This window comes from Tympanuchus pallidicinctus, unplaced genomic scaffold (genome assembly GCF_026119805.1).
Source record: "Tympanuchus pallidicinctus isolate F22 unplaced genomic scaffold, pur_lepc_1.0 scaffold10, whole genome shotgun sequence".
Lineage (NCBI taxonomy): Eukaryota > Metazoa > Chordata > Aves > Galliformes > Phasianidae > Tympanuchus > Tympanuchus pallidicinctus.
In genome coordinates, this window is record NW_026294619.1 from 9,985,584 (window position 1) to 10,107,479 (window position 121,896).

Here is a 121,896-nt window from a genome sequence, read left to right on the forward strand (position 1 = left end):
CACATACAGTTTTTTTTAAAAACACTTCAGTACTGGACATCTGCAAGTAAGATTAACATGTTGGGGTTTTTTTGTTTGCTTGTTTATTTTCTTCCACTAGTGATCAGGTAGAAGTTTAAAAGCACTCTTTTGATTCTTTCTGCTGAAATGGCATTAATTGTTCCTTTTGGTCTTAGTAATTGCAAAAGGAAGTCCCTTCAGGAGGAAAAACATTGCCAAGAAGCTGAGACCAAACCCAGCCCCACTAACAAGAAGCAGATAAAATGCTCAAGTTATCTTTACTGTCAGTGTACCCTTCTCAGGAGTTGCAGGAGGTTCTGTGGGAGGGCAGAAATCTTAAAAATTTGTAGTAGCACTCTCACCTTTCTTTTGAGATATCTTTCTCCCCAGTGATTACCCTGATCTTCTTCCAGTTACCTGTCCCTAGGAAGCCGGAATTAATACTGTCTGAGTGCAAGAACATTTGTTTGTCTCTGTAATATGCGATGTGCTTCTGAACAGGTCTGTGGAGCAAGTCATGTCCTCAGTCTTTGGCTGACAGGTAGAGAAAAAGCCCCTATATGAAGATAGTGAGAGAGGTATGAGAAATCATTGAAGCAAAAAGACCAGTGTGTTGTACTGGGAAATAAGAGACGGGAAGAGTATGCCTGATTAGATACTGATATCTTAGATGTATCAAAGATGAATGGTGTACAACGGCTCCCACTTCTATGAAGTCCACCTAATGCAAAACATCCTTTTACAGCAAAGATTAAACATGTCCATTTTACACTATGAGAAGGACACTGAGAACCTGGAGCGTGTCCAAAGAAAGGCAAAGAAACTGGTGAAGGGTATGGAGCACAAATCTTACAGGATGATTATTCAGTCTGGAGAAGAGGAGACTCAGGGGAGGCCCCATCACTCCCTACAATTAACCTGAAAAAAGGTTGTGGAGAGGGGCATATCAGTCTCTTCTCTCAGGTAACAACAATAGGACAAGAGGTAATGGCCTTAAGTTGCACCGGAGGGGGGGTACAGGTTGGATATTGCAAAATACTCCAAAAGAGTGATGCACAGGCTGCCCAGGGAGGTGGTGGAGTCACCGTCCTTAGATGTGTTCAAGAACCATGTGGATGTGCTGCTGAGGGACATGGTTAGTGAGCATAGCAATGGTTGGTGGTTAGACTGGATGTTAGCGGTCTTTTCCAACCTTTATCATTCTCTGATAACAGGCAATAAATACTCTGAAACAGGCTGGACCTCCATATAAAGGTATCCAAGTATTTGTGAGTTTTGATAGTCTAACTTGAATTTGATGTTGAAGGAGGGATATGTGAATTCACAGAAGCAGAGCCAGAGGAATGCTAATCGGCAGCCCAATAATCTTGATGTGACCTCCAGCAGCTGATATGGCCGGTAAAATTCAGTACTTTTCCCATAACTGAAATCTCTATTACTACCAGTAGCCTTAGTCTAACCCTCTATTTTCTCTTCCTGAAAATGACAGCAGCATGAATCAGCTGTACCGTATATTTCTTTCTCAAACCTGAAAAAGTTTTGCAGTTTTTGGCACAGACGTTCCTCTTAGAGGAGGTCATTAGCCTAGAAATCAAGGGACAGCAGAGCTTCCACTGAGAAGGCAAAGGAAAGACTAAAGACTAGAACTTATTCATGACAGGAGAGATCAGATCTCTTTCACCAGCATACAGGTAGCAATGCAGGTGAAAAAAATAAAAGGAGCAGCACAAATAACTCTCCAAATTTTAGGACAAGTTACTTCACCACCTTTGTTCTCATTAACTTCTAAGGCTTTATCGCATTGAAGCACTGGTATTGGCTCAGCTACCACCTGCTTTGGGAAAGGCAACAGAGATTGCCAAACTGAGCTGGGATGCAAAAAGAAACAGTTGAAATGACAGCACAGAACAGAGCTGAAAGAGACTTTTGTGTCTTCTTGTTCCGTTATGAATATGAAAAGTTTCTATTTTCTGAAGTTGCTGGACTGCTTGGAGTACTTCCCATTTGCCTCCGTCTGCACTGAGGTTACCTTCGCTTTTTACCTACTACTTCAGAACTACCTTCTCCTTGCTCAGCTCTGAGTTTTGAGAGAAGCAGCTCTTTTACTTTACAGACCCTTTCATCATTTTCTTTTTTCTTCTCTTTGTTCTGCCAGCCCATTGAGGGAACAGAAAAATGTAGACAAATAGAAAATTGTTCCACCTCAGAAGATATGAGTTGATGGATGATCTAATGGATGACCTAATGAAAAATATTCAAGTCCCTTGAATGTCCCCCTTATCTTCTTGAAGGGCAGAAAGATGTCCTTGGGACTTCCCTACTTCTGCTGCTTTGTTGGCACAAAGCACTTCTGAATAAACTTGTTTTAAGCTGTACAGTCCACAGTTCTCTGAAGTCCCTTCTGAAATCCCCACAGTTCTGAAGGTAGTAAATACAGAAGATCCACATACAGAAGATCCTCATAAGGATCATAGAATCATAGAATCGCTCAGATTGGAAAAGACCTTAAAGATCATTGAGTCCAACCACAACCTAACCATACTACCCTTACTCTTAACAACGCTCCACTAAATCATGTCCCCGAGCACCAAATCCAAGCAGTTTTTAAACACATCCAGAGACATCAGGGACATCAGGTTCAAGCAATAGGCAGCTGAATAGTTGCTGGAGCCCAAGCTTGATTTGGAAATCACTCATTCACAACCCCCCCCCCCTCCCCCCCCCCCCCCCCCCCCCCCCTCCCCCCCCCCCCCCCCCCCCACACACACACACACAATAAAATAAATAAAAGGACAAGGAGTGTCCTCAAGTGGTGCCAGGGGAGGTTCAGGTTGGATGTTAGGAAAAATTTCTTCTCCAAAAGAGTGGCCAGGCTGGCACAGGCTGTACAGGGAGGTGGTGGAGTCACTGTCCCTGGAGGTGTTCAAGAAATGTTTAGATGTGGTACTAAGGGACATGGGTTAATGGGGAAATAGTAGTGGTAGGTGGATGGTTGGACTAGATGATCTCAGAGATCTTTCCCAATCTTGGTGATTCTACGATGGAAGGAAATCTGAGTAATTCAACCCCTTCCCATTGGAGATGGAAGAAAATGTTGAAGAAAGCTGGTGGCAGAGCCCAGGCTTTAATCTCTTAATGGAAAAGCATGGACTCCAGCATGGTGGTGGAGCTATTTTAATAGTTGCATCCTGCTGCAGGAACCATTGTCTGACCGTGTTTATCAGTGTTTTAAAAAAAGATGGGGCTCAATTTTAGCTGGGCTGACGACCACCCTGATGGTCTGATGAAGGCAGCTTCGCAAAGGTATTTTGGCAGAGGGGTGAAACTGTGCCAGGATCAGTGTTTTTCCCACAAACAGTGATGTTTTAAAATAGGAAGCCTTCTAGATTCTTCTAACAGAAATATGTAAATTGGTGTGAATGACCTTTCAACAGAGGTGTGAAAGCAACAGAGGTGCGAGCTTGGCGAGGTGTGAAAGCAACAGAAGCAGCAAACAGCAGACACAGGTGGTGACAAGGGATGCTGTTTCTAACTGATCGAATTGAGAAATGAGTTATTTTGGACAAGGCTGGGACAGAGATCTGCTGGGGGAAAGTAAGTGCTCCAGTCTAACAGCAGGAAGCCATTGAGAGTGGCTTTTGTGTGTATGGGAACTGTTGAGTCATGTCCTGATGAGCACCTGGAGAAAGGACTGGGTCAGTCTGGGGGCACAGGTGAAGGCAATTCAGCTGTGTGACTGGAAGGAGCCTGGCTGCACCTCTCTTAGACCCCATTTAAGGGCTGACTGCCACGGGGGAAGGATCTCCGATTGGTGATTTCTCCTTTGTGTGTTTTCCCTGCGAGCCTAGCTCTTCAGAGGTGGGTGGGTACTTTACCTTTCCCTTTGTAGCATCTTTCTATTGCATTAGTCCATTTGTCGTTATGCCTCCTGTATCAGTATTCCACTGCATTGATCTTTTTGATTGTTACATTTTTGCCACTCCTATTAACCAACAGAGTGATAATAGCGATGACAAAAGCCCCCTTCCAACGGTGCAGAGACACATCCAGATGTGAGCTTCTAATCACCACCAAGAAAGTACCCGGAAGACGCTGGGTATCAAAATCAACTTGAAATCGCGCTTAAAATCCGTAGGGATTGCTCTTTGAGCAAGAAGCAATTTGCGCTGGCATACGACCCAGAAAGCTCTGCTGCGTAGCCGGACACAGCAGAGCCGTGGGGTGGAGCTGCCGTCCTGCTGCCTACTTCCCGCCGCGCCGTGCCCGTGCAGTGGGGCCAGCGTGAGTACCCCGCCGCTCTCGTGCAGCCGCGTGCGAGGAACGGGGGCGGCCGGGGGTGCTGGGGGGAAGGGAGGCGCTCCGCAGCGGGGTACGGAGCGGGGTTCGGGGAGGTGCGGAAGGTGAGCGCGTGATCGCAGGTGGAGCTGAGGGATGGGAATGCTCCCGCTTGCGCTTTTGAGGACCGGTATGGCGCCCCGGGTGTTGCCGAGAGCGTGGGAATAGTGATGCGTCTGTTATGCAGCTCGTGGGCTGAGCGCTGAGTAGTTGTTAAAGTTGGGTGGGAAGGGGTATTAAAAGTGTGGGGGGGACCGACAACGGTACAGCTCTGACAGAGCGGCTGTTAGTAACGTGGCTGTGGGGAAACGGGTGCAAGTGAGTAGTTGGGGTGAGTACGGCTTAAAGAAAGATTTGCTCTCTGCTTGCTCTGTCTCATGCGCTAGGATGGACGTGTGACTGAAAGGGACTTTTTGTGACCCAGAAGAGCTGTGCAGTACGTTGGTTCCTCATTGTGCATCTTGTGGTTGTGCTGGATAGGAGCCATGACATGTTAATGACTTTACCAGGTATCGATAGGTGACCGCTACTGAAAAGGTGCTTTCCTGCGGGCGCAGTATTTATTTCTGTGCTTATAAATGCTTTTATAACTTGCAGCGACAGGATCCGAGGGAATGGCATGGAGCTGTGTCAGGGGAGAGGCAGGGGGAAGGGTTTAGAGGCAGGGTCTGCACCAGAGGGCAGTGGGCATGAAACAGGCTGCCTGGGGCTATGGGCGCAGCCCCAGGATGCTGAAGTTCAAGGAGCATTTGAACGCTGCTCTCAGATATAGGATCTGATTTTTTAAGTGACTCCTGTGTGGAGCTGGGAGGTGGATTCATTGATGATACAATCCTTAGAGTTGGAAGGGACTTTTAAAAGCCATCTAGCCCCAACTGCCCTGCCATGAATTGATTGTTATGAATCTCTTCTGACTTAGGATATTCTGTGATTTTGTAAATTTTTCTCTCTGTTTTGCTGGGGGTTTTTTTTTTTGCATATTTTTAGGTATTTCTGAACATCTTAGGGAGGTGCTCTATCACATGGCAAATGTGTTGTTCATTGAGCTTGCTGCTGATGCAGTTGTCTTGTTTCTGACTTCTTGATTTTACACAACTTGATATTACCATTCAGATATTCTTACAGACCAAAACTTGATTTGTTAACACAGTGAGTTTGAAATGCAAAGGTAGGCTTGCAAAGAGCAAGTACGTTTATGATAACATAGAAATGCTTTACAGTTTCTGTTTTTTGTTTTTCTTGCATGTTACTAAAATCTGACAGAAGTTGCAACTTGTTTATGTTCTTGATAGAAGACACTCCGGAGAAGCATCAGCTAGTTTTGCAGACATTGGCAAGAAGGTGTACATGATACGTGTTGTAGAGATATTTTTTTGTGAAGTAATGTTTGTGTGACACCAGCTACAGTTCAAGGCAGATCCGCAGTTCAGTTGTATTGTGGCAGTATTACCTGATGGAAGTAGTAAGAACAAGTCAAAAACTGCCTGCTAAGAAAAGCAAGAATGCAACCTTGGTTTTGCCCCTCTCCCTCCTTAGAAATATATTCGTGTGTAGGAGGGTGCTATATGCCACGTGGGTTCCTCAGCTCGTGTAATTGAGGGTGTTAATGTATGCCGAGATCTCATGAGCGGTCCAGGGCAACTGATGTGTTATGCTCTTAGTCAAACTGCTGGGCACACTGCACAGCTCTCCTCTCAGTGCACTGCTACAACGTGCTTGGATGGATGATGTGCTAATGGATAGAACATGGTTATGTGCAGTTGTGGAGCAAAAATCATTGCTTGGGAAGATCTGAAGGGAGATGTCAACTTTCTTTTTCTGGTTACTTTCTGTCATGAGTGATTTTCTTTTTTTAATAGACCTTTCTACGCAATTACATGCAGTGAATTTTTTAGTTGCTTGTATCAGTCCTTGAGATGCAAGCACCAGGCTTTCAGAAGCATGTCCATGTTAAACATTTTGTTTTACGTGTACCAGTTCATCTGTGAGCAAATGCTAAGTGGGAGAATAAACTGCTGCTTTCAGTTCTGTCCATAAATGTGGACCTTTTGATGAACAATCCAGAAAGCTACCACCTTTATAGCTTTCGCCTGGCAATTTTTTGCACCACGACTTCAGATCTCTCTCTTCTGTGCAACAGGAGATGGAAAGCTTGTCATTCACCTCAGTTAGTTTGTTTTCCTTAAATGACAAAGCAATAGTTACCATTCACACCATTAACTGATCTATTATTGTCATACATCTCTCATGATCTTTCTCCAGGTGAAGTAGATGCTCTCTTCCAAAATGACTTGTCAAGCCCTGGTTTTGAGTCTGGTTTGTGTTGCGCTTGGAAAGGCAAAAGGTAAGTTGAATTTCGTTAAATCTGCCTACAGATGTTTGGAGAGTTGGTTTCTGACTCCTAAGCCTTCACCAGTCAGAGTAAAGAGCCAAAAGACATGAAATAAGATCACTGGCGCCATTTGACATGCATTAGACAGCTGAGGCGTAGGCAAGTGTGACATAAAGTCTGCTGGATTAGCATTTGGAAATTGGGACATGCAGCATCCCATATCTATGGCACTATTTGAGAACCTTTGTTCACTAGAGTTCAGAGCTTCCCATACTGGAACAAATTACAAATTTCTTTTGGTCTCTCTCAAATACACTGCAAACTCTGAAGCTTTGTAGTCTAGAAATTGCCTTTAGCTAGATTTACCCTTTGGTTCTCTGAGAATGGACTTGCACGTGCTTCCTTTGTGTATTCAATCTTCCCCTGGCTTTTAAGAAGTAGAAATTGTTCATGACTCCACAGAGACTGGGAAGGCATGAGTTGGTATAATAAAACTGAGGTGGGAGTATACAGGGGTGGATACAAAAACAGATATGTCTTTTATGTAGCTTGGAATGCACCATATCTGCATCTGGTGTAAATCAGTGTAACTTGATCTCTGATTCTGGGCAGAGGAAGCTCACATAGAAATATGCTTTAGCTGATGGCATTGTTAATTCTGTGGGTAATCCCAGACTTAAAACAATATCAGGCTTCTGCATGCTTGTAATATTTGCCCATTTCACTCTTTCATGTTGCTGCAGTGATTACGCAGACTGAGCAAAGAGCGGTGAAGGTGGGTGACAGCGTGACTCTCAGTTGTGCCCTGACAGAGCCCGAGGACATCGTGCAAGTGACATGGCAGAAAGACTCTGTAAAATCACAAAGTAACATAGCTACATACAGCAAGTCAGCAGGATTAAAGATTCAGAAGCCCTACCAAGACCGGATGAATTTCACCAGCCTGTTGCTCAACAACACAAGCATCACTTTCTGGAGTGTGGGAATAGATGACACAGGGTGTTACTTGTGCTTGTTTAACACCTTCCCGTTAGGCTCCTTTTCGGGACGTTCTTGCCTTGAAGTCTACGGTGAGATTCTCTGCAAGGATGTGTCTCCAGTAGAAAGAGAGGGGTTTTCTCCTCAGCGTTTACTTGAGAGTACTTAGAAACCTGAGTGGTAGGAGTATCCCTCGGTGGGGAGCGGTTTAGAAGTAGAGCTTTATTGCTGTGAGCAAGGCTTTTTTGGTGTTGTATTCAAGCCTATCACGGTGGCTTTGGTGCTGGGCTGTCCTTGTTTGCTATTTTGTGAGCAACTGCTTAAAAAAGGTGAGAAATGGAATCTTTGTAAGTCCTAAGCAGTCCTATCTGGAATGTGAGTAGTCCAACACTGCTGCAGATTCCTTTGTGTATTGGCTACACCTCCAGCACTGCGAGCTTCCCTGAGCATTAGCAGACAGGAGAACAAAAAGGGCAAAAAAAACCCTGTTTTTCTTAACAAATCATTGCCAAACCTGGACTTTCAGATAAGATGAAACTTTTAGGGTGTATCACTTCCAGGTAAGAGGGGGAGCATTGAGTCTTGGGGGTGATAGCCTAACAGCGTTGCTGTGCCGTGAGGCGGTGTGAGAATCCTGTCAGCTTTGATAATGGTTCATCTGCCACTACTATTGCTGGCCAGGTGCTCTTTGTGATGATGGATTGTCTTGTTTGTGTCTTGGAAGGTCTCAATGGATCTATCCATTACAACATTTCAGAAGGTCATCTGATAGCCACCTGTAATGCTATTGGCCTACCGGAGCCCACCATTAGCTGGAACAGTGTGTTCAATTATACATCTACACAGGAGAAGTTCACGTACGATAATGGGGTCGTGTCCATCACCAGTCAACTGAAGGTCTATGACTCTCAGAACATCAGCAAGGAGGACTTGACCTGCAGAGTAAGCAACGAAAATGAAGAAATGGAATTGCCAATAAGTATGAAAAAAAGTAGGTGACTGAGGCCCTTGTTAGCATTCCCTCAGCCTCTGCACTTTGTGTGGTTGGATAGGAGTCTGCTGGGAAAGAGAGAGAGAGAGAGAGTGAAATGACTGTGTGCCAGAGGAGGAGGAAGGGAGCCCGACTCTGCACTGTGGGTGGCTTAGATGTTGAAGTGGAAGTTTTGAAATTAATAACAAATTTTCTGTTAGCAACAATTAACCAAATGCTTCAGTTAAACTTACTACAGGTTTTGTTGATACTGCATTCACAGAACCTGTGCGTTATGTTTTAGCTTCTCTGACATTTTTGCTAAGAGACATGCTTATTGCAGTAATGATCAAGGAGGAATGGTATTCCCAGGCAGACAGGTAGGCGATCAGTTCAAGATGCTTATAGCGATGTTATAGGGCAATATTAAATGCAGCAGCGTAACTTCTGAATACTTGATAGCGCTGGTTTGATTCTTCTTCCAACATTCTGTTCTGCTGGAAAGGTTTCAGCTCCAGCTCTATGGGTGAGAAGTAGGAGCATGAAAAGCTGAAGTGCCAGCCTCAGTTCACAGAGAAGTGTTAACATAGGTGGTTTAAAATCTGTGTGTGCCCAAATCCAGAGCCTCAAAGGAAAGATCATTTTTCTATTTTGGAAATTAGAAAAATAGGAAGGGCAGATTTGGACTGTGGGTTAGTTCCCGTATTACATGCTTGAGATAAGATTGTTATATGAAAAATAATAAAGAATAGCATAGGACTGACTTCTAATCTTCTCTGAAATTTCAGAAGGAAATTAGTCCTTAATTCTGAGTGATTAATAAATTCTTTGTTGTGTCTTGAATGCAGTTATTTTGTTTTGGCTTTTTAAAAATTTGTACCTCTGAAAGCAGGAAACAGATATTGCTGTTATTCCTCACTAGAAGAGTGGGAAAGCCCAGCAATAGCTTGTTGCTTTAGTAATCTTTCATGGTTTAGAGGAGATATTCAAAAGAATAGCTCAACCTGGCTGTTTTAAGACTTGATATTTTTTGCTTGATTTGAATAGCTTTTAGTTCAGTGAGCTTTCTCACTGTTATCACTGAGCACTGAATTTGGGCTGTTATTATTTTGATTAATAACAGTCAGATCATGTGGCTGATACCTAACCAGAGAGGGGTATTTACACTAGAATGCTGTTTAGAACTTCTCACAGGCAGTAAAACACACCTGCCCTCTTTTCTGAAAGTTAGTTTATCCTTTGCAGCAATGTTATATGTCTAATAGTGAAAGAAATCTTTTATTTTACTAACAAAACCTCCGATTCTGGATGAATAAAAGAACACTTTCTAAAGTTTTAGGACGTGAAATTCTACTTGTATTCCAACTATCATATTGACATTTTCTGGAAAGCATTGGGCAGTATATTCATCTTTGAAGACAATGCATACTCTCTTCTAAGAAATTGCTGCTTGCGTATAGCTTAGCCACAGCTTTTGCAAAATCTTAATAAAGAACTGTTGTCATTGAACAGGCATTTCTCTTGGCTTTTTTTTTTTCCTCATTTTCTTGGATAAGTTAGCTTTGTTTCTTGTTTGTTTTCTGCATCTATTTATTTATTTTGTTGTTCATTGCAGAAGAGGGATTCAGGTTCTTGGGTCTGGCTATTACTGTGACTCTTTCACTTGTCATCTTGGTCCTGATTCTCATTGCACTGCGTTGGAGGAAGAAGATATGTAAGAGGAGCTGAAGTGGTGAGTTACTGTGGCATGGAAACCAATGCTTTTCATAGAGCCATTATAAGGTCTTGCTGTCAGCAGGGAAAACTGAAATTTTGCTGAGCAATTGTTATGGAGAGTGGGTGGTCGTATTGCCAGACTTTAAAGTGTGTTTACAATTTAATCAAATTTGCCTCAGTTGTATGTAATTTCAAGAGCTGCTTTTGCACTGTTACCACTGAAAACCAGTACAAGACTACAAGTTGGGGGGGGGGGGAGGATATGGGCAGAGCAAGACATACTGACTATGTTTTGCTTTCTAATGGAAGTCTTTTCAAATGTATTTCAACAATTTTCTTCGTTGTCGTAGAGGGACAATAAAGAATTGAGTGCTTGTCTGCTCAGAGAATTTTTGGCAGAACACTGAGAATCCAGCTCATGAAAAGTTTTGTGCTCTCACGGCATGGATATTTTCTAGCTGTAGCACCTTGATGCATTTTAAGACACAGTGTGGGACGATGGAAAAGTTAGCTCAAACTTGGTGTGTGAATCTGATTCCTAATGCTGAGTAAAGGAGATAGTGCTGTGCCTGTAGGTGTGATGACCTTACAGTGAATCAACTCTAGGCATCGCTACCAATAACAGGATAGCAAGGGAGAAATTACAGAAAGGGAAGAAAAGACTTCAAAAATCACATGAATTATGGTCGTTGCTAATTTTGCTTTTGCATCACGAGATCAGAATGCTGTGCTTGGCTTTAAATTCTATGAGTATGTTTAGAAATACTTTCAGGAGCCAGCAGGCATTAACTCAGTTCATTCCAGAATGTTTAGACACGTGCTTCGTGATGATAATGTGATATAAGTTAAAGAAGTGTTTCCAGGGATGTCAGACCTGTGTATTTTGAACCTGAACCTATGGTGCTTACAGTGAGAAGGGGGTAACCTAGTAATCTACTACTGCCAGGGACACACAACTTTTTTGAGAAAAAAGATAAATGAATACTTATTAGACCCCTTGTACAACTTCCTAGTTTTATATGGTGTTTGAGCTCTATATCATTCCTATAGACAATTCAGATAAGATTTTCTGACCAATCTGGAAATGAAAGGGCAAAGAGTCGTCTCTGTATTTTGGTTCTGTTTTCAAGGGTTCAGAAAGAAAAGATGGGATGGTTGTAGAAAAGGTGTATCCCCGTTTTAGAAACACCACTTCCAAGCACCAGTGAGCTTGTAATCAAGCAGACCTAGGAGGAGACACCGTGAGGCAGGGTGACCTGACAGGGGGCTGTAGTCATCCTCTAGAGTACGATCAAGGAGTGATGGGGCGTGCTATATAAGGCCAACTTGTTACATACCTGCACCTTTATGCTGTGGCTGCAGCAGGTGGCTGAAGCAGGAGTGTGAGTTGGACCAGGTTGCTTGTGTTTAGATGAAGCTGAAGTTGCTAACTTACCTTCTGCTATGATTTTGGCCCTTAGATATTAGCAGTTCCCTTTGTGGTTCCAGTGGTGATGTGTAAGGGGACCACTGCAGCAGGCAGCACGGTTAGCTTCACCTCAGGTTCCCAATGCCCTACACCACCACAGGTTCCCTACCTACACCATCTGCTGTGCATCAGAAGGGAAACTTACTTCAGCATCATTTAGCAATGGATGCAAGCTGGTTGTGTTAGGGTTTATTAACTGCAGCAAGATTTGCGATCTTCATTTGTTGGTGTTCCTTCTCATTTATGATGGGTTTGGTTAACTCTAGTGCCAAGATGTAACTTATACAGTGGAGCTGGAAGTCTTACATTCTCTGTTCTTTTCAAGTACTGTGCCTTGTTTAGAGTGTTACCACTCACAGCTACCAGGTTGTAATGAGGAAATCCATTCCGTATTCTTACCTCAGCTCTCACTTCAGACCCTTGTATGTTTTTGCACGGGCTTATTTTTTTCTTTGGTGGGCTGTGAGGTCTGTGTATGTTCCTAAAGCACAAAGATTTGTATGAAAAAAAGTGGCACCTTACAGTAAGTTTTATCCTCTGTTATCCTCAGATGGTGTTGGAATGGGGAATAGTACTTACACGCATAGTCCTGAACACACTTCTGTTAACAGTCTAGCAGAGAGCTGAAGTAGCACTGTCTGGAGGATGCCAGTGTCTGAGGCCATTCTGTGAGGCTTCAATGCTGCTTTTCATTCTGCACTAGCTAAAAAATAAAGCCTTTCCAGTTTTATTAAGATGCCCTTTTTCTTCTTTCCACTAGAACACTGACTTTTTATCTGTATGGCTGGGGACTCCATCAAAGTTTCTCCTTTCTCTTTCTGCTTCTCTGAGAGGTTTTTTTGCTTCTTTTTTTTTCTCCCTTCTCCCCATGGCAGACACTTGAGAATAGAGTGAAGAGATGAAGTTCAAATATGTCCCATCCCTCAGATGCTTGCCTTAGGTACCAGTTAGAAAGTACATATGTATTTTGGTTCTCTGCAGAAGCATCCTGAGTGAAACTTCTTCACAAAGCCTTTCATGTTTCTGAGTAAGTGACTTTTTGACAGACAATGAGCAGCTTTGTGATAAGAATCAATGCCAGAGCGTTGGAGAGCTTGCGTCTTCACCCTTGGCTAAGCACAGAAGCAAACTAGATGTGCTGTTACTCTATGAAGGGCAAAGAGCAGGATGTGGTGAATCACCTTTCTGCAGATGGAATTCTGCTCACACTAGTGGTTTGTCACTGCTACACATGTATGTTTTAAAAAAAAAAAAAACCTGCAGCTTTTCCTAACTGATTCAGCTTACTGTAGAATGAACTGTAAAGCAGTGCAGTCAACAAACCAGCTCACCGGACTGAAGCAAAATAAAGGCTCTTAGACTCAGTAAATTCCTGTGGCTCACCTACCTCATACATGTCTCAACCTGTATGCTTTCCTCAGCATCCGCTTGTTTTTCCAAGACCTGCTGGATGCTCACATTTCAGCCTGGCCAGCTGAAGCTTTACAGTCAGTTCTCAGGAGCTAGCAGTCTCTGGAGGGGATTAAATTCCATGCAAAGGGTTCTCTGGAGATTTGTGGCTTTCTGGGGCTAAGTCTGTTTCACATATGCCTGCAGATACCATCATTGTTGTTTTTTCTTTTAGCATTGGTATCTATGTAGGAAAATCTGAGCTCCATTGGGTTACAAATGCATGTTTTGCCACATACAGAGTTTTGGAAATAGTACATTTGTGTTTTAAAAGCCATAATAACAGGAGAAGAATTCTTGGAGTTTGTTATTGAAAGGTATGATGACCTAAGAGGCTGAGCAGATTAGGAGGGCCTGGAAGAATAAAAGATGAAGAGTCATAGAAGAAAAGGCTAGATGTGATTTAAAAATCTGTTCTGTAGAAAACTTTTGCATGGCAATGAGGTTCTCTGGTTTGGAAATTGAAACGCTGAAGTTTTCCTTTGTGTAAAAATCTTATGGAATTTATATTTCATACAATTATCTACTTTGTTAAGTATTATAATCCTCATTTCAAAAGTAGTACTGGTCCCCCCACTACAAGAACGACGCTGAGGTCCTGGAGTGTGTCCAGACAAGGGCAGCGAAGCTGATGAGGGGTCTGGAGCACAAGTCTGATGGGGATTAGCTGAGGGAGCTGTGATTATTCAGTCTGGAGAAAAGGAGGCTCAGGGGAGACTTTATTGGCCACTATAACAGCCCAAAAAGCGGTTGTGGTGAGGTGGGAGTTGGCCTCTTCTCCCAGGTAACAGCGACAGGACAAGAAGTTATGGCCTTAAGTTGTGCCAGGGGAGGTTCAAGCTGGATGTTAGGAAACATTTCAGGAAGAGTGGTGAGGCACTGGCCCAGGCTGCCCAGGGAGGTGGAGGTGTCACTGTTTCTGGAGATATTCAAGAACTATGCATGCAGCTCAGAGGGGCATGGTTAGGGAGGCATGGTGGTAGTGGGTTGGTGTTTGGTAATTGATTCTATGATTCTGTGGCAAACCTTTTGTGAGAATATGGCTAACAGATGTTGAAGAGATGCTTTGGCTTGAAATGCCTGGAATGTTACGTGAGCACTATAAAACAGCGGAAATATCTCTGAAGCACCAACTATAAATTACTAACCTGAATAGGAATTAAAGGTTCCTTGATTATTATTTTTTGAATTTCTGGAGTTGCTGAAAATGATACAGATTCAGCCTTGTTAAGCTGCCAATGGTATCTTTGCTGGTCAGCTATAATACATAGTTAATAAAAAATCAAATTTTGGGGGCTGAAGGTATCCCAGAAGTCTGGGAAATATGGAAGTGTTGTGCATTGGATTCCAGTTATTCAGGAAATTTTCCAGCAACAAGCACTTGTACAGACTTGCTATTTTTCTGTTGTGTTTCTGTTTACAATAAGGAGAATTATTTTTGGAGTATTCTCAAGTACTTATTTTTGGGAAGGTTGTGTGTTGGCTTAAGGTTATGCAAGTTCTCATTTAATTGGTATGACTTGTTTGTTCAGTGTGCTTTGACTCACTGCTGTGCTTTTTTTTGTAAGAGTGGCAAACCTGATAGTTACGAGCAACACGGGAAGAGGTTGGTCTTAGGAGACTTCTCTGAATAGTTTTCCTGAAGTGACAGCTGAATATCAGTCTTTCAGAGGATGCACAGCCAGTTATGCCCATGGGAATGGTCTCTGGATACTGTGGCATTCCAGGGGGGAGGTTAGTCTATGGTCACATTGGTTCCCTCTCCTGTGGCTTCACTGTGAGCAAAGGATTCTATTTGCAGCTTCATTCCTGTTCACTTCTTAACACTAAATAAAAACACAAAACAAAAACAAACCCCCAAAACCACAGCTTAAAAAAATACAACCAAAATACAACGTAACCAAGAAAACTTAAATAGCCTTAAGAGAAAAACAAAAAGGGCCAATACAAACACTCATCAGCAGAATGGTAATTTAGAGGCCATCATGTGCAGCTGCTGAGAAAGTTTCATGACATAGCTCCTGTTTGATAGTAAGTCATTTTAAAATTGTTCTGTTTACAAAAGCGCACCCAGCAGTACTTTCCAGTCTGCTCCATACAGAGAGCAGGCTCTGGATGCTCTTTGGAGCATCCCATCTTTTAATATTCTCTGCTTAAATCACTATGGGCAGGAGAGCTGATACTCTCTCTCTTTCCCATCGTGCTTTCCTGTAATGTGTTCCTTTTGCTGGAAGAGCACAGTTTTCATCCTGTCTTCCATCATGGAGAGCAGTGAGCAAGGAGACCTCTCAAAATTGTCTTGCCTCACTGGAGGAGAGGTACTTTGGCATGTGCTGCTAAAAATGGCCCTCTGTCTGCAGAGGCCTTTGCTAGGTGTGACTACCAGAGTGTCTATTCCATGCACCATATCTGCTTTTACTTCCCCATGAAATGATTTCCCAGTCCTTCCTCCTTTTATGCAAACAATAGAGCATTGTGTATAACCAGAGAATGGCCAGCAATTGAAAAGGCTGATAAATAGCATTCCTGTGAAACATCATTTGGCTGCTTGAACTTCTTGTTCTTGGGGAATCAATTTTAAATTCTGAAATGTTTTTCCTTTTTTTTTTTTTTTTAAAAACAAAAACAACAAAACAACTTTAGCAGTAGACAGTTATTGGACAAGGAGGTGGAAACCTTTCTTAGTCCTCTACACAGAAAGCAAGGATGGCAGGGCTTCTATGTTTCACGTCTCTACTAAATCTGTTAACTGTCATTTTCTAAGTAGGTTGCTATGTTGTCTTGTCTTTTGGATACATTACTTGTCACTGAAATGAGAGCAAGAGGTAGGCTAGCTATAAACCCAGCGTGTTTAAAAACTAAGTAGTTTTGCAAGTCTTTTCCATTGTGATTTTTCTAGGCGTTGTTATTATTGCTTGTGTTTAATAGAGCTGTCCTCTGATTCTTAATCACAATATGTACTTCAGATCAGTGTTTTGCAAAATCTGCAATATTGTTTGAATGGGTGTTCATAATTTTAGTTTAACAAAAAGGAAGTGTAATAATTTTACCTATTCCTTTGCAGTTGTATTTGTAGGAAATAGAAAATCATTTTTTTTCCCCAGTAATTAGTTTTATAATATGCAAATTGATTTATGCTAATCCACTTACTTTCAGAGTGATGCAAGCAAATGACTCTCAAGCCATACTTAATATGAGCCTCTCTGGTTCATCCTTTCTCAGATTTTTTCTTTGTTTTCTAGGATTGCAGAGGATTTCCATTCATCTCCTGGATTGTTACAGCCTAGCATCCTGAAGTCAACACTAAAAGCAGAGACTTGCATGACTGGAAAGTAGCAGCAGTAAAAGGAAAACACATCAGGACCAAAGCTCTGAGCTCTCTACTCAGCATCTTCATTGCTGAAAGACTGGCAGGGTGTTTGATTTCTGATCTAAAGACTACATCACGAGGAAAAGGACCAGAGGGAATGCTTAGTCCTCTCTTCTGCTGCCAGATGATATCTGCTCTGCTTATGCCGTTCCTGGTACTGCTAGTCTGCAAATGTATTTGCTTTCTTCCCATGGAAGCTGTGAGCAATCTGGAGGTCCTCTTCAGTGCGTAACTGCTCTCAGTAAAGAGCTGGAGGGATTATTTTGCTAATAGCTTTCTGCATTGTTACGCTTTGTGACTCAGCGATTCATCATTTTCTTCCTGCCGTCTTCTTTTCTTTCTTACCCAGCTAATGCAGCTCCTTGCTCTTCCTTGAAAGTGTCAACAACTGTATTTCTGAGCTACCTCTAGAAAGATCTGCTGCTGGAGGTCTCAAGCCACACCAAATCTGCCAAAATTATTGGTAAAAAGTCAGAAGGATTCCAGTCAGGTGACAGATTGAAGGCAGTAGCAGTCATGGTTGGGAAAGAAGTGTTTTCAGTAATGTATTTTATATGGCTTTCTTTCAATCCTGTTTTGATTTGTTTGTTAGTTAGTTGATTATTTAATATGTAAATAAGGAGAAGATTGAAACAAAGCTCAGTAGTGGAACTACTGTCATACCCTCCTTTATGTCTGCTTTGCTGTCATTCTCTCTGCCTTCTCATGCAGTGCTGTTAATGCCCCAGCCTGTTGCTTGCTTGCTTGTCAAAAAGCATGGACTGGCCTCCTTGATCATCCTCGTGGTCATCTGATACGCTGCTCCATCCCTTGTCTCTGTCTATTCTTGTTGTTTATATTTAAGCAAAGACAAATTGTTCTGTTGGCCAAAGGCAATTATTCCTTACATAGACTTGTGTGGGATGTTACACCCTAAGCTAACTGTGCTATGGCACTGTGGATTTAACAGGATCAATGGAAAGTTTTTACAGAAGCTGAATTTGTTGCTTTGCTATGGTTTTGATGGCAGAGGAAAGCATTGTGTTCCTCTTAGAAACTGAGACCTGACTGCTTCTGCTGCAGGTAGAATCAGAGCCTCTCCAAGTTTTTTTTGTTTTGTTTTGTTTTCCCCTCTGATTGCCAACCTGTGTCTGAAGGTCTGATCATTTCCAGGCTTGCTCCCATGTTTGCCTGTCTCACTTTCTCTCACTGCTGCAGCATGGCTCTGGGAGCATCGAGCTCCCTGCACTGCCTTGCACCTATCTGATTTGCAGGGTGTCAGCAGTTAGGAATGCCTCTGCCTCCCTGGGCCTATCATGTACCTCTGGCTGTGCCAACTTCATGGACCATGTCTCTGGCAGAATGGATGGATAAAGGGACTGCAGGGGTCCTCTATTAATTTCTCCTCTACTGACGAGCACTGACGTTTAAAGTCTTGCTCAGTCTTTGTTCTGTCTTAATATTTGTCTGTTCCTCAGGATCACTGCCAGTCTTTTGGGTTTAAGTAGTGCTTGTGCATCTGAACTGCTCCATCTCATGAGACACGTGGAGGTTAAGACTGTGCTTCCTCACACGCGTGTGGAATGGTTGGGGCTAGAAGGCTGTGGAGGGCAGCTCTGGAGGTGTCTGGCACAAACCCAAGCGCACAAGCCGGCTAAAAAGTCAACAGAGAAGTTTACCAGGAGCTAAATTCTACATTTCAGAACAGAGTTATTTGTTCTGTAGAAGTCCAGCCAGAATAATGACTTATAGAGTGGCTGCCTCTCTAGGGCCAAAAAAAAAATGTGTGTGGTTATGTCTGTGTATATCACTGACCATGAGTGTTGATGTTGATGAGCTGCTGTGCAGGTGCAGTATGAATTATTTATCTGTATAAACAACTCCAATAAATTTATTTGGTAAAAATACTTGATCCAGTTCAAACATCAACTGCTCCATAACTTTCTGCTTATAGATTTGCAATACCTGAAATGCTTCGTTTTAAATCCTAGATCTGCTGAGGTGTTGGTTGGCTCACCAGTTGGGCTGAGCTGTGCTCATGGTGTGGGGTAGGAACTAAGCAATTGGGGCTGCAGGGTTAAATGGCCTTAGGGAAACTAGACTAGCCACCCTGCACTTCACAAAAGTTAACAAATGCAGAACAGCAGCCTTCCTGAGGTAAACCCCAAGGTTGTGTATGAGATGCTTTTTTTGGCTGACAGCCCATTTCTCAGAACCTTTTGAGACATTTGCTTTTATTCTGAAGTCACAATGAATGTCATTCCTCCAGCTGTGTCCTCTCTTTGTGTGCTTTTGTCCCTGGCATGCAAAACGAAGCTACTATTCTAAGTCTTCAGTTGTGCTAACTGAAGGGACAGGAAGGAGCAGGCTGTGCTAGAGATAACAATGTCCATGTGTCACTGATGGAAACAGTAAAACCTTAGCAGGCAGAGCTTGGCTTCTAGGAAAGAGAGTTTGTGAAAAAAAAGTATTGCATTTGTTGAGAGTACTGGGCTTTTATTCTTGTTCTTGCACTGACCACCAGCCCAACATCAGGCCAGCTGCTTGAGGTGGCTGTACAACTGCATTTTGCCTGTATCCTAACATCATTTTTCACTGATCCATTTGCTTTGTAAGTGTGCTAGTAGCTGTCCTTCTCATTGTTCAACATAACAAGATGTTATGCTGAGCAGGAGGAAATGCAGGATAATTTTAGAAGCTAAGAGGATGTATGATTGTGTGTGTGTGTGTGTGTCTGGATTTCTTTTTTTAAGATAGGCTGAAGTTAGCAGGGAAGTTATGTGCATTCTTGCTCAGTGCCACTGATGAGCAGTGCTCAAAAGGGCTGTTGAGCTGAAAGATCTTAATGTGAATTTCTAACATTGTGTTTAGAGAGCCGTGTTCACTTCCTGCACCCATGTGCTGTCTCCTCTTAGGGACCTTGTGCCATTTTTTTTATTCTGAGTGAGATGTTACTATTTCCAAGGCTTTAATCTCATGCATCAGTCAAACATCAGTCTTCCGCAGATCTTTCTGTATAGGCAACCACATAATGACTCACTGGTGTGTTGGAAGAAACTCACTTTGCTGGTTTTCCAGCAGTTGGAAACTCTATAGCGTGGTGTTGGTGCTTCCTGGCACCCAGTAGCTCTGCTTGTGAGAAGGAAGCATGACCCCCTGAATGCGCTGAACCAAGGGGTAAAGAGAGCAGGCCAGTAGCCCAAACTGCTAATCAGTTTCCTTAAGGAAATGGAGGAGTTGGATTTCCTTGTTAATTGCAGTTTAGTAAATCAATGCAAAACAATGTATTTCAGTGTGGTAGTCTAATTAAAAAAAGGAAGTAGGGGTTTCCCGCTGCTGACTTACAAGGGGAGTTAAGCAGCACAGGTCACTTTCTTGCTGTGTGAAGCATCTGCCAGGCAGGTTGCAGGCAGACTGGGTGGAAGCGGAGGTGACTGTCCCCACCCTGAGCAGCTTGAGCATCCTGTCAGGACTCATGGAAAAGATGTGCTACTGTGGGCCTGTAGAGCACTGTGACCTGTGCTTTACTGGGGAGGAAAAGGGAAGCACGCACTCTCAACTATTGCACTGAAGTTAAGTTTGATTTATGTCAAGCAGCTGGGGATTTCTGCTAGCTGACTTTTACTTAGGGTGACATATACTGGCATAGTTCTGCCTTCCTTACTGGCAGCACAGAAGAAGATTAAAAAGTACAACATCCTCTCAGTATGGTTTGTTTCCTTTCTGCACTCACCAACAAAGAGCCAGTGCTCTTTGTGCCCTGCAGGCAATGCCAGGAAAATGCACCAAGCTTTGATGGATGCATTGCAGAGTATTTTCTCAGACATCTCAGAAGATATAGTGAGGAGAAATGCCTGAATGTGAGAGAAGCTTGGCATATCTTCATGGCCACCCTGAGCCATCCTATGGCTGTAGCTCACTGTGGTTTTGCAGGTAAGGGGATTAAAAATCAGTTTGGCACAAAGCTAAGGTAGCAAAAACTGATCCCTCCCACATCAAGCTTTTAAAGAAAGGAAGTGAGTGCTAAGTGAGGGAAAAGGACTGGCCTTAGCTGCTCTATTCCATGTGACGTTTGTGCTCTCGGAGTCTTCAGACTGTGCTGTGCAGGATGAATCCGTGTAAGAAACTTCAATCTAATGTTGAATTTAGGCAGAATAAAAATCCTTGTTAAGCTTGGTGCTTAAAAATCAACATGGATATGTTGTTAAGTGTTTATTTTTGTCATGCAAGCAACAGTGTGCAGAAAGGCTTCCCATCTATGGAAAAATCCCTATGTTCCCACAGGAATTGGAGCTGCTTTTCTGCCAGACAAAAATGTATTTTCCTCTGTCCTTTCCAAGACAGTGGTACTTGTCAATCTATTCAGTGCAAACCGTGGAGGGGCACAACTAGCCATAGAAAGCAGCAAGCACACCCCAGAAAGTTGTTATGCTGAATGCAGGGGAAAGAGGGTCATTTGAGAAAATCAGGGCTGAAAGTCTCAAATGGTGTAAGTAACTGACTTCACTGATGAGGGCAGAGCTCTGGTTTCTTGGGAGTACTCCTCAGGATATTTCCTGTTGTCTTTAAAGTTAAGTTTCTGCTGTGAGGTCTCTCTTCCTCAGTCTTTTTTTATTAACTGAAGTATCAGTATTTTAATAGAAGAAAGGAGATACTCCTAGAAACTGCACAATTGCCCCTTCCCTTCCCCTCATAACCTTCTAGGGAAATAAGTGGTAAATAAGAGGCATGAAATATTTGCTATTGTCTTAATCTGTTTCATGTGGATGTTATGATGATTTCTTCAACCCTACAATGATTTCTTCAACCCTTCATTTCTTCTTGGGGCCCTGGACAGCCTGGTTTAGTATTAAATGGGGAGGTTGGTGGCCCTGCATGTGGTGGGGGGGGGTTGGAGATCCATGATCATTGAAGTGCTGGCCAACAGCAACTTTGACAAGTACTCTGCCGAGTGGATTTACACCCCTCCTGGGATAGTGAAAGTGGACTTAACTCCATGCTCTTGCTTCATTTGTGTCTATCTTGTACAGAAAGGCTATTTTAATGGTGTATGTATAATCCAGTCCATTACAGAATGGATATGGGCAAGTACAGCTTTCATATGTTCATATGCTGATATGTAATTATTAATCATTCCTCCTTTGGGAGGTAGTTTTCAGCTATGTTTGGAATTGACAAGCATTTGTGCTCTTTTGAGGAAATACTGAGGTTGGAGTACTTTCTCACAGAAGAAATGCCTCTGAACAAGCACTCTTGAGAAGTGGGGTTGTTAAATGCAGCCAATGTCTCAGAACACTGTCTGTCTTCGTTCAGATGTTGTATGACTTAAACGTTTAGAAATGATTCTTCTATTCTGACATGGACATATATGGTATGTATCAGTGTATTTATTTTCAAAACAAAGCATTTATAGTCATCTTTTTACAGTATAAATAATAAGTCAAAAAGAAAATAGTGTTTCGTCTTTGCTGCCAGAAGTTTGCTTCCAAAAATAGGGTAAAAGTGAAAAATTGCAACTTTTGCCTTTCCCACTGAAATGGTGGAGGGAGCCGTCAGTGTTATTAACAAATATTTTGTGGGAAGTATTTCAAGGTTTGATAGATCTTTAGTTTGAAGTGTTCTGTAATGTTTCAGTTTACCTTTATAAACTACTATGAAAATGTTTTGTGTTAAAGGACAGCTTGCAAATAACACTAAATCAGCATTTTACATTACCACTTGGCTGCCTTGATCTGAAGGAAAGCAATTACAGTAATTAAAATGTCCAACAAACCAAATAAGCTGTGCTGAGATTTCAGGTAGGTTTTGGATTTTATGTGAATTTCTTTTTCCATTGCTATTTCCAAAGTAGCAACTATTCAGAAATGGAGTTGCTGCAGTTTCTCTTATTTGTAAGGAAGAAAAATGATCTCAAAGGACAAGCAGAGCAGAAAACAGTTTCTACTTCTCATTCTTAAGTTCAGAGCACTGGGCAATGGGTGGTAGTTCCCTCAGACTTAAAAGAGGTATTTAGCCTGCCCTCCACTGCTGAGGTGCCAGAAAGTATTGGGCTATTGACAGAGATTACAGGGAGTAGCAAGCATGATTACAGGATTAATGAAGGATTATAGGATTACAGGGAGGTGTTTAACTTTGTCAAGAGAAGCTAAAGGGGCTGATTCTTTGTGTGATTTGACAGGAGTGCAGGTCAGAGGCCAGCTGCAATTCAAGGCACTGTAGGAGAGCCTCTGTCCATGGAGACCCCACACGTGCACAGATTTGGCATGGGACCTTGGTGGGTTTTGATTTGTATATGAATTCACCTGTTTCCAGGAGAGCTGAAACTAGACATTAGTGGAGAGGATGGTCTAGCATCGTGACAGGCTGTGCAGAGAAATAGATGTCTCCTCATCCTTGGAGGTATTTAAGAGATGTGCTGATGTGGCACTAAGGGGTATGGGTTAGCAATGGGACTCAGGCTCTGGAGCATGTCCAGAGAAGGGTGATGAAGCTAGTGGATGGTCTGGAGCACAAGTCTTACGGGGAGTGAGTGAGGGAGCTGGAATTGTTCAGTCTGGAGAAGAGAAGGCTCGGGGAGACTTCATTGCTCTCTACAGTTAACCTGAAAGGAGGTTGTGGTGAGCTGGGAGTTGGCCTCTTCTCTTAGGTAAGAGTGATGGGATGAGGTAATGGCCTTAAGTAGCATCAAGGGAGGTTCAAGTTGGATATAATAAAAAGCTTTTTCTCTGAAAGTGTGGTGAGGTACTGGAACAGGCTGGTGAGTCACCATCCCTGGAGGTGCTCAAGAACCATGTCAATGAGGCACTGCAGGGCATGGTGGTGATGGGTTGATGGTTGTACTGCTTGATCTAAGTGGTCTTTTCCAGCCTTGATAATTCTATGGCTCTGTCTAATGCTGATGTTTTTGCTGATAGACCTTAAAAGAACTCTGACATGGCAGAACAGTTAATTAACTGTTGCTGCCTCTCAGTGTCCCTGCATGCTGGTTCTTCCTTCTAGTATTGATTCCAGACAAGTTGGTGTTTTTCTGCATTGCAGAAAAATGGCACAGTACCTTCTAGCACATGTAAATTTATCTTCCTGCTTCTCATCTGCACTCAGCTCCTTTTAGTGCTCTTAGTTGGGACCCTTTCCACATACTAGCTTCTAGGTTGCAGCTTTTACCTCTGGAACAGATATAGTTACTTCCAAAAAGTAGATGACTTTTTTCCTCCTTCCCAAGTGCTAACTAATCACTCCCCTTCTAATGACACATGCTACCTAAGTAAAAACAGAAAACCCTAAAAAGCAGGCCAGGAGAAATTTTGCTCCCATTGCATCCATGACATTCATTGGCTCTAGCTGAATGTTTCTGGAGATCAAACAGTGGATGTGAGCACAGTGAGGTGATGGGTGGTTCGTTTCGGCAGTGGTCACCTCCACTGCTGCATGTTTTTATGAGCACTGCATGCAGGCTTTTGCTTATAGATGGTGAAAACACATAGCTAGTAGTGGTGACTGTATTGAAAAAATAGTGTTTTGTAGCTTAGAATTTACTCTCTCAAACAGTTATTTTGCTCTTTGTATCTGTTGTAATTTCAATGGAAACAAATGAGCCTTTCTTTCAGAGCATCCTACATATGACTGAAGTAGTGTACAGCAGGAAAAATAAAAAAAAACCCTAAAAATCATGTCTCTATGCCTTAACTCTAAAAATAAACGAACAACTCATTTGTCCCATGTGAGTAGGAATTAAAACTTCCCACTGAACCTTAATCTTGAGCTTATATTTTCTTTCTGCTTCATAATCTCCACAGAACAATCTGGCAGCGATCCTTGAGCTTCTTAACTCCACATCCTGAGAAAGTTCAAACCACTTTCTTCGCACCGTGTTTTTTTCCCTTTCCAAGCAGTCGGGTAGGAAGACGTTGAGGCCCACCAAACCACAGTTTGCCTTGCTATTTATGAGCAATGCTGTTGATATAATGACCCAGCTCAGACAGGGAGGGTAAAGGCTGAACTGTTGTTTTATTTTAGCAGCAAAACTTATTCTAAATAGATGACTTCCATCCTTTGTTTCTCCTAAGGGTTTCTGGTAGCTGCCACTGATTTCCTACAGGAGGGCACTGCAGGAGGGAGGACAAGAGGTGGTAAACATGGGTGTAACTCAGTTGGACGACTGAGGTATTTCTCTTAATTTTTAACCTTCACTGCTTGAGTGTCTGAAGATTGTCACAGAAGAGCAAAATGTACCGCCTTGAGTTTTAGCTCACAAGAAACAATTAGGACAGAAGGGGAAGGAAAGCCATAATGTGCTGTTGGTGTAGGTGGGATGAGAACATACAGCAGCATTAACAGAGCAGATTCACAGATAGACACTCACTGGTTGTCTCTATCTTCTGTGTATCTTGTATCTCCCCTGTTCTTGTGTCTTAACTTTTCTCACTACCCACATACTCATTCTTCTTTTTTTTCCTTTCCACCTCTCTTTTCATTGCTTTTCTGGATGTTCACTTTCCATTGCCTTTGTACCATCATGCTCAAAGGTTAGACATGGTGCAGTGGAAAGAAAAGCACATTCTGGCTCCAAATTAAATGTGTTGTGGCAGTACTGCTGGGATGCCTATGGACCTTTATGGACAGATTTCATACAGCTGTGACTGTGAATGGAAAGCAGTGCTTTGAACTGAAGAGGGGTATAGAGGGTCAAAGGAAGGCCTCATGCTGTGTTTTCATCAATAGACAAATAGGCTGTGAAGGTGTGTCCTGTAAACGTCATTGCTTTTGTGAACTTATCAGCTCACCCTTTAAATGAGGACTTGGGGGGGGGGGGGAAGAGTGGGTCAGAAAATACTTTTACAATTTGAAAACCCCCCAAAATCAAGGGCGTCCTATTTTTCCAGTGCCTATTACTGTAAACATGACAACTATAAAGGAAACAACTGCAGTCTGTACATCCTGATATTTCACAGACAGTTTTATGAGTGACTCAAATTAAAAAGCGTGGCATTGCTTATTCATTCCACTGTCAATATCTTAAAGTATTCTACACTCAGTTCTGAGATTAATGTGATAAGCTGTGACTCTTCCTGTTATTTCTTCCAGTGCTTTTTTCTCTCTTTTAATCTGAAATACATCTGTTTTGTCTTATTTTTGTACTGAGAGCCGTTTAAAGGCTTTGAAGATAAAGGAATATTTTGCACCAGCACTCATTGGAGTTCAGGAGTATTCTGGAAAATAATTATTTATAGAAAACCAACTGATTTTTTTTTTCAGAAAGATCAAAGTGCTTTCAGAGACCTGCAATAGTATCGCATTCTTTCGATTACGTGAGTGCAGCTGTGCTGAAGACCTGGAGCAGCAGTGATGGCGCATGCACTGCAGCTACTCCCTTCCCTATTCTCATAGGAAGCTCCTGTATTGAGGTAGGCAGAGGTATTAGGTTTTCCAAAAGTTTCTTGACTTCTGACATCATTATCATCTATAGGGAGGGAGAGCTGCAAAATGGAGAGGATGGGTTACCTGGAGTCTGTATTGCAGCAGCCTTCTGCTGCCAGCTAAGCCTGAGTAGTCACTCACCTCAGTGGTGCCATCTGTTCTGCATTATGCGGTACAAAATGCAAGGTGTTCTGCCCTGCCAGCCTGAAGGAAGTTCTTAGTTCATAATAGTTGGTGATAATACCAGTCCTTAAGTTTTGTGCTTCTGTGCACCAAGCCAGATTTTTCAGTTTTGTCCAGGAAGTTATTCAACAAGTTGCTCTCAAAGGTAGTCAACATCTAATCTGGGAGTTGTGCCTCCAGAAATATCAGGCTGATATTATCCAAGCGATATTTCAGGAAAGAATTTCAAACTGATGGATTACAGGAAACTGCATAGAGTGTTAGCATTTTACTGGATCATAAGGAGATGACAGATCAATGAGTCCCTGTTTTGTCAAAGTTACAGACACACAACTGTAGCTAAAAGTAGCTGCTCTACTGTTTTTTTGTCATCAGATTGGTTTAGATAAGATGTAAACTTGCTGCATATTACTCAGAAGACCATCAGCTGCCTGCTTCCAGGAATAGTGCCCCACTGATAGTGGGACTGGCCCATGTTAGGAGTCCTTCATACCCTCCATAGAGCCTGCTGATAGTGAGTTAAGCAGTTGGAAGGAGATCTGCCAGCGGCAACGTAATTAAACCAAATATTAAATGCCAAGAGAGTGACAGGATCTCTGGGTTAGCTCCATATTTGCTACAATCCCTCTCTAAGCTGCCACAACAAAGAGAAAGCAGAGTCTTACTTCTCTTGCTGAAAGATGCTGTCTTATTCCATAAGTCAAGTTGCAGAGACATCTGTAGATCCCATGGTTGTGGGAGCATGTACATAACATGTATCATCAAGTAGTCTCTCAGCTCTGAGGATAAAGGCCTGCGGTGACAATTTAAGCTTTAGCCTTTCTGATGTTTCATTTTGTGTAGAGCTTGTGGTTGCTGAGTTTTATACTAACATTTTTAGTTCAATAAGATTTCTGATTGGTTTGTTGTTTGTTTTGTGTTTTTTTTTTTTTTTTTTTAATGGGGCGGGACAAGGCTAAGTTAACTGTTAATTCCTGGCATAAAATAGATCCATCTTTCTTTTTGTGGTATTATGTTACCTGGATCTATTGCTCAACTCATACAAAGATGAGGACAGACATTGGTGGAGGGACTATTGTAGTACTGCTGTATAGCTGTGCAGTATGGTTTAGACTGGACTTCAGAGGTACTGAGCTGATCCTATGAGACTATACTCTAATTTGCCTGAGATAAATGATTTTTTGAAGACTTTCACTGTGTCTGCTTGCAGGAACACCTACTGGGCATCTAGTGCCTCCTAAGCAAATTGATAACATTGACCTGCTTGCAGGAACCACTGTAGTAGGTCTTCCAGTTAGAGGCTGAAGTTCAAAAATACAAAGCTCAGGCAGGTTGGGTGTCAGTTCTTGGTTATGTCTTCTGTCCATTTGTTATTTACACAAAAGTACTTGCATGGAGTGCTTACTGTACTACTGCCATACTGCCAAGATGGAAAGTTTTGAAAACTGATCTAATGCAAGAGAGGTAAAAATAAAAATAATTTAAAAAAAAAAAAAAAAATGCTTTTTAACTCCTGAGATTCATATGCAGGGTAGGCTTTTGTTTAAAAAGGATCTGAATTCAAACATCTGCTCAAGTTACTGACCCTAAGGAGCACAGGACTTTTACAACAATTATACAACCTTTTGATGAACAGTGTAGAAGTCTTTAGGAGTTTTGTTTAAAAATCTCTGGGGAAAAATACACATGTGTGTGATTACACAGATGAAGCAGAAGCTCTTTCCATGCTTGAATGGGAAGACGCAGGGAAGCAAGACCTCCTGCTTCAACTCTGCTGCCAAAGAGAAGAATTATCTTGCCTGTTGGCTGGAACTATCTTCGCCTGAGACATCTCTAGTGTTAAAATATTATTCATGAAATACTCACGTAAGTGTTAATGTGTTCAGCCTCAAAGAACCCCATTTTTTTAATATGGAAATGCGTACCTGAGCTACCTCATGCAAAATGCATCATGTTTACATGATAAGAGTCTGTCTGACCCACAGAGATGTCATGTCTGTGGTAACAATGACAGAAAGTGTGCAAGAACTGAGTTGGAGAGGAATGGGTGGCATGGAATGCCCTAGCAGGGAGGAGGTAATGCATGGGAAAAGGGTGTGTGAAGTCCCTCTGCACTTGAGGGTTTGAACTAATTGCATAGAGGAAGGAAAGGGCTGAGGCATCACCAGTGGCATCTGCCCTTGGTATTAAAAAGCGGAAAGGAGGTCCTAAGAGAAGGAGGCTGCCCAGATAACAGGATAAATAATAGGAAAATCAGCTTTATACCTTTGTGTAAACAGAGGTTAAGAAATAAATGATAGACTCAATTACAAACGTTATCTATATCTGGTTTCCTTGGGTATGTGAATGAGCAAAGTCTCAGCCTGCATTTTTCCCCATGGGACTCTCCCTCATTCAAAGACTAGATGTAGATAGCACGCCAAGTTTTGTTTTTTTAAGATGTGGTTTTCAGTCATTTCCACTGCCCCCAATGCTTTTAAAGCCCATGCTTTCCAGTCCCCTGTTCCTCCTCTCCTTCCACTTCCTCCTCCCTCCTCTTCCTATCAAGGGCAAACACAGATAGGTGTTTGCTGTGCTACTGTGAAGGACCTGAGGAAATGAGTAATGTGCAATCAGACTGAGAGGGCTTCCTACCTTTGTCTTCTCTTTCTTAATGGAGCATGAGCGACCATGGAACAAGTTGGAGATTTTATTATGATGCAGAAATGGTATTTCTTGCTAACCAAACAGCCCAATATGCCCTATCCTTTCCCTCAAGTTCTTGTTTGTTCCTTAACCAAGGTAACCACTCCTAAAATAACAGCTAGCTGATTTCACGGGCTGAGTGCTGATGGGTTTGGAAAAAAACCTGCGAGTTTAAAAAGTAACTTTTTCAAATGAATTAATAAAGTGTCTATTCAGATAGAGGCAAAATGAATTCCTACAATCTTTCAGAAATATTTTTATACTTAATGACCTAAAAGCTGGAACTGGAGGGGGGGGAAAAAAAAACAACAGATTTTTTTCATCAGAAAACATTTTTTTCTTCTTTCAACTTTCTGAGAGAAATTTTAATGTACATTCCATTGGAAAAAAAAAAAAAAAGTCAAGATATCACTTATGATGATCACATTAAATGTTGTAGGCAGATGCCACTGACCTAAGCATCCTTTCTCCTATGGACTACTTCAGAGCATGAAATTTTCAAGACAGAGCTGCAAATGCCTTTTGTGTTTGTTTGGACAAAAATGCTATTTCTGTGCTGCTGAAGATTTTTCGAGCTCCCTGACACTGAGAAACTGAGCCCAGTTTAGCAGGCCTATATCAGACTGAGGTGCATCATTCAATCTCAAGCTCCAGGTATATGGTGACACTTACCTGTGTCCCAGCTGCCTGTCCTTTTGTGTCTTCATTCTCTGCCTGTGTCTGCTGGCAGTGCCTAAGCCTATGGTTTCAAAGAAGTTAAGCAATTACTGTGAGGTGACACACTGTCCCCCGATGCTGTGATGATTACAGGGCATTGTTTCGTGTGCATCATGCCATGAATGCCGCCCTTTCATCTGCCACACGTGCACCTTTCCTATTGGAAATAAGTATGCATTTACATACATATGCATTTACAACAAATACAGGGAAAGCGTAGATGAAATGGAAGAAGAAAAGCTTTTTTTTTTTTTTTAAACTATGAATGTTAAAACCTCTATTTGGCACCTCAGAAGCTGTGTTGTTTTTCCTTGCTATCCCAAAGACCTTTGCAAGTTCTGGACAGTCTCAGAAGACACTAATGATGTTTATTTCTCCTTATCCTAATTATTCCTCTCTGGGGAAGTTCATAGGGCAGTGAAGACTCCGAGGAAGATTTGTTTGTCTTGGAAGTCCAGGCATAGGGCCCAGTAATCCCATGACCTGTTCCCTGCTCTGATACCCTTCCCACTGTACTCAGCTCTGGTTGTTGGTTCATGACCCTTCAGTAAACCTGAAGAAAGTCCAGAGTTGCACCAGTGCTGGGTTGGGTAATTGAATGAGAGTTCTTGAGTCTTACAGAGAGTTCTACCTGCCATTATCAACAGAGGTGCTGCTGCATGTGGCCATGTCAAGCCCGGCGGCCTTGGTTTCCTGGAGTGTAGTAGGTGTCAGCCAGCAGAGCCCAAATCTTGCATGGGGTCATGGCAGCTTTTCTGCACGTGCGATGTGCTCTAAGGTATCAAATGGCTCCTATAATGGAAAATTTGCTACTATAATGACATTCAAGCAGTGGTGGAGTAACCAGTAAGAAATCAAGTCCTAATTAAAAACCAGGAGTTAAAACACTGCCTGTGATAATATACAATTTTCCAAACAATTTTTTATGTATTTAAGTTAGAGACTAACCCATTAGAGGGCATGTCTATGATTTTGGAATAACAAAACAGAGTAAAAAACAGCCAAAAATTAAAGATAATCTAATCTCATGTGGCTGTTAGTCACGAACGCATAAACTGGTAATACTGCCCTCCTTTGGGAGGAATAGCTAGCAAGATGTCTGATTATGAAAAAGCAATTAAGAGAATGTTAGGAAGATTAATTTTTGACATCTTGTTAAAATATCCAGGCTTAAATTTATAAGCGTTCCTCTTTTGTATTTGGGCAAATTGCATTTCTATGAGGCCCTGCCATAAAGTGTATTTATTTTTCTGTTCTTCAGAAGAAGACTGATAGTTAATTGCTGTAAGTATATTTTCTGCTTATGGAAAGTTGTACTTCATTGCACTTGCTGTCCTCTGAGTAAGGCATTTTATGAGAATCAGAGTAGTAAATTCAGGGTGGGATATTTCATGTTCCAGTCCTTCTCAGTTCTCTTGCTGATTTTAAATGCCCACTACAAACCAAAGGCTCAGCCTCTCTTTCCTGTGCTCACACTGATCTGCTTGGTATACCTTGAGTAAATATTCTTCTCTTCATATCCTTTCTTCCTTGTCTTTCACCTTTTTCACTTTTATCTCTGTAATTTGTAAAAAAAAAAAAAAAAAAAAAAAAAAAAAAAGGGGGGGGGGGCTTGTGTTAAGTGATCTTCTGACTTTGTGGATGTTGCTCTGATGGCTATGGCAGGAGCTCTGTGGCTAAGTTCAAGTTTTGGTATGGTTTGGTATGGTTTTTCCTTTACTCTCTACACTGACACTTGTGTGTTTCTCATGGTTCTCTTTCAGTGACTTTAACAGAGCTGCTTTAACAGTAAATCAGGCCTGGGAACGTAACCTTCCTGACCACACGTATATAATGGAATTGTCCTTCTCCTTGATGGAAAGGGGTTAATAGCAGTTGCAATGGCCTGTGTGGTATGTCTGCTCCACTTGCTTCCGCTACCCTGGAGTGCTCTTTATTTGGACAAACACAATACCATAAAAATATTCTTTTATCATTAATTTTCTTCCTTTTGGTTTATCCACCAGAAGTTCATTTTGGGAAAAGTTTATGCTGAAATATGTTGGAGACAAACTGTAACTCTTTTTTTCTGTGTGACAAAAGAGAAAGCTGGGATCCAGTCTGTCACCACCACTAACCTCTGTACTCACTTTTATCTGCTGTGAAAACTGTTATGTCAGACACATCCTCCTTTTCCCTGTTTGTCTGAAAGTCTGTGATCGTGCTACCGAAATCAGCGGAACTGAAGCCTTAGGGCTAGACTGAAGCTTTGCAGTCATACGAATCTTTGGTTTCCCTTTACTGCTACCTTCCTGCTCAGCAGGAAGAAGATGACTCTGTTTTACATCACAGAGGGGATTCCTCCACTTTTCGTGCTGGCTCCTTCCTCTCATCCATTGTACTCACCTGGGCACCACACCGCAGCACAGTTTCACTCCCTTGTGTCTGAGAGGCTGAAGCAGATACTTTGTGCAGTAGCTTATGGTAACTGTACTCTCAGTTTTTATTCACTGTTGTAGAAGGATGTCCACAAGTTAATGTGAATTGAGGATCTTCAGTCCTGGATCTAGACTCAATGGATCAAACTCAGAGCCAGCATATTGATCAGGTGAGCAGATTTCCTTCTTAGACATGCTTTGGTTTATCCAAGTAGAAGTACTTTGCTGCAGTTGGAAAGGAGGCCTGTGAACTGTAGAAAATAAGCATATAGCAGCAGATCAAAGGAAGTAAGATTCTCCCTGGTGAAACTCGTAGGAAAATCACTGAGTTCCTGTTCTGTGTGTGGGAAGGTTTTCTTCACATTCAAGGGGTAAATTACACTCTTTATGATGGAATTCATCTGATACCCACTTAACAGTAAGTGAATTGGGACGTGATTCATTTTTCTTTCGTGAGTCTTAAGGAAGCCTGTTACTGATTAGCTCATGCTGTACTCCACTTCAAGTGTCTGCAATGGTCTGTATGCTGTAGGAAGGACACAAGCTCTCTTGAGGAGTGCTTAATTATATCCTGTGTGGCAGATATAGATATTTTTTTTTTTAATTAGTATTATTCATTGTTTTTTTAAGGAGAAAGAAGATAAGTAAAGGTGAGCACATTTTGAAGCCCTGTATTTGTCAGAGATGGATCTGAATGGGAGCAGGGAATACCCTGGACAGAACTGTACTCAGTTTTCCCTTCTAAAAAAACAAAAAAAAAAGTCTATTCTGCTAGCAACCAGTTTGAGACAGCTGAACGAAAGCATTTCTTGCAGTGAAGGCAGCTCATGGATAGGATAGTGGTTGGGACCTATGGCATCCAGCAAGTCACCAAAGTAAAAGATGTGCAGTTCACTTGGATTCCTGTGGCCAGGCCCAAGCAGGGATAGTGATAGTGATGGTACAGTAGGCAATTTTTCTTCCTTGTGTAGGGATTCTCTGAATCAGGAAAGGTAGAAGTTAACAGGGACATGGATAAGAAGAATCTTGCTCTTTTTCTGTTTTGCATATGAATTTTTAGTTGGCGTGGTCTTTCACTAACACCAGAGTAATTGAAGAACATATACTTTGAGAAAATATTTCAAACTCAATCCATACTGTAAAAAGGATTGGTCACCACTGTCTGTGTTCGGTGTTCTACTGTGTCAAAAATTCAAATATAAATGTTACTCCAACATATAGTACTAAAAACTGATCTGAGTAAACTTTCTAGCCCAGAAACTTAACAGTTTTTTGGGCTTTTCTCTTTGGACATGCAGTCCTGCAAGAGAAGAAGGCACAAAAGAGTGAGCAACTGAGGATGTAATTTAAGGAACGTGGGTTCTGTTTTGTTCTTAATCAATGAAAGCCACTTTTGGTGGTGGCACGTCATCCTGTCTTCCAAAGAACTGCAAAAAAGCACCCACTCTTCCCCAAAAGATCAGGCCCTGTCCATGCATAGCTCCCATGCCCCACATTAAGATAAGTGTCATGACTTTTTTGAGCAGTATGAGAACACAACGCCAGACTCAAGAAACACCCAACATATCTTTCCCACCCACAGTCCCATCCAAAAAAAAAAAAAAAAAGAGAGAGAAAGAGGAAATTAATTTTGAGGGTTGCTGAGTGTAGTGGGGATTGCTCCTGTGCTTGGGTGGGAGTTGCACCCATTGAATTTAGGAAGACAAATGAGGACTGCTTGGCTGGCAGCGGGCACAAGGCTGGGAGAGATGGGGATCCAGCTGGACGCAGCTGGTGCTCAATCCCTGCCGCTTCCTGCCACCTAGTGGTTAATCTTCTGCCGGTCTTCTACCCAGCGGTTTGTGGCATTAGAAAAGATGGTCGGAAGACGGGCAGGATGTGTGTGCTCCCGGCGGGGGGGAAATGGACGAAGCACTACAAGCACTCTGCCCTCTCCTAGCCAAGCGACCCCAGCACTCCTGCCCTTGTTAGTGAGAATTTACCCTCGCGTAACTATCCGGTGACAACTATTGGACTAGGATGGTGAACTTGGGTGCTATTGAGTATTATAGGAGAAAATCTGGCTCACAATTACAGGTGAGCAGGTTAGCCTAACACTTTGGTCTCCTATTTACCCATTCACTGGAACTGAATAAGTTGTTCTTTGTCTACACTTGCGGTACGCTGAATGGATTTCAAGTATTATTTTTTGTTTTTCAGGAAGAACTTTCATCTGCATTCAGCCACTGACACTCAGTGCTGTCTATTCCCTATATACAGAAAGCAATCCAGCCCAGTTTCAGTCTCCAGGGTGTTGTTTTTGCAAGCCATTTCAGATTATCAGGGTTTTTAATGCTGTAAGAAGGGTTCCCAGAGGAAATAAAGTGCTTAGACACACTCATCCAAAATATCCACCCAAGCAGAAAATGAAAGACAATAGTGTTCTTTACAAGCCAGGTACTTTCCACCTTACCCTTCATGGTAATGAAATAAAGCAAAAACAGGAGATTGATGTCTTGTTAATTTGTGTTGTCTTCTGCTCCCCCTGGCCTCCACTCCAAGCAAAATCAGCACATCTAGTAGCAGAGGTATGGAAAGGCAGGTGGTTTCCCCTGCTCACTTCAAGGCAGCATCTGGCACCTCCCTGGGGACAGGACATCTGTCTACGAAGAGTCAGCATGCAGGTGTTCAAGGCACAGGTGTTTACTACACCTGCCAGGAAGTGGAGAGGATGTGTCCTGTTATGGCCAGAACAAAGACCTCTTGCCCATAGCAGCTCAAGGCTGTCACAACTCCTGCCAAAATAAATGCATATTCTTTGAAAATTGGCTTTTCTCTGCGTGAAGGATTTTCATAACCCATACCTCCACTGATGTTATGGCTTTAAAATTGATCTTATATACTATAATCAAAGCTTGCTAGCGTAATACCTGTTTTCTGGAGCAAGAATTCTGTTTCCAAATCTTTGAATTCACAGTCTTTTATCTAGCATGGATAAAACAATAAATAAGGAATTATTTGAGAGATGTTTGCAGATCCAGAGAAATAGGATCTTACAAGGTAGCAACTTCGGGTTTTCAGATATTGTGCCTGAAGAACATCATCAAACAATCTGAGAGCACAGAGAACAGAATCAAGACTGTTGGTGGGTCTGAGGATGGGCTGAAAGATCTGGAGACATTTAGTTTAGAGTGAAATGTAATGTCTTCAAATGTGCACCTGTAGAGAATATAGCAGTAAATATTCTCTACGCCAGCTTGAAATACAGTAAGAAGTAATGGCTTTTAAGTTAAGGAAAAATCTCTATTTGTTGTCATGATAATATGCTGAAAAGATGAGCTTGAGTGACAAAGGAATGTCCATCACCAAAGGTCTTGAAAAACAAGCTAGAGAAAGCATTGCTTGCAGTGTCTTTAGTATTGTGTCATGTCTTCTTTCATACACTTTTTTTCTCTTTTCTTTTACTCTATAAATAAGTGATTTCCTTAACTTTACAGATGGAGATGTAAAGATGGAGTGTTAAAAAGCACCCAGCCCTGAGCATTCTCATGTGCTTCTGAAGTTGACTCCAGCTGAAGTGCTGACCAGAGGGCTTCTTGCCACTCAGATGTGAGATCCTAAGCATAGGCCTCAGTGACTTTCTCAAGAATAGATGTATCATATTTAGTGTAAGAGCCAGGAATGTGTGCACATGGCTTTCAGGAAGGCAGTTTTGTTTCATTATTGGAACTGATAGCCAGAAATTGTCTAATTTCCAGGCAGTTAATGCTCATATTTCCTATATATGAAATGAGTGCATTTTTGTACTTCAGGCTATGTGTTACAAAAGTTACTTCAAGAATGAGCTACGTTTCTTCTCTTTTTTACTAGGGAAAAAGTTCCCAGGGCTTTCTGTACTGGTGAAACATTCAGCTGTGCTAATTCTGATACCGAGTATTCTCTTACAAACAGATGCTGCAGAACTCATCAGAAGAGCAGAAAAGAAGACTTGCACCTCTGTGACACAGTTCAAATCTCTCCCTGTGCATTTATCAGCTTGCATATCTCTGTGAAACTCTGCACTTCAGCAAGGGCTTTATCACTAGGCAACTACTGCAAAGAAACATGAGTTCCACAGGATTTCAGGGAAGAATTTTTCCTCTACTTTTGTTCACTTCTATTCTGAGTTTGTTTCCTGGCACCCTCTTCCTTAATGTGAGGTCAGCCAGAGTACTTTCGCAGTTTTTCTTGACTGTTTTGTCATTTGTTTCTGTTTCACAGGCTTACATCTCTGAAGTCTTTCCAAGAGAGAAGAGAAACCAAACTGGAAGATGAGAGCATTGCACAGGCACCAAATGCTGTTTCTGTTCAACCTCTGTTTCATCGAGATAAGTGGGTGTCTAAAATCAAAGCACACATTACTTCCCATCACATACTTCCAGTGTGAGACCAGTGTTTTAGTAGAGTCTGCTGCCAGACTACAGAGAAAAGGAAGCTTGGTGGATCACCGGGTTTTTCAGCCTCTGAGCATGATAGCCAACCATTTTAGGCAACTGTGACGTCACCAGCTGGGGTGCTGATAGTGCCTCTGTAACCACAGTCTTCATTAGTTGAGTGTTCCTCTTGCTCTCCTACTGTGACAGAGGCTTCATGATTTTCTTGAGAAAACAGAGGATTTACTGAAGTTACCACTTCTTCCAGAAAACCCCGGCTGTCAATGACTAAGGCATGAACAAAGAAAGCTAAAAGCTGTTTTTTTTATTTTATGTCACGTTATTAAGTGTAGAGGAAATGATATTTCCATAAAGTTTTAGCCTTTCTGCAGAATTTGTGAAAATAGTGTTACATCTGCAACGTGAAGTTTAGGTGGGAGATTTCTTATTGATAAACAGCTTTAGAAAGGAAGAGAGTGATTTAGCAGGTGTCACCTCTGCTTCACCATCCTTACTGTAATCCACATATGCCAAAATGTAGGTGAGTTTTTCAGTGCACACTGAAAGTCAACAATGCCTTTTTAAATTATTTTTTTATACATTTTTTTAAACCAAGACTGAAATTGTTCTAGTGTAGGTTAGAGAACAGAAAACAAATGTGATCTGTTCAGCCTCTGAGACTACACCCAGAAATCTGAGCAATGGTTTTATGATTATCCTAAGCTCTGTTTGAGGAACAGCTAACTGTAAGACATACACGCTTACTCACAGGCAGGTATCAGATGAAGTAGCTCCACAGATTCTGGCCATACTGAAGTGAATGATGCTGAGATCTGATGAAACATGTCACAGTTCCATCTTTCCATCATTAGATACATGTCAGTGCATCTGGCTGCTTGCACAAATGTTATGCATGCGGTAGATGTGCTTTCCTATGGATGCTACCCCAACTGGGGTGCGGGTGGGGGGGCAAGTAGTCCACAAAAGATATTATAAGCCACAATATTTCAGATAGAAAGAAGTAAAGGATGCTCTCATCTGCAAAGAAAATTTGGTTTACCTGTAAGTAAAAGCCACTCGGATGCAAATTTACCTGCCACATCACTAACTTAAGGCAGAAATGTTACTCTAGAACTGGCGCAAAATGATCACTCCCAGATGAGGCTGATGACATTTCATGCCCAGCATATTTTGTGCTCCAAATTTCAAATGACCAAGTGAATCACCTCTCAATATGAAGACTAAAATCAATCACACAAAACATGTATAATTAACAATACAAGTTTGTGATAATATGAAGTCCTCTGTTTCACAAACCAAGATTCATAATAGTTAGAAGCTAAGTCTCTTAACAATGTTTCCAGTATTGATTTTTTTTCCCCCATTTATTTAATCCTACTACAGTAACTATAGATTCATAGAATCAGAGAATATCTTCAGCTGGAAGGGACCCATAAGGATCACTGACTCCAACTCCTGACTCCACATGTGATCATTCAAAATCCAAACCCAAGGTCTAAGAATGGTGTCCAGAAAGGTGGCAGCTCTGAGCCATTCCCACTTGGCAGCCTGTTCCAGGGCGCCACCACCCTCTGGTGAAGAACCTGTCCCTAACTCCCACCTGACCCTCCCCTGATGCAGCTCCATGCCATTATAGCATGGAGATTCCTGGAGATGTGTGTACTTATGGGAAGCGGGAAAGGGAATAAGAATTTGAAATTAGGGTTCAGGCTAGGTAGTGAATTGCTGCTGTTAGGAATGTAAAAAGGGCATGGGAAGATCACCTATGTAAAACTGAAAGGATATGTATGATGTTGATGGCATGCCACAACCAACTGACCCTTGCAGTTGGAAATATTCAGCCTGAGGGCTTGGTTCAGCTGGTTCCTAAGCATTTTCTTTAGGCTTTTTTTTTTTTTTTTCATTGAAAATAGTAGTTGTTGTTTAAAACTCACACAAAACCAAGGGTTGTTCATCTTGCAAATCACTGTCTGTACTGAGGGGACGAGGCTCGTTCCATATAAAGCTCTGTAGCCAGCTCTGCTGTCCTCTAGGCTCTGGTGGTCTTCCTTGGGAACCCTATTCCTTGCACCCTCTCCTGCCTCTCCTGCTTTCCAAGACCTCCTCCTGACTCATTCCTGGCACCATCTGAGCACTTCTTCCTGTATCTGGTTCCTGTTATCTTTGGGATGGCATTTTTGATCTGAAATGGACTACAGAAGCAGAGCTGTGGAGATCACAGAATGGGGAACCTGCTGCAAGGAGCAGGGTGGAGAGCAGGCTGGGCACGGAAATGAATACTTGCCTCTCCCCTCAACCTTCTTGTGCACATGGGCTGGTGGTGTGGGCTGGTGCCAAAGCTCAGCTCTAGGCCTGTGTTCCCTGTTCCTGACAAGGATGTGGGATAGAGGGAGACCCAGGAAACATTAGCACTTGTCTGGAAGGTGGGAAGGTCCCAGCTGACAGCAATGTCGTGATGTGGAGCTTGGTGCTATATCTCAAAACATCCCACGTTGCCATCAGTCTGTGCAACCCCTCTTCTTCCAGAGGACGTGGCCTTAGCAGTGCTTGCAGTGCAGTCTCAGCATGCCCTAAGGGGAGTGACTCAGGAGAACCAAAGAACAAACACACTGTACACCATGTTTCTTTGGGTTTGGGCAGACTTTTCTTTGGGCAGACTCCTATCATTTATAGACTCATAGAATCACAGAATGGCCTGGCTTGAAAAGGACCACAATGATAATCTAGTTTCAACCTCCCTGCCACGGACAGGGTTGTCAACCACTAGATCAGGCTGCCCTGAGCCACATCCAGCCTGCACACTCTTTTAGGGGGGTAACAGCAGGAAACCAAGTGATGCAAGGTGATGCCTTTTTCACAGAAGTGCAAACTTCAGATTTCATGTAACTATTGCTGTAACTTTTCTTTCTGCACTCACCTCACTGCCTGCTCACCTTACGATGCAAAATGGGCCTTGGGATATTTGTGGTGATGTGGGTGAAAATATTGCAAAAACAGATAATTAGAGAAGCGGGGCTTGGCAAGCTGTTGTTTGACCTGATAATATGGCAAAGTGTGTGGTTTGCCAAGAGCAGTCCCATCTGATAGGCTTTAGGGACCAGGAGCTGACAAATGAGTAAGCCTCACATGATTACTTTTATTTTTGCTTCATAAACAAGCAAGATTCAGAGGTGGAGGGTATAAACAAAGAAAGTGAAACTAGGAGACTTGACGTGTTTACAGCCCAAGAGCCCACTCCTTCCATCGAGGCTTGTAAGGGTCTTATGTGCTATACAGGTTACTTTGGGAGGTAGGAACTGGATACCACAGCTGCATCTGCCTCCCATACAAAAAGAATGCTGCTGGATCATGATGCAGCATATTAATGTGCATTAACAGACCTTCAGCTCCATAGACTTTACTCTTTTCCTTCCCTTTGGGTGTGTGGGTCTAACTGACAGACACCCAGCTTTGTATTCTTTGGGCTTCCTGTATGACTGTACCCATGCAACGTATTCAGTACAAAAATAGCAAAAGAGAATCAAGAAGTAGCAAATCACCTGGTAAAACTGGAGATTATCAGACCATGACTTACAGAGGGTGCACAGGTGTTGTACATTCCCCATAAAGCAGGTTACAGCTATTTGTTTTCTGCAGTGTGCAAAGTCCATCCACTGGGCTTTAACACAACTGCTGTTAGGTGTGATGTCTCATGTGTAACATCACTGAGAGGGGCACTGGGTGATTGGGATGAACATGCAAGTCCTTTTTTGAAATTACTGAATCATAGAATCATTAAGGTTGGAAAAGACTGCTGAGATCATCTTGTCCAACTGTCAACCCATCACCACCATGCCCACTAGCCGTGGTACGCAGACCTTCTATCCACTGAGCAGTTTATCTGCACTGGGAAAAATATCAATTCTTCTATTTCTTTCAAAAGACTATGAAAACTATTGACCTGATGGGATTATTTGTGCCTGAATTGGCAGATGTTGCACCTTAAATGGCAGTTTCAGTCAGCACCTTTTGTTTCTTTACTTCAAAAGACATAGACTTTCAGTGGTTTTGATTAAAAAAAAAAAAAAAGCAACTGTAAGCTCCGGTGCTTTGCTTTTCTATACTGGCACATCTGACAGTGAAGTGGCGAGGTGCTTCCTGTTGATCTACAAAAATCTCATCTTCCAAACCAACCCTCGATCTCTGAGGACCTCTTCTTAAACCATGGTTTGGCCTTGATCTGAGAGTGGAACACAGCATGTTCAGATTTTTTTTAGCATTGCAGCTGGTGGCTGTGCAGTACTTCTCACAGCTGTGCTTGGCCTCCTTTAGCGCTCAGTCACATGGGCATAATTCTGGGGCAGAGTAGAGTGCATGATGGGTGGAAGACAAGTGTGCAACAAGCATAACAAATGATCTTCATTATCAACATAGCAGGGTTAACGTGTATCCGATAAAAACTTTAGTGTTAACTGTAACTATGCCAGGGTAAGAGATGAAGAAGCTTGACTTCCTTCCATTAACTCCAAAGAATCTGGTGCATTATATGCACACTGAGAACTGATCCTCTCTTCCTTTTCAACTGTGGTCTGAATTTTTAACCATGTTGAAGACTCTCTGCTTCTGCAAATCTCTTGGTGCAGACAATGCTAAATGTAATTTTTCAGAGTATTGAGCTGCAGGAGCAGATGCATGATATCCAAACTACAATGAAATGAGTGCTGCAAAAGAACTGCATGAGCATTCTCCTCAAAATTCAAATGACACTTTGGTCCTTACTTCCTTTTTATCTTCTTTCCCTGAGCTTGAAGCATAATCGTGTTCTTGTGCCAGTGATGGGAGGAAAGCTTGGCCTGGCGCAGGCGTGCACAGCTACTCATGAACAGAATGTTTTTATTTTGACTATGGTCAGTCACTGCTCAGCATTTGTTATTTCCATAGACTCATCGTGGACAAAAGCAGTATGCATTAACTTAGCTTATCAGTCATCACACCAGGAGGAAAAAAAGAGAACACTCTATGTATTTTCACACATTATTTATGCGAAATATTTCTTAATATTTCTTAATAAAAGGACAACAACCTTTTATTTTCCATCTTATTGCCTGTTGCCCACAAGAAACAAACAAGCAAAAGTATTTACATGATTTCAGTTAATAAGAGGATTATGTCTTCATGATTTTAAGGAACTTTGCAAGGAGATAAAGTGGAACGAGAAGGAGGATCTTGGTAAGGGCGTTCTTAGAACCTCAGAGAAAATTTCTCCCCCGCGTATTTTTAGTATTTACTTTGGAGGAATTAATTTGGCTCATTATCATCTTCCTCATGGATTCGTTTTACAAGTTTATGACCTGAGAAAGCCCTCCCTTCTCCTCCCCTTTGCCTCTGTTCAAACCACGACAAAAGGTCAGGCTGGAAGCAGAATCCTGAGCAAAGGAAGAACAGGAAAGCTGGCTGTGTTTCCTTTAATTCCGCCATTTAAGAGACGAATACCCAGCCATCTGCATGACACAGGCTGTGTTTTGAATTCCTGTCTGTAGTGGGGGAGCATTCACAGGTTCTTCTAAACAAAAGGAAAGTTTTCCTGGGAAAGAAAGGAAAGGTATTCTGGAGGGAAGATAAACCTGAGACTGCGCACAAAATGGCTGTTTGGTGAACTCTACCATGTTTATTTATTTACCTTAATAGAGGCATATTCTATAAATTCATTTTCTATAGGGAGTTTCCTTCTCTGGTATTTATTTGTAGAAGCAGAATGGTTTAGTGATGCATATATGAGGACATCTTGGTTTTCAAGTGAAGGATCATTATGAGGTGAGTTAGATGCTGTCTCCTGAGCATTACAGTGAGGAACGCTGTCATAAATCTTGTTGACAGGCAAGAGCTGAGGTGGGCTAGACATGGAGCAGTAAAGTGAGGAGCTTACATCTGTAGCTGGAGTTCTCCCAGCAGCATGGGATGGAAAAGCTGATGGACTTCTGACCTGCAAAAGACAGAACAGGATACAGCTCTATGCATGTCTGGCTATGCCTGTGCTCTTGCTAGATAAGAAGTGGGTAGGATTCTGTTGGTTTTGTATTCCTTTAAAACTGCTTTTAAAGATGGGTGCATTGGACTCAACTGATCACTGGATTTTCTTTTGATCTTTGAAATAAGCTAGAAATCATACTCGCATCTCCAGTCTTCCTCCACTTCCTTTCCCAAACTCAGTTGTGTCTTTCCCTGCATGATTTCAACTTAAGGCAAAGCTGATTTATCCTCTTGAAAGCTCTTCTATGACACTCATTCAGCTCTTCTTTCTCAGCCTATTAAATCCTCATTTTCCCCTCCAAACCCCAAAATATCTTTCTGATTGCCCTTATTTTCCTATTTCCAGATCTCTGACCTATTACTTTTTTTTCCCTTTTCTTTAAATTATTCTCCAAATAAATCTCTCTTCTCCCAAATCTGCAAGTTCCTCTATAAATCTGTCTCTCTTTAAAGAAATCCTCTTTTGCTATCAATTTTTTCCAACCACTTAGAACATGCTGCTCTCAATTTTCTTTCCCCCACCTTGTCTTTCAGGAGCACTACAGTCCATTTGGTGCCTTTTGATCCCTACTACAGCCTTTTTTGTGAGTGACTGCTGCCAGCGCCTGTCGCATCTTTTGTGTTCTCCCTTCTGCTCATCTAATTTTCTCGGTACCTATTGCAAGAATTGTCTGAATTTGTGCTAGTCACATAGTAAAGCCCTTCTTCTCAATCATTTTCCTGACCCTGCAGGTGACTTTTTGTCTTGTGTAGTCAGAACCAGGTCAACAGAGGTGCTTTAGATGCCTAAATTCCTACTGGAATGGTTTTACAAATTAATGCACTTTAAAAGGAGTTTAGATACTTGAAGAACCTTTGTGGCAAAAACACTGAGTTCTTTCCCTTCAGCTCAGACAAGGTGATATCTCATGCCAGGGAAGCCATTCTTTCCAAGTACCACAACTGTCTCCAATCCTACTCCACATTTTACACTATCCAAAAATTTATTTTCAGCATGTGGTTATACTGGACGTTATCAGGTTTCAGTGGTGGCAGAATTTAAGCATACCTGGCTCTCTTGTCTCTGTGGTGTTGATGGAGTTCTCTTATGATTTCCTAGGAAGAAAAAAAAAAAGATGTTTCAATCAATCAGCATTGAGAAGATGCCTTTCTGCTCACAGAGGAGTATAGATTACCGAAGCAGCCCTTGCCTTATTGAGTGCCCCTCAAAGAATAAAAATCTATCTCCACAGTATATTTGGGAATTGTATTACTGCCAAAAGATAATCAGCATAAAACGATGTTCTTATAGAATGTGTTTCTGTGTTCCTCAGAGCTTCTCTGAATAGGAGCAGATAAATTCCTGCTGTACTTGTGGCTAGTTGTCTTTCTATGCAGTGAAATGGCAAGAAAAGGTATGGAAAAATCCTTAAGCCATTCCATGAGAAAACAAATAATTGATTGCTTCACTTAATAAGATGTGGGGGACTCCAGGATCCCCTCTTGACTTAGAGCATGGCACCTGTGTAAGAGTTCCTGTAAAACATGAGAGATTAATATGGTAACTATTTGATAGCTCAGAGGGAATGCAACTGAATAGAATTTGACAGCATTTATGTGACTAACAGCCTTACTCATTTATAACTTGATCATTAAAAAAAAAAAAAAAAAGGAGAAAAAATTCCAACTATTATAAAATCTGTATATTTTATTTGCTTTTTACTTTCACACTTGTCTCTCTGAAAGGAAAAAAAAAAACATGAAACTTTTTGAAGATTCATTATTTTAACCAGCACACTTGACAAGGACAATTAATTGGGATAATTATTAGCAGATTTTCATTAAGCCTTCAGTGAAACTTTAAGCTATGGAATCAGATACACAGTAAGAAAATATTATATGTTAAAACTGCTCACCATAGTACCTCCTTAGACTCCAAAACACGCATATGAAGATGAATGGACAACACAGACCCACGGGTACTGAAGCATAAATAATGTGCAGTGTCTTGTTTTTTCCATGTTCTTTTGACTTAGTAGAGGCATCTAAAACTGCATTAACATGCATTAGCATAGGGTAATATTTGACTGGAGATTTTAGCATTTGTTCTTTCTGATGCAACTGGCTTCTTAATGTAATTAAAACATTCTTTATCTTGGTACAGCATGTCATGAGATAACCATCTCCAGGGACATATTAGCAAGTATGAAGATACTCAAATGAAAACTGTGTGGAAAAGTGTTGCTGAGGAATGATAAATAGCACAGGGCCAACAGAAACAAACAAAGGGTCAAAATTAAAGCATAGCTATAAACATCCAATGCATTCTAAGATTAAGGTCTTTTTTCGTCTTCTTTTTTCTGTAGTATTTGCACAGTATTCAAAAAGAACTAAAAAGCTTTCTGATTGATTCATATGTAAATCTAGAGTCTAGAAATGAATGTTGTTATGGATTATGCACATGGCATCATTAGGAAGATGATCATTTTAGGGGTCTAGCTTTAATTTAAGACTGAAACTCATAGCAGTACTGGTTGTTTTGTTTCTGTTAAAGAGGAAATAAGAAATCAGAACTTACGTTTTGCTGAAGGTGTGGTGATGTTTGCAGACTTTTCTGAAAGAGAAAAATAGGACAGGGAAATGAAACTGCAACCAGACATTTTGCACTGCAGTTGTGTTCTCTGCTTCACACACTGAAGTGACAACAAACCTCACCTTCAAACTAGTGATGGAAGAGGGAACTAAATTCAACAAACAAAAGCTGCAGTGATTTGTGGGAGGGGGAAATGAAGTGTTTGTCTTCCACTGCTGACAAAGTGGTTCTATGTTTCAGAACTCCCTGGTACTCATATAAATACATTAATAGAGCATGTACACTGAGGTCTGTTTCACCATTTATTTATAGTATGATATTTGTGAATATGCCCTTCTAATACTCAAGAATCTCTGTTCTTCTTCCTTCAAATGAAATCTGTATCGTGGAATTTGGGAAAATACTTTGCCTTATAGCAGATTATAGCCATAAATTCTGTTTTTTCTATTTCTGCTGTGACTTTTCCTGTTGCAAAACGTAACAATGGTTACAAGTCCATTAACTTATCGTGAGAAGAAATGGCAGCAGAACAGTTTTATAACTGTCTTAGTTGGACATTACAGATGTGCAGACTGCTTTCTACCAGCAGAGCAATGTTGAGAAGGGCAGATGTGGTTCAGACTTCGCAATTGGCTAAGTTAATATGAAAGTATCACTTGTCCTTTACTCCTTGAGGGTACTTAAAGCACAGAGATCTTTTCTGTTCTTGAACTTCTTGGGTACAAAATTATACTTTCTCTAATCTAACAGGTGGCAATTCACAGGGGGACTGAAACTGGATCATCCAAGCCAAGCCATTCTACAATTCTATGACTCCCTATTGCAAGATCATTGTCAACAAGAGGCTTGAATTGCTTTGTTTTCTTTACTGTTGTGTTGCCTCACCAACTATGAATACATGCCTATTGGCATTCTGTGTAGTCATACAGCATATAACAAGGCTGTCCTCTCATGGTCTTTCTTCATTCCAGATGATAATTTTTAATTATTGAATAATTCACTAAAGGCCATTTAGTCTTAGCTTTTCAACTCCAGATCCTCCTTTTATTTTTCTCTTTTTCTCTTTCCCCATTACCAAGAGACAGGACTATAGCATGAAGATGGTAATTACCCACACAGCTGATTTTGGACTGTTACTATGCTACCAGAAAAACATGCTGGGAGAAGCCATCATCCATCATGAATGGATTTTCCTGTAAATTGAATCCACTTGTTTAATAGAGATCTTTTTGAGACTCAATGGGACTCACTTTAAACAATAACAAAATCACAAAATCACAGACTTCTAGGAGATGGAAAGACCTCTGGAGATCATTGGTTCCAACCCCTTCTGCTAAAGCAGATGCCTACAGCAGGTTGCACGGGAAAGTGTCCAGGTGGGTTTTGTATACCTCCAGAGAAAGAGACCAGACAACGTCTCTGGGCAGCCTGTGTCAGGGCTCCAACACCCTCACAGTAAAGTTCTTTCTTATGTACGTATGGAACTTTCTGTGTTCCATTTTGTGCCCATTGCCCTTGTCCTGCCACTGGGCACCTTTGAAAGAGACTGGCCACATCCAGTTGACTCCTGCCCTTCAGATACTTATCAGCAGCGATGAGATCCTTTTCAGTCTTCTCCAGGCTGGATAGTCTCTCAGCCTTTCTTCTTAAGGGAGATGCTCCAGGCCCCTAATACTCTTTATGGCCTTTCACTGGACTCTCTCAAGAAGATCCCTGTCTGTCTTAAATGACGAGTCCAGAACTGGATGCAGTAATCCAGATGTAGCCTCACCATGGCAAAGCAGATAAATCAAGACTACAGCTTCCTTCATTTTTAGGAATGTTAGGAATGTTAAAATTGACTTTCTCCCTCTGATGCGAGTATCAGTTAATATCCCAATCAAATCTGGATTTGTAGTTTAGACAGAAAATACATAAAATTTGCATAGAATATTTTCCTATGTCATCTTGTCACAGACATTTTCTGTTACTTTTAGATTTATTTCAGGTTATTGTTTACTTCACAATCATTAATAATTCACGGAAGTAAAGACTTCTGTTTGGTATTGATTTGTCATAACTGGAATAATGAAAATAATTATGTATATCTTATCTCCGTTTCTTCAGTTTTGTAAAGTTCTGCTAAACTCAGTGTTCAAGCTCCAATATATCAATTTTAGTTTGGGTCTTATCATTGATGTCCTGACATTTTCATAAAGATTTTTGTTTCCTATGGTGCTTGATTTCTTTGGCTAAGTAATAAAAAGTATGTGACACTCAAGAGCTTCCTACTTCCCTACCCTGCCTTATAGTACAGTGCTTATATAATGAAGAGTGATTGCTTGCAAGTCCAGAGAAAGAAATCCTAAGTATGTCTTTATCTTCCAGTTGATGGGTATAGAAAAAACAAATAACCAAACTGTCTGTCAGTCTCGTGAAGATAAAGAGAACGTAACAGTCTGGATGAATTCATCAGCAACAAATGACAGTAAACTTGTCTGATTTTCCCCTGTGACCAAGTAACAGGCATCATGAAGAGTCAAGCAGCCCTATCTCTATCTATCTCTCTATCTCTCTCTCTATCTATGATATATCTTGACTTCTGTGGTATTTTTTGAGACTGCCTTTGACAACTGTTGCCTAGATATGTTTTGATAACATGCTACAGTTGCACATACAATACTTGCAAAACTCTAAATAATTAGACGAGAACAAAGTAAAAATGAAAGGATATTCGTATCAGAGGTTATTGAATTGTTCTGAGTCCAGTTTTTGATTTTAACCAATGACTCAGTTGTAGAAAAAGAAGGTATCTATTAAATTTACACACATTAGAAAGCTGGCAGAAATTATAAAGCACTAAGGGACAGGTTTTGACTTATGTATGATCGTGATTAATTAGGTGTTTTGTAGAAAGACAGATGATAGTCCAAGAAGACAAGTGCTAAATACTAAACTTCTATGGCAAAGTGATAGGTAATGCAAAGACTGAATAACAACAGCCATGTACTTAATTCTGTCAATATCAGATGAAGATTAGTGGTATGGGATCTTGGAAGCAAAAATGTCTTATCAGTGTTACTTCTTGTTCTGAAAAAATGATTGTCTTGCACTGGTCAGCTTAACGTAGAGTAACATTCAGCAGCAGACCCTCTCAGAGAGAACAGGTTTCTACTGTCTGTGCAGAAAGGCTGAAGTTACCTTCTGGCTTTAACTGGGGACTGGAATCACTTATGCATTTTCTTGCATTGATATCACAAGAAATTTCCCTCCTTATGATCTCTTGCACTGCCACCAGTTAAGTTGTAAGGAGCTAAGTCCACTGCTGTCAAAGGATTTCCTTCATGACAATGAGACTTTAAAAAAATCTTCCACTGCAATTGAACCTACTTCATATTACTTTTGCTGATATAGTACGTTTTCAAGAGTTCAAATGACATATGCTGGTCAGTTTCTCAGCTGGGTTAGCTTGATTAACATTTCCTCCTTTTTTTTTTTTTCCCCAAATACCTATGCCAACATGTGCCAAAACTGTGTTCCTTCGTCATCTGATGGTGAGCATTCTTCATACTACTGTAATTACAACATAATCAGATTTGTTAAAATTATATTTCCAGAGGAATATTTCCAGCCACTACTGGGTCTGAATCCAATTTTCTGTCTTTTTTCACAAACTGACCTGCGTAAAACATTTTTAGTCTTCATTTCCAGCTGCTGCTGCTGCAGGTGAAAATGTTTGGCAACCTGCTGCAAATTAACCCTAGCGAATAAAGCCTCATCTCCCCTCCTCCTTAGAAGGACAAAACCTGAAGTAGAGAGAGGGATGGAAAGAGAGTGGACTGAGAGCAGTGTAGTAGTATTCTTATGAGAAGAGGCTTAGTTTACTGTAAATTGATATAGTTGTCATAGTTAATGTTTGTGAATCCCTTAGAAGCAACCTGTGAATAGTAGGTAAACACTATTACTTCATTGAGTTGTTTTTTATTTTTATTATTATTTTTTTTTCCCCGTTAGTAAAAGAGGAATCTTTTGAACTTGTTAAAACCAAGCTACTGGTTAATTTTTAGTGCACATAAGAGTTTGTAGGCTGCCCTATAAAAGGGCTCCTCTTAGAAGTGTGAGATGATTGGGCTTTAGATTGCTGCTTTTTTTTTTTTTTTTTTTTTTTCCCCCCTTCCTTCCTGTTTCTTCCTTTCAGTTACAAAGCAATGATTGGAGTATAAAAATAACTGCTTGCTTTTTTTTTTTTTTTTTTTTTTTGTACTTCTGTGACTTGTTAATGTTTGATAGTTGAGCTATTTGGTTTTGTTTATAAACTTTTACTAGAAACAAACCTAGTACTTTACATATATTGTAAGTCATAAATTTTTGGATCTTCTAGAAAAGAATCTTTAAAAAGAAAAGAGGACACTTATTCAGCCTTTAGAAAACTCTTAGTTGGAATTGTTCTGAAGCTCAATAAAAATTAGGATAGCAAAAGAGTTTTTTTATAATCCACCATCAACAATTAATTGTGGGAATTCATAATGAATGTGCCCTAAAATCTCCTGTTAGCTTTTCCTCTCTCACGAGTCATCCCATATGTAATTAAAACCAAACAAACAAAAAAACCTTTAAGTAGATAAAAAGCAGTGGGGAAAAAATTGTCTAAAACCAAAATTCTTGGGACTCTCTATACGGAATAAGATATTTAATGCGGACTTTAAAATATCTTTCCTAGGTATAGCTCTAAGGACCACTGAAAATGAATAGGTCTCAGTGAAGATCTCGGATTTAAAAAATAGTATAAAAACATTTCTTAGACTGTAAGGGATGTCTTTAACAGGCAGTGGGGGAGGAGGGAGAATCAACATTTAATTAGCAGATAACCTTTTGTTTTCTATTTATTGGTTGCTATTAGAAAGAAACACTCAATAAACCTCAGTAAATGAGAGTAAATGTGGCTCTGAATACTCTTCCCCTGACAATGTGTTTTGTTTTTTTTTTTTTTTTTTTTTTTTTTTTTTTTTTTGTAATCTTGCTATGGGGTATGAGAAGTCAATCTCAGGGAGTTGTAATCTTCCCATTAAAGACTGCATGTGATTTCCAAAAGTAATTGAATTGTTCTTTCTGGAATGCTGTTATGAGCTGAAACCAATTAGAAGGTTTGATATCATGTCTGAAATTCTCAGTGTTTTATATATGTGGGAGTTCATGATGAATATTTGAATGGGCAGTTTTTAAGAGGGTAAAAGAATCTGTAATATGAAAGTTCTGTAGATCATTTTCAAGCTTACAGAACTTAGAAAGGTTCAGATTGAATAACAGCAAATTTTCTTTTGGATCGCTTCACTGCGCTTCTGGATAGACTGTGGCAAGCCAAGCTCAACTGTGCCTAGAACTAATTTTACAGGTAAGGAAAACTTTCTGTGTAGTAAACAACCATGATAATGTGCGCTCTAAACTTATATACTAATGAAAGATGTGTGACAATACTGTAATTTTATCAAAAACACTTATTCTTATGGTCATGGGGATGACATAGTAGTCATGGTATTATTTATTAAGCGAAACCAACAGGGATAATGAAGACACCTTTCTATTTATGTAACTCAACTCACTGGAGAAAAACAACAGCTAAAAATTGAGCTTTCTAATCTTTTGTTTCTAAAAGATGTCATTCACACCTCATCTAAGAATTTGAAAGAATTCCAGTAAATTAAGAATTACTAATTGAAATCTTGTTTTCTTCTTCGCCCTTTTAAAGAGGACCAAGAGATGACATAGTATGCCATATGTAGGAATTAACAATAAAAAAAACACAACAAGAAAAAAAAACCTATGATATATTTAAAATGAATTTGTCATTTAGCTAATAGAAACTTAGTTTTGGCCCTTTTTGCTAATTTTTCCCCATGTTCTAAATACAGCCATTTACTTTTTATATTTGCTTTGCAAACAGTAAAGAGCCACTCAATTTTGTGAATGTTTCCTTTTCTTAGTGGTGATAACATTTGTGAAGCTGACCTGTGTGCCAAGGCAGCTGTCAGAACTGCATCTTTATTTATTTATCCAAAACAGTTCCTTGATGAAAGTTGTTATGTGATGTAAGAGCAGAGAATATGTCTTTATGTTTCAATGACTGAAACTTAAAGATGGCAAATTTCAGTATAGCTGAAATGTTAGAATGTGCCAGCTGTCCTGCAGGGAGGGCTAACAGCAAAGGTGATGTTTTAGGACCAGTGAATTTGCTTGCAGAGACTGGCTGGGCTTCTCAGGGTGGTGGAAGCCTTGCTAGGTTTTAGTTTGTTTTGATCAGTATGAAATACTGCATCAACTTTATATGTTCCAGACATAAACAACCACTGCCAGTGCAACTGGATGGGAATAGCCAATGTTGTCATGTTTCAAAAGAGCCGGGGTTTGACTGAGCTGAAATTACTGGGGCTGTAGAGAAGAGAAGGTCCATATGTAAACTTATCAAAAAACTTGTGTTTACCTCTTCTCTAATTTAGCAAAGATTTGTTTGCCATTAACTTGGTATACAAAATCTGTCAGCGTCAACTTCTGTTAGGAGTTTAGGAAAGTTTAGATAGATTGGCAGCAAGCAAAGCTTAAATAACTTGCCTTCAACTTTCATCTTTAAAAAAAAAAGTTGAACAAGCTTGGAAAACTTGTCTAAAATGTAAATACATTAAAAAAAAAAAAATCAAGATTCTGTAGGGACTAGTGTTCAAAGACTTCTGCCTGTAATGCTTTTGTAAAAATGATTCCGATACTATATAGTAATGTAAGATTGTAGAAGGAAACAGTATTGCTCTCAGAGTCTCCCACATAATTTTGGTGTAGATCAAAGAATAACCTGGTGAAATAGATTCTATGTAAACAGGATTCGTGCAGTAAGAAGTGCAATAAAATTAGTTTTAAAAACATTATCTATGAACCTGGCAGATGAGTCTTGGGGTTCATACACATAATAATGAGATGGACAGTGGAGGAAGGTGTCTGTGAGAACCTGATAGCTCAGGCAGTCATAATGAAGTGAGCAGAAGTAGTAGTTATCTCTTACAAGCTGAGAGGACTTTTGCTGAATATGAAAAAGGTTGTTGCTGGATACTTCCCTTCAGAAGTTGTTTATGTTTGATTTTCAAATGACTGAAGAAATTTGGTAGCCTGGCTGAGCTCAGATAACATTCCAATTAAGAAACAGCTGCATCTAATTGACCTGATGATTCATGTATTCTAAGCCAAGTATTTGAGTCTCCCTTTCAGGGTACTCTGAATAATCACTAAACCTTTCCTGTATGTATTTTGTTCGTAAAAACATTGTCTGATGTTATAGATCTGCAGAATTGGTCATTCATGTCAAGTAAGCTTCACATAGCCCATATTGAATTTGTTATTTTAGCGATGCCTTGTAACAAGTGTTATTTGGATAAATGTGTTGTTTGAAATACCTGAAATATACTGAGAGCAGATGAGAACATCCACTCCCATAGCTATTACCCTTAATGTAAGACTACCTTCCTTTCAATAACAACATTTATGTCTCCTGGATGAGAACAGCATGGAAGATCTAAGAACCAAAATAAAGTCTGCAGTAAAATTAATAGTACGGGTGGATTCAGCACATTGTGCTCGCATCATTTTGAACTAGGAGGGCTTCTCTGTTTAAAAACTCTGGGGGTTCTAAATTGAAAACAGGCTGAAAACTAGTGCTGAAATAAGCTAAATGAAGAAAGATGCATGTATTTATGCAGTAAGGACAATCCGACTGCAAACCAGGTTGTAGCTGGTAGAAATCCTAGATTTCAAGCAGAGGCTTTGAGTACTGTCACCCCGCTTGAGGGCAGAGCCCACAGACAAAGATGCGTTTGGTCCTCAGGTGCTAGACCAGGTACCTAATATTTCTCAATTGTTGCCAGAATTATCCTATTTAATTACTTTAGGAGTGTCAGACATAGTAATAAAATAAGACATAAGTTATTTATAAGGTACACTAGGAATTGGTTTCTGTTTTTTTTTCTTTTTTTTTTTTTTTTTCTCCCTTTCAGTGTTCAAACATACAATAAATAATAAAACCACAACTTACCAGAATCCTGATTGTTGCTCTGAGCCAGCCTTACTAAAAGGCTGCACAACAAGATCCATCTTATCAACATGACTGGAGGAGGCTTTGTTCTCAGGACATGGTAGAGGAGGGGTTCCTGTGGGTTTGAAAAGTGCAGCTCAGATGGCCTCTTGCATCCTGTTAGGTTCACACAGAGACATATCTGAACTGATTTCCTTTTCTAGTTCTTCTGTTAAGATAACACTGAGAAAAGGGGCAGGGAAGCAAAGTATTATGCAAAAACATGGAAGGTTATGCCATAGCTTCATTGTAGCTGAAATGTGAACTGCTTGATTGTTTTGTGATATGTCAGAACTGCTCTGTAATTCAGAGTAAAACATATTTTACTTTGCAATAGAGCTGCACATTGTTTTGAGTAAGATTCTTCTGCATTTGAGATTTTGATTTTACAAGCAGCAGTATGCCAAGAAAAGAATGTAAAATAGTATTTTAAAATTGCTTAGTTTTTATGTGTTATGATAATCAACCTTAGTTACATAGAAGATTAAAATTAGGAAGCCAAACAAATCAGCGGTTTGCAGGCTGTTAGATAAAGATCTGTTGCAATTTTCATTAATTCACAGTAGTTTGCTCAATTCCAAATCTTAGCCTTCTTGTGACATAGAGACAAGAAATCTAGATTTGGATTTGGGCTACTCTTTTAAAGTACATATTACTTTTTTTTTTTTTTTTTTTTTTTTTTTTTGCTCTTTGAATGTTTCAAAAATATCTGCTCCTCAAAAATCCTAACAGATGGAGAGATACTTCATAAAAGTAGAAGCAAACTAAACAGGAATTTTGTGCAGAGCAGCTATCACTTTTGCTTATAATGCAAATACAACAGTTACAGATAGAAACCAGGAAAGAAAAAAATGCAGTTATGAAATTCTATCTTAAAATGTGTTTATCATAGAATGATTTGGTTTGGAACTGACCTTTGAGATCACCTCATTCCAGCCCTCCCTCCCACTAGACCAGGTTGCTCAAAGCCCCATCCAGCCTGTCCTTAAATGCCTCCAGGGAGGGAGTGTTCACAGCCCACTGGGCAAACTGTTCCAGCATCTCACCACCCTCACAGCAAAGAATTTCTTCCTAATATCTAGTCTAAATCTACCCTCTTCAAGTTTAAAGTAATTTCCCCTTGTACTGTTGCTACATGCACTTAAAAAAATAGTCTCTCCCCAGCTTTTCTGTAGGCCCCCATCAGGTGCTGGAAGGCCGCTATAAGGTCGTCTTGGAGCTGTTGTTTCTCCAGGCTAAAGAGCCCCAGCTCTCTCAGTCTGTCCTTGTAGGGGAGGTGCTCCAGTCCTCTGATCTTCCTTGTGATCCTCCTCTGCACCCACTCCAACAGCTCCGTGTCTTTCTTGTGCTGGGGGTGTCAGAACTAGGCACAGTACTCCAGCTGGGGTTTCATGGGAGCAGAGTAGAGGGGTATGTTATACTTTAGCAAAAATCTAAGTGATATTTTGGAGAAAATAATGGAATAGCTTTCCAAAATTTAACTGTTAGAAGAGCCTTGCACAGTTCATAAGATTGGGAGTATCATAGAGATGTTTGTAAGGATATGGCCTTACAAATACTGTAAACCAGCATAACTGGAGAACAGTTAAGAAAGAAAACTGTTGGAGTCTAACTATCCACCCACATACCAAACTTCCACTGAAGACAAAATACTGGGACTGCAAGTTGTAATTCTGAGTTGTGAAGACACCTAGTGGCGGAGTCCATAGCCAGCATAGACAGTAAAACTGATCGTTAAAGGGATGTGCTCCGAGCGCTTTAATTTCTGCTTGTGCTAATGTTGTGTTGCCTAAAGTTTATGCCAAGAACTTGTGCTATATTAGTTGTTAATACATAATCTTTGTATCTTCTATATAAAACCGAAATTTTAGTGAGAGAGCAAAACAATGAGAGAGAAAACGATCACTCAAAAATAGGTAAATAGAGTTTAAATTTCATTTGTTTGTTCCTCCTGATTTGATGAGCACAAGGAAGGACCTTGGGAAATGGGGAGGGGTTTTGTTACTGTGGTCAATATCATCGTCTTATTACAAAACCCTAAAGCGTTTCTAATGTCCTTTGACTCATGTAAAAAAAAAAAAAAAAAAAAAAAAAAAAAATTTTTTTTTTTTTTTTGGTGGGGGGAGAGGGAGGGATCAATTGTGCTTTAGATAACTGGTGCATGTGATCACATCCCTCATTACATTGTTTATATTGTTGGACATTAGGAAATACTGCTTCTCTGAGAGAGGGGTCAGGCACTGGAATGGGCTGCCCAGGGAGATGGTGGAGTCACCATCCCTGAATGTGTTTGAGGAATGTATAGATATGGTACTGAGGGACATGGGTTAGTGGGAAATACTGGTGGTAGGCGGATGGTCAGACTACATGATCTCAAAGACTTTTCCAGCCTTGGAGATTCTATGATTTTATAACAATTTTGAGGAGCTTCCTTGACTTCCTCAAAAAGTGAGAATGTTATGAGGTCATTCCAAGCAAGGTGAAGGGAAGACTGGCAACTGGTTTGGACATAGTCTTTTCTTCCTTACTTAGTTTAACAAAAAGTCAAACCTTTGACTGTTCTCTATGACATTTTGATATTAGCTTTCTAAACTCACAGTTTCTTGTTGGTAACTTTGTGAAAATGTTTGAACTTAAGATAGGAGCTGCCATCTGCAAGTATTATATAAAGGGATGGGGAGAAGAATAGGCCCTGCATAATCCACGATGAGATGGTTTTGGGCCTGCTTTGAAAGCTGGATGCTCACAAGTCCATGGGACCCGAAGGGTTGTACCCTAGAATGATGTGGGAGTTGGGGATGTTGTTGTCAAGCCACTCTCCATCATCCTTCAGCCATCCTGGCTACCTGGAAATGTTCTGGTGGACTAGAATCTGGCAGATATAACACCCATCTTCAAAACGGGCTGGCAAGATGATCCTGGTAGCTACAGACATATCAGTCTCACCTCAGTGCCGGGGAAGATTATGGAACAGATAATTGCAGGAGTCATCATGGATTAACTAAAGGTCAGCCAGGGGATCAGGCCCAGTCAGCGTGGGTTTATGAATGGTGGATCCTTTTTGATAAACCTGATTTCGTTCTGTGACAGGGTGACCCGCTTAGTGGATGAAGGTAAGGCTCTCGGTGTGGTCTACCCGGACTTCAGTAAAGCCTTTGACACTGCCCCCACAACATCCTTGTGGAAAAGCTGGCTGCCCACAGTTTGGATGGATGTATGCTCAGCTGGGTAAAACACCAGAGTTTTGGTCAGTGGAGTTAAATCCAGTTGGCAGCTAGTCACGAGCGGTGTCCCTCAGTGCTTGGCACTGAGGCCACTTCTATTTAACATTTTTATTAATGATCTTGACAAGGGGATTGAGTGTAACCTCAGTAAGTTTGCAGATGACAGCAAGTTGGGAGGGAGCGTTAATCTGCCAGAGGGTAGGGAAGCCCTTCAGAGGGATTGAGATTCTCCTCTGTTGGTTCTATTTGTTTGTTATATATTCTTTTAAGATCTTAAATGGTAACTTACATCCTAGCTTACAAATAAACAAAAATCTGTCCCTGAGTTTGAGACACTAAAACACAGTGTTCTGTTTTAAAAATGTTTTAAAGATTTTGCTGTATATAAAGCACTTCAAGTAAATGTAAAATAACTGGAACTTAAATATAAGAATAAAAGTAAACATGAATACAACTATTAATGTATTTAAATATAAAATAACTATTTACCAAAGAAGGAAGGCACAGTCCTAAACTGACAGTTATGCATCTGTTCAAGTCCTTACACATTTAGTTTAGGCTTGAGAGTGTTTGAAGGTGACAAAAAAGAGATGTCACTAGATGGCACTGACTTCTACTATATGCAGTGTAGTAGCTTCTTTGCTACGTGCAAATCAGGCTGAATCCTTGCCGATACCAATTCTTTAAAGAACTAAGAGTTCAAAAGCAACAACTAGCATAATCTGGTGTGTTGGGAAATATTTTAAGGAAGAGGTTCCAAAAGTATTGGAATAAAGTTAGGTCAGTCCCTGGAGAAGGCTCAAAGAGACCTTATCACTCTCTATGACATCCTGAAAGAAGGTTGCGATGAGGTGGGGGTCAGCCTCTTCTCCTGAGTGAGAGCAATAGGACAAGATGGAATGGCCTTATGTTGTGCTGGGGGACATTCAGGTTGGGTATTAAGAAAATTTTCTTGTCTGAAAGAAGGATGAAGCAATGCAACAAGCTGCCCAGGAAGATGGTGGGATTACTGTCTCTGGAGGTGTGCAAGGGTCAATGTGACACTGACGGACATTGGCTAATGGGCATGGTGGTGATGGGCTAGGTGATGTTAGTGGCCTTTTCCAACCTTGATGATTCTATGATCATCATATGACTACTGTTAACTTTGATGGACATAAATGAGGGAAATATTTATGTAATGCTCCTTCTGTTCTGTCCCAGTTTCTTTCTAATGACAAGACAAAGCTGTGTGTTTTGAGGACTGTGTTTTCCCTGTTTCCAAGTTCTTAGGCATTGGCCTCTAACTGCATTAAGGTGGGAGGTGATGGGCTCAAGTCTGCTGAAAATTACCCTCCTAACACTATGTGTAGCTTTATTGACTTGAATTTATTGAATAATCTAGTCTCTCGGCAAACATCTCTCCTCCAGAGGCTTGCCTGTCAGTTGTGATCATACACCTTGCAAAGTGTGCTGTCCCATGGACTATGGGGTGGTCCTGTGGCCTGTTCCCATCTTGTATTACTGTAACTCACTGCTAAAGGAAGAGTCAGTTACTTCTTGTCTGTGCAAGCTCTTTCCTTTATCACAGTGAAGTTCTCTGCATCTCCCTACTTTTCCTAAGCAATTTCAGTTTAATCAGAAGAGCTGAGTCTCGATAAATCCACCAGCATGTATCTTGCATCTGAAGTGCAGAATGAATATGGGCCTGTAAGTGCAACGAAATGTAGGTTAAAAGCCTGCTCAGGATTTTACTGCGTATAAGCACTTAGCAAAGTGGCTATTCTAATTATTTGATTCGTTTTATGGCAATGATTGGCTTCAGAGATAAGGGGAGGGAGGAAGCAATTTAAGGCTAATTACAGAAGATTAAGGTAAGGAGGTCTCATTTACTGTAGTGAAATCTAATACTGAATATGGGAGCTGTTTTTTTACCCTAAAGGACAGAAAGAAAAATGCTTGAGACAAACCAATTTATAAGAAAATCTTAGCCTCAGAAGCTTACAATTATTTTTTTTCTTCAGCTTTGAACAGAATTGTTGAATGTACCCTATCTCTCTTCTGCATTGCTATAGAGTACTCCACTAATGAACTGAAAAAATAAAAGAGAAAAAAAGAAAAAAAGTAAAAAAAGAAAAAGATTATTTACTTTCCTCAGGGACACAGTGGTTCTCACTGAAGAGAAAGAACGGACAAGAGAGAAAGTATCTAAAGTGGAAGTAGGAACTTCCTAATGAATGTGTGCTCTTAGTTTAGTTTGCTCATGGAGCACATGATGATATGAGAGTACTGATCATTTCACTGCACTTAATCCTCAGTTTTAATGTCCTCTCCCTGTGCCCTACTGAGCTAGAGAGGGTGCCTCTAAATCATGAATATAAATTGCCTGTACTTGTTTGGGGTTCAGTTGAAGACAAACTTTGCACACCTGTGATCTTATGTCCTCCTCCAGCTCTAGCAGAAATCTTCTAACCAAATGCTGTTTTACAAGACTAGACCTTCGAATTTTTCGTTTTCTGAAGCTTACAGTGAGCCATAGAAATGGGAGGCTTAACAGCTTATCTCAAAGGGAAAAAAGGCTGAAATAGATATTCAGGAATTGTTTATTTTATACTTTTTCTATTTTGCACTCGATATACAACACTTGCAATTGGTCAAGGCCAGGGGACAGTTGCTGTAGCTCTCTGTATCTTATCTCAGTCTGCATGTTTTACTTCTGGGATGTACTATCTGCTTTTGAAGATGAAAGAAGCAGATTTCTACCACTAGAAGGCCCACAAATTAGAAATTCTCTGTGGACTGAGGAAAGTTGAGAATGAACAGAAAAACTTCCTTAATTGACCTAAGCAGAACTTCCACAGACTGTTCATCATCCAGTCTCTGCTGTCCAGCCTAAGTCATTTCCAAATGCCAGACCTAATTAACAGCATAAATGTGGCCTGAAAGCAGTTGCTGTACTCTTAATCCTACTGCAGCTTGGATGTGGCTTTACACCCTGTGACTAACTTAGGAAGTTAAGATGTCATCATAAGAATTTAGAGTAGCTGCATTATTAAACTTTAAATACACACCCCACCTGATTCTGCAACAGCTTCCATACAGATTCCTACTGATGTTTTCCTATTGCATATATACATAACCTTCTTCCACAGAGGAATGTCCCAGGAAGAAAACTTTACCAAGCGGTATGTTTCTTTCTTTTGTGCTTTCCCATTTGATACGAGGGTAAAAAAAGCAACCTGACTTAGAGAGGTGATGCCTGAACATGGCTAAGAGTAAGAAATTCTTGATTAATAAATTCATAAATCAAGAGGCTGCAACAGCAGTTTATCATTGATCCATCATGAGATGCCAAGAGACAAGGACTTGGGAAAAGGAACTTGAAAATATTCAAATGTACACTGGATTATCTTGACAGGTGAATGTTATTGCTTGAATTTCATGCAATCCATAAAGGAGACAAGGATCTATTTTTGACCTTTTTGCAGATTGGAAGAAAAGGATTCTTTCAGGTTACGGAAGCCCTTCCTGAAAAGATCTGAAGCATTAGGCAACTACATGACCCTACATCTACAGATTGCTTTCTGCAGCATCAAAATGCACAAGAATTATTTTGGTCAGCATTCACTTGCAACTGAAGGCACGATCAAGGACTTTCTGACGCAATGGGAAGTCACAATACTTGACTGGCAACAGAAATTCAGTATAGTCTTGAAACGTACTTCATTGGGATTGTATAGTTCTTCCAACAGTCAAATAACTTCAAGATACGGTGATATTACTTGAAGGGTTGCCTATGTCACTGCTCCACCTCACATTTTTTTCTGTCACCATCCATTTTCATTGCTTTGCGTTAATGTTATACTTCAACTGCCACTTCTTTATTTTCTTGCTGAAATAAGAGATAATGCATAAATTCTATGAAAAAGGAGTTCCTTTATTTTTAAAAAAAAGGATAATTTTTTTCCATTACCAAGTGAAAACTTGACAAAGTAAAGTATTTCTCTTCCAACAGTATTTTAATATAAAAACTTCTTGTGGTCTTACTGTTCTAACAGGAAATCCTGTGGCACTGCAGGAAACTGAAGCCAGGTAGACTCAGCCTCACTCCAGCATCTGATCGTCATTTTGTCGTCTCACTGAAAATAGTTCTGTGACCATTTACCAGAAGCAAAACATTCTTACTGATAAAACAACTGAAGACTAACAGCGTTATTTACAACGAGAATCTTTGTTTTAAAAAAATTTATTTTGAAAGTTAGATACAATCTTAAAATTGTACAAAGACAACAAGCACTCAAATTACACAAGAAGTTCGCAGTGAGTACAGTGTGAACACAACAGTGGTGAGTCTTGCCTCTCTTCATATGTAAATACCAATGGAGATAACCCTTACCAAACTTCCAGCTTTTTTTTTTTTCTCCTCCCCAAAACCCTTATGGTGCTGCAAAACTCAGTGGGGAGCACATCACCGTTCAGTTCAACAGAATTGATTAAAAAGGGCTCTAACTAAAAATAGTCCTTCTATCATGAGAATATCCCATACTTTGCAGAACCAAGTTTCTCTCTCAGTTGAAAAACCACTTTCCTTTTCATTATATCCTGTTTCATTCCCTGTAAGGACCTGCCAAATTAAAGGCTTGAAAAAGCTCAAAAATTTTAGAACTCAAGTTTTTCAAGAACATGCAAGCTGAAACTAATATGGTTTATATATGTAATTCACAGAACAGAGAATATTCCTTTTGTCCAGTATTTTTACTCTTTGAAAGTGTTCTAAAAAATGCATTTCAGAGTCATTTTAGCTGTGAATTGGCTAAGCTAATGTACACACATGTACATGTACATTCTTTTTGAAATTACATGTAATTTCAAATATATTACTAAAAAATGCAGTGTTCCTGCAGAAAAAACAAACAAAACAAACAAAAAACCCCATGGAGACTGTTAAACAACACAACCACAGCCCCTGTTCCAGGAATTTGTTATTACTTAGTTTTAGAAATACCAGGAAATCTCTGCTGTAAATCTTCCTTAAAATCAATAGTAATTAAAAACAAGGTTATTTTTGTCCAGCTATAGCCACAACAGCAAAATTATGGTACAAACTTGACTGCTTGCAGGACTTGACTCCAAGACTTAGTGGAACCAATTTCATTTCAAAAGAAAACAATTGTAAATGTCTTGTTTGTGATTTGGGCTATGTCCATGAATACAAACTTATTATTCTTTCTAGGTACCTGGAAGTGCTTTATTTTTCCATTGTTTTAACTTGCTGTAAGTATCTGTTGCAATGTTGATTTCATAAAGTTTCAAAAAACTTTTTTTTAAGTTATAAGAATCCTCTTACAGATTGCTGTGCGTTGGAATTCAGCCAGTTCCATTCAAAATCCTGATGGTCAACCTTTTGTTATAAGTCTGTTACAGTTTACACTGAAAGGGATCCTCACTAGGCTCATACCCTCCACAGTAATTCTGCATTAAAAATAAATTGATATTAGATACTTTAGATACAAAAGTCACAGAATTGTATTAATTCTGTGCAAAGAGCCTAAATTTACAGACTGCTTCTTAAGTAGAAAGTAACCTTTTGATAAACTGGGTGACATAACATTGCCTTAATGAATGAGTGACTGCTGCTAAACAAAAGCTGTAGCTATCACTAACTTTCATTTTTAAGGTTTTCTCTTTGTTTTGCTGTGGAAGAGTATACTTAATATTACCATATGTTTGTTTTTTCATTTCACTGCAATGAGACAGCAGCTGTAAAACAAAAAAACAAGCACTCTGAAAAACCATGACAAACAAACAAACAAACAAATCCACATTCTATTATGATCAGGACAGAAAAGGCTCTTGGCAGTGTACCTTTTACTTGGCTTTAGAAGATTTATAAAACAGTTCTAGCCCAAGGCAGTTTATGAGCTTAAGCAAAACCCAAGCTCTTGCAATAGCAAATGATATTTGGGAAGGCAAATTTTGATATACAGGATTAGAGGAAAACAAAACCAAACCATTATTATGTTATTTGTCTGAAGTCCTACACCAGCAGTTAATATCATTGACAGGACTGCTACAACTGCATGAAATCCCACTAGCTTCAACAGGGACCAATGGTGCAGCACTGTACTGAGTATCCACGTACTGGCACTTGCCTTCTGCTTTTCATTTTTTTCCATTTACTCAAGCACTTCCCCTAGCAGAAGGCTCGAAGACACTGTTGTAACACTAATTGCATTTCTGCAGGAATTGTACAAAAAAGCAGTTGTTACCAAGTATGTAAATCTCTTTTAATCCAGCAAAAGAGACTCTCCTCTAGAAATTAGCCACAGAAACAAAGTAAGTTGGTTACTTAGTGTCTTTTAGCAAATACGTAGTATTGCTGTAAATATCCTGAATGAAAGAAATAACGTGCTATTGTCAAACTTTACAGGGAAAGGAAGATGAAGGGAAAACTGGCTCCACGTGAGGGAGTTAAAGCATGCTTGCATCACTATATCCACTGAGCAGAGCATTTCTATGCAACTTAGAAAATGCTTGACATCTCCTTAAATTCAGAGATCTAAAGAAAATCAAGCTCTTTTTACTATGCTCCACCATTCCATTAAAAACATTGCAGAGCAAGCACTTGCATCAAATTGACTATTTGGCATAGTAATTTGGATTAGCTTAGTAACAGTTTACTAGATTTGGGAGACAGCAACATTACTGAGCTTCTTTAACTCATGTTTAAATTTTTGTCAGTTCAACAAGTGGCATCGTGGCACAGAATAAGAAATACACCTCAGGTGTGTAATTCCATTACAGCTTCAAAGTATACAGGCTTTCCTAGCTGTTACAAATATTGAATAGCCTTTACAGCAACTATTTTGAAAACTATTTTAATCATTTTACCTCCTTTCACTAAAAGGCTGAGGCGAGAAGTAAAGGACCTGCAGGGAGAGACGGAGAAGCCTCTTCCCCTGCACACTGTGAGAAGCATGATCAACTCCACTATTTTGTTCCTCCGTCACCCCCAGTTTAAATTCAGCATCTTTTATCTTGCTGTACAAAACAGGCATTCATTCCCCCTACTACTATGATCTTGGTCCAGTGTAAGATTTGTTTGCTAGCAGCTGTGCTGTAAACCACACGTAGTTATTAGTTCGTTCACTTAGCTTTCAAAGTTTGGCACTGAAACTGGAGGGAACATAGTAAACCAAGAAAAGGATGTGGAGATTTAAAAAACCACACGTGGCAAATCTTCAGAACTTTTGGCAGTGGAGTTCAAAGGGTGGTACAAAAGGCCACCTATTTAATGAGTAATGAGTGCATCCACAGTTGCATCAAATAGAATTATTCTAGAAGAAAAATGTCTCTTCGTTTAAAACATAAGCCAACTTGACTAGGAAATTGCAATCATCCTCCCCAACAGATCACTTATGTTAACTAACCATTTTACAGCCTCTTCCATTTTTAACGTGCAGACTTCTTGGTCACTCACGGAGAAGATTCTGGACAAAGCAATCCAGTGACGCAATGAACAATTCCTACTGCATCCTCTTCCTCCTGTATTCAGATGCACAGTTAAGGTAAGGGACGTTCTCCACCCAAGTGCCTTTTTCTTAGCGTCAGTTACAGCTGGACTGAACACAGACAGGACGTACGCCAGGCATGTTCCCTGCACTCAGTGCGAGTCCTACATCAAAGCAGCTCTCGAGTCTACAGCAGGGTTAGCGACAGTCTCCGGCGTACCACTTAGTTCACAAATAGATTGTCATTTCTACAATACAAAATAGCTTGCAAAACCAATATGTAACACTGTATATATGCATGAATATAAAAATAAACCACACCATCAATATGTAAAACTTCACAACGATGATTAAAACAGTCTTCTCAGCGATCTTCAGTATTGATGAGTTGGTTCTCATTGTCGTACCCGTCGGGCAGGTACGCTTTCCTTAGCTGCTCTGACTTAGGTATCGAACTTCCGTTCTTGACATAGCGAGACAGGAAGGCTCGCACAGAAGGATGATCGGCCTTCTCAAGAGGAATATTAGCTTCCAGGCACATTTTCACAAAGTCCTGGATGACGTTGGTTTTCTCTGTCTGAGCAGTGCTGTTGCACTGCAGGGAGGCAGTCAGAGTCCTCTGCTTCTTCCTGACGTTCTGCTCTTCAAACTCCGCCTTCCGCTTTGTGTGTGTTTTGGACTTGAGGTGGTCATTGATTGCCGATTTGCGGACGTGATTCAGAACCACGTTGCAGGAAGTGCAGAAGAGTTTTCCGCCGTCTTCATGCAGCTCGCTGCCAAACTCAGTTACCCGATCCTGAGGAGTTACATACAAAGCAGTCTTCGAGCGGTTACGTGACGGAGTGGACTTCACTCCAAACCGTTCCATTGTGGCCTTTGGTGAGCTTTACCTGAAAGCTGAAGAAAAATGCCATTAAGACACGGGAATGATTTCAATCAAGCCGTCTTGAGTGTTGACCATCCAGCATGGTGCTAACTGCCATCTAAAGGCCAATCACATGTCAGATACGTGCACAAAACTATTACTGAACGGTTCTGCATCTTGAAGTTTTCCTTTGAAGAAGGAAGTTCCGCACGGGTCACAGTAAACTACTTTTTAGTTTCTAAGCTGCAAAGCTCAATTGAACCCTTCAATCCATTCATCACTGAAAGTCACACAAAGTTGTTTTTTTGTGTTTTTTTTTTTTTTTTTTCCCCACGAATGCAGTTTAATCTTGAAGATAAACTTTGCCTTCTTAGTATTTTAAACATACTTGACAATTTATTAGCTATGGTGAGTCAGTATTTTTATTTCCTGAAAGTCGGCATTACCTGTGTTAGAAAAAACCTCAGGCAAGAAGGCCATCACTGTCAATTTATATAGACTTAAACAATAAAGTGATCTGAGCTTTGCTGGCACTCACAACTCACTTGGAATACCTTTCACTTTTATCCCTGCCTCAAACCTCAGCTGGGCCTTAACTTAGTCAGATTTTTTTTTATGATTGCAATGAAAGTGCAACAAAAGCAGACTGATGTGAACAGAAACCTGCATATACGTGTTTCAATTAAAAATAAAAGCCTGTTGTTTTTTTTTTTTTTTCCCATGGAGACAACTACTCTCAGAAAGGTAACTGATTATTCAGAGAAGACAGCAGGATTGTCTTTAGCATCACTTTAAAATTACATTACCAAAGCAAGCAATAATCTAGACAAGCGTACTAAAATCAATCAGGCTCTATTTCTCTTACTGTTGTTACATTTTCAATGTAAAAGACTGAAAAACTTCCCTATGTTCAGGTTGAGGGTTTTGGGGTGGTTTTTTCTTGTTTGCTTGTTTTTGAGAAAAATGACAATTCACAAATATTTTGAGGAAATCTAACAGGTTGCCTGGATATTTATTTATGGGGATGAATGCCTTGCAGGAATATTGCATTACCTCTGCTGACTACTACACAGAAAGAGAGATCTGTGTAACTGTAGATGTGTCACAGTATTTACTTAGTTACATGCAGCTTGCTGTTGTAACATTTAAAAAATCTGCCTTTAAAAGCCATGGATTTCCCATATAGCTGCAAGGCAAGCCAGTCCAACTTTAAGGACTGAACAGAGCTTATGCTGCCCAGAATGCCTTTAACTTGCTCTGGAAATAGAGCCAGCAAACAGAATTCAGTCTTGACAATTTTAGTCTTCAAAAAACACACTGTCACGTGAGGAGCTGACATCCTTTTTGAACACGGGAGATGAAAATCTTGCCCTTACATACTTTCCCAGTCCGTTTTCTGAACGATCATCTGCTACTTTCCAAAACTACAGGCTTGAATGATCCTGCACAACCCTACAGAGCGAGGTATTTTCTGTTGGGATCAAGGGAACTTTTTTCTGCTTGTTACCTAATGGGTTCTCTATCCCCACGAGTTTCACGAGCAACTGAAAGCCTCCCAAAAACAAACTTTCAACAAGTCTTATCCCAATGTCAACTTGTTGCTCAGGACTTGGAAATGTCAAAACGAATCATACACAGCTTCTATCAGGATTGGAGGCAGTAATTCCGCGAGCTGGACAAGCGCCGAAAACACGGGACGTTTTTCTCCCAGTCTCAAAGGTCTGGCAGGGATTGCTCAGAAGCAAGGCCGGCTCGCCGAGCGCGGGGACGACGCACGGCTCCGAAGGTTGCGGGAGGGCTGATAAGCGAGCTCCGCTAACAGCTCACGCTGAGGCGGAACCACCGCACGTGCGCAGAGTCTGCGGGCGACTCCGAAGCGCACGTAAGGTGAGGAGGAGGAAAGTCTGCAGCGGTCCGATAGACGTAGCCGTCTCTTTGCCAAGCGAAGCAGCCCGCAAAGTCAGAGACGGGCGCGTCTGTTTCCCGGGGCAGCGTCCCCGTGCCGACGCGGAGTGCCTGCAGCCCGAATACACGACGCGAGCCCGCGTGAGCCCTCCGCCCCTCGCCTCGGGAAGGCACCGCGCGGTGACAGCGAGCCGGGCCCTGCCTTCCGCCTACCCCAGCGCTCTCACGCCCTGTCGGCCGGGGACCGCCCGCCTCCCGGAGGCCGCTCGGTCCCCTCTATGCCCGACCAGACGCAGACAGGTGTGGTCGTGCCGCCCCGCCCGGCCCGGAGCGCAGACCTGGAGGCGCCGCCTCCCCGCCGAGCGCCGTTACCCGCTGGGGCCGCGCGGTCTCCCCCCGCTCCGCGCGGCCTGCGCCGGACGCTCGCCGCCGCGCCGCAGCCAGACACAGCTACCCACCCTGGCGGCCGCGGTAGGCGGGACCTAGCAACCGGCCTAGCGACCGCCGCCCGACAACGGCGGACGGAAGGAAAGCCGGTGCCGATTGGCTGCTCCCTAGGCGGCCGCGCGGAGACGGACGGTGCGCTAGCCCAATCGTGAGTTGGGGGAGGGCGTAAATGCCGTGATTGAGGCGTACCGATACCAATCGGAGCTCGCGAAGGCAATCTCCGCGTTTAGTGGACGGGCACTTCGGCCAGTAGCTGCGGAGGGCGGTGTGATGAGCGGGCAGAGCAGCCAATGAGAAGGGCTGCATAAAGTAACGAGGAGACTTTTGTCCCAATCACAAGACGCTCCGGCGGGGCCGGGCGGAAGGGAGGAGCTAGAAGTCAGGGGTCAGAGGCGAGCCGTCTCCGCGCTGGCCGTCGGGTGGCACGCCGGCCGGCCCAATAGGCGCGCGACGGGGGGGCGTGGCCGGACGTGAGGCGGCGGGGCGGGGGCGGCCCCTTCCGGCGCGGCGGGGCGGGGGCAGGGGGGCGCTCGGTACGCGCAGGGCGGCCGGAGCAGCATGGCGGAAGACGAAAGCGACCAGGAGTCGGAGCGGCTCAGCGAGGAGCTGGAGGCCCTGGCGGCGCCGGGTCCGCCCGCCGGCCTGCCGGCCCTGCTCCACAGCCAGTATTACTGCCGCCGCTTCTGCCAGGTGAGCGCCGCCCCGCCCCCCCGCCGCTCCTCGCCCCTCCCCCCCGCGGGCGGCAGTGGGGCGGGCGGGGTGCGGGGGCCCCGGCGCCCCCTTCGCGTCGGCGGGAACGGGGCGGTGACCGAGAGGTGGCCGGGAGCGGAGCGGAGTGGAGTGGAGCGGAGGTGTCTCCCGGGGAGGGCGGCGGGGCTGGGCCACGTGTGGCAGGAGGAACGACGCCGGGAGGGTGGGGGAGGAGGAGGGGGCTGCCTCGGGGCTGTGTCCTTAAGGATGGACGAATTAGACCAGCATACTTCTTCTCCTTTTTATTTCTTTAATTATTTCACAGAAAGCAGCGTATCTTCACGCAGGGCCACAGGCAGAAATTAATTCTGCGATTAATTCCGTGCTCTTTGCAACCTCTGTCGGCTTTGCTAACTAACGAGAGCCAACAGGTTGCTTTCCCTGCCCAGCGGGTGTTGATTGAAGCGTGAGTTGTTGTAGGTATATCCCAACCACAGCGCTTGCAGTTCTCAGAAACGCAGCCTAGGCTTTTTCTTTTTCTTTTTTTTTTTTGTGTAATTAGTTCATTTTGTGAACTTCTGGGCTGCTTACCTCACCACTCTGCTGATCTTGTTCCATTTATACAGTACTCCATTTCAACGAGAGTTTTCTTAGTGCTTCCTGACACTTGTTTTACACGTTGTTTATTACAGTATATGTTTGAAAATAGCTCGAATAGGGCTGTTCAGTGAACCCGCAGGTTTGCTGCTTGGGTTTATCTACAAGCTTTTGTATTTTGCTTCTGTTTGGTGACTGTATAAACTTAGTGTGTCTGTGTAAAGATCTCTGAAGGTAGTTGAGAGATGCGATTGGTCTTAGAAGTATGGAATAAGCCACAGCTGGAAGAACAGACAGCTATATTTGATTGAATCCCACGCAAACAAATCTTTCAATCTTCTGTCAGGACTGAAAGTCTCATCTTTAAAATGTTTTAGCTGCACTTACTATCTGTTGAAGTAATGATAACAAGGGAGTGAAGATGGAGCGATACTTGACATTAACACCAATCCTCTACCCCATACAAAGCTAGGAATGAGTAGGGAACAGGACAGGATGAGACCAGGGAAGGAATTTCCCTGCAAAATGATTTTATCACAATTATCAATGGTAGAGTGTCTAAATCGTTTGACCTTGACTTCTCCTGGAGTTTATTTTGTGTAGAAAAATTGCCAAGCCTTCTTCCTCGCTTTGCTTTTAGTTTATGAACTCTCCACGTGGGCAGCCAATGTTTAGAGTACATAAAGGATTCTGTTTCTTTTCTTCAGTATTTTAAAACAACGCATAGTTTAAATAACGCTGTTGAAAGCGAGATAATATATTAACGTTTTGTCTCTATGCACTTTCCTGGTGTAAATTTGGCCTGGTGATTAGCAGTTGTGTGCTGACTCAAAATACAGACTTCTACATTTCGTTCAAGCATATTTTTAATAAAGAACACTTCTACTGAGTTAATTATACAGACACAAGATGTAATTGATGTAGTGTACTGGTAGAAAGAACCAGTGGCCTTTTGTGGTGTGATACCAGAGGAAGCTGAGTGCTCTGCAGTAGCTTGCTTACAGTTAGGCCTACAGTGGTGCAGTTGTCCCAGTGCATCCATACCTGTACAAACAGAGGTTCATAGGCCCACAGCCTTGCTGGTGAAGTGGTGAAGCATATTGCCATTTTTTTCCTCAGAAAGTATCAGTGAACACATAAAGTTTAGGTCACCTCTTTCTTGGAACGTCTGTTATAAAAGATAATTTCTTACTTAAAAACTGTGTCTCTTGGTTAGCGTGTCATACATTCTTCATGCATGCCTCTTAATGTTTTTTCTCTCTGGCTCTACTTTTTGTCCGACTGTATTGCTTTCTACTTTTCCATCTAGAACTTCTGAAGCCAGATCTTCTGGCTGTAGTTCAAATCAAGCCTCTCCACCTTGTTCCATCCCACACTGATAACATAGCTTTGCTTCTCTGTGTTTTTTGGCACTTTTGAATGCCTTGGTTTCCCTACAGTGTTCTTTTTTTATGTCAGAAGTTGAACAGCAGTTTTAGAGAGAGTTGCTTAACAATAATGCCATACTTTTGAACTATCTGAATGAAACACCTATTTGTCCTTCAGAATAAATATAATACAGGGATATGTTGGATTGCATATAGTTACGTTGCTGTCTGAAGTGTGTGCACATCCACGTTCCTCAATAAGAGCTGCAGCAAAAGTGAAGCAAGGTCTAAACTCTTTTTAGCCTGTTGAGCCGTTTATTGTAGATGGAAGCAAAAACCTCTTGACTGTTTTTAGGGTAAGAGACTGGCAAGGACCTTAAGAAGCATTGATGTGCATGTCTTTTATTCTAAATTCTGTTAAAAAGTTAAAAGAGGGTTGGAAACAGGGTCAGTATGCTGGAGGCCTGGAGTATTGCAGCTGAACTTAGCTTTTAGACAGTAGATTAAAGAATGGTTGCAAAAGATGACTGGGCTGTCATGTCATTTTCTTCAATTTATGCATAATCATGATTTAGTGATGTAAGATCAACTCAGAGTGTGACGACTGCAAAGCCATGTGTATTTTTTGGGATCTGTTGTGTTGTAATAACGCAATAATAACACCATTACATCCTGAATCTTCCAAGGCAAATTGGAATAAAATATTGTTTTAGATGATTATTTGAGGTTGATAGCATGGGGAAATATAATCAAGATTTCTATGGCTGGAAATGAAAAGAGACAGATGGAAGGTGAAGTAAGTGTCCAGTTTATGTATCTGTGTTTCTTTCTAAAATTGCTGATTTGACATTTCTTCACATTTGTTAAGTTCACTGTGCACTGAAGCCACTTACGTGTTGGGAAAAAATAAGTCTACTGTTCCCAAATTTGGCAAGCAGGAGCCAAGGCATCTGTGACTATTTGTAGTTTTAAATTGAAAGATAGTATCTAATAGAACCCCCTCGGTCTGAACATCTGCAAGAGCTTCCTGAGCTTTGGCTTGTTGTGTCACATACAGAATTTGAAATTGTTCTGAGATTTTTCAGGGTGTCCCTGGGAGGTTCCCGTGTGAGTGCATACAAATAAAATGAGGGGCAGACAAAGTAGTTCAGATTTTAGCTGTGAAGGAAGTGGTTCTATAATTAGAAGGGTGAATTTGATTTGAAAACAAACTTTAATGGGGAAACCTTAACAAGTGAGTATAGCTTACTTTGTTGCATTTGAAGTGGGTATAGTTTTATCAACTGCCTTGAATTTCTTTTATTCTTTTCAGTCTTTTCTCGTGTCATTAAGTACTATCAAAAATTACAAGTTACATCCAGCATTTCTGTAGTTGTCCACACGGCTGCATAACTGTACTGGATGTTATTTTTATGTTACTCAGTACAGACTCAAGCACAGGGTAATTCTGATCTAAAGTAATACTGCTGGAGCTAAACATTTCTTGATCTTCTCTTGCTGTGGCATCAGTTTACGGCCTTCCAGTGTGATCTGACTTCCTGAAATAATGATTGCCTGCTTGGCTTTTGTTAATCAGTGGTATCCTCAGTCACTGCTAGGAAAATAATTCTTGGGTTTGTGTATTAGGAAGCTGAGAAATAAAACTTATAACTAACACTAGAGGTAATGATGGCTCCTAGATCTGTTTTAGTAGACAAAAAAATAAAAATAAAAATCCAGTAGTTTGTGGTTTAGGTGTTAATCATTTGTTCATGCTTTGGTGTGTGTATTGCTTTGTATAAATGAAGGTAGAAAAATGTACGCATCTTTGATAGTTCTTCTCATTTGGGGATTGATGCGTTCTCACTCTTTTTGTGATGTGCACAAATTTGAAACTACTTGCCTTTGATTTTCACTTCAATCTTCAAGTCAATGTTTGTTCAGTTACTTTTATATTCTGTACAAAACAGAGCAACTTCAGGTCATGCCAAACTTGTCTTTTACTACTTTTGTCACTATTGGGCTACGTGGTTGGTATTCTTACATTTCTTTAAAGAGGAGCTACAAAAATCTTGGTCGCATGAGTGCTGTTTGAAGCTTTTTTTCCTCTCTTGAAAGGAACAATTTGTAGTTTTGAAGCAACTTTTTCTCTTGCAATGACTTCTGGTGTCATAATAGATATGTATATTTGTAGTTTATTGAATGAAGACGCTTGATACTTGTTGATGGCTTTGAGAGCACCTTTGACAGTCTCATTTGCTTTATTTGATTGGCATTTATAGGTGTATGTGTTTTTTTTTTTTTTTAATGTGAAATTACCAATTAAATGGAAACTTGTAAAGGGAAAGTAACACAGTTTGTAATAGATGACTTTACGTGTAACTCAAGGAATACCTAGACATTTAAGCTATTTACATTTGCAGATTAGCTTGTTCCTGTGTGGGTTTTTTGTTTGTTTGTTTTTTTGTTGTTTTTTGCTGGATCTTTCTCCACTTGGCTAATGAAAAGAAGCAGATTCAATTTGCTGCCAGTTGCCGGCGTTTAGCTTTGTGCTGCTTGATATTCAAGGGAGATTCAGGCTTGAAAAGAAGTCCTTACAAATTAAGAGCGATAAGCACCGTTTCCTGCAAAGCTTAATGGCAATTGCAAGCTTTCAGTTCCCGCCTGCAGAGAATGCTACCAAGGGTTTGGTAGGGACACTTTTTCCTTTGACACTTGATGGGAAACTTGATAAGCCACCGTGGTACCTGTAGGATACCTGGCTGCTTTCTGTCAAATTTTAGGGAGAATTCACAATAGTAGTTGATCAGCAGATTCTTTGTTTGCAGATTGTATTTGTGGACTGAAGGAGTCAGTGGGTGCTCTGGCCTTGCCATTAACATGAGGTTTTATTTGCATACTCGGTTCTCTATTCATTTGTTCATCTATTCATCTATTCTGTTCTCTTTATCGTTTGTGTCTGCTTTATCTTGAGAGATCACATCCTTGTTGTACATATTTACCCCTTCTGTCAGCCTTTGGGAGAAGGTTAGATTTCTGGGATTTTAGTGGTGTTCTCTTGCTTTTATTTCTTTGTATTTGCATACTATTCAAGGTCGTGGTTGTGTTTTTCTCTTTTCACTTCTCTGGAAATTTGTATGACTTCACTGCAAGCTTATTTATATTGGTAGTTCTTCAGCTCTTAACACCTTGTCTGAAAGTTTAGCTTTTGTATGAAAAATAAGCTTCTGAGTTTTGCATGGAAAAGTCTGTCAAGATCCTTGTAACTTTTAAATTGCACCTTTGTACACTTGAAAAGAAGAATGTTGGAAAGATACTTCTGTAGATTAGTGTGTCCGGTAGATTATAGGCTGCTTGCTATTCAGGCCTTTTCAAATAATAAAAAGGGCAGAACATCATGTAAGTATCATCATCATAATAATAAAACACATCTTTTTTGGTTGCAGTTCTTCAGATGACCGAATTAAATATTTGTGCTTTATTTGAGAGTCACCTTAGGTTGTATTTTGCTAATGTCATTTGTAACCTGAACTTAGGTATTCCTGTGTTGAGTTCACATGTACTCAGTCGTCCCTTCCACATATAATAAAACTATTTCTATAAATCAGTTGGTTTTCTCTCTAGGGAAGACTCACTGAAAGATATGAATAAATGTTACATCTTTCCAATAAAAACATTTCAACCATCAAGTAATATCTTTAACAGGTACGTTAACTGCAGTGCCAATAGTCAAATTTACTTTGGTAGGATTAATAGTTTTTCACTACAGTGCAAGTAGTAGACGCTAAATACATCTGGAAACTGGCTCGTTACATTTAGTTGATCAAAGAGTGTATGGAGCTCTGCCTTAGGTCTTGTTCATACTCAAAGCAAACTCAGCCAGATACATGAAATTTCAGTAGCTGTGAGTGGGGGAAAGCATTTAGCTTTAAAGATAGAACTTTGGCAGAAACTTGTCTTACAGGATGCGTCATGCTGTTGCTTGGTGATGTTTTTTTCTATTGCCACGAGTGTGATTATGTTTGGTTATTCCTTATGTAATATTCATGTGAATTGCTGTAAAGCCATTGCTTACATCCATTTTTTAGATACTACTTTGAAATGATTTTCTGTGATATTTTAAGTAGTGACTTATGTAGCCTTGAAATCTTAAACTCTTTTCTACTCTATTTGAGTTATTGAATCTAGTTTTATAAGGATGCATTTATCCTGATGTTATGTGGGATATGTAACAACATACGGTCCATCAACTGAATAGAATAAAAAAGTTTTAATTGTTTCTTTCCTGATGTTCTGATAGAACACTAAATCTAATGTTACTTGTGCATTAATAACACTCTTTTGGAACTGAACTCTCAATAGATGCCTTTTTTCAGCTCACTTAAGTCTCTTTGGAGTAGTGAAGCCACGCAGCACACACAGTGTCCCTTCAGAGAAGAGATCCATAGCTCCACATCACAGTGGGAAAACTCTCTCCTCATACATGGTTCCTGCTTGCCAACCTGATTTGGTGCTCCCCCTCCACTTGTCACTTCTTTACAACTTCAAGTGCCAAAGTTTAATTCTTGATCCTTACGTGGAATTTATTGCACTCCTTAGTATTCGCTGTCTTGCTTTGGAGCTTCTCTGGTCCTTCCTTCTGCACCACCTTTTGAGATGGGAATGGGCAGGTACACCAAAACAGCATGGAGCGTTAGAGATGTTGTGATGTACTGTGATTCTGAGCAGTTAGCTCTCTGCTTTGATTTTTTTTTTTTTTGGCTTGTTTTCATTTTTCCCCAGTGTATAGGAACTGTTCAGTCACAGCCTGAACCGCAGATTGATCATCTGGGGAGAGGTCTGGGTCAGCCCTGGGAGCACAGGTGAAGGCAATTCAGCTGTGTGACCAGAAGGTGTGGAACCTGGCTGCACCTCTCTTAGACCCCATTTAAGGGCTGGCTGCCAGAGGGAAGGGTCTCTTTCTGGACATCTCTCCTTGGTGATGCTTTCCCCTGCAAACCTAGTATCTTCTGATACAGGTGAGCAATCTTCTTCCCTTCCCTTAAAGCACCTTTCTATCATGATGATCCTTCTGTCATCATGTCTCTGTTGTAACATCTTTCCCATTGTACTGATCCAATTGCTACACTCAAGAACCACTGCTCCCTTGTCTAAGCTGAATTTCGTCACTCCCTGTCATAAATCCTTTCTGTGGTTATTTACAGTTTGTACCATACTGGGGAAGAAGTACCAAATGTGGCTGTCTCACTGATGGAAATAATTTACAAACATATCAGTACTATGGCTGTCAGGTTACAGTGCTGTAGAACACCCTGGTGGGAATTGAAACTTCTATTATTATTTTCTCTTACTTCATAGAGGCTAAAACCAGAAGAGTCTGTTTTCTTGATCTGCTTTGATTTTTATAAGGATTTGTTATTTCTCATGCAAGGGACCTGCTTAGAAGTATTTCAGAGAGATCACAATAGGTGATGTCAGTACACTTTTCTGAAGTGCTTATTATTCCTTGTAACAGGGAGAGTGTTTATCCACGAGTCAGTTAATTCTCTTCCAATTGACCTAGATATTTGCTGCATTAAACTGATTCTGAAGTAGGAATTATTAAAATGGTTTTGGTAGAAACCATTTCAAAAATATAAATCAATCTCCACTGTTGTTAGTGAAAATTAAAATAACAAGAAGAAATAACATTGCTCCCATTGTCAATAGCTACTTTGTTTGGGAGCAGGTATAACCAGACTGTCAGAAATGGGTTGCTGGCCTGTTCATATTGTAGAGCCTTAAATTAAATTAGGTGTGTAGCTTTGGTGCTAAAATCTCATGCTAATCATCTTGACTTTGAAATCTTTTATTTAGCTGAATGGGCAGTGGGCAGGTCTGAGAGAGGGTCACAGACTTCAGGTCTAAAAGAAAACCTGCAGAATGTTACATTTGATTTTGTTTTGTTTTAAACTGTGCTTTATTAGCCAGACTGGCTCTTGAGTTAAGCTGCCCAGGTGTGTAATGAGGGCTGGCACTTCACAGCTTTTTTGGAGTCTGTTGCTTGTTTCTTGTGTGTACTAAGGAGTGCTTCAGCCTTTTGTCACTAATTGATAGCGCTGTGGTTCCCCACCAGCTTCTCACTTCCTGCAAATGTAGGAGATTGCAGTTAAGTTCCCTCAGCTAGAGAAGGGTATGCTGTACCTCAACCTAAAGCTAGTCCACATCCTTCTGCTTCTGCTGAAGCTGTGCTGTTGTGATGGGAAAAATGAGAGACCGGTAAATGAGCAAAGGGAGCCTGGCTGTGGTGCAGTGAGATGAGCAATGTGCCAAAGCGTGGAAGAAATATGCTTTTTCTGTCTGCTCAGTGTTGCATATTTTATCTATTGCTGAAGGAGTAGAGAAGACCCAAAGCCCTCTAGCTCCTGCTTTCTATAGGGCAGCAGCACAATGTCTGGTCTTCAGGTTTTACCAATCTCTGTTTTAATGCTGTGTTAAACTAAATGCTATCTTTTATACAGAGACTGTATGAAAGCAGATTGGGTGGAATTTAATGTGTTGATAATGCTGTGGAAATTTCAAGTGATGTTGTCTTTGTTAAGCCACCTGATGTGAGAATAGGTAATGTCAGAAATACAGGGGATTCCTGCATTTAATAACACAAGTAAGGTCAATTGCGTGACCAGCAAATGCTTGGATACATGTCTTCCTTAAAGCACCTATTTTCATCATCTTTTTCCATTCTAAATAGTGTAGTTTCATAACCATAGATGAGGGTATAGTTAGCTGCAAGCTCTGTCATGCACATAAAAAGGGCCAAATTTATTTATTTGGTTATGTAAGAGAGAGTATCTCTGCCCTTTTCTGCTAAAGGGAAGGCTGGAAGTACACAGGGTGGTCGTTTTCCTCTCTGTTTGTTTAGAGTAGGCTATCTGAATTGCTACAGATTCCGTAACTCGTATTCACTTGCAAAATAAAAGCTTATGTTTCAATGCGCCTTCTATGTAGTACAGTGGTAACATAGTAGCAATACTGTAACTACTATGTTACTATATAAGATGGATGTTTTTCTTGGCCTTACTCTCTGTAAATGATCCGTTAAGTATTCTTAGTGTTATAATGTAAGTAATAAAGTTACTACTTCTTCCGTTGATAACCGAAGGTGGTCAGGATTCTATTTTAGTGGATTGATTTTTTTTTTTTGTTTTTTTGTTATTAACCCTACTTCTAAGGAAGGAGGGGAGATGAAGCAGGTACAGTACAAACTATGTATAGCTTCATGATTAAAGAGGATGTTTTTGGTTTGTAATATGGCTTTCAATGTTTTTGTCATTAGGTTGTTGAAGACTATGCTGGAAGATGGCAGGTTCCTCTGCCTCAGCTTCAGGTGCTTCAGACAGCTCTCTGTTGTTTCACATCTGCCTGTGTATCATTCCCAGCTGAATGTGAGCACGTACAATACGTATTGAGTAGCCTAGCTTTGTAAGTACATCATGTTTTTCTTACTATTTCCCTTACAATGTAGACTGTTAGTGCTGTACTTTGATAATAGCCAGTGGGGTTTCAGAGATCCTCAGTGCTTTTAAGGTTGATGTAATAAGCTAAGTGTTTAAGACAAATTTCTTATACTGTTTAAGAAAGTAATGAATTTTAAAATGGATTTTTATGTTCAAGTTCTGAAAATACCTATAGTAATGATTTGCTATGATTTTTGTCCTGTTATGTGTATGTTCAATTTGACAGAGAACTGCAGAGTGCTAGAATATCTTGCTGTGTGGTTTTCTGTGTGCAGTGCTGATTTTTCCCATGTGAAGACTGAAAGTGTGAGGGTAATGATAAGTAGAAAGAAAGAAAAAAAAAAACCTGAATTTTTCAGATCTTAAAAACTGCAGTGCTGGACAGAAGATTAAAAAAAAAAAAAAAAAAAAAAAAAAAAACTACAACAAAAAAACCCCTTGATACTTAAGTGACTTTCTTGTACTTAGCTGAGATTCTGTATACTTGATTTTTCTCATCAGCAGATGGAGATAAAAATCTGAGAGTTAGCTCTGTCTGCTGGTTCAGTTTGCTTGGATCAGATTTATCTGTCCAGCTTTCTTGTTGAGCAACATTTTCAAATATAGCTCTGTGTCTCAGTTCAAAAATGTATTTGGGAATGTCTCTCTCGTGCTTTGTCTAGTCTTCAGAGGCAAATGTTTTTGTAGCCTTTATCAGTTTACTTGGTGTGGTGGAACTCTCTACTGTTCTTGACCTATTAGTAAAGTAAAACTTAAAGCTTTATTCTTTGTGCTTGTCAGAATATCTGCTCTCTTCAAGTGTTGTGAAACTTCACTCGCGACTGAGTTTTTTTGGGGGAACTATTTGACGGTAGATTACTTATGGAATCAAAATATTATGATTTCTAAAACTGGAATGCTCAGAAAATGACTTAGCAGGTGAATCAAAAGATGGCGACCTCTCTTTTTCATTAGTTTTTAGGAAAAACTCATTTCACAAAGGTCAAATTGTGCTTCTAAATACTTTCAGATAGCAGAGTGAGTTGGGAGGGAATTGGGAATGAGAAACTCAGATACTTGTTGTATTTGGATGGTGGCTATTCCTGATAATGTCTCGATTTTTGGAGCTGGATTTACTTACATTTCTTTCAACTTTAGAATTACTGAATAATGACCTTATGTGTGGTTTGTCTTCTGGATCTGTTTGACAATATCAGGGATTCTGGGACTTAGTAGTGCGATTAACTGGGAGATCTTAATCAAATCTTAATTAGTCAAGTCCTAGGTTTTAGAGAACAAGAATCTGCTTGACTATGTTGTTGTATTTGAGTAAGACTTTGTGGGTGACCAGATGATAAACTCTTAGCATAGTGACAGTGACTAATACATTGAGTGTATTAGCCATATTCAAATTCATCGTAAACTAAACAGTGTCTATACTTGCAATTTCTAATAATGTTGTTAATGTTCTTAGGCAAACTTCCGATTCCAGTAATATTTAATAAGTGATGAGATAAAGTAAGAAGCACCATTATTATGCATGTAAATACGGATGTACCATTTTGTAGACTGTGTTTTAAGATAGAAAAACCAGAATGGAATTGTGTATAGTAATTTTAACAAAATGGAAACTGTTAATTGTGAAACATAAACAGCTTTATTAGTTTGGAGCAACCCTGCTACGAAACAAGGATGAGGGAGTTGTGATTATTCTACCTGGACAGGAGAAGGCATTTGTGGAGATCTTATGATGGCCTTTAAAGGGAGCTTATTTTTAAAAAAAAAAAAAAAAAAAAAAAAAAAAATGGAGAGTGACTTTATATGTGATCTGATAGGGATAAGACAAATGGGAATGGTTTTAAATTGAAATAAGGCAGTACTGAGAAGAGACAGAAAAAGCACCCTTGCTCTATGCTCTGCCACACTGCTTATCTTGCTGCATTATAGCCAGGCTCCCTTTGCTCATTTACTGGTCTCTTGTTTTTTATTCCATCATATCAGCAGAGCTTCCATAGAAGCAGAGGAATGTGGACTAGCTTTAGGTTAGGTTTGGAGGAATCTTTTCAACCAAGTGTCCAACCGTCTTGCTACTGATATGATTGTAAACTATTTCAATCAGTGAGACAGGCACATTTGATTATGGTCCTACCTTTTCCCCAGTATCATAAAGGACAAAATGTAAATAACTGTAGAAAGGATTTATGGTAGGGAGTGATGAAATTCAGCTTAGGCAAGGGTGCGGTGGTACTTAGGGAAATTGAAGAGAAGCAAAAAAGACCCAAAAAACAAACAAACCAAAAACCACACAACAAAACAATGAAAATGTTCAGTGTGGTGGGCTTCAAACTGACAGTTACAGCCATGGAGCGAGACTGTGTTATGCTGAATGTTTTAATGAAAATGTCTCTGCAGTGTGCATCACAGTGCTCAACAATGCAAAGTGTTAGGAGGCTAGTAAGATGGAACAAAGCAGAGAGCTAACTGCTCAGAATCACAGTACATCACAACATCTCTAACGTTCCATGCTGTTTTGGTGTACCTGCCCATTCCCATCTCAAAAGGTGGTGCAGAAGGAAAGACCAGAGAAGCTCCAAAGCAAGACAGCAAATACTAAGGAGTGCAATAAATTACACATTAGAATCAAGAATTAAACTGGGGCACTTGAAGTTGTACAGAAGTGACAAGTGGAGGGGGAGCACCAAATCAGGTTGTCAAGCAGGAACCATGTATGAGGAGAGAGTTTTCCCACTGTGATGTGGAGCTATGGATCTCTTCTCTGAAGGGATACTGTGTGTGCTGCGTGGCTTCACTACTCCAAAGAGACTTAAGTGAGCTGAAAAAAGGCATTTACTGAGAGTTACTAATTACATAAGTAGTAGTATCCATCTGCTGCTTATGTAAGTATCTAGAGAGGTGAATGTTGCAGCGTTTGTTCATTTCTTTCCTTGGTCAGGCATATATGAACTTCTGATAAGATTCTGGTCCTAACGCTAGTCTTGTTCCTTTTACAAATTGTAGAATTGTTTAAGATGGAGGGGACTTTAAAGATTGTCTAGTTCCAATCCCCCTGCCGTGAACATGCTTGCCAGCTACAAGATCAGATTGCCCAGTATTCCAACCAACCTGGTGTTAAATGCCTCCAGAAATGGAGCATCCACAAACTCTCTGACCAAGACATGTTCCGCTGACATGTTCCAGTGTCTTACTACTGAGTAATTTCTTAGTAACATGTAATCTAAATATATATATATATATATATATATATTTTAGTTTAAAGTCATTCCGCCTTGTCCTATCCACTATAAGACCGTATAAAAAGTTGATCTCCTTCCTGCTTGTAAGCTGCCTTCAAGTACTGAAAAGTCACAGTGAGGTCTACTGTATCCTTATCTGCTCCAAGCTAAACAAGCCCAACTCTCTTAACCTTTCTTCATAGGGGAGGTGCTCCAGACCTTTGATCATCTTTGTGGCCTCCTCTGGACCTATTCCAGCAGGCCTACATCCTTCTTGTTCTGGAGCCCTAGGATGCAGTGCTCCAGGTTGGGCCTCAGAGGGGCAGATAAGGGGGAAAATCACTGCTCTCTCCCTGCTGGCCACTCTTCTTTTGATGCATCCAAGGATACTTATGGCCTTCTGGGCTGCAAGAGCGCACTTGCTCGTGCACTGCTGGCTCATTGTCCAGCTTTTCATTCATCAGGATCCCCAAGTTTTTCTCTACAAGGCTGCTGTCAATGAGTTCTTCTTTCAGTCTCTTATCTTATCTGGGATTGCTTTGACCAGTGTGGGACAGCTTGCACTTGGACTTGTTAAACCTCATTAGGTTTTCATTTGCCCACTTTTTGAGCATGTCCAAATCCCTCTGGATGATATCCCTCCCTTCTGTTGTGTCAACTACATGACTCAGCTTGGTGTCATCAGCAAGCTTGCTGACAGTTATGCTTTATCAGTGAGAAAGACAGTGGGATTAAGTTATTGAAGAGTGCTTTTCCCAAGACAAACCCCTGGGGGATTCTACTTGTCATCAGCAACCACCTGGACACAGAGCTGTTGACAACAACCCTCTGGCTAGGACTATCCAACCAATTGTCTATGCCTAGAATTCCAGCCTTTTAATCCATATCTCCAATTTTGAGATAAGGATGTGGTGTGGGACCATGTCAAAGGCTTGCGCATGTCCAGGTAGATGACATCAGTTGCCCGTCTTTTGTCCACCAATGCTGTCACTCCATCATAGAAGGCCACCAGATTGGTCAGGCATAGTCTGCCCTTGATGAAGCTGTGCTGGCTGTCACATATCACCTCTACATCTCAAATATGCTTTAACGTCCTTTCCAGGAGGATCTGCTCTATGATCTTCCCAGGCACAGATGTAAGGCTTGCTGGCATGTAGTTCTCCAGATCTTCCTTTCTTGATGTTTCCCTTTTTCCAGTCACCAGGGACTTTGCCTGGCAGTCATGATTTTTCAAATATGATAGACCTGCTTGACAACTACATCAGCCAGTTCCTTTGGAACCCTGGGATGAGTGTCATCTGGTCCTACAGACTTCTACACGTTTAGCCTCATGAGGTGATCTTGGTCTAAGAATGGAATAAGTCCAGGATGGATTTTGCTTCCCCAGTCCCTGCTTAGAAGTTCAAGGGCATGTGAGGCGTAAAAAGCCTGACTGGCTGTGAAGGCTGAGGTAAGGAACTTATGTTTTTTTATTCTTCTCCGTGTTTGAGGAGGCTAGCTCTCCCTTTTTGTTTATCAGAAGGGTATATGCTCTCCTTTGCCTGTCCCTTCTGCACAATGTATCTGAAGAATCCTTCTTTGTTTGTCACATCCCTTGCCAAATTCAGTTCCATCTGCACCTTGGCTTTCCCCATTCCATCCCTGCTCCCACTTATACTTTTTTTTTTTTTTTTTCTTTTGCATCTCAGTGTGACTAACAGGTCCTTGCTTAACCATGTTGGTTTCCTTCCTTGTCTGCCTGATTTCTTATTCTGGTGGATGGAGAGCTCTTCTGCAGTCAAAAAGGTATCTTTAAAGTGCTGCCAGCTCTGTTCTGTTCCTCTGTCCCTTAAGATGGTTTCCCAGGGTATCTCATCCAGCAGTTCCTTAAAGAGCCTGAAGTGTGCTCTCCTGAAGTTTAGGATCCTGACTCCACTCTTTGTCAGGCCCACGTTCTTCAAGATCACAAACTCAACCAGGATGTGGTTGCTGCAGCCCAGGCTGCCTCCAGTCCTAACATCTTTTATGATCTCTTCTGCATTGATGAGCACCAGGCCCAGCAGCACTTCACCTTTTGTGGGTTTATCTAATACTTGCTCATTAACAATTTTCTGGTTCTTCAGGAGTCTCCTGGACTGCTTGCAGCTTACGGCATTGTTTTCCCAGCAGATATTTGAGTGGTTGAAATCCCTCACCAGGATAAGAGCCTGTGAGTGTGACACCTCTTGCAGCTGAAGCAAAAAGGCCTCATCGACAGGCTCCCCTCAGTCAAGCTACTTTAGTAGACCCCAAGCATCAGATGCCCTTTATTGATCCAGTCCCTAAGTTTAACCCCCAAGTTCTCAACCTGTTGATGACTTTTTCTCAGGGACAGCTCTTCATAGTCTATCCACTTCTTAACATAGAGGGCAGCTCCCCCACCTCTTCTACCTCACCTTTCCATTCTAAAAATCTCACAGCCCTCAATCATAGTATTCCAGTTATGAGTCATCCCGTTGTATTTTCATGATAATAGCAATAAGATCATAGTTTTTCAATTGCAACATGGTTTTCCCTTTCCTCTTGCTTTGGTGCAGAGGCACTTCAGCTGGGTTTTCGGCCTTATTATCTTCTTAGAACAGCCCTGCCAAAAACCTCTGGGAAAAATCTGAGGTTTTCCCTCGCTGTTTCCTAAATCAACAGTGTTCTTCCCTGATTCTTCTCTGTTCCTCAGCAGTACATTCCCTTTCCCCCCCACCACATCTAGTTTAAAGCCCTGCTGATGAACCCCACTAGCTTGCTGCCTAGTACATGCATTGTAAAATGCAGTGGGTTGAGGGCTCCTGCTAACACCTTGTCCCTCTAGCTTAGCTATGGTAATCTGCACCTTGTTGTGGGCAAGCTTGCAATCAGTCCCTTTCCCCTTCAAACCTAGTTTAAAGCCCTCCTCAGTGAATCCCGACAGCTCCTGGGATAGGGTTCTTTTCCCCCTGTGATCTAGATGAACACCACTAGCAGCCATTGGGCTGAGTGCCAAATAAATCAATGATTGAAAAAACAAAATTCCTACTGTGACACCAGCCTCTCAGCCATGTATTTATCTGGTGGGTTTTCCTAGTCCTCTCACTAATCCTCCCTGCCGCTGAAGGGATAAAGAAAAGCATCACCTGTACTCCCGATCAGCAGTTGGATTGCTTTTATCCAACAGAGAGTTGTGCAGAGGATAAAGTTGGATGTGGCAGTGTCTGAAAATTGTGCCCGTAGCTTAGGGAAACTTATGTGGCCCTACTGGTTGCCTTTGCTGCACCAATAGCAATCACCAGATCCCAAGCTAATTCAGGGGCTAGCTTGTGAGAGGACAGCATATTCTCCCAAAAGGCACAGTCACTCACTGGGAATTGCTTGTTAACTACCCCATCACTCTCCCGTCCTCACCATGCTGCTGAAGTACCAGAGGCAGCAGAGAAAAGAAGACCTTGCCAGCATCTCCTTGTATTTAGGTAGGCAGTTAGTCTGCAATCCACATGTAGAAGACTTGCAGCGATCCTCCCCAGACATGCTTGATTGAAGCTGGTCAGGAAGAACTTAGACCTGTTAGTTTAGGTTCAGAGGAGGCCATGAAGATGATCTGAAGCCTGGAGCACCTCTCCTGTGAAGAGGAGGAGAATGCAGATCTCCAAGCAGACATCATAGTGGCCTTCCAGGACCTATGGGAAAGACAGGGAGGGCCTCTTCATCAAGGAGTGTCTTGTTTGGAAAAGGGCTAATAGTTTTGAGGTAAAAGAGGGTAGATTTAGATCAAGTATTAGATGAAATTCTTTTCTGTGAGCTTGGTGAGCTGTGCCCAGAGGAGCTGTGGTGCCTCATCCCTGAAGGCATTCAGGTCCAGTTTGGACGTGGCCCTGGGCAGACTGAGCTCATGGCTGGCAGCCCTGCCTATAGGGGGAGGTTGGATCTAAATTATCTTTATAGATAATATAGATAATATAGAGGTCCCTTTCAATTCAAGCCGTTATATGATTCTATGACTGTGATGCAGATGTGTCAATACGGAATAAAACTGTAGATTGCACTTTTTCAGTATTAGTTTCCTATGATGTTTTTTTATCAAGTCTTATTCTCTTAAAAACAGTTACAATAATTAAAACAAATTAAATCTGATGCCTGTGTCATTTGCTGTAAGTAATTTTGTCATAACCAAATATTATTTAAGTTCCAGTTGGTCTACTGTCCTGATCTTGACATGACTCAAGTTTGACCTTTCCTAAGAGTCAGTATGCAGCAAAAATGTTATCAATGTGAAATGAGATACTGTGTTTCTAAATAAAGTACTTATTTGGGTATTGATTTTTATTTTTATTTTTTTTTCTTGTCCCATCCCATATCTCAGCTGAGATTCAAAGGCTTTGGAGATATGTCCCATCTCTGCACTTAATGAATTTGTTTTTCACATTTTCTAGGTCATTTTTTTGACATCTTTTTTCCTAGCCAGTGATAGACTTTGCTGCAGTATAATCTAAAGGCTGCCTAATTTTACGACACTTTTCCATTATTCTCATAAAAATTCCCTTTGGAGTCTTTTGAAATTTTTAGAAAGCTCTTTTTGTGTTAATATTAAGATTCTTTGATCCACAGCATTTCTGAATATGAAGGGAAACTTTGCTTTAAATCTGATCTTTAACTTCTTTTGGATCTGCCATATTAAAAATGAAAAGTATTGAGGGTACACTTTCAAATGTACTGAAGTAATAAGAGTCACTAAAATTTAGGAATAATTGCAGTGAATTTAATAGTCATGCAAAATAGTTCCTTGTCCAACAGTTTGTGAATATCTTCCTTTTTGTTTAAAGAGATATTGCAACCAAAGACTGAATGCAGTAGTGAAGAAAGACTTTAACTTTTTAAGTGTTTTTCTGTTCTACTGTTGATTCGTGTTTGTAAAATAGCTTATCTTTAGCTGTTCATGTGTTACATTTGTGACTTGATGCTTGATGCAGAATGTGTTTGGGATGTGGAATCTTAACAGCTGAAATCCGGTGCAGGGTATCAGACATTGTGGAGTTATTGAAACATAGATAGTGTCTAGAAAGTGTAGGTATTAGCCAAACATTTTTACAGTGACTCTTTAGTGCTGACAAGAACCCTAAACTTAGAAAAATTCTGTTTTGTTGTAGTACTATGGAAAATAGTAAACTTACACTGGTTTCTTGAATGAACATTTTTAGTTTGCTTGACTTGTCGCTACTTCTGTTTTTTAGGAGTTTTTTTGAATTGCTGCTGTTCTTTGGAAAAGATGAGTTCTATGAAGATCCTTTGAAAGATATTTTAGGTTCAATCCAGGTAGTGTTGCCTACTTTACATAAACTTTTAATACCATTTTAGTACCTGTTAAGACAGTTCTTTGGTTGTGTGGGTTTTTTATGAATATATGACCTGAAGGAAAAATGCCATAGTTTGAAGAGGGGGAAAAACAAACAAACAAACAAAAAAAACCTGACTTTTGAAAACAAATTAATTAAAAAGATATTTGAAGGAAAAGTCACTTATTCTTAATTTGTTGTCATACTGCTATTTGAACCTTTCTGGACTAGGTAGAATGTCTTTCTTTTTAATGCCTGTCTTTTGTTTGAAGACACGTTCTATGCTTTTCTTGCATTGAAGGGAACTTGTTTGTGTCAAAGTACACCTTAATGTTATCCAATGTTTCATGCCAGTCCGTGACATGAAACCTCAAGGTTCCCTCAGCAGTTTTAAACAGCAAATTTGAAATTGAAGCTGTATTTCAGTGAACTTCTCAGGTTAGAGTGTGTAGCACTGTATAAAATGGCTATATTCTCAACTATGGTGGGGCAATTTTTTTGTATGGCTACTTACAGCTGTTTAAGAGAAATGTTCCTGGATTTAAAATTTACTCCTCCCAATTCCCACCTCCCTTCTCCTCCCCCACCTTTTTTTTTTCCTGTCCAATAAGGTGTTTTTCTCTGGGCCCTGTATGGGCTTTGAGAGTTGACTTCAGTGCATGGGAAAGAAAGCACTTGTGCTAATCATGAGAAAATAAATTTAATGATGTGGATTGAAAGGGTGGAAGACAGGGTTGCTTCTTGTTAACACTGATCAGGAAATTGTAGTTTGAGAAATAACTATCCTCTTGTAATTTTTATGCTAATACTTCTTTTCATTGCTGCTACAAATTAATGCCAGCTCTACTTAGCTAAGTTATCAAAACAGCAGGAATTATAAATTATCCTTGATTAGAATTAGAGGAAGAAAGGGGTCAAGAAGTGGCTTAGCAGCCCCATGAGTGGACAGGGCTTCTTGCATGAGAGTAATAATGCATTTTGGTAGTGCAGTCAGAAGGGCTTTTCAAAAGCAGTCTATGATCAAGAAAGAATTTAGCAGTGTGATATATAGAAACTTATTTGTTGGACTTTTTCCTGATTTAATTTGAATTTTAAGCAATGAATGTATTTAAATAGATCTTTACTTGAAGAATTTTTGAATCTGTTGTATATAGGTTGCTCTGAAAGTAATGCCTCCTATTTATTTCTGTGGAAACTGTAACAGCTGCAAAGAGCACAACAGCACTAGCTGACAGAGCAAATTCGCAGCTACAAAATGCTATCTTCTAAATTTGGCACCACCCTTAGCTGTGCGTTTTTGTCACGGATGAACAGGAGCCCACATGCTGCACTTCTGTTTGAAATAAAAAAAAAATCTGTGTGATCATCTGGAATGTGACTTGTCTTTCTCGTCGCTATCGCCACTGCTGAAATGCACCATCCATCACTTCACCATGATGACATCCACTGTTCCGTCTCCATGAATGTTCAGCAAGTGTCAATGGATGTTAGTGGGTGCCATTTTTTTCCTGCATGGAGGAATTCAGTGACACACCTTTGTTTCATCCACTGTGCAGTTTGCTGGACTGGTCCTTTGCTGCCATCTGTCGCACAGCAACAAAGTGTGAAGGAATATTGTTGGGAGGGTTCAACCTCCATTGCCATACCACCCATATCCATCACTGATGTTGTGGGCCAACGTAATAAAGAAGGAGACATTACTTTTGGAGCAGCCTTTGTATAATCAAACGAGTCGTGAAAGCCACTGTTTCGATTACTTAACCATTCTTATGCAGTCATACATATTCATCTGAATATTAAAAAAAAGCAGTGAGGAGCTGAAACTAAAAGAATTTACAGGAAAAAGAAAGTGCAGAAGATAATTGTATAGTTTATAGAAGCTATTCTTCAGTTGCATAATTATAGTCATCTTAGTTCTTGGACAAAAAAAGACACCTTTTTGCTTTGATTTCAAAATTATATACTTTTTTCGTGTTATTGTTAATGAAGAGTAGAATTCTAATTATGTTGATGCTTTCACCAGTAAGTAACAATAGGAGGAAATCTTGTTATATATGAAAATCAGGGATTGTTAAGCCAGACCATGTTATTTTTGGCAAGCATGATTTTTATTTTTTTTTTTAACACAGAAACCTGGATAAAAATGGGTGCCCGAGGACTGATGTTTCATATATCTTAATTCAATTTTTCTCTTAAAGCCTTAGAGTTTATGCTCCGTCCCTGTGTCACAGGTGCAGTGTCAGTGTGTCTAAATCTGTGCAGACTAGCATCAGGTGAAGACTTTTCCCACAGCATGCTGATATCTCTTAATTCAACAAAAGCAGTTTTCATTTTTATACAAATGGGAGACTCTTGCTTAGTGACATCAGAAAATATTCTGGCTTCCACAGTCTTACAGAATGTAAGTTGTTGCTTTCGGTCTTTGTGTAGACCTCATCAATATAAGACTTTGTAGACTTTGTCCGAGGAAGTATTGGAACGTGGTTGGGTTTTCTAGCTTTGTATCTTTTTAGGTGGCCTAACTGTATTTTTAGACAATGCTTTTCATTTTTACAACTGTGTTTTCTTTTTACTTGTAGGAATGTCAGAACCTTCTAAATAAATACAGAAATATAAACCTGGAATTAGTGACTCGAATAATTCGAGATGGTGGACCTTGGGAGGACCCGATATTACAAGCCATTCTTAAAGCAAAGCCTGTATCACAGGAGTTAGGTACTCAATTTACCACATATTTTCTAGCACTAAGAAAAAATCGTTAAGTTATGCCTGTTTGGTATTAGGTTAGATGTTGCCTGCTGGTATTGCGCACAATTTTTTTTCGGTAGTAAAATCTATCAGTCTTTTTATTTTTTGAAAGGAAACTAAATTTCTGTGGTAATAGTTTCAGTCTAGTTTAATAGTGTAGAGATCAAATTCATCAGATACAGGAGATTAGTGAGCAGTCACTTATAAAATGTATTTACAAAGTCCAGGTGTGTTCTAACCTTGAAAGCGCGTTAAGACAAACTTGACTTCATTTAGGCTTCTGAAGCGTCATGATCAGGGGAGGTCCTGATGTGTAAGTTTGTTTCATGGTACCCTAACTCATTTAATTCTTCTTTTAAGTTGTAAATATTTGGAGGTTTTATTGGCTCTATTAGGAGTGGAACTTGTGACTGCATCTTGTAGCTGTTTTCTGTTTGTGGTAGCATATGCAACAGTGTTGGGTTTAGAAAAAATAATTGTGGTTTTTTTTGTAGCCATAAAGGTAAAAATGGCTTATATTCTGTCTACAGTGAAAGTCTTTACTAGCCTCTTAGATAATGTTTTTGCTAACAGGAGGAGCTCTTGAAAGTTGTTTTCATTTGATAGCGATGGAAGATGCAGTTCTTCTCTTGTTACTGTGGTGCAATGAATGATTCAAATGAATTGCCTTGTTTATAAAAAACATGTATGTTCCATAGAGGTAAGAAGAGAACTGTAAAGTCAGGACAGTTTGATGAACTGTTGTCTTAACTACAAAAAAATGGTTTGATGGCAAATTAATCTGATAAACTTGATTGTTGTTCTGTCTCTTGTAAAATAAGCACTTATTTTATTCTGTGTCTCATGACTGATTAGAAGCTTTGGTGGTTAAAATCTGAAGGTAGGTGTCAAATGGAAGAAAAGTTTGTAATCCTAAAAGATTAACATACATACATAGAACATCTCAGGGAAGAATGAAAGCATGTAAGACTTGATAGCAATTTGAAATATTTTGTTCAATATTCAAATATTCTAGCAAAGAATTATTTTAATCCTTTTTCTTACTGATTTCCTCTATCAGTATGGCACCTATGTATGATGAGTAACAGTTCAAGGATTTTTCCTTAGCTTTGCCTGGCAGAATAAGAATGAGACTGCCTATCATCATTAGATGATCATTTTATTTCCTTTTGTTGCAGGCTACATCTCCTTACCCTATGCTGAGGTATTCTTTCTCCTTGTATCTTCTGATATCTTCTTCTCATCTGTTATCACAAACACTTTATTTTAGATATTATCTTTTAAAAGCTTTTTTTTTTGGTCTCACTTTCTCTAAAATCTGATTCTCGTGAATACTTACACAAAGCAAGTACTCTTTCCTGCTTTGTAGGCTGGCAATGTTTGATGTATATTTTCATATTTGGCCATATAATTCCCTCGGGGATCACTGTTTTAAAAGAAGAAAGCTGCCAGGAGATGAAAAGGCTGAATCATCAACCATCACTTGTGAAAGTCAGATGGACGAATAAACACGTACTGTGTAAACTACATAATCTTGTCCTGGCCTCGTTAGTTGCACGCACAAGGTTAGGTCGAGACAAACCTTTCTGTGCCTGCCCTTACATGCACTGCAGTGTACTTGGAGGTGTTGAAGGTGTTGTACTACATACTGAAATGGCTGCAGAGGAAAGCAATCTTTTGCTTTAAATAAAAATAGCAGGGTTTGATTTGAGTTGTAATTTTCTTGAACCTTGGGAGCAATAAACTTCTGATGGATGAGAGAATAAGAGAACCTAATGTGAACTTCTGAAAGAGAACACTGTAGACAGAGGAATGTTCAGATGAAAGCAGTTAATTATTTTCTAAGCTGACGGCTGGCATCTGTTGCTCTAAAGCAAAGTGCTGCACATGTTGCCTGGACAAGAATAGATGATATTGTCTTCAAGCTGTTTTTAATGTACTGCAGGCATGCCTAAATGCTAATATAGTTAACAGTTGTTTTCTGCTTTGGAGAGTTAGAGGCATTGTAAATGTCCTCTTGGAGAAGGAGGGCATTCCATAACAGGGAGGGAGCAGAACCCTGTCAGTTTAGTGGAGCTCAGTCTGTTTAAAAGCAGTGTTAGTGTACAGGAGATCTTATTCACTGGGAATTCATGTCAGAAGTGGAATTCTCACTTACAAAGTGGAGGAGCATACTGAGCTAAGGATTTATCTCACAGAAAGTGAGAGTGATATAATAAGAAGTGTTGTAGTCTGCTGTCTTTGCTTATTTGAAGGAAAAGGATGTTATAGCCAGTTACACGTACAACATTTTCTTAAAATTACCAAATAATATGACCTAAACATTTCTAGATTAAGATATTTTGATGTGAATATTCAATAATCTGTGGGATAATGTTTGTATATGAAACTGATAATTGGATTTGTTATCTGAAGTAAATGAAGTCCAAAAAAGAGATGCCTTTACATGGCCTTAAGGATTATTCTGTTCCCTGCAGAACCGGGATGATCACTGTTCCCTGCAGTTATATAACCACTGTTAGACAGTGGCTTTTCTTTCCACCTTCATCTTTATAATGTTTGTACCCCAAAGTGCTAATGGGTAGTGGGAATAAGGTCTATTATGGTAGAGCTTAGAGAATATCTATTAAGAAATCTGATCTAAAACCTTGCATCATGTCGGATTGCGTACCTTAATGCTCACTTGCATGTAGTGGCATTAACTTTCATAAAATGCAAATGGCAGAGAAATCCTGCTTCTGAGCATAAAAGTGTGTTTTTCAAACCAAGGATCCTTTAAAAAATAATTTAGTGTAAATTAAAGCTTGTTGCACAGGTAATATTTTATTTTGGGAAATATCTTCTCTTGGCTGTTTAGATAGTGGTTTTCAGTAATCATTTATATATATTTTTTAAAATCTCTTGTCCCTTTGTCCATTTAGTTTGCTTATAACTTTCCTCATGCAGGTTCTTTTTAAGGTATAAACTTCCCGTGTGTACTTTTAGCCTTAAGTTACTTTTTTTTATATATAGTTACGAAATACTGTGGTAGTACAGGCTATGCACTAAAAATTGACTTTTCTGACTCTTTCTCTTTGATAAGTGGGCTGCTGAGAATGCAAGATTAGGCCATAATTTCCAAGATATTAAGAATAGCACACAGTTGACATCTCAGAGTGCCTTTGCTTGGGAAGTTGCAAACAATTCTCAGAATAAAAACATTATAACTTCTGTATGCTTGAGTGGCATTTTAACTTTTAATGCTAGAATCTGTACGATCTTTTAAAATAGGAAACTAAAAGCTATTGTCTTATTAGACAATAAGGAAGAACGTTTTCTCTCAGAGAGTGGTCAGGCACTGGAATGGCTGCCCAGGGAGGTGGTGGAGTCGCCGTCCCTGGCAGTGTTCAAGAGGCATCTGGATGACGTGCTGCGTGATGTGGTTTAGTGCTTGTGGTGGCAATGGTGATGAGGAGACGGTTGGACTGGATGATCTTGTAGGTCGTTCCCAACCTTGTGGTTCTATGATTATATTTCTTTATTTTCCAGTTTAATTAAATGTTTGTTTCAGTGGACTCTGTCGATATTCTAGCTTCAGTGTCAGCTTGTAGGTATGAAGAAGCAATTTCTAGAGATCAAGGCTGTTTAAAAGTATCAGCATTTAGGTGTTAATTAAATCATAATACATATATTTCAAATTTAATTTTTTTTAAAAAGCAGGATATTTAGAGAAAGGAAGGGTTTATATTCTACTTCTCTAAGCGAAACGAAAGGTTTAAAGCGTGTGAATTGTAGATAATTTTTTCCATGCTCTAAGCTCCTACATTTTAATGGGTAATGAGTATCCCAAGTTGTCTTAAATATTTATAGTTAATGTTGAAACTGATGTAGATCCCATATTTCAGACAACAAGCCAATTCCAGTGCTGAGAAAGATTTTTTTTTTTTTTTTTTTTTTTTTTTTTTCTTGAAAATGTTTGTATCTGCTGCTGAATTGTATGTGTTCTACTGATCGGTGTTAGCAATTTGAGATGATCTGTTATAGTCAAAACAAAAACAATTGTAATAAAAATAATGATTTCTGCTTCCAAGTAAAAGGATAGATTCTTTATGATGGCATTTACTTAAATATTTGATATCTTCTTTAACAGAGTTTTTTCTTTATATCATTTATTGACATTGCACTGTTCAAAAGAGAAATGAATTTAAGTATATTTGGTGTTTGGACTTTATGTTCTAATGACCTTTAATCTTTCTTTTCTGTACAGTTAACAAATATTTAAGCTCTGAAAATCCACTGTTCTTTGAACTGCGTGCCAGATACCTTATTGCCTGTGAACGCATCCCTGAGGCAATGGCTCTTATCAAATCTTGCATAAATCATCCAGATATCAGTAAAGATCTGTATTTCCATCAAGCTCTTTTCACCTGTCTTTATATGTCACCATTAGAAGATCAGCTATTCCAGGAGGTATTGTTTGTCAGTATTTTTTTTTTAATGAAGTGATAGTTGTTATGCATGGTGTCACGAGGAGCACATGGAACTCTTTATTTTTGTAGAAATAAATGTCATAAAATCATCAATTGCACTGGTGTTGCTTAACTTAGAGCTGGTTTAAGCTTCAAGAAGATAAATATAAGTGCCTAGAAATCCCGTTGACCTAAATACTTTTTTTTAGTCAAGTTTACTTACATATATATATTCCCTGTTTATCTTAAGTCACTAACATTATTTAACTTTAGTGTGTTAACTGTTATTTTATGGTTGACTATTATTTCATCAAAACCACTTCAGCACACTTGGTATCGATCTGATGTTTTGTGTGCTGTACAGCTTTGTTAGCCTTAAAGTTTCTTTTATGTTGCCCCACTATGTAAAACGACACCCTCCAGTTAAATGTGGTTGTACTCATATCACTGAGAGCATTTTCTAGAAAACAATGTTTATCTTAACTTCTTTTTTTTAAGGGAAAAAAACCAACCTGCCGTCATGCAAAAAAAGCTTTTGTGTAGTTTTTAATTTCTCTGATCAATTCTGACTTGCGTTACTCTAAGAAATGTGAAACAACTCTAAATTTATCCGAAGTCTCTATTCACAAACTTAAAGAAAAGCTATTAAAAAAAAAATAATAATAGTTACTGCAGCGTTTAGTGGCTTCTTTAATATAGCAAGGTCTGATAGGTTTTTGTTTTGCGTTAGCAAATTTATCTAAATTGATTTTATTTTAATTATATAGCACTTGTTGAGGACTGATTGCAAGAGTGGAATTGAGATCATCTGCAACACCGAAAAAGAAGGGAAGACTACCTTAGCCTTACAACTATGTGAATCGTTCCTAGTCCCACAGCTCCAAAATGGGGACATGTATTGTATATGGTAAATACTTTATTTCTGGTGAAGCAGCTCAGCAGATAAGTGCTTATTGCTGAAATGAAATTCATTTGACTTTGATGTATAGCTCAAGTTTAAAATACCAGATAAAAACATTCTAACTTGGCCTGTGGATATTTCTTGTACTTCTGTTATTCCAGTTTTCCTGTCCAGCTAGTTAGGTGCCAGTTAATGCTTCCAGTAACCAAACTGTAGTATGTCACAGTTGTATCTAAAAAGAGAATATATGATTCTGAAAATGTGCTATGGATCATGTAAACTTCTACCTCAAAAATAAAGCCATAATGTAATATAATTCCCTGAAAAAAGGCTTAAGAAAGAATGGCTTTGTATTCACTACTACAGCTTGATAGTTGAATCGTTTTGTTGCTACTAAGTGTTTTCTAAAGAAGGGTCAAAACAAATTTTATCATTCCCAGAACTGAAAGATGTCTGGGGCAGGTAATCCCTACGCTTGGTTTGAACTATTTCTTTATGTGAAGTAATGTCTGTGTGACTTAATAAAGTGTGCTTAATTTTTCTGATTGTGTACTTGGAACAAAAAGGCTTAATCTGTGGATTTCAATCAAAGAAGGTGACTGATTTGCGTACAAATTTTAATATGGAGTGTAGAATTTATAAAGAATTTCTATGTTTCAGAGGTAGGGGAACTGAGAAGTAAAATATGTTTTTTCTTTTCCTAGCAGTAGTAATGAAGATCAGACATGATTGAACAAATGTCACTTCATCAATTTTACTTTAGCTACTGGATAAGTAGTTGATAACATTGAATCAAAACCTTCAGAAATCTGTTGCTACAAATTCATAATATACTGGCAATACCTAGTTATTCTGGCATTTTTTGTCCTGTTCAGTAAAAGCTGGCAGTGACTAGCCCTATAGGACAGGTGAATTTAAATAAAAATAAGCATGTAGCTTGTCTAAACCCAGCGCTGAAATCTCAAATGTAATTCAGTATTGCTGATGCCCAAATGCTACATCTTCTGAATTCTTTCTTATTAGGAAATTTTGGAACATAACTTATGATTTACATGGTTAATGCTTTCAGTTTCAGGAATTCACTCTTTTAACAGTAAATATTGACATTAAACTTGATTTTTATGCCTTCTGCTGTCAGAATAAACACGTTAGCTTCGCTCCTACCTAGCTGATTTTCAGATTTTACATCATCAGTTTTAGAAATTCAAAACAAAATGTTGGTCCTTACTTTGGGTTAAGTGGATATCAATAATGAAATTCCTAACAAGAATAAGCTACAGTACTGTTAAAAATGTTTATCAAGAAATCAATCCTAGCTTCTTCTAGTGTTTTAATCTTCTGTTCAGAATATAAAACATAGTGATCTTACAGCGAGTTTAGAGCAGTTGTATCTATTCAGGCAGAATAACTGTTTGGTTCTTTACAGATGTTGAGTCATAATGATTGCATACCAAATAAGAGAAATCTGCGTAGTGCTTAATGGATGATGTAAACTGGGACAAAGCTTGTGAAGCAGTTAAGCATGACTGAACTGTCGTTCAAGTTTTGGAAAAAGTTGGAATCAGGTTATCCCGCATTGTGTGTTTTCCCCAGAGAAAGATATTCATGTCTTCAAGCACAGTGCAAGTCATTTTACCTCGTTTGGAATTGAAGGCCTTGCAGATCTCACAGCAATCACTGCTGGCAAAGATAAGATACCAAAATAGATTAGAAAGCTGAAAATAGCAGGTATATGCTGTTGCTTCTTGTGAAGTACTTTGAGCTGAAACCATTAGCTCTTGTATTATCTCAGACAAAGATAGACTTTAAACAGCTTTGTATACTGTTGTCTGTATTGAGATTATCTGAATTATCATTGTTTTCCTGAGGTGAAAGCCTACATGTAAGCTGCTCAGAAAAAAAAGCAAAACAAAACTGGGTAGGTCTTGCTTAGAATTATTTGTATACATGTATATGATTTGTCGATCAGAGATCAGTCTGTAATGACATGATTCGCTTTCTTAGATCATTTTTTGATATGTCTTCAGGTAGACAGAATTTTGTTTGGATAGGAATATCAAAATGGCCTGCATTCTCTGCCAAGCAGTCTTTAAATGTTCTGGCTGTTCACAAATAATTCATGTTCATTAAGTCAAGAAACTCTTTTCCACATATTCATTAAGTCTTTGGCCCTTAAGCAGTTTTAGTGATTTGGGTAACTGTTCAGGATGTACATTTTGGTAAAATATGCAATCTATACTCAAGGAAAGACAGACTTTCCACTTATCAACAGTAGAAAATGTTTTAGATTAGCTGAAGTAGGGCAGGCTCAACCTTCCTCTTACATCACTATGGGAGCACTCAGTGCTTTTGTTACAACATGGTGAATTGACTGCCTGGAATGCCCAGTTGCTATCTTAATTTAAAACAATTGAAGTTGCCGTAGGCACATCAATAACAGTTTAGGCATGGGCAATAGAACAAACTAACTTATCTTACCTAGAAGTTTTGAGAATGTCATCAAGTGCTTATGCTATATTATGTATGTAGTACACAAGCAAATTAAAAAAAAATCCTATCCTTGCCTACTTGGTAACATTGTTTGTGTTGTGATCAGTGCCAAAGAAATATCCTCACTGCTGTTGACTTCGGTGTTAATTAAACTTGATATGAAAAGTATGTGATTAGTTGAAATGGAGTCCAATCAGAAGTTCAGGACTGCTTCAATCCACAACCATTATGAAAGTCAGAAATGTGCCTGAGAAGGAGAAGCCTTCATGTCTACACAGGAATAAATCTAAAATATTCCTTATCACAATCTAGCCAAACAATGGTAAAACTGATATAATGACTTGTTCTTAACCTATGGAGCTGTTCCTTCTTCCAGTTTTCTCTGTTTGTTTTTCAGTTCTTTTCTTGTGTCAGGCCTTCACGCTTGTCTCTACCAATCATATGCCACTTAAACCACTAGTCTATCTGAAAACCAATTCTGACTTTTCCCTGGGTTTAATGTTGAAATGGCTTACTGTGAAGTGGTATGAAGCAGAGAAAAGTCAAGAGCAGTAGCTGCTATTCTGTTCAACATTAATAAACAGAGTTTAATTACTGTCAGCATCCTTAGCAAAAAAATTCTTTCTTTCTGGTACTTATGGTTGAGACTTACCTGATTTATTTATTTATTTATTTATTTTTTAAAATGAATGGCTTGGTCCACAAATACACTATTTTTAAACTTCTGTGTAAAGTTTGGAAAAAGACTTAAGAGCTTAAATTTCCAGCTGGGTGAAGGCAAAGGTGAACAGCCTGTATCTTTAGAAAACCTCTAAGACTAATTTTGTTGTAGAGCTGTTTGTAGTACTCACTTTTCACTGTTTTCCCCTGTGTAAGCCTTATCTTTTTGACCTCAGTCTTTCTGTTTTCTGATGAAAGAAAGTAATCAAGATCTCATATCCAGCTCAATTAATGCTTAACATGTCAAACAGAGTTATAGAGCTGTTCTAAATTTAAAAACAAAGTTAGTGTTCTGACATAGTCAGTTCTGTCATGTCACTTCTCTTCAGGCAGATGTTGACCTCTCTAAGATTAAGTTTATTGTAAAATGTGTCTGATTTATATCTGGCATACATTATGGACTCTTGAATATCAGCCAAGGATTTTGTCAGTGACTGTTTGCATCTCTTGAGGTAGGAGGCTGATAGAAGAAAGAAGTTATCTTCCTTCAGAAGATGAAAGACAGTTGCTCGCCTTTTTTCATCACAATGTTACGATGGGAATTTCTGTGTAGTCTTATCTGCATCAGGTCCTGTGTAAAATCTTTGAGGTGCCAAATTTTCATATGACTAAGAGTTAGATTTGATTGTGGAAGTCTCTGAATTAAAGAACATAGAATTTATTACAGGATGTAGAGTTCTGTTTTATATACTGAACACATTACCTGTGTAAGAGCTCTGCAGGGGTCTAGCACTGTGTTCTTACATTTCCTTGTATCAGATAGAAATATTTGACTTGAATGATAGAGATGTGTGAATAGTGATGGAGGCTGATGTTTCTCTGTAGCTGCTATCGGTTAGGAAGATTGATGATGACAGCAGACAAGAAAAGAAAACTTATTGTAAATAACTGAAGAGAGCATTTCTTGTCAACAGTCTGTGTTACTGACTGCATTTTGACAATAGTCTTGTTTTCCACATTTTGCATTCCACTTGTTTTCCTGAAGGACTCCTGATTGTTACAGTGAATGTAATTTAATCTGAAAACACAGACTATGCAGCTTGATGTTTGCTGCTTGTGGTGTTAAGAGCTAGGTACTGTAGCATATGATTATACCGTGCAGTTCTCTGATACTGTACTGAATATATTAATATTTTGTTGCATGACTTAATTGACTGAGTGATAGGAGATACCCTGAATGCTTTAACAAAGTAATTAAGTTCCGTTTTCCGTTGTGCACTTTGTATATAATTGTGTTAATTAGATTTGCTTTAAGTCCTCAAATACAAATTTGATTGCAGTGTATGCGACTTGTTGCTCTTTGTAACCTGTCATGCTTAGTGATAGGCTTCTTTAATACTCAACATAATCAAAGTATTGTGTTCTGTGCTTATAGGGACCTGATCTTCATTTGGAGTAAGCTGCAGCTTAAATCTAACCCCTCAAAACAAGTATTTGTTGACCAGTGCTACCAACTTTTAAGGATTGCTACAAATGTCAGAGTAATTTTCCCTTTCATGAAAGTCATTAAGGATGAAGTAAGTTCAGTTTTTTGTTTACATCTTTACTCTTTCCCTCCCTGCTTTGTGTTACAAGTAAACAGAAGTAATATAGATGTTTCTGTAGAACGGGAAGAACGGGCAGGGAAGGGCATAGAATGAAAAGCTCTGTCAGGTTCTCAAATGTGTCCACATCAATTTTGTCTTTGATCTATTGAGTGTTTTCATGACTTCTTTCTGACTCAATTGTGTCAAGTAAGTTTTTCTTCCTTTTTGACTGCAGAAAATTTGAGGAATGGCGTTCTATATAAACATTTGGGGAAAACTGCTTATAAATACATGGAATAAATGTGAAAGAAGGGTGGCGGCTGTTTTTTTCCCCCACTCTTTTTGTGTTTTTTTTTTTTTTTCTTTTAGCCAGGAAATAGGACTTCTATGTCATTGTATCTGCCTTTCACTCTTCTTGTTAAGTTCTGAATCCTTCCACAATTTCTCACCAAATGTGAAGTAATGCTTAAAATAGCAAAAATGAAGGAAGAGCTAAACTAAGATGAGAGAAAACATAGTTTTGCTTCAGAAAGATATGCTGTATTTCTTGCTTCACATGTTTTCTGCTCTTCATAAAGAACACCTGCAAAAAAAAAAAAAAAGAGAAAATGTAATGTGCCACCCTTTGTGCACAGGAGTGCCAGCTGATTCTAAACACGTTGCTTTTTAACATTCACTTGACTGAACAGAGCTTCTCTATTCTGTTCCTTAAACATTTGCATAAATGAATTATAAATTATTTTGTCAGGGTTAATGCTCTGCAATTCTGAATGCAGTGATTTGCTGTTGTTCAAGATTTTAATCATAGTGTGTGTGTTCTGAAATACTTCTAGTGACATGAATACCTTGACGTAGTAGTTTTAGGATGTTGCTTTTTTTTTTTTTTTAACAGCCAAGATATAAATGAATATATTTTAACACACATGTACATTTGGGCGGATAATAAGCTTTACTGAAACTCTTCTTACCAGTACACCATATGTTAGGTAGTATGTTTCTGACCATCCCTCGCAATTGTAAGCTTGAGGGGGACCCCCAGCCTTAAGTGCGGAAAGGGAATTCTGCACATTGGAAAGATATCTTGTCAATTCTGAAAATTCAGGCCTGTAAAATGCTCGAGTATGGGCTGTTACAGCTTTCTTAATGGCCACTGTTGAAAATCAAAGGCAGTATTTTACAGCTTACACTCTGCTGTTGATATTTGGGCACTGTTTATTCTAGTTCTCCCCCACACTCATAGAGCCATAGGTCAGACTTCTTTAGATTTGACTTTCAATCTGTAGACTTCAATAAGCCCACAAGGAAAATTACAGTGCTATATATAATTGTTTCCTTTCTGCAGGTCGGTGAGGATGGTCTTCAGATATGTGTTGAGATATGTGGATGTGCCCTACAGCTGGACCTCCGTGAAGATCCCACTATGAAAAGTCTTATTTACAAAGCAATTGCTCACTTTCTGCCGAATGATTTGGAGATCCTCAGAATTTGTGCGCTTTCGATCTTTTTTCTTGAGCGCACTTTGGAATCTTACTACACTGTTGAACATTTATATAAATGTGCAGATGAAGAATATAATGAATGCACTAGTTCTGTTCAAAACCGTGTACGTTTTGAATTGCTTCCTATTTTGAAAAAAGGTTTGTTTTTTGATCCTGAGTTTTGGAATTTCTTGATGATCAAGCAGAACTGTTTAGCATTACTGGAGGATAAAGCTTTTGCTGGCTTAAGTGAAGCTACACTGGAAAACTCTACTGCAAATGTAGAGAAGATAACAGAGTATAGGGCTATGAGTGAGGAACGTGTCTGTTCAACAGATGTAAACAATGGGGAGCTTGACCCTGAAGACCTCTCTGAAGCCCAGTCCAAAAGTAATGCCAAAAAGAACCATGAAGCTCTTGAAGCATCTAAAATGTTAGATAATACTGTACCAAGGCACCGCTGTGTGATATGCAACAAGGAATTCTTTGGTGATCACATTGTGAAACATGCACAAGCTCACCAGAAAAAGGGCAGTTTTTCCTGTGTACTTTGCAACAGAAAATTCAGGCAAAAAGGACTTATGCTAAAGCACTTAAGGAATCATGTCAGAAAGATAGAAAGGCAACATCTTGCTGCAGTTCTTGAGGCCAGTAAGCAGGCTCCGGTTTGTAATGAACTAGAACGTTTTGATGTTTGTCCCTCTCTTGAAAATGGGACTTCTGTTGGTTCTAAAGAGGATGAACGAGAGATTGCAGTAGTTCCAAGTGCAGACATAGGACAGGAGAAGGCTGAACAGGTATTCAATGCAGTGGAAAACCATCTAAGTGACCAGGATGATGTTACTGAAAATAGTAGTTGTGACAGCTGCTTTAATAATGCTCCTGATGCTTTAAGTACAGAAAGCTTGCCTGAAGATGATGAGAACTCCAGTAAAGAGTCACCTATTTTGCATAAAGTGAATGGAGCTTTCTCTCCTCAAAAATATTATGATGCTATGGATCAAGAAGGAAGCTTGAAGTGCCCTGCTAATGGTTGTGCTAGAGTGTTTAAAAAGATCCGATTTCTCAATAAACATGCAAGAAAAGCTCATCCAACTGATTTGAAGGTTCAGCAGCATATAATGAAATGGAATAAAGGAAAATGTCGGTTCTGTCAGAGAAAATTTGCTGATTCCCAACATTTTATAGACCACCTGAAGAGACATGTGTATCCAAACGTTTACTTTTGTTTACACTTCAATTGTAATCAGAGATTTAAGCTGTCGACTGAGCTAGCAGAGCATACAAAAAGTCATAATGTTTTTAAAGCTCAGTGCAATTTTGCAGAGTGCTGTGAGCTATTTGAGGAGCTCCCTTTGCTGTATGAACATGAGGCTCAGCATTACTTAAGTAAAACATCAGAATGTTCAGAAGATGCCAGTGAAAAGGATTCTTCAGATGACCCTTCAGAACTTGGTAGTTGCCACGATGACGATGAATCTGTTAATGAAAATGAAACTGTAGATCTACCAATTCCAACTTGGAAGTCAAGGAAGGATTCTACAGAACCAAAGACGTATATTCAAAGTATTGAGAAGAAAGCAAATAATGTAATGCAGAATGGAAATGAAAGTTCATCTGAGGGCACTGCAACGGTTTTGATAGACCAAAAGACACCTGTATTACAGCCAAATTCTGAAAACTGTAGTGTTAGTGACCAACTAGTCAATGGGCACAGTGACCCAAATCAAGCACCATCAAAGTCATCAGAAACACCTTTGGACAGAGTGGCAGATGAAACAAGGACAGAGAATGGGTCGGTGTTATCAGTTCTACAGAATTCTCACGATATGCCACAGAATAATGCTGCTGCCTCACAACTACCTTCTAAACCAAATCAGACAACAGAAAACACTTCATATGGTGTCATCTTAACAAAACCGTATGTTAGACCCTTGCCTCCAAGTTATCTTGATGAACGATACATTAGCATGCCAAAACGTAGAAAAATGTTGACTGATAAAGTAGATGCTCATTCAGAACAAGATAAATGTTGTAGTAAAACAACAGAAAGATTTAGATGTGGCAACTGCTTGACCATCTACTGTAATTCAGAAGCACTTGAGGCTCATCTTGCACAAAAGAAATGTCAGACGCTCTTTGGATTCGACTCAGATGATGAAAGTAAGTCTTACAGTTCTTCTGGGTCTGTTTGTGTGGAGGCAAATACCAAACAGATAGTGGTTCTTGTAAACAGGCTGTCTGATGGACCAGGAATGACACATACCACTTGTAAGCAACTGTAGTATGACAGAATTTAAAGAGAGGAAGGTCACTCACATCAACAGTGACCTGAACTTTGAAACATAATATTGCATAAATAGGAAGTTCAAATTACAAGTGTTGTCTGCAATAAAAAGAGGTGATGAAAATTGGTAGGCATCTTTTATGGAAAAGATTTATTATAAAACAGAGAAGAGAATTTCAGTCTGTCTTTTTTTTTGCAGGTTTGAAGCCAGATGGGTAGGAAAATGTGAGCAATGTTCCAAATGGAGCAATTATTTACACTGATAACGAAATGAGGATTAACCTATCTATTCTATTTTGCAGGTGCCTGAGATTCAACGTTGTGGGAAAATGTATCAAATGAGCAGTGGTGTAAGAAAACACTACATGAAGAAGCAGGAGTTTGTTTCCCAGTTGGCCTTAAATCATAAAGCATTCTCAAATTACTAGAGAAAACATGACCTTGATAAAGACAAAGCACATTTTCTAGGCAGAACTCACAGAGGAATTATGGGCGCTCTGCAGCTTTTGAATCCAGAAAGGTTACTACAAAATCCCCAAAGTACCAGTTATCCAAAAAGCCACATCCATTCCAAATACGTGATTGAAGCTTAGCAGCACTGTCTTTCTAGCACAAAGGTCTAAGGAAAACACTGCATACAGCTGGACAGGCAGAGAAAGCAGAGGCATTAATTGCCTTATAGAAATAAAAACAGCTGGTTCTGTAAGCTGCTTTAGTTATGAAATATGGTTAGAAGCTCTTCATCCACTCAGCTTTGAAGTCGTTCAAGAATGTGTCACTTTATGATGAAGTGTATAAGAAGTGTACAGAGGAACTAAATGTTCTTTTTTCAGAGTTTGAGTATGTGATTCCATTATCTGCTAAAAGGTGTGGAGCTTATTTAATAAACTAGTACTTGGAATCCAAAAAGAGTAATGCAGAAAGAAATTAAGATGGATGGAAAGCTCTAACAGCAAAAAGAAAACCCAACTCTTGAACTACAGAGCGCATAAGCAAAAGTGTATTGGTGTGATATTAAGTTTTGCAAAGCGGAAATCAAATGCATGCAGGAGAAGGGCCTTTACAAGTCTGTGGTTAAAATACATGTAGGTTGTCCCATAAAACATCTGTTTTACATACAGGAAGGCCAATACAAACAGTAAATGCACATGTTTGAATATTAACAGAAGCAGAATGAAACAAATGCAGAGTGTGCAGAGGGGTAGACGTGCACTGCAGAGGAGAGTTTAATTGATTTTATGCAAATACAGGGATCTTTCAGTTGTTGATAGGACTGAAGAGAACTTGAAAAGTTTTCCTGTTTTTTTTTTTTTTTTTTTTTTTAATGTTATTTCTTTATTTTTTTAAAAAAGAAATAATGACAGATGAAGCCAAGGGTTGTGTGTCAAGTTAGGAAAAAGAGCAGGAAGAGCTTATTTCACACATGTGGTATTACCTAATGGTGGTAGGTCACAACTCAATATTGTAATAAATTACCTGCTGTCTAAAGAAAGGGAGAAAATGTGCATCAACTCAGCCTCAAGATACAGTACAAACGTATCTAGCAACATCTCTTGAGGAGATAGTCTTTCCTAGAAGTTAGTGAAGGAACTAAGTTAATGTTAAGCACTTTATCCAGCAACTGACTGTTCATAAAAACAATCACAAAGTTTGTGATGGTGAGAATTTTGAGTCTTTCACCTGTCTAGATCCCAAAGAAAGATGGGATGTTTGGAAGCATAAGATAAACTGGATGATCTTTATGTTCCATTCCAAATCAGTTTATTTCATTCTATGAAACCAAAAAGATGCTGTTACAGTTTTTGATCTCCAGAGGTGTGGCAAACATGCACATTGTCTAATTAATGTGTTAATTTATCCTCTAGTAACTGTTTTACAATATCTTGCCATAAAAGTTATCTTTAAAGTCAAATTCTGTGTTGTTAGCTGGAAGTATTTGTGTGATTATACTCACAGAAGGTCCATTGATGAAAAATGGTGTGTATGAATGAAATCAGCACAGAAATGTAGGACAGGAAAGGCCAACTGTTCCTGCTCAGCCAGTTTGCTTCCTGAATAGCTCATCACAGCATCTGTATCACTTAGTAAGATGATCAGCTTGCTTAAATTGAGATGCATACAAATTAATGAGTAAAAAAAAAAAGTGAGGTAAATGAAAGATTTGTTCATTGTAGTAATGGCTCACACTTGCAATCTTAAGGGTTTCACTGTAAAATCTGTTAAATAGTTCTGGAACTGAATAGTTCAGTAATGCCTCTGCTAATAATCCTCTGTGAAGTTGCAGATATTTGCATTAATTCTGCTTCCTTTTTCCTTCCTGAAAGGTAAAAAGAACACAATCAGTTTTGGGGTTGTTTTTTTGGTAATTCTACTGGTTTGGCTTTGTTTTTTTTTTTTTTTTTTTTTTTTTTTTTTTTTTTTTTGCCTTTCCTTTATTTGTATTAACATGAAAGGGTATAAAATTATGATCACAGCTGTGTACATTACATTGATATCAATGGCTGGCCCACTTTGAGAGATCTTTATGACATTTGAGGCACCAAAGAATTTTTTTTGCATTTGCAGAAAAGTGGTTTAAATGTGTCACTCATATATATTGCATACACACAGTCTATATGAATATTTACATATATAAATACATTTAAAAACTTCAAACACGAGGGACTGTTATCAGCAAAATGCACTTTCACATTTTTATTTTTTTGCTTCAAGCTACAACTACAAGTAATTTTTAAGGACCCAGTTAGCATCTTGAATGTTCCCAGACTCCCCTTTCTTTGCTTAACATCTTGTTAAATTTGCTGAAGTGTATTTGGGGGGGGAAAAAAAGATGATTTTAAACTATTTGCAGTTTTTAAAATCTGGGAACTCAATCAGTAGATGTGACAAATGTTTGTGTAAAGTCCTTGAAGTGTACTTTTAATCTTTGGTGCTTTTTACATTTTCCTGGAGCTCCGTATGTTTGCATATGCTTTAAAAACATGACTGAAACTTGTATTTTTTTCTTTTGGTTTAAAGTGTGTAGATAAATGCATCTATGTACGTGCATAAACTGTGACCATAATTTTTTGTACCTGTATTAAACTTATTTTTGTTCAAAGATGCTTTTCTTGGACACCACCATTTGTTTATACCACGTGTTAAGAATATTCACATGGGAGAACTGGAAGACTGAATTCTTACATAGGTGAGCATTAGCTATCACCTAATGCCTATCAGAAATATCTTAAATTGACTTAAAGTGGCAAGTGGGTGGTGAATTTTTTGTTCTTAAGTAATGATTTTACTTCAGAAGACACTGTATTTGCTTCAGACTGTTCTCTAATACCTGTTGGTATTCCCAGATAGTTGCAGTATTCAGTTATGAGCAAAAAGGTCTTCTAATGTGTGTGGGATTCTACATGCTTCTTTAGGATTCTTTAGTATGTTGAGTATTATCCTATACTAAGCCTGCAACTTTTAGGACTGAAAAAGGTTCTGAGTCTAGAATTGAAAGGTTTAGTCCCAGACATTAAACGTGTAATGGGAAATAATTCATCAGGATGTATTGCTTTGAGTCAGTAAATGCAGGAGTACATGTGTAATGTCAGCATGGACACTTAGGAAAATTGCCTCAAGTTACACATGAACGTAGGAGCATTACTGGATCAAAGTTTGTGCATTTTATTGCTGATAACCAGGTTTTAATAACGTAGCTTCAATTTGGATTTAAACTTTCACTGTAAGAAATACAATAACCTGATGGCAGTTCACTGTAAAGGTCATGTAAGCTCTAATTCTCAGAGAGTTGCCACTTAGTGGGCACCTTTCACAAAAGGTATAATTATTGAAAGTGGTCGTATCTGTGGGGGAAAGGTCACTGGTACTTTGGTTATTTAGCCATATTCATTGAAACTATATAAATTGTATAGTTTGGATAATTTATAATATTAAACTCGGTGATTTTTTAATATCACACTGAAGGTTCAGCTGTACTCATTTCTTTTATTGTTTAACACCAGTGGTATGGACAGAAGACTCAAAGGGGGCGGTAGTGTTACTATTTTCTTAATTTATTTGGTACTGTATAACACCTTTCTGATTAAATGCAGCATATGCATTTGGGGACTCTGTTAATTTGTAAAAGCTGTTACAGGTTCAGCAAGAAAGGAAATTTGTGCTTCCTTGTTGAATGTTAAATTATTTTACTTTGCATTTTATATGAGAGTACAAATTAAAAACTGAGCCATCAAACTGCAATAAATCAACAGTAGTGTTTCATTTTAAGAACTTTTTTGTACTGTACATAGATTTGTTCAATAAAACGTTGTCTTTGTTGTTGATAGCAAGCGATCTTGTCTTTTGGGGATCTGCTCTGTGAATACCACTGCAATGTCTGGTCGAGCAGCGAAAGCTTCGAGTTCACTCTGAACGTTATTAGGCACGAGCCCCACTGCGAATACGCAAGCCGCTTGCTAAATTCATTGCCGGCGGCTGGCCGAGGAGCCTGAGCTCTGCTTGTGAGCAGGGGCGGAACCTAAGTGCCGGCCGCTGTTTCCGCCCGGTTTCGGTGGCCCAACGGACGCTGCTCCGCAGGGGGACTGCGTGGAGCCCCGTACGGGAAGTCGATGTCGCTAGGGCGCGCCGTCGCTAGAGCTTCGGCCGGGGAGCGGCTTCAGCTCGGCGGCCGGGCCGGACGATGGCATCGCTGGGGCTGAGCGAGCGGGAGCAAGCCGGCTGCCGCGACATACTGGAGTTGCTCGAGACCGAGGAGCTGATGGCGCTGACGGACACCGTCACGAACCGTCTGATACATCCGGAGAACCGCCAAGGTGTGCGGATTCCCCTGCGGCGGGCAGCCTTCCTGCCCTCTCGCTCCCATCCCGGGGAGCGGGGAAACGGGCGCCTGGCCCCGTGCCTGAGCGCGGCGGTGGGGGTTGCGGTCCGTGTGCCCGCGCGTTCGCTTTGGCCTCTGGCCGGCGGCAGCACCCGACGCAGCGGCGGAGGCGGAACGGGCCCGGGCCGGCAGAACGCTTGGAGCGCCTCGGGGGCTGCGTCCGTGCCTGCAGGTTTTCTCCAGCCTTCTTCTTTTTTTTAATTATTATTGTTTTTTAGTTAGTGATTTCAGATAAAAGAGGCGGTCATTCAGTTCTCCAGCTGTGCTCCATTTCGTGTTTGAACGTAGCGTTTGTTGATATATAAATTGCTGAGAATCCAGTCTCGGTTTGGGTGAGAACTGGCTGCCAGCAACGACTGTAAAAATACATTTCATCTTGAGTTCCTAATTCTGCTGCAGAACCTTCCAGCTGAGCGTTTGAATGCTGCATTTTGGTGCACTGTCATTGTATTACTATGCATGATGCTTTCTTATGTGCGTGAGCTTCCTAATATAGCATGAAGCAGCAAGCCCTAAGCACTCTGCCACATTAGAACCAAATCAACCTATTTTGAAGTTGTGGGAAGCTGTGACTCTGGGATTGTGGGTGAAATGCGTTGTGAACAGGAACCCTTGCCCTTCTAAGGCACCTGGAGTTGAACAGCTCAACCTGAAAAATTTTGGTAGTTTCATTTGGAAGAGAAAGATGCATTGTTTTCATCAAACCAAAATAATACATGGCTCCAAATGGTTAGCAGGGATTACAAGGTTGGTAGGTCTTCAGTAAAACCAGTGCTGGTTTTTGTACACGTTCCCCAAGGCTTTTGGTATCCTTTTGTAACGTGACTTGTATCTAGTTACTTCGGATTTCAGCTTACAAACTTATAGCAGTTTGTGTCTCACTTAGCGTTAGGATATGTTGGGAGGTACCAATCAAGAGCTTAAGAAACAGCAGAGGTTTGCGTTTTAATTGCGAGTGTTACAACTGTTCACCTCCATTTCTTCACTTTGCAGAGGCCATTCAGGCCATCTTGGTTTACAGCCAAAGTGCAGAAGAACTTTTGAAACGAAGAAAAGTATATCGAGAAATAATTTTTAAGTATTTATCAGTACAAGGAATTGCAGTGCCACCTTCCTCCGAGAAACATCAACTCATTGCCTGTGTAAGGCAGTATTGGGGCGGGAAGCTCACATCATGTGTCTCAGAGTCAGGGGACAGAACAACACGTGCAGAGGTGAGTGCTACTTTCTGAAAGACCTCAGGATACAGAACAAAAAAAAACAATGCTGTAATGCAGGTCCAAAGTGAGGCTTTTTGCCTCACATGTATTGGAGAAGGTGCTGAATTTCTTTTTTTTCTTTGCTTTTTTGCTCTAATTAAACAATTTAATGTGCCTGTGCCACTGTATCGCTTGCCGAGGATAGTATGAGTGCATTTGAACTCTAATGTGTGGGTTCTTCATAGAATATAGAATCATAGAATGGCCTGGATTGAAAAGGATCACAATGACCATCTGGTTTCAACTCCTCTGCTGTGTGCAGGATCACCAACCGCCAGACCAGGCTGCCCAGAGCCACATCCAGCCTGGCCTTGAATGCCTCCAGGGGTGGGGCATCCACAGCCTCCTTGGGCAACCTGTTCCAGTGCGTCACCACCCTCCGTGTGAAAAACTTCCTCCTAATATCTAACCTAAACCTCCCCTGTCTCAGTTTAAAACCATTCCTGCTTTTCCTATTGATATCCACCCTCGTAAACAGCTGTTGCCCCTCCTGTTTATATGCTCCCTGCAAGTATTCTTCATGCTTTTAAGTTGAACTGCAAGTTAAAAACAGGGGATGTTGACAGACAATTCTGTAGATTTGAGGATAACTCAAAGCAGTGTTAGTGGTGTAGAAACTCTGCACAGTCCCTTGCCAATTTTTAATGTGATAGATGTTCTCAGAAGTTTTACTGTGGGCTGGGGATTTTCAGTCTTCTGCCAGCCATGGCAAGGATTAGCATTTGTAAGGGCTTGTTAGAAAGGGCTCTAGATATGTTACTAGAGGCAGAGGCAGTGCGATCAAAACAGCATTGTCAGTAAGCAGTGCTTCTTCTTAGGTCTTGCAGTTAATGGAGTATAGAGTGCATTTTTGAGAATTTTGTGTCACTGAAATGTAAAGTTTGCAGCAGTGCCAGTTCTATGCCATTTTGCCTTCAATTTTAGTAACACTCAAGTTAATTTGAAGTTCATGTTACCACATTTGCCAACTCTCTGTTGAGCAATGAAATTTCATGGTTTTATTATTCCTGGATCTTTACCATGCAGTTTTCAATAGCCTTGCTCTCTCAAGTACTTTATGTCAGTGACATAATGAGCAACAGCCCCACCAGCTGGACTGTTGGAGCTCTGTAGCTGTTGATAATTCAATGCAGGGAGCTTTCCTCTGGGGTTAGCTGATTAAAATGAAGATTTAGCTGAGAATTGCTTTTAAAACAGTGTTTGATGTGCGTGTTTGGAAAGCAAATTTTGCTTCTGCAAGAACGCTTCCAATTATTCACCTATGGCAAAGTTTTGTCATTGAAGATAGGTAAATGAATTTCTCCAAAGCACTTGAAAATATTCATGAAGAAAGAGATGTTCAAGCATTTTACTTATTGTATACATATAATAGAATCATAGAAAGGCTTAGGTTGGAATGGATCTGAAACATCTTTCTTTGCCTTTTTTTTTCCCCTTAATCCTTTTGGTCCTCGTTGTGCTGAAGATGTGAGTAGCAGAAACTTACGTAACAGAATTAGAAGTGAAGTTACAGTTTCTTGTTTGACAGTTACAGGATTTCTATATAGAAGCCTCCAAACCTTTCGTACTTAATTCTAGGAACAGACTGATTGACAAACCCTACAAAACAACTTTACATTTAGTTCCTTTTCACCTTACACTTGGAGAGTGTGTGTCTCTACATTAGGAAATTTGAATGATTTTTCTTAAGTAAAAAATGTTGTCTGTTGTAAAAGAGAGAAGAGAGTAAGTGAACTGCATATGAGTAGGAATTAAACAGACTCTTGGAACCGTACTTGAACATCCAGTTGTTGTCTTTCCTTTAGAAAGAACTGTGTTTATAACCAACTTAAAACTTAAATATTTAATTGGTTACCAACCTGTTGCCTATCTGCTCGCTTCATTTTTACTTTTCTGCCTGTACTTGAAGACATAAGAAAGAAGGACTGCAAAGAATGGTTTTTTTATGTAAGCCTAGCCCATAATGGTGTTAAAAAAATACACTACTTACTGACAGAACTCTTGGAGTGGTTTTCTGCCCTCTTCTGGTTGGATTCCTAATTGATACTCAGGTTTGCTACTTGCTGAGAGTTTTTTCTTCAAAATTTTACACCCATTGCTTGACTGTCACTTTCAGCAACTCAGCATTAAACTCAGATATTATTATGAAGTATTTTTTTATCCTTATGTCTTAGATGAATTTTAGGAGTGTTGTATTCTGTAAAACAAGGTAAAGGATAGCACACAGCTTGTTCATGATCCTTGGGGAACTGGAGGAAGGTGTATTTTGAGTAGCTTCATACATTCTTTCACTAGTCTGTTCTTCCCTGAGGCTTCTAAGCAAGTCTTGAACTTTTACAGGTTATTCATTGAAGGGTTTGCTGTCTGCTGGCAATGTTTAAAGCACTACTTTAAAATACTTTCTTAACAGACTCAGTGTCAAACAAAGAATTTTATTACACTTTGAGGGAAGAATTTTATGTCAGACTGAATGGAGTTGCCTTAATTCCCAGAGCAGGTATATTGTTTGGAAGTCCCTGCAGCCCTCCTGTACTGTTTAAGTGATCCATTTTACTGTTAGAAAAGTAAATGAGATTCACAAAGACTTTTGCATTTGTTTGTTTGTTTGTTTTTGTTTGCTTTGAAGAGCAGCCATGAAGAGCAGAAAATAAGCCATGGTTTTCTTTCATTTGTTTTTTTTTTTCTATTAGAAACATACTGAAGACTACAAACATGACTTAGAAAGTGACCAAACACATTTTGGATGATTTTGGCAGTCTCAGTACCACGCAAAGCTAAATTCAGGCATGTGATCTGGTGCTGAGAAAGTTCTGGAGCACATTAATTCTTTGAATTAATAAGGAAGAACCTGAATTGTTCATGTGTTTTGTTGGTAAACTCTGTTGGCTGTGCTAAAGCACAAGTATTGCTGCTGGCCGCAAATCAGAAGTATTTTGTCAGCTCCACGTAGTAGGATGTGCATTTTCAAAAGGTGACTTCTCCATAAGTATTTGTTCTTGTCAGTTGTCTGAAGGTGCAGAAAGCTCCACAATTCGCAAGCTTGAAAGGCAGGAAGAAACAAGAGCTTCAAGAGGTTAAAAAATTTCTCTGTCCTTTTTTTTGCTATCATAGCATCACAGAATGGCCTGGGTTGGAAGGGATGTCAAGGATCATGAAGCTTCATGATCTGCATGAACGCCTTCACCACATGCAGGGCCACCAACCTCCCCATGTAATACTAGGCCAGGCTCCCAGGGCCCCATCCAACCTGGCCTTGAACACCTCCAGGGATGGGGCATCCACAGCCTCTCTAGGCAGCCTGTTCCAGCACCTTGCACCTCCTGGTAGAGACAGGATTTCCCTCTTGGATTATAAATCGCAGACTTGCAGAACTACATTTCAAAGAGCCTACTCTGATTCTCTATCTGATAGATGATTACTATCTTAAGAATTAATTTTCTTTGTTGTTTTCTTCAGCTACTCTGTCTCAGAGACTTGAAGATTTATAATGTTTAAAGTAAGAATTTAAATGACTTTGAACTGTTCAGACTGGTAAACTCGCGTGGTAATACTAAATAGCACTAAGAAAATATTATTCTTAATTGCAGAGTCATGAAAAGAGGCAGAAGCCACAGGATGATGTTCGTAATCTAGGAGGAGAATTCTGCCAATGGTTCTTTGAACTCCTGAATTCTCAGCATCCTCTGGGAGTAAAATCTGAAGAAACATGGGGACCACAGCATTTCTGGGAGAATGCCAAAATGAAGTTCTGTTACAACACAGTAGAAAAAAATGTGGAAGAATATGATGGTGCAGAAATGGTGAGCCTTCGTCTGCTCTCATTGGTTAAAGAAGAATATCTTCTATTCAACCCTAACTTGACTGCTGATGGACTGAAATGTGCCATGTCTCGACATGGGTTAGTATTGGTAGCAGTGGCTGGCACAGTACATAGAAGCAATGTCTGTTTGGGTATCTTTGAACAAATTTTTGGACTCATTAGGTGTCCAATTAGAGGGAATACCTGGAAAATAAAAATTGTGGATCTTAAAATAGTTGGACAGAATGCTCTGGAGCCTGGAATGCAGATTGAAAAACCCGCCATCAAATATGAGTCAAATCAGCTGCAGGAGTGGTACGATGGGAAAGAACTGGCAGTGCTCGAACCTCACAAATATGAAGCAACGCTTTCAAAATTGGGTAACTGACTTACAGTGCTTAGTTGAAGATTGAAATGATTGCAGCAATGTGATTTTGTCTCTTTCTTGAGTCAGATTTGCTTGATGACAAATGGAAGTACAGAGTCTGAAGTATTCATACAGGTGATGGTTGGGGTACCATTTGGACAGCTAACAAACGTTTAAACATATTACTGTAGACTTTGTAACTATAGTTGGGAATGGAGTTACTTACAGAACGCGGGTACGTTTGATTATGGGAAGTTTTATGTCAAGTTGGATGACCTTGAGATCACAAGCTGGGAGTTGCTTCTTTTCAGGAAACCATTTTAAAGTCCTGTCTGAGATAAGAGGACGTCCTTCCCTCTGCCGTTTTGAAACTGGGACTGGTGAATGTCTGAATGGTCTTTTAAAAGTCCCAAGAAAACCATCTGCTGATTTGGGAATTTTTGGAGGGAACGGGCAGAATGAAGCAAATGGAGATGCTGCCTATTCATTCTGAATGTGATTTCTTTCCCAGCCTGTAGTAGTAGCTCACTGGGACAATGCAGAGGTTAGCACTGTTGAAATTTATATCCTTTATTTTCTTTCGCTTTACAGTTCCACCGTTGAGATGGTTTCCCAGGCATCTGTGTCTAGCACTGCCTCTCTTGGATCAAATGGTTGATTTTATGACTTACAGACTTAGTGTCTGAAGCAAATGCTTTGATAATTATTTTGTATATACTTGCAACAGAGTTTCTAATATAATAATTGTAATTTTTATATGTTTTCTCAAAATTGGAATTTCTGTCTATCCTAGCTCCTTTATTATATTGTCCAGACAATGGGAATTTACAACAAGTGGTGATATAAAATAAATAAAGGATCTAAATACTACTGAAATTATTGCCATTGTAGAGTTTGACTGCTTTTTACAATTTTTTTTTTCTTTTCCTTTTCCTTAAGTGATTAATGGTGAAAGTAGATAAAACTTCTAGCATCTTATTTGGCTTATTTAGGAGTTTTGTTTTTATTTCATAGCTTCACCAGTACAAGTAGTGAAAATGGAAATGTTCCATGTAGCCTGAGAACACTTCTCATGTTTTTGATGTGTTTGTCAGAGAAGACAAGTGGTGAAATTCTGGGTGGATGAGGGGAAGCAGGAAGATTCAGGTATGGGATATACCAAGAAATACCCAGAACTGATTTTTACAGTCTGAATCTAAAATTGTTTTTAACACCAACATACAAACAAGAAATTGGAAATGATTTATTTTCTAAGCAAAAGTTCAAATACTGTGTTGGAACGTTCTTCCCCAATAAACAGCTGGAGTATGACTTACTCAGCTACTAATTTATAATAAATAAACATCAACTTAAAATTAAAATTCAGAAGAAATGGTTTCCTCGTGTTGAGAATTGCGTTCTTTGCAATATGAGGACAGAAGCCAACCCAGAGGCCTAAATGGGCACTTCTTCAACATTCAGTACACAGATCTGTACTACAACAACATGTTTGGTCTTTTGCAGAATTGTAGTTTCTAGCTGGCCCAGTAACTGTAGTCAGTATGTTAAATATGAACATGATAAGGGTGTAGTGTTCATCACTGCTTTAAGTAGATTTGGTGTGAGCTGTCCCCTTCTGCTCAGGTAAGTGTCCTCGCTTCCTTCTTCTGTCAGCATTACTGATAGTGCTTCCTCTGAACAAGAGGCAGTAAGAACTGGTCCCAGCTAAAACTAGCATCCTCAGTGACTCTTCTGGCTGATCAGCTGTGTGACACGGCTGGCCACACCAGTGCCCACAGGAAAGGAACAGAGGATTTCCTTTTTTGCACAGGAAACAGTACAGTGTCTGCTCTTTGTAGTCTCACCACCTGAGTATCTGGTAGGCACTGACACTTGGGCAGTGTTAAGTAATTGTGGCTTTGCAGTTGTTAACTGTGACTTTTCATCCTATGATAACACCTTTTTTTTTTTTTTTTTCTCCCAAGCCTGTTTTTGCTCTTACAGAAGCATACTGTATCCCTTCTAAATGCACTTTGCCTTACTTGGAAAAAGGATACCAGGATGGTTCAGGCTTTCCATTTGGGAAGGAGACACAACTGTATGTAGTATTCAATGTGGAGGTCTAAAATCACATACTGAACTGTTCTATCAGTCTTCAGGCATCACACGCTGCAATGTTTTTTAGCTTGTGACTGATTTCTTGATCTTTTAAATCTGAACTGAAGCAGACACTTCAGACTGTTATGCATGAAAAACTGGAGAGATGACCTCTGTAAGGCAGTCAAGCTCTGTAAAGAGAAATAGGAAACTTTCAGAAAACTAAATAAAAATGCTAAGTTAAATATTTGTGTTATTTCTCCCACAGCTTAACATTAACACAAACTGCTGTAAACAATTTTCTCCAGATAAATTTAATTTTAAACTGTCAGGCTCTTGTTTTGAGTCTCATTCTCCAACCCAGAACATGTGATCATCCCACCTTCTGTATAATGCTGATGTCATTACAGAGAAGTTGACAATTGTAACACTGTTAAGAGTAGGGACTGTATATCCACTAAAAGGTGAGAGGTAAATTCATTTAGTCTGCCCATCAGTAAAGACTGATAGAATGCAGGTAATTAAAGCTATTTATATGGGCCTGTGACTGGGAAGGCTGGAGGAAAAGAGTCGAGCAGCTGTGATGACAGCAGGTTTTGGAGTGCCTTGTTAATGGAGAAAGGGAAAACATTAAAGAGCAGGATTGTATTTACACTGACAGAACTTCTGCTAGTGTTAAACTCCTCAGTTTGAGTTTCAGCTCATGACTGATGTGAATTTCAGACTCTGCAAAGTTTAATAGCATGTATGTTACACAAGTAAATTTGGAATGCACAGTAATGCCAGTTAATTGCAAGGATCCTCTTTTTCAAGCTCATTCACAGCTGCTAGTACTAGAAAGGACCTCTTACAACTGTTGGGTTAATAAACAGTGCTGTAATCCTTGCCCTATCTCCAGGAAATCCATAGGCTTGATTCAGTTGGGCTTTTTGCAGCAGATATAATAGCATTTTGGTGACATCTGGTGGCAGATTCATTGTTTGCCTGTAGTTAGTACTTGAAATCTGTGCAGCGGTGCAGGCACAGCCACTTAAGGCTTGCTGTAGTGAGAGGAGAGGAGAGGAGAGGAACTCCTCTGAACAGTGCCTGTTTTGTCCCTATGTGTTTTGGTGTTTTAGATGCCGAGCTGGGACTCGGTTGCCTTGACCAAAGAGAAGGCCTGAAGGCAATCGTTGGCCCTTGATAAAAGGCAGATGTTTTGAAGTATTCAGCTCATCAGCCATGTCAAGTTGTGATACTCAGGAAACCTGTTGTTCTAGAGCTGGGGAGGGAAATGTTACAGTGATAACACTTCCTGGCAATAAGATTTCAGCTGACTTAACATGCATTTTTTTTCACATCTGTTACACTGTTTTTTTTGTTGTTGTTGTTTGTTTTGTTTTGTTTTATTTTTTTAGAATGTCTTCCTCGAGTGCCTGGGATCTTGCAGGCAGCACAGCTGCTGCTTCTTAATATTGCCTGTGACTGCAAATCTTAATCACCTCTTGGAGCCAAGGGAAGGAAGATCACTCTCATTCAGAGGTAGTCTGTGAAGATCTTGTATTTGTGAAGAGGTTATGGTTCAAGCTGTATTGGCTTCAGTTGTAAAACTGAAGTAAAAAGCACCTAGAAATTCACTGTCATTAGTTGTTAAAGCAGCCATAGCTGTTTTTCATGTAGGCAGTTATTGAACAAGCCAGGCAGGTTTATGGAGTTGCTAGAGAAAGGGAGATTGGAACACAGCCTGAAGACAGATTCCTCTTCTGTATTTTGTCTGGATGGACTCAGCTCTGGGAGAGGCAGGCATCTGGTGCAAAGAGCAAGAGACATGTAACTCGTGCACACCCGCCAGTTCTCTGCGCTGTGAGAGCTTACTTGCAGGGGGAATAGCATCATGGTGCATGTGCAGCAGTAAATCACTCATTTTAAAACCTGTAAAAGCCAAAGCTTCTCATCTAGATTAGGTTTTGGTGCTTTGCCAGTTTTCATAAGAAACTAGCAAGAGAAAGGAAACAGCATTTTTTAGTACCTTGACTGCAATTTAACAAAACAAAAGAAAGGCTCATCTCTTATCTCAGAGCTTTCTCCCTAGTGAGCTTATGAACCCCACCACATGCCCGAAGGATTGCCTAAGAACCTCAAAAAGAAAAGCAGTTACGATGTTTAAAAATGGGCAGGAGCAACCTTCATGTGAGAAATGAGTGAGTAGACTTGTATTTCTTAACCAGGAGAGGTCATCAGTCTCGTGTTTTTCCTCTTCCTTTAATATGTCTTCTACACTTTTCCCACCTACTTTCTTTACCTCTCATTCTTAGTCAGATCGCAGTGCCTCAGCTGTCTTGACAGGCATTTTGGTCTTTAGGTATTTTGCCCAGAGAGGTGGTGGATGTTCCATCCCTGGAAGCGTTCAAGACCAGTTTGGATGGGGCCCTAGGCAGCCTGGTCTAGTGTCTGATCAGGAGGTTGGTGGCCCTGCCTGTGGCAGAATAGTTGGAACTTGATGATCCTTCAGGTCCCTTCCAACCCAAGCCATTCTGTGATTCTATGATGATTCTGTGATTCTATGATGATTCTGTGATTGTGACTAGTTTGAAAAGATGCTGAGGATGCTTTCAACTACTTGAATGAGAGGGGAGGTTAGGGAAGAAGCTCCTGTAACAATAGATCATTGGCCTACTTATAACAGCCATATTTGCAGCTCTTTCTTCTCTCAAGTTATTCCTCAAAGATGTGGCCAAAGGATGTGGCCAGGTCAATCTCTGACAAGGAAACTTTCTGTGACCGTGCAGATCCCACCACAATGCAAATCTGTTCTTCGTGTCACTAGCAAGGCACCAAGAAATCCTTCTGTGAGATGCCAGTTGTAACTAAGAAGCAGTGAACACATGATGGAATTGTTTCAGTTTGCATTGGAAATATGTAAAAAATATTTCAAGCTTGCGTTCAAGCATCCTGGCTAACTCTAAGTGAGCAATTAAAATTACCATATTGTAATTCCAAGATAGATCATGTATTTGAACTTAGTGAATTGCAGAAGCTCACAAGCATATAGAAAAATGTTTTTGCATTTTGTCTTGAGAGCTATCATGGATAATTTGTACCTAGAAGGTTATTTTAGATACCCTCCATTTTCCCACAATCATCTAGATAATGTGGATGAGATTTGCATTTACATTTCTGCCATTTCTCACAGTTGCTATTCTAAAGCAAACCATTTATAGCACTTAGTACTTCTACTGTAGGAAGCATTTTAGTTCAGGTCAGGAGAGTGCTTTAGAAGAAAATATCATGACTGCAGCCACACACGCAATCAGCAAGTTTTTGTTCTCATTACAAGGCATGCTTGAAGCATGTACTCCACTTCCCTTTTGCATGAAACCAAAGTAGAGGCAAGCTCCAGCACTGCACCTGAGGTGTGCTGCTCTGTGTGAAGCATTCAGTCCACAGGACCAGCATGGAGTTAGCTGGCAGCAAGCCCCCATATATGAGTACTTTGTACGCTGCTGGCGTCTCAGCAACAGCTGTTTCATGCTCCTGTTGCACAGCACTGTTTGCTAATGTAAACACAGCTTAACGGTGTTGAAAATGGTATTATAGCCTTCTTAGGACTAAATTAAATTAGTTTCCAACAGAATACATTTTTAAAATGTGCATGTATGTATATTTAACAAGTCTTTCTCTCACTTTATAATGTTCTCTCACTAGAATTGCATTTCATGTGCAGTAATGGTCAGTTCTTCTTTAAAAGCAATAAGCGTAAGATATCATGTCAGTTCTTGTTCATCTATTCCTTTCTCTCAGTTCATTAGTATTATTTATTGCATGGCCAGATTTTGGGTATTAATGAATTCTTCTCAAAGTTTGCATTTTTTATTGAAATAAATTGATCCTTTAATATCTCTTCAGCAATTATGGGTTTAGATGTAGTTACATAGTACTCTAGCTCTAACAAGATTAGTGGTGAGAAAATCCCATTCTGAAGATTAGTGTGATGTATTGAGCTGAACTTTAGGATTTTACTCTGGTGTTTTCATTGTGGAAGTTTATTAAAAGAAAACACTTTGTCTTCAATAACTTGTTAGATGACATGTATCTGAAAAAGCTTAGATGAATAGCCCTTTTTTTTTTTTTTCTTCTGAAATTAGAAACTGCAAATGCTAGAAATGCTTTAAATGCTCATCTGTGGCACACACTGTAGCTGGGACAGACTGATAGAGACCAAACTGCAAGGTCTATAAGTTCTCTTTACTTCCATTGCAAAGGTAGATAGATCTTCATCAGCCCCAGTTTCAGCAAGGATCATGCAATGTGCACACCCTTTATCTCGCAGCTGGGGGGGGCAATGGAGACTGATATAACTTGTTTTCACCTTGGGCACTGACTACGTGGCATATAGGAACAGGTTGAAACACTGCAAACTGGCTTTTTCAGTCAGCAGCTGATGCTATGTAGTTCTGTTAGAATTGCACCTCCGTAAAAGATTGACAAGCAATGGAAGAAAAGCTGGGAGTCTTCCAAGGTGAGGACAAATGTGAGTTAGCATTGTGTTTTGTGGACTGCTTCAATTTGAGGAATTTGTAGATAGCTGAATATACTACCAGCTAATGCAAAGTTCAGATCACTTATTTGGATGTTGAGAAGAAAGAAAACAAACAAAAAGCAGGTAAAGGACTCCCTTTCCTCCTCTCCCTTCCTTAGGGTCAAGTTCAGTCAAACACCATTTCTGTCCCCTTCCTACTTTCTGCACCCCCTGATTTGGCTGTCTGTCTGTGGGTCATGGTCCCTCAGCTGTGCCCTCTTTGGGCTCCTCCTTCTGAGCATGTATCCAATGGTGTCCACAATGATGCCTCCTACAGCATCTCCCAGGATGCAGCCCTGGCAATTTCCACTCTTTTAAGTACACGTGACCTGGGGTGCAGTAGGGGGTGCCTTGGCTGCCTGCAGACCTTACCCTACGTGACAACTGGTGTTGGTGCTGCTGAGCCTGAGACACAAGCTGGTAGATATGTAGAAAGTTTGTGCAGCACAAGTTTCCTTAGCTTTCTTGGTATGTGCCGAATCCTGTTAATGCGTATCTTGAAATGCAGAGAAACACACTGATTTCCTGTGTCCTGAACAGCAGGAGCAGTGTGCTCTTTTGGAGGTTTAATCAATAACTATGCTGTGCTGCAGTCGCATACAGATGGTATGGTCACCTGGGTAGTGTTCTGGGTCAGCTGTGTGTTGTATGCATTTGTGCACAGAATGCCCAAAATCAGTGCTGTATTTTAGAAAGCAAATCTCATGTCCTTTCACCTCATGAACCACTCTATGGAAGGCCAGAGAGAATCAGAGTGCTTGCATTTTCCTGCCTACTTACACTAAGTAAAGCATTACAAATTAGGAGAAGGCTTAAAAACATGTGGCTCAAAAGAAAATTACCTGTACTGCCATAGTCTTCTTGCTCTCACCCTTTCACTGGCATACTGGGTGCATTTCCAAGTTTTCTGTGCATAGGGTATATATTTTTTGTTCAACGCCTGAGAAAGCTTTCACTACAAAAGAAGGATGGATTAATCCTTGTGCCTGGAAATCCTGAGCTTTCTGCCTCACTTATGGACCTTTCTGCTCCCAGTGTCACCGTAAGCCAGTGATACATTCCTTGACAGAATTTTAACACCTCCAGTGTGTCCCATGCCCAGTGTTTAGGCATGTCTGAAGAAAATTTCTGCCTCTCTGATCCGACTTTGTGATCCCTGTGAAGGAAGCACAGCTCTGCATCTCCTGCTGATGTGCATAGGGCAGCACCAGGAGCATGGAATTTCCTTTGTTGCACCACGGACTAGTTCATTTCAGCAAGAAAATGCCTTGGATATCTGTCCTGGATGTATCTGGGGAAAAAAAATAATAATTCCTCTCACCTGTAAGGAGTGTTCTTTTGTATGAATGGCAGTAGCTGTTCAAGTCACCTGCTGCTCCTAAGTCTTCAATTTCTATTTTTAATCTGGCAAATCCTAACTAGGTTAGGTTGACTTGCCAGGTACAGAGGTGAGCACTGTAGGTACTGCTGTCTGCACAGAGCTGCTCTCTGCAGTGTTTCAGTTTTTGAACAAAAGTAAAATTAGACCAGAAAGGTACAGCTTCAGATTCCAGAAAGTAAAGGGCTGCTGGGTTGAACTTTGCTTTTTTTTTTTTTTCAGGGTGTAGTTTGATCTCTACATGTAGAAGTTATCAGATGAACTGTGTGCCCCCTAATGTATGGTATCTAATATATTTTAATTTCAAATTCTCATTTTCTTGAGGTCGTTCTTTTATTTAGGTCTACATGCAGCTTGCTGTTCTGTTTGTCTTTTGTTTTCTTATGGACTTGCTTGCTGTCTACTTTTCCATCCCCAATCTTTTGCACTCCATGGAATATCTCAGCTGCTGAGTGCACACAGGGCAATATCCTCAACGAACTATGCAAGCTCACTAGGGGATCATTTACTTTTTATTCCCAGAGATATATTGCACAACCTGAGGTGAACAGAATAGGAAATAAGTTGGCTTTCACATAGAGCTGGTGGTTGCTGGCTTGGCTGTTAAGTCAAATACTGTCAAATGCTGCGTCCAAATGCTTTTCTTCTGATATTTAATGTACAATCAGAAGTTCCCCTCCATCTTCTCAAGTGAAATAGGGCATCACTTGTGTCACTTTCTTCTTGTAATTTCCCACCACTTTCAGCTGGGTATCTCACAGCGCTTTGGCCAGCCTTTCCTCAGGTGCACCCCTGATAGGTGGGCTCAGTGGCCTGCAAGAGCTTTCCCACTGCAAGGAATCTGTTTTGCGGGGAAGTGTGCCAACCTACAAATGCTTGTTTCAATGCTGGAATGGTGCTGTCTGTGCGACCAGGTCTTACAGAAGATATTACAAGGAGTCCATCCTCACAGGCTGCAGTGGAGAGGTTGGGCCGCTGCTGTGCCACTGCTGTGTGGGGGAAACTCAAACCCTGTGCTCTGTGGGTTCTGGTCACCCACAGGAGCAAAGAGCAGTGTATGCATCAGGTGGTGTCTTTTTTATGTCTTTACTAGGCGTTGCCTGGTGGTGGGACCCTATAGGGATGCAGACTGCACCTGGCTGATGAGCACTGGTGCCTTTGGACAGCCCTGGCTGGAGGGAGAGTGAGGGCTGGACTGTTTTCTGAGGAAATGGACACTTTTTGGGTGAAGTGCTGTTGGAAGAGCTGTGATCCAGGAGTGCTGAGCTAAAATGGGAGCACTGAGCTCAAATGTTTT

The 121,896-nt window shown here is 40.1% G+C and overlaps 5 protein-coding genes and 2 long non-coding RNA genes across 16 annotated transcripts; 5 read left to right on the plus strand and 2 right to left on the minus strand.

Moving 5' to 3' along the window:
• The first annotated feature begins 4,310 nt into the window (after nucleotides 1–4,310).
• On the plus strand, nucleotides 4,311–18,504 carry LOC128092077 (OX-2 membrane glycoprotein-like). 4 transcript variants are annotated; one of them, XM_052705567.1, is made up of 6 exons: nucleotides 4,311–4,369; nucleotides 6,598–6,679; nucleotides 7,411–7,737; nucleotides 8,370–8,636; nucleotides 10,231–10,347; nucleotides 16,491–18,504. In XM_052705567.1, the coding sequence occupies exons 2-5, from the start codon at nucleotides 6,607–6,609 to the stop codon at nucleotides 10,341–10,343; spliced, it is 780 nt and encodes a 259-aa protein (XP_052561527.1). In that variant the 5' UTR covers nucleotides 4,311–4,369; nucleotides 6,598–6,606; the 3' UTR covers nucleotides 10,344–10,347; nucleotides 16,491–18,504. The 4 variants fall into 4 exon arrangements, with proteins under 4 accessions (XP_052561527.1, XP_052561518.1, XP_052561509.1 ...); XM_052705558.1 differs by lacking the exon at nucleotides 4,311–4,369 and adding an exon at nucleotides 4,642–4,666; XM_052705549.1 differs by lacking the exon at nucleotides 4,311–4,369 and adding an exon at nucleotides 4,714–4,844.
• Nucleotides 18,505–25,403: 6,899 nt separating this feature from the next.
• LOC128092153 (uncharacterized) lies at nucleotides 25,404–29,175 on the plus strand. Its single transcript, XR_008211663.1, has 2 exons — nucleotides 25,404–26,001; nucleotides 27,902–29,175. It is a non-coding gene; the product is annotated as an uncharacterized LOC128092153 (long non-coding RNA).
• Nucleotides 29,176–40,481: 11,306 nt separating this feature from the next.
• Nucleotides 40,482–53,265, minus strand: LOC128092093 (uncharacterized). Of its 2 annotated transcripts, XM_052705590.1 has the most exons (6): nucleotides 53,060–53,263; nucleotides 44,995–45,030; nucleotides 44,333–44,467; nucleotides 43,486–43,532; nucleotides 42,088–42,390; nucleotides 40,482–41,991 (listed from the first exon to the last, which is right to left on the minus strand). In XM_052705590.1, exons 1-6 carry the CDS (start codon nucleotides 53,127–53,129, stop codon nucleotides 41,971–41,973), a joined length of 612 nt encoding a protein of 203 aa, XP_052561550.1. In that variant the 5' UTR covers nucleotides 53,130–53,263; the 3' UTR covers nucleotides 40,482–41,970. The 2 variants fall into 2 exon arrangements, with proteins under 2 accessions (XP_052561550.1, XP_052561560.1); XM_052705600.1 differs by lacking the exon at nucleotides 44,333–44,467 and having other exon boundaries at nucleotides 53,060–53,265.
• LOC128092137 (uncharacterized) lies at nucleotides 50,271–60,266 on the plus strand. The gene is made up of 2 exons (XR_008211657.1): nucleotides 50,271–50,380; nucleotides 59,790–60,266. It is a non-coding gene; the product is annotated as an uncharacterized LOC128092137 (long non-coding RNA).
• A 265-nt stretch (nucleotides 60,267–60,531) lies between these two features.
• CGGBP1 (CGG triplet repeat binding protein 1) lies at nucleotides 60,532–67,060 on the minus strand. Of its 4 annotated transcripts, none has more exons than XM_052705642.1 (2): nucleotides 67,041–67,060; nucleotides 60,532–64,709 (listed from the first exon to the last, which is right to left on the minus strand). In XM_052705642.1, the coding sequence occupies exon 2, from the start codon at nucleotides 64,678–64,680 to the stop codon at nucleotides 64,177–64,179; it is 504 nt and encodes a 167-aa protein (XP_052561602.1). In that variant the 5' UTR covers nucleotides 64,681–64,709; nucleotides 67,041–67,060; the 3' UTR covers nucleotides 60,532–64,176. The 4 variants fall into 4 exon arrangements, with proteins under 4 accessions (XP_052561602.1, XP_052561592.1, XP_052561574.1 ...); XM_052705632.1 differs by having other exon boundaries at nucleotides 66,955–67,060; XM_052705614.1 differs by having other exon boundaries at nucleotides 66,921–67,045.
• Nucleotides 67,061–67,535: 475 nt separating this feature from the next.
• ZNF654 (zinc finger protein 654) lies at nucleotides 67,536–106,610 on the plus strand. 3 transcript variants are annotated; one of them, XM_052705404.1, is made up of 9 exons: nucleotides 67,536–67,719; nucleotides 76,978–77,123; nucleotides 85,587–85,668; nucleotides 88,268–88,403; nucleotides 92,683–92,885; nucleotides 93,652–93,791; nucleotides 98,371–98,512; nucleotides 99,864–102,162; nucleotides 102,589–106,610. In XM_052705404.1, exons 1-9 carry the CDS (start codon nucleotides 67,588–67,590, stop codon nucleotides 102,594–102,596), a joined length of 3,288 nt encoding a protein of 1,095 aa, XP_052561364.1. In that variant the 5' UTR covers nucleotides 67,536–67,587; the 3' UTR covers nucleotides 102,597–106,610. The 3 variants fall into 3 exon arrangements, with proteins under 3 accessions (XP_052561364.1, XP_052561374.1, XP_052561373.1); XM_052705414.1 differs by lacking the exon at nucleotides 76,978–77,123 and having other exon boundaries at nucleotides 67,607–67,719; XM_052705413.1 differs by lacking the exons at nucleotides 67,536–67,719; nucleotides 76,978–77,123; nucleotides 85,587–85,668 and adding an exon at nucleotides 87,950–88,089.
• Nucleotides 106,611–106,918: 308 nt separating this feature from the next.
• CUNH3orf38 (chromosome unknown C3orf38 homolog) lies at nucleotides 106,919–113,463 on the plus strand. The gene is made up of 3 exons (XM_052705502.1): nucleotides 106,919–107,097; nucleotides 108,156–108,376; nucleotides 112,009–113,463. The coding sequence occupies exons 1-3, from the start codon at nucleotides 106,965–106,967 to the stop codon at nucleotides 112,606–112,608; spliced, it is 954 nt and encodes a 317-aa protein (XP_052561462.1). The 5' UTR covers nucleotides 106,919–106,964; the 3' UTR covers nucleotides 112,609–113,463.
• The last annotated feature ends 8,433 nt before the right edge of the window (nucleotides 113,464–121,896 follow it).

Bases quoted from the DNA above. Each gene is read 5' to 3' on its own strand.
- CGGBP1 (XM_052705642.1), bottom strand. From the start codon at position 64,680: ATGGAACGGTTTGGAGTGAAGTCCACTCCGTCACGTAACCGCTCGAAG.
- LOC128092093 (XM_052705590.1), bottom strand. From the start codon at position 53,129: ATGTTGATAAGATGGATCTTGTTGTGCAGCCTTTTAGTAAGGCTGGCT. The intron at 45,031-53,059 runs GTAAGTTGTGGT...TTTCTCTTTCAG, and splicing joins GAGCAACAATCAGGATTCTG to AAAAGTCTGCAAACATCACC. The intron at 42,391-43,485 runs GTATGCTTAAAT...TGTCTTTTGCAG, and splicing joins CACAGAGACAAGAGAGCCAG to GTCAGAAGTCCATCAGCTTT.
- CUNH3orf38 (XM_052705502.1), top strand. From the start codon at position 106,965: ATGGCATCGCTGGGGCTGAGCGAGCGGGAGCAAGCCGGCTGCCGCGAC. The intron at 107,098-108,155 runs GTGTGCGGATTC...TTCACTTTGCAG, and splicing joins ACATCCGGAGAACCGCCAAG to AGGCCATTCAGGCCATCTTG. The intron at 108,377-112,008 runs GTGAGTGCTACT...TCTTAATTGCAG, and splicing joins ACAGAACAACACGTGCAGAG to AGTCATGAAAAGAGGCAGAA.
- LOC128092077 (XM_052705567.1), top strand. From the start codon at position 6,607: ATGCTCTCTTCCAAAATGACTTGTCAAGCCCTGGTTTTGAGTCTGGTT. The intron at 7,738-8,369 runs GTGAGATTCTCT...GTGTCTTGGAAG, and splicing joins TTCTTGCCTTGAAGTCTACG to GTCTCAATGGATCTATCCAT. The intron at 8,637-10,230 runs GTAGGTGACTGA...TGTTCATTGCAG, and splicing joins GCCAATAAGTATGAAAAAAA to AAGAGGGATTCAGGTTCTTG.
- ZNF654 (XM_052705404.1), top strand. From the start codon at position 67,588: ATGGCGGAAGACGAAAGCGACCAGGAGTCGGAGCGGCTCAGCGAGGAG. The intron at 85,669-88,267 runs GTAGTGTTGCCT...TTTTACTTGTAG, and splicing joins ATATTTTAGGTTCAATCCAG to GAATGTCAGAACCTTCTAAA. The intron at 98,513-99,863 runs GTAAGTTCAGTT...TCCTTTCTGCAG, and splicing joins TGAAAGTCATTAAGGATGAA to GTCGGTGAGGATGGTCTTCA.